The 142,614-nt window shown below is 49.9% G+C and overlaps 2 protein-coding genes and 3 long non-coding RNA genes across 5 annotated transcripts in view; 3 read left to right on the plus strand and 2 right to left on the minus strand.

Moving 5' to 3' along the window:
* LOC111935685 (uncharacterized) overlaps positions 1-2,607 on the plus strand; it is a 7,550-nt gene extending 4,943 nt beyond the window's left edge. The window contains exon 3 of the long non-coding RNA XR_002867792.2: positions 1-2,607. This exon is cut by the window's left edge and continues 683 nt beyond it. This is a non-coding gene — a long non-coding RNA (uncharacterized LOC111935685).
* A 3,772-nt stretch (positions 2,608-6,379) lies between these two features.
* On the plus strand, positions 6,380-7,935 carry LOC147650456 (uncharacterized). Its single transcript, XR_015276590.1, has 2 exons — positions 6,380-6,433; positions 7,483-7,935. It is a non-coding gene; the product is annotated as an uncharacterized LOC147650456 (long non-coding RNA).
* A 15,014-nt stretch (positions 7,936-22,949) lies between these two features.
* Positions 22,950-86,962, minus strand: FGF18 (fibroblast growth factor 18). The gene is made up of 5 exons (XM_086851230.1): positions 86,706-86,962; positions 86,379-86,415; positions 64,340-64,520; positions 39,056-39,162; positions 22,950-23,985 (listed from the first exon to the last, which is right to left on the minus strand). Exons 1-5 carry the CDS (start codon positions 86,735-86,737, stop codon positions 23,719-23,721), a joined length of 624 nt encoding a protein of 207 aa, XP_086707356.1. The 5' UTR covers positions 86,738-86,962; the 3' UTR covers positions 22,950-23,718.
* Positions 86,963-87,786: 824 nt separating this feature from the next.
* On the plus strand, positions 87,787-91,240 carry LOC147650457 (uncharacterized). Its single transcript, XR_015276627.1, has 3 exons — positions 87,787-87,998; positions 88,870-89,592; positions 89,755-91,240. It is a non-coding gene; the product is annotated as an uncharacterized LOC147650457 (long non-coding RNA).
* A 5,707-nt stretch (positions 91,241-96,947) lies between these two features.
* NPM1 (nucleophosmin 1) lies at positions 96,948-108,313 on the minus strand. The gene is made up of 11 exons (XM_086851451.1): positions 108,086-108,313; positions 107,338-107,417; positions 104,989-105,108; positions 104,119-104,212; positions 103,412-103,515; positions 102,901-102,962; positions 102,415-102,469; positions 101,460-101,549; positions 100,547-100,648; positions 98,262-98,336; positions 96,948-97,294 (listed from the first exon to the last, which is right to left on the minus strand). The coding sequence occupies exons 1-11, from the start codon at positions 108,147-108,149 to the stop codon at positions 97,256-97,258; spliced, it is 885 nt and encodes a 294-aa protein (XP_086707577.1). The 5' UTR covers positions 108,150-108,313; the 3' UTR covers positions 96,948-97,255.
* Positions 108,314-142,614: the final 34,301 nt, after the last annotated feature.

Genomic DNA, 142,614 nt, shown 5'->3' on the forward strand with positions numbered 1-142,614 from the left:
GGAGAATGTCAAAACACGGTGTTTCATCACCACCGTGCTGGTTCTTCTCAATGGCATTGACATGCTTCGCTTCATTCTGGTCGTTTTGCTTCCACTGCTGCACATAGCTGAATATTGACTCAAACCTTCTAGAGAGTTTAGATTTTCCACTGCCTAATGTCTTAGTTTTTCCTGATTTGGTATAATAGGAAAGTAGGAATAAATAATTTAAATAAGACTTTCTTTTCTGAATAGTTCCTAAATAAAAAAATTACATTTTGTGGGAAACTTCCAAATTTCACCTTTTAATATTGATTCAATAATAGAAGGAACTGGGGAGTGTCAGAGCTTCCCCTACAGTGGAAGTTCCACCTTCTGAGAAGCTCCCATTAAGACCCAGCCTGACACAGCTGCAACCCTTGGGTCTGTGGGAAGGCCCAGGGTAGATCTGCTTCCCAAGCCCAGCAACAGCCAGAGAACAGAACTGGCAAATCAGCCCTTTCTGAATCATCACAGCTCTGATGGAGCCTGTCCTCCGTGCAAGGAAAATGTACCTCAGCAACAGAAATAAGATCTTAAATCAAATCAGACACAGCTTGAAATATTTATCTACTGTTCTGGGAAGAGGGATTGTAGTGGAACAAATCCTCAGAGTTATTTTGCTTGTAAGATGGGAAGAAGAAAAGAAAATCTGAATGCAGTTTGACCAAAAGTGAGGAAGATGACACATGAATGTGAAGAAACTCCAGCCACTGAAGTAGTAACACCCTATGACATTGAGCAGGCAGCCTCCCCAGAGGCTGAGCAGCTAGAACCCACACAAGACACCTCCAAAAGCAGAGGAAACTCTTGGTGTAAGTCACAGTGCAAGTGCTCATGAAACACGAGACCTCTCAGTGCAGAGCACCAGAGCTGGGTGAGGCTCAGCCGCTCCCCTCTTCCAGAGCAGCACTCTTGGGACACACATGCTCCACTCCTTCTGAAGGTGCCCTGTGGCTGCTGGAGTGCATCTGCCATCAGCCTGAGCCCTGTTTCAGGTGCTGCAGCTCCTTGCTGTGTGCTGGCTGATAACCTGGCAGGGCAGGAAGCAGAGGTGACCATCCAAGCTGTGCCAAGGGATGACAGTCATCTGCAGAAAGACAGAGGAGCATGAGCTGGCAGGTTGAGATGTGAACCAAAGTAATGGTTCCACACTTCTCTAGAGGAGCCATCCGAAATATCCAGTAGCACCCAGGGGAATGTTTGCCCTAGAAAAGGCTTCAAGCCTGTTCCAGGGACAGTTTCTAAGATCACCCATGAAATGACTTCACCTCTGCAAGGCAAACCAAGCGTTACAGCCCTAGGAGGTGAAGAACCTGGCCTGTAAGACCTCAGCCTTTGCTCCTACACCCACCAGCATTCTGTTGCACCTAAGCTGGCTACAGTCTTTGGATCCCATTCAAGAGGAACGTGTCCAGTCTGTTACCTGCTCTTCTCTCCCCTTCCCTCCAGCCTTTTCCCTGGTCATCCAACCGGAGCCGAGTCCAGCTGCGAAATGACCACACTCCTTATATAAAGCAGGGACTGAGAGTTTCTCTCTCATGGGTGCCCACCCCAGCCAGAGGGTTACAAACTGCAAGGTTAGATCATAAGTAAAACAGGGTGGGAACTTCCTAGCAGAGCAAGGAAGCCTCTCAGGGCAATCTCAGTGCAAATAAACAAATAGTGTATTTCAAACGTGACAGATGTGCAGCCCCAAATATTTGAGGTTGGCTACCCTGAAGTGGAGCCCTGAGGACCAGAGGCCCCCCTGAAATGCAGTGATTAGAGTACAGTAACCATGTCCAAGGAGGGAGCAAAGTGACAGAGCCAGGCTGTGGTTTCACAGCTGCACTGGCCTGGGCGATGAAATCAGGCCCAGACAGGAAGCAGTTTTCCTCAACAGTAAGCTGCTATTTTTACCCATCTCTGTTCTCCAATCAAAGAGACATTTGGAGTCAGTGGACTCTGTTCTGCTGCCTGTCACGACAGCACCAATGTCTGGAATGGGGCTGGGCAATGAGCACTGCTGGCTCCCCTCTCTATCAGTATTCCTCTGTATCAGTATCTCTAACACCCCCTGGTCATCTCAGCTTCCCCCTGGTCATCAACATTGCTTCCATGGGTCAGACCACTCAGGTCTGAATCCCAGTGGCTGCATCTGCCCTGTGTAAGAGGAGCAAGCTGGATTCCCATGGATCAAACAGCCCAGGGCAAGCATGAGAGGCTGCAGCAGCCACAGCAGCCACTGACCCTGCTGCTGCACCACCCAATGCAGCGTTAGCCTCTAGGAATTATGGAGGAGGAGCTGCAGGGCATGGATGTGTTCAGTGCTTTCCTCTCTCAGCTGCTGTGTGAGGATCTCATATTGCTATTTATACATGGAGGTGATGGTTTCCTTTAGCTCCTGCGTGTCCTGGCCCTGAGCACAGCCCTGGCTCCCACCTCGGGGCCTCAGCTGGGCTGGGCAGTGCAGGCAGCTCCATCTGCCACTTTGTGCAAGGTGACAGCTCTGTTTATTCCCCATTTCTCCTTCTCCCCACCCCACAGCAGCAATGTGGGCTGAGGGAGTGGCAACACTTCCCAAATCCCAGAGCAATAGATCTGGAGTGAAGTCACGAATAACTGCTGCTTCACAGGAACGAGCTGGAAAATAGAGCTAGGAAGGGGGAACAAGCTGTTTATGCCAGAACCGCTGACATCCAGTAACACCAAAAAGCAGTGAGGGGGAACATTACCATCCCCTTCTCCAGTGGCTGATTTTCCCCCAATTTCAGTGCTTGTCTGTGGGAAATCTGAGCTCAGCTGGAAGAAGGTGGAGTGAGATGGGCAGGGGTTTGCAGCTCTGGCAGGAAGGAGCCCCTGGCCCCATGTCCCACCAAGGGCTGAGGCTGCAATTCTGTGCCACCTTCCTCCCCACCAGGCACAACTCTGGGCACTCTTTCAGCTTTGCTTGATGTTTGTGCACATGTGGTGACCTGAAAATCCCATCACACCACCCTACCACTGTCACTGCCCTGTTCAGCAGATGTTTAATAGCAGAAAATCCTCTGATCTCCAGCTCTCTCCAAAGCTCCAGTCCCAGCTCACTGAGGACCCTGCCACACTGCACAGACAAATCGGGAAGCTGAAGACTAGACTTAATAAAAACATATAAATTAACATATGCCTCCTAGGGGGGTAGTTAGGCTCAGCTCATTAGTGGTTTAAAGCATATCCAATGCTCTAAGTTATTTGTTTGTTTGTATTTTTGCAGCTGTCCTTAGTTTTCTTAGGTCAAGTAGAGGTGTGAGGTCCAAAATAGTATCGGGATGGTTGAGCTTATGTTTCCAGCTCTGAAAAAACAATGAAGTGCTAATAAAAAAAAAAAGCCTTGTGAGAAAGATTTCACTCCAAAGCTCTTTGCAAACAACACACAACAGCATGGAAATGCAGGAGCCTCTGCTCCCCGAGGAGGGGAGCTGCTGCCAGCTACTTTGGGAGGAGAAGTGGAATCTCGGTGGCCTGGGGAGAAATTTTGGACACGGATACCAGAGTAAGAGAAGTCCTTGGATCTTTGCTCTCTGAGCGATGCTGCTCAGCTGGGCGGCCCATGGGGTCAGAGGAGCCCGTCCATCCAACCTGCTGCTCACTGCCCCTGAGATCCAGCTCTGCCTGCTCCAGCTCTCCCAGCTCCGTGGGAGCAGCCCCAGCCCTGCAGAGCCTCTCTGGAGCACAGCCACGTTAGCTCAGGCTCATTCTCTAGATAGAGAGCAATGGGTGCATGTTCCCAAAATACAGGGACCGTGTTTGGGCTGAGGGGAGCAGCTCTTCCCCCCATACCCTGCCCTCAGAAACAAAGAGGTGCTTGAAGCAGACGTGTCCTGTTTTAAATTGCTCTTCCCTTGCTGAGCACAGCATTAGAGATCTGGAAGTGCAAAGGGATAAGTAAGGCTTAGAAGCCTCAAAAAATGCTACAGAAGAGCTGTCACCCCTCTCCAGAGTGCACTGAGCACAGCAGCTCCTGCACTTCCCTGTGCAGGCTCTGGAAGAGAAGATCTGACTTCTCTTCCAGCTGGCAGTGTTGAAGTGGGCCTGCACGTTTGCATCCTGGAGTGGAGAAATATTGAACTGTGGCTGAAGATTCCTGTTTCTGCAGGGAGCAGAGACAGTTCTCCAACTGGCTTGGCCTTATTTGGTGACAAGGTGACTTGTTTGATGTCTGCTGGATGAGGGGCTGCACTGAGGGGATGCAGGGCAGCACCAAGGTGTTGTGCTGAGGTCAGGGCAGCATGTTCACCTTTGGATGACATAAAATCAGACTGAGGGTTCAGGCAAAGCCTGCAAACCAAGAGAGAGCTTAGGAGAGGACCTCTTCACTTGCTTTGGTTAACTCCATCAGGGACGTGCCACCCTTTTTAAGCAAAGAAACTCCACTAAAAAGAAATGACACCTTAGCTTGTGATGGCCTCTCCATTGCTGGGTTTAAACACTGCTGGGCGGTGATGGAAGAACAAACCATCAAGCAACACTCTGATGGAAACTTTATCCCTGAAGATTGCCCTGAGCACAGCAGGAATTACTGCTCAGTGTCCTACCTTTGAGAAGAGGTCAGGAAGAATCTTCCCACAAGATCCCCCTCTTCCTACATCAGTCATTAACTGCAACCCTCTTTGCCATCAAGAGAAAAAAAAACATATCTTTAGAACCCCAGAGGTAAAATCAGAGGCTTTATCACAGTGATGGGGTGATTTTTTGAGCAACATGTGAACTGTCCCTTCCATTTAACAGCAACCTCTTAACATGCAAAACCCTTCCCTCCCCTGGCACTCCTGTCCCCACTTCCAGCACACAACTTTAATCTTAGCAGTCACTAACAGTGGGCTCAGCCCAGGCAAAACTATGGCTCTATGAAAGCCACCAGGATTCTCAGGTTTTTGGGTGCAGCTGGAATCTCACCAGCCAGATTTCAGATGGGCAAGAAGAAGTCCACTCAAGCAGGAGAGATGCTGTGTGGCTGCAGGAGGAGCTAAAGGAGCCCTCAGACGAGGCTGTCCAGCCAGACAAGGACTGAGCCCCATGGCCAGGCAGGACAGGAGCTGGGGCAGCCTTATCTCACACTGCTCATACTCAAGCCCATTCCAGGAAAGTGTTGTTGTTTTGATCCTTCTTCGAGGGAATGAGCTCAGATGAAACTGAAGCAGGTGCTAATTAAAAACAGGACTATTCTTCAAACCGGGCTTTTAATTACTGTAAATATATGTCAAGAAAAGTTGCAAAGAAAAATAGTAATTTCTTGTGCTACCTGCCATTTTCACTTGATTACCATCACACTTTTCTGTAGAGCAAAAACATCAGTCCTTCATAACAAACTCCTCTCTTGGGGGCTAGTGTGAATTGAGAGCTGTGAGGCCCTGCCATGGGTTCCAAAACTAGCAGCATAATGTCTGTAACAGACATGCTACCTAATTAAATTGTTAGGGAACAGGCTTTTATATCTTTAACACCTAATTTACTATTGTTTCTTTGAAAGTGTTTGGCTTCCCTGTGGTTTTTTGGGCCTCCCTTCTCAGTTTTACGATGGCTTTTAAGTTTTTTGTGTGTGTTTCTACTAAATAACCATTTTGGAAGTTTTGTTAGGGTCCCAGCTCAAGTTGGACCGAGGGAAGCAGGGGCCTGTTTTAGTGTTGTTCATGCTGGGTGAGTTACCACTGCCGTGCTAATTATGTAATTACCCTGTTTTAATAGCTATTGTACACTACTTTATTGCTAACAAATCTGATTTCCTCTTTCTTTGCTCACCCATCGAACAGTAAAGGCACAGGGACACACACAAACATTATACAGCTCCATAAACCTAAAAACCAGAGCTGGCAGGGCTCTAGCCGTAAACAAGCATCTTCAAGGCAGCAGGTTTAGCCAAATCTACTCCACACTAATGACAATATAATTCTTGCTTACTGGGAAGACACAAAATTGAATTAGTTTCTCAAGAACCAAGTGCTCCACAGCTGTTGCTCAGGGGGTGTATAACATGCTCACCACAAAAATCAGGGGCTATACCTGAGATGTTTGGACTGTGCTGTACCAGAAATGAGTAATGAACGTGTTAATCAGCTACTTCCTCCCTTCTATATGAAAAAAATAAATAAAATTAAATATATATATATATATATATACTTGGCCCCAGAGAGGTGGGGGAACATATGTTCCAAAATATTCCTGAATTCTGCACAGTCATTTAGAGTCCATTGCTAACAAGACAAGGTAGGGTACTCAGAGATATCAGAATGTAGAGGGGCAGGATGAAAAGGGGAAATGTCACCCAGCATCTATCCCATATGAAATTTTATCATAATAGCAAAAACCTTATTTTTCTCCTCTCCTTGTTTTTTGCCCACAGCCAGCCCCAGGTCTCATTCCCATTTTATCTGAAGGAGAACCAGTCTCAAGGCAGGTAAAACATATATTGAATTCAGCTGGACTTCCAGCAATAAATCATTGTGCTTGCTCCTTTCCACTGACACCGATGGGCCCCAGTGCCCTCCTCTGCACCAGGAGGATCCCTGCAAACAGCAGCAAGCTCTGACGCTTCAGATTCCTCCTTAAATCCATCCGTTGCCAGCATATCCACCAAAAAATTGACAGCAAGAAACATTGCATTAGGCTGCTGGTGTGCTAAGACCACTGTCTATCATAGTGAGCAATATTGGCTCGGCTCTCCCTGCGCTCGCTCTCTGTCTGCACCCATCTGCTGCCTTTCCTCTCCTGCTCGTCACTGGGTCAAGGACAAAAGCTTTGGGATGCTGGGAGGGTACCAGTGAATACAGAGAGGCACACACATATGTGTATGTGTGTGTATAATGGCTGTGTGGCTCTGTGTGTATGCTTACGGATGTATAGGCATGTGGCTATATATATTTCTGTATCTATATCATCTATATCCATATCATGCATCAAAAGCAGCATGAGAAGCAGGGAAGGGGATTCTGCCCCTGTGCTCAGGTGAGACCCCAGCTGCAGAGCTGCCCCAGCCCCGGGCCCAGCACAGGGAGCATCTGGAGCTGCTGGAGCCAGGCCAGAGGAGGCTCCAGGATGAGCAGAGGGATGGAGCAGCTCTGCTGGGAGGAAAGGCTGGCACAGCTGGCAATGTTCACCTGCAGACGAGAAGCTTTGGGGTGAGCTCAGTGTGGCCTTGCAGGGCCTGCAGGAGCTTCAGGAAACATGGAGAGAGACAATTGCCAAGGGCTGGAGGGACAGGACACAGGGAATGGCTTTCCACTGCCAGAGGGCAGTGCTGCATGGGATATCGGGCAGGAATTGTTCCCTGAAGGGTGCTGAGGCCCTGGCACAAGGTCCTGTGGCTGCCCCTGGATCCCTGGAAGTGCCCAAGGCCAAGCTGGACAGGAGCAACCTGGGATAGTGGAAGGTGTCCCTGCCCATGGAAACGAGGTGATTTTTAAGGTCCTTTCCAACTCAAATAATCTTGTGATTCTCTGACTCCAGGACTCTGGACTAGTCCAGAAGACCATCATGACAACATTGACTGAGATCCACCTGCAGCCTCTGCCTTTCAGACCTTCAGTCATTTCCCAGCCTTCCTTTTAGGATGTCCTTGAGAAGGGTTCAAACCTGATCACTTGGTGACAGGCTGTGCTCCTCAGAGCTCCATGGATGTCAGGTCTCTGAGTGGAGATACCGTGCACAAGCTCCATTCTACCAGCTTCTGCCTCCCACCCTGAAGGAGTTAAGCAAAATTTACAGCATTTTAAACTTATATTACTCACTTGTATTGAATTATTTTTGGATCAGATATTAAATGGAGGTTTTCCATATAATATCTGTCACAGATGGAAAAAACCCCATCATCTATGGATGAGTGTAATCCATTCATTGGTTTACGGATACAGCCCTCTCCAGGGATTGTCAGAAATAAACACAATGTCCCTGTTTGCTGGATTTTTGCATTTGGATTGCTGAGCTAGCTGAAAAAATGTGTGAAATCGCATGAAAGCCGACAGCTCCCTATTGACTCGGCATATGAACAAGCTCCCATGTGTTATTTATTCCAGCAAGCCCATGGACTGTGGCATGTACATGAAATGCAAGCCCGCTCTGAAATTCGAGGGGATAATAATCAATAATGCTTTGTTTGGAACGCAGCTTTCATCTGCAGAGCCCGGGGCGGTGGCAGGGAGCTGGGGGAGAAGGGAGGGGCAGATACACAGACCCTCACTCCAAAGACAGAACCGGAACCTGTCTCTCTACCCTGCAAACCCCAGGGACAGGCTGCCTGCTGACAAGGCACCTTTGGCATCTCAGACATGCTTAATCCGTGGATTTTTGTTTTTTGACTGTTTTTTAACAAAACAGTCTCTGCCACAGCAGCTTTCCAGTTACCTGCAAGGATGAACTGCAGCGGTTAAAAACTATGTGTTCTTTTGGGAAGTCCTGGGAGCAATTAGGGATATCAGTGTGCCAGAAGCAAGGGTACGGCAAGATGGGAAAAGCCAAGCCTATTTCCAACCCTTGCTTTGATTCCCAAACACGGGGTTTGCTGCAGAACCCTCTTGCCAGGCTGGTGCCACCACATCCCCTGGGCCACCCTGGACGGGTTCACCCGCTCCCTCGGCAGCACTGCCTCGTGCTGAGCGGCGTGGCACGGCTCCACGACAGCATCACCCTCACCACAGCTACCAGTCGCTCGGGGATAATTAGTATTTCCCCCATCTGCTAGATGAGCTTGGGGAGGGGAGGCAGGGGAGCTCTGCCAGGGTGTGCTTAACTCTTCCATCCTCAGGCGTTCTGCTGCCGCTCCCACTCCCAGGCTTGTGGCAAACCCAGCTGGAGACTCAGGAGGTCTGGGAAAGGTGGCTGGATCCTGCCTCCCACCTGAGCCTCTGAGGGACTGTGGGAAGGGGAAGAGTCTGACCTGCTCCTGTGGGAGCCATCCCCAAATCCTTGTGATTCCCTGTGTGTGGCAAAGCACACGCCACTGTACCCAGCACAGACAGCCTCCAGGTGAGTAGGTTTGGGTTCCTCAGCTGCAAACCCCTCCCCAGCTGGCCCTCTCTGCCCTGCCCAGCCAAGGACAGTGTGTGGGCACCCCTTGGAATGGGGAGACAAAGGAGGATGTTAGCAGCCGCAGCCCAAAGGGCAGATGCAGAATTAGTGCTACTGCCGGCAGCAGCTCCTTTCCTGCATTAAAGTCAACACATCACCCAACACTTACTTCCCACCTTCCCTGGGGTGGCCAGAGAGTTCCCTTTCTAAGGTTAATACCTCCTCCTCCTCCCCCAACACCCTGAAAGAAACAGGATATTTCCTAGCTAATTTGTGCGTGTCTAATTTTGATATCAACAAAGCAAAGTCATGATTTGAGGCTTTTTCGGCATTGCTTTCTTTCTCACCACATTCCCGCTCTTACCATTCCTCCACTCCTTTCCCAGATTTCAGTATCCACAGGTTTCTGGGTTAACAACAAAATAACACAGGCTGGAACCTGTTCAGATGACTTTTTTATTAATTATTTTTATTTTCTCACTTGGAAAACCTTTTCCCCTCTCTTTCACCCTCCCCGCCAGGGAGTTCAAAGGGACATGTTCGCAAACAGGGGCAGGGCAGCTCTCCACACCCACACTTGCCACCTTGAGGGAGGGAGCGGCACAAAAACTCGCTGGTGAACATTTGTGCAAATATTCATTTGGCATCTGCTAATGTCAAGTCTGGCTGGATTGGGGCTCGGAGCTGCAGAAAAGCATAAATGAGTCAGGCAGACAGCAAAAGCCGAGCTCTTCGTTATGCAAACAGGAGCCTCTCACAGCAGCTCTTGTGCACAGGGAAGGGGCTCCTGCTCCTCGTCGTTTCTGCTGGGCTTTGTCCTGCCCTTCGGTCACCATGACTTTTCTCGTGCAAAGCCCACAGTGTGTGGAATGCTGGACAAAGCTCCAGCCTGAGAAAGCACAGCCTCAGTAAGCCCCGGTCCGACACGGAGAGCTTGGCAGCCAAGGGCAGCAGCAACAGCAGGGCTGGGCGCCGCGCTCACTCCTGCCCTCGTGGCTCTTCTGCTCTGTTGATGTTACTGCCACAAAACCCTGGCAGGACTGAGTTCCTGGGACACACAGGGAGCTCCACGAGCCTTTGGTCCTGCCAGCCCCCCGGCCATAGCAAACGCAGCAGAGCAGGTAGCGAGGCACAGAGGGCTCCCTGCCAGCACAAGCAAAATGCTCAAACAAGTGCAAACAACACGCTCGCCCAGAGTTAACGGGGCAGCCACAGCTGGGCTTGTGAGTGAAGCATCCACACATGAAAACAGAGCTGAGCCTAAAGGTTGGAGTCAGTTTCCATCCACTTACCTGGTGACAAACCTTCCCTGGAATCAGCAGGACACAGCTGAGCTCCCACAGCCACAAGAGAAACTTGGAGGAGGAGGGGGAACTTCATCCTTCCATGGAAATTCAGCAGCACCAATGCAGTGGCTCATGGACCACATGATCTAAAATTTAGTAGTAAATCAAACAAGGAGCAGGATTGCTTCCTGGAGGTAATGCCTCCAGCACTGAGCTGGAGGATCCTGGGACGGAGGTCACAGCACACCTTGCTCGGGGGCTTTGGATACAAACTGCTCACGAATGCTTGGATGGCAAGAGCTGGACTGGCCATGTCAACACAGCCCTGATTCACCCAGCAGCTGATCTCCTCCCTGGTGCCCTGCTCTGGCTCAGTGCTGCCCTGCCATGGGTGACACAGCGCTGGGGCTGGGAGGAGAGGGTCTGCAGTGCACTGTGGGAAAATTCAGCATTGCCATTTCAAATCTTATGAACTGAATAATCAGTCCCAGAGCTGACTGGAAATCTCCACACATTCACAGGTAAGCAAAATTTTTGCATTGAAGGAAGCCTGTATTTTTGTCAGAAACAGAAAACCTGGGACCTGAAATGCATTCTTTTCACATTTTAATATTTCTAGATTTTGTTTCTAGGCTGAAAAAAGACAAAGAGCTTTCCAAGAAAAAAAAAAAAAAGGTAAAAAAATACAAAACATAATCCTTTTCCTTTAGCTGTACTTTCCAAGGCACAAAAGACAAAGTTCCCAGTCATATTTCACTAGACCCCTAGCTGATTCCTGATACAATGTTTAGCCCCTGTTCAATCATCCCAATCCAGCCCCAGGCTCAGCATGGCCTTGGTATCCCCTGGCACTTGGTGGTGCCAGGACCAGGCACAAGTGGGCACCTGTATGCCCAGGGCAGGTGGTCACTGGGGCACAGTGGGGTGGGAGCTCCTCTAGGGCCCCAGCTGCGCGCCCTATCCTTGCCTGGGTCACACCATGGTCAGGGCAGAAAGGAGAATTGACTCTCCCAGCAGCTCCCACCAAGTCTTGCTCCCTGCCTGTTCCTCTGAACAGCTTCCCATTGCCAGAGGGCAAGGTTAGATTGGATAGCAAGAGGAAATTCTTCCCTGGCAGGGTGGGCAGGCCCTGGCACAGGATGCCCAGAGCAGTTGTGGCTGTCCCTGGATCCCTGACAGTGCCCAAGGCCAGGTTGGACAGGGCTTGGAGCTCCCTGGGACAGTGGGAGGTGTCCCTGCCATGGCAGGGGTGGCACTGGATGAGCTTTAGAAACTGAACCAATCTACAATTCTGTGACACATCCCAGCCAGAGAAGCCCTGGGAGAAAACCTGAGCTCCTCCAGGGTGCTACAGTGTGTACCTACAGGTGTAGATGTTGGTTGTAGGTGTAGGTGAGCAAAGACTTGTTCCATAAGGATGCAAACAGCTGATGAGTCCATGGAGCAGGACAGGCAGGTGAGTCAGGTCTCCTGCTTTCCCCTGGATCCCCAGCAGCATCCCTCCTCACTCCCAGAGCAGCAGGGCCTTGGGTTCCTGGGTTTGGCTGAAAATACTGGGGAGATGAATCTGAATGCCTCCTCATCAGCCTAAAGACTTCCTTATTATTTCTGACTGGGAAAGATTCCCACCAGAAATGTATATTGGTTGTAAGTTAAATGTTTCTTCTAACTCAGGAAATTTCCAGGAAGGCCTAATAGTAAACACAGTAATGTGCCCACAAGTCACAAACCAGTGATCCTGTTTGTTTAATTCATTTGCCCAGAAAAATAATGAATACAAAACTGATGGTGGTTTTTGTTTGTTCCCCAAAACAATGTTATTAGTACATGCCCTCCGTGCATTTTTACTGCAATTATAGAGGTTTTTCCAGCTGGAAAGTGAGTCAGCTTAACTTTTTTTCTTTTAAACAAATGACCATTTAATGTCAGATAAAAGGTTTAAAGGAAAGGATTAAGTACCACTTTCAACAGAGATGGTGGGAGATAATCGACTCAATTTACCCCTGATATCCGTGCAGGACACCGAATGCATGTGTTTGAGATACAGCAGAGCAAGGGACCCCAGCAGAGGCCCTGCACTCTCTCCGTGCAGGTGGGTGCTCACACTGTCCCCTCCATGGTCCCAGAGCATCTCCAGCAGTGTCCCTGATCCCTCCGGGAGGATGCGCTTCCTGGTCAGGAACCAGCTCCACCTTTCAAACAGCAGAGAAGTTGCATGGCAGATGTAAAGCTGATAGTGCACCCCCAAAAGGAGATAATGGAACTAAATGCTCTAGTTCAGATACTTGCCAGCAGACAGAGGCACAGCCCTCCCCTGATTCTCTAGCCTCCAGCCACAGACACATTTTCACCTGCACCCACCACAGCTTCTCTGGAAACCAAATGACTTTTAATCTTTCATCCCGAGCACTCCTTTGATCCATTTTTTCTGCCTTTTTCAAGGACTTGGGGTAATTTCTCCTGGAGCAATGATTTTCTGACCTCTTTGAGCAGAACAGACCCCACCAGCAGGGCTGCTTCAGGAGCCATTGCTCCCCTGTGCTCAGTGCCAAACCTACTTTGGAGGTTATTGTCTGTGTCCCTTTTCCCTATGGCTGTGAGGCTGCCAGGAGAGGATTTGATTGCTGCTCTGGTGTAGGAACCTCTTGGCTTGAGTGGAAAGGTGTTTAACGAAGCACAGCCATAAGGCATTCCTCCATCACTGCTCCCTCGCTACACAGAAGTCACCTATAAATTTACATGTCACGAATTCCACCCAAAGGCGGGGTTTTGGTTTATTTGCCAAGCCAGTCACTTCCTGAAGGCGATCGCTGCCTCCCGAGGCGGCTGGGAGCTGCCTGTGGGATCTGGCTTGCTCCATGCACTTGGGGAGGGATGCCCTGAGAGGGAGAAGGGCTTTGCTAGCCTTGTGGCTCAGCTGGTGGCAGGTGGTCCCAGCACCCGAGTGAAGCCACCCCGTGTTTGGAGGAGCCACCTGGAAAGAGTGAGGCTGCGCCCTCACTGTGCTCTCTCACGAGCAGGCTGCACTCTGGGCTCACACCTTGCACAGGTACGAAACAAACATCCAGCCCTGAATCACCTGGCGGCTGCAGCAGATGGGAGATTAGGGCACCTTGGGCCGCGTTCAGACCACCCACGGCAGCGTCTTCCGGCAGTACCACAGCTGGGCCCACAGCACCACAGCCGGGCCCACAGCACCACAGCCTGACCCACAGCACCAGAGCCAGGCCCACAGCCTGACCCACAGCACCACAGCCGGGCCCACAGCACCACAGCCGGGCCCACAGCACCACAGCCTGACCCACAGCACCACAGCCGGGCCCACAGCACCACAGCCTGACCCACAGCACTGCAGCCTGACCCACAGCACCACAGCTGGACCCACAGCCGGGCCCACAGCACCACAGCCGGACCCACAGCACCACAGCCTGACCCACAGCACCACAGCCTGACCCACAGCACCAGAGCCAGGCCCACAGCCTGACCCACAGCACCACAGCCGGGCCCACAGCACCACAGCCGGGCCCACAGCACCACAGCCGGGCCCGCAGCACCACAGCCGGGCCCACAGCACCACAGCCGGGCCCGCAGCACCACAGCCGGGCCCACAGCACCACAGCCTGACCCACAGCACCACAGCTGGACCCACAGCCGGGCCCACAGCACCACAGCCGAGCCCACAGCCGGACCCACAGCACCACAGCCTGACCCACAGCACCACAGCTGGGCCCACAGCACCACAGCTGGACCCACAGCACCACAGCTGGGCCCACAGCACCACAGCTGGACCCACAGCACCACAGCCTGACCCACAGCATCACAGCCTGACCCACAGCACCACAGCCTGACCCACAGCATCACAGCTGGACCCACAGCACCACAGCACCACAGCCTGACCCACAGCACCACAACTGGGCCCACAGCACCACAGCCGGACCCACAGCACCACAGCTGGAGCCACAGCACCACAGCCGGGCCCACAGCACCACAGCCAGACCTACAGCACCACAGCCGGACCTACAGCACCACAGCCGGACCCACAGCCTGACCCACAGCACCACAGCCAGGCCCACAGCACCACAGCCGGACCTACAGCACCACAGCCGGGCCCACAGCACCACAGCCGGGCCCACAGCACCACAGCCTGACCCACAGCATCACAGCTGGAGCCACAGCACCACAGCAGGGCTGGGCCCACAGCCAGGCTGCCCAGCCCAGCCCTGGCTGCTCCTGGGGAGGACACCCAGCCAAGGGCCCCAGAGCTCTGGAGCCAGAGCTGCTGCCCAGCAGCTGTTTGTGCTGCTTCCCAGCAAACTGTGCCATGCAGCCATTTAGATCCCTGGAGCAAAGGGCCTGCTGTGTGCATGGATCTCCTCCTGAAACCATAGGAGAAATCTGGCTGCAAGGTACCAAATGAATGGGACTTGAGAACCCAAATCCCCCAGGCCGCAAAAGATCTCAGCCTGAATGTGTGCAAGGAGCTTGTAGGATCAGGCTGTGAAACAGAGGGCAAAACTTGCCATGTTCAAGATCAGACAAGTAATCCCACAGCTTCTGCACTGTGCTCAATTGTCTGGCTGGCTGATGTGAAAGGCAGTGAGGGCTGGGCAACGTCTGAGTCACCCTGTGAAGGGCTAGGACATCTCCCCAACTCCACTCAACACACGGCCATACGTCCCTGCCACATCCCACACCAACGCTGTCTTGACGGTGAGCAAATGGGATGGTCCCTCTGTGATACAGGAAGGGCCTTGGAATCTAAAAAGCACTGAGAGAAAAGGCAAGGGAGGGTTCGCAACCAGAGTTGCCACATGGGCAAAGGTCTGCTTGGAAAGAGGTGCCTGTGGAGCTTCTTGTGCGGATGGAAAACACTGAGGATGGACTGTACAAGTGTCCTGCAAGGCCATCATGGAGTGTCTTTGCTGCTCCTTCAGCCAGCACAGAAGTGTGAGAACAGCCTCTGCAATGCAGGACCGGGCAAAGACTCGGAGCACATGTGGAGTTATTTCATTCTTTCTCCAGAGCTATTCAATGTGGATGAAACAAGGTTGAACCCCAGTGGTTTTCACTGGGAGGGATAGGTGAAGCACCAGTCTGTACGGGGGTGTGCTGCCCGACACCCTGCCCCTCTGAGGCTGCTCTTCAGGCTCCCACTGTCTGAACTTAAAGCTAATTTCCATGCTACATGTTAATTTTCCCCAAGTCAAGAACCCCTCTCTTTCAGCAGTTTTGACATTTGCTGCCTTTCATTGAATTTCTCTGTGTTGGGAGAGCAGGTGAGTGGGAGATCCCAATTTACTTTCCCTGCAGTCTAGACTATTCATTACTTTCCTGTCTCTAAATGAAGCAGGCACAGTCCTTTGAATACCTACATAAAGCATTCCCTCACCAGGCCTCTAAGTATTTTCATTGTCAGCCTCTGAACACTTATTATTTCCACTATATCCCCTTTTGAGATCAGATATCCAGAGAGAAGCTCGGCATGTTAGCAAGGGTCTCCTCCGGGCCTATGCTGAGAACAGACAGGAATTAGGGAATATTTTACATCCCTCACTTTAACCATCCTCATATTTTGTTTTACTCTCGCAACTGCAAAGAGGGAAAAAGACCCCAGAGTGGCTCTGATTGCACTCATTTTGTGAGTGTAAATGAGTACAATTAACATGGAACCTGACAGAGTGCAGGCACAGCTCGAATTATTCCTCACCATGCCTTGCTTTGCAGTTATCAGGGGTGAATTTTATCTGCCATTGTGCTGCCCATTCACCTAGCTTTGTGTGGTCTGACAATATCTCAACCCAAGGTGGTATATGGTTGCAGGCACTGCCGCTCTCGTTATTTACAATGGCTAATTAAGATCCTGCTACAACCTTCATCCCACCCTTAATTCTTATGAAGCAGCCAACAAAAGGTTTTGATTTCCTTTTTGGCTGGAAGACCTTTTGGCTTCTGCAAAAAGGGGATTAAGAATGAAAGCACATAAAGGTATGTGCACAATCACAAAGTCATAACAGCTCTCCCAGTGCAGTCTCCCAGGAATGAAACGCAGCATTAGCAAGAAGGGCTAATTGGGACTGGTTTAAAGAGTGCACATTGTGTAGCTCAGTCCGGTAACACTTTTGATCAGGCAGACAACACAGCCACAAATTGCTTTCTTCCCCCTCCAAAATATCTGACCCTGCAGGAAACAGTGTTTTACCTTTCCCAAGGAATCCAGACAGGCAGGCAGGCAGACGGATGGTGCACACGCGCTGTGTGAACACCCAGCTGCTCTGCAGGGCACAGCTGCTCTCTGCCAGCTCTGGGCAGATGCAGGGTCCCTATCCCTCAGGGTCCCCAGAGGCTGGTGCTGGCTCTGATGGTGATTGCCACTGTCACTGTCATGGCAACTTTAAGATCAGATGGATCACACACAGGCAACTCACCCAGACTTTCTCTCCAGAGAATGCTTTAGGCACTGCCATCAGCTGTGGGCTTCCAGGCAATTTCTCTCCATCACTTCTTTGCCTTCCAGAGGAGCTGGGTATCAGATCCCTGGTCTCAGATTGCCTCTAGAGAGCCTCCCCATCGCACACCTTTCTCCAGAACCTCCCCACTGCCCACCTTGTCCCATGGGGATGAGCCCTCCCTGCTGCCCTGTACCCCATGGGCAGGCACCCTGTGCATGTTCTCCTGTGGTTCTGTGGTCCCCAGAGCCTGTCCCCAGCCCAAAGGCCTCCCCTCTCTGTCCCTGCATCCCTGAGCCAGCTCTGCAAGTCAAGTCTGGGAATCTGGTTCGTTAGGTCTTGGCAATGCCACCCACCCCCCCCTCAAATGTCATGGCATGCAGAAATCTATGAAAACCAGAGGCCTGGGACATGTGTTTTTGTTTGTTTGCATGTGCCAACATTTCCAATGGCTCCGAAATGTGTGCCTGTGAAAGCTGCATGTGTGTTACTCATTTAGGATTATTTTCAGTCCTTATAATAGGAGGCTCATTTTATCCTTTTGAAAGCTCTTGAGCAGAGATGATCACAGCCCAAAAGCCTGCCATGGCTGTAAACAACATCTAAGCTCTGCATAGCTGTCTCTCCTTGGGAAATGGTCCCACCAAGGAGTGGAAGGGTTTTCACTCTGTGCTTGTGTCAGATACACAGATAAAGAGGCAGCTCATTTCTCTAGACTCCTTTGTAAACCCCAGCCAAGATTTTTACATTCTGATTCATGCAAATCCGATCATCTGATCAAAGCAACATGTGCTACCTCCCAGGAACTCAGGCCCTGCTGGCTGGGCCATGGCCCGTCCCTTGCACACCATTGCCTTCCCTCTGGTTCCTGGCACTCCCTCCAGCCTCACACACAAATCCCTCTGGCTGGCAGCAGCTCCGGGCCTGTGCTGTGGTCACCTCCCAGCTGGCCACTGTGGGCTCTGCTCCCAGCCAGCTCCAAACCAGCCACCACAGGGGTTGCTGACTCTGTACAGCCTCACGACACTCTGGGACAGCCTTTCCCTGCACCCTCACTGCTCCACCCATGCCAGAGTTTCTGGTGGCACCTCTCTCCTGGGTAGTCATAGTGGTGTACCCCATGTACATGTCTTTGGATCCCCAAGTTGCAAAGTTGTGGGGTGAAATTTCTCAATTACAGGTTTCTCCCATGATTGCCATAGCTCATTGCAGTCACTTGGGATAAAAGCAGGTTCAGAATTTCCTCTTTGGCAGAACAAAAATGGTCCTTCCAAGACTGGGATTGCACAAGCCACTGAAAACACATCCCAAGGGAGGAGCAAGGCCTCAGCTGGAAAGGGGAACATCAGCATCACCTGCAGTCCTTCCCCCAGCTGGGCCACACTGTCCTGTATCCAGGACATCCCTCAAAACACCCCGCGAACCTCAGGATGCCTGCACTGCTTAACCCGGAGGAAACTCCCATCGGAGGCTTTGGTGCGGTTACATCTTCTGTTATTCCTGGCCTCTGCGGTTGTTTTTTTCAAAACAAAGGGAGTGTTTTCTATCCTTTAGGCCTGAGCAGACCAATTCATCTCTCTTTAGATGGGTTTGATGTGGCTTGGGAAACTGAACCGGTTGTTTTCCAAGCCCAGCATAACTCAGTTATGCTTCCTGTGGCTCAGCCACGGGTCCTGCAGCCTGGCAGCCACTGGGATGTGGAGACAGTTACCCTTTAGTCTACTTCAAGGCTGAGAACCAGCCCTTGCCCAGGCAGGTGTCAGCCACCTTCATGCTGCACTGGTTGGACTAAACTTTCCATAATTTTCTGAGCAGAAACTAGTCCCACCCACAACAAACACAGTCAGGTACTGGTCACCACCAGCCCAGAGCTCACAGCTTGGCTTGTTGGTGTCAGTAACCATTAAATTCACAGATTTTGACAGCCATGGAACCCCCAGTATGTGCCAGAGGGACTTGGGACTTGCTGAAGGACAAGGACTCAGTGGAGGATGCTCACAGTGTAGATCTCCTTGGGCTGGCACCTTAACACAGGCACTGCAAGCTTAAAATGCCATGGGAGAAAGGAAACAGTGTTCTGAGCTTTGGTCCCATCAGCCAGGATTCAGCTTCTGATAAAATGGGGGTGGGGACGGTGCAGGAGGAGGGCACCAGGAATGGGTGGAACAGGGAGAAGGTCTGGGCTCTGCACCCATCAGTGGGCTCCAGAAAAATGTTCCATCCAGGGCCTCAGCAAGTGGAGAGAGGCAGCCTCCACAGAAAACTGCCATAGGATTGAAGGTTCAGTGGGAGGCTCAAATCAGTTTCAGCTGACAGATAGGCAGGGGAGACTTTTTTACACATCACATAATTGTTTTTTACTTTTGAAATGTCTATTTCTCTTTTTTTCCCCCCCTATGAAATCACATGTATTTAAAGAAATTAAAGAAATCCTTCATAGAGTGAATTAAATGTCTCTGGTAAACCCAAATCACTTCACTCAGTACTTTGTCTCACTTAAAAAGAAAAAAAAAAAGTTTCAGTTTGACCTGGTTTTTCCTCCCTAATTTTTCAGCTCACACTGTTGGAAATAACAGTCTACATAGGTTACATCATTTGTGAGGAATCTCCTCTCATCTGTCTCCAAATGAATAACAACAAACATTCAAAAAATAATTGAAGTTTTATATATATCCCTTGGCCATTCAGGTGGTATGGCTGGCACGAGACACAGGCACTTTAAACAGCTGTTGTGAATCTTAAGTATAAACTTCCACCCTTTGGCACAGCACCAGGAAATTCTGCATAGGAATATACCTGCTCTGCCTTGCAGCAGACACAACCCACAGTGTTTGATACCTTGAGAGTGGACAGGCCTCAACTCCAAAAGCCAGGGACATAGAAATTGGCTCTTCTTGTCACTGAACTAGGGCAGCACCCCTACCCAGAACTTCATTGTTTTTGACCTGCCTACTTCCTTCTCCGCTTGTTCCACCTCATGACATTTATTGGAGGATGGATCAGCCATGCTCCCAGAAGCTGTTGTAAATACAACTGCACAGATATCACACATGCTGATGTGTAAGAGGTGCAGCTGAAGAGATCAGTTCCTATCCCAGGTAGGCTACACCTGAGCAGGTGCTAAAACTGCAAACATGCTCCTGGAGAAGGCTGCCCCACTGCTTCACACCTGCAAAAAGTTCATCCAACCTGTCCGTGTGACCCAGCACCTTAGGGGTGATCCTGGGCTAAACACCACAAGGACAGCACAAGGAAACAAACAGAGATTTCCTGTGCCTGTGCTCCCAGGGCATTGCTGCCAAAAGCCAGGTGCTGGCCGAGAGGGGCACATCGGGCTCTGGTGGGGCGCTCCAGGTCAGAGCCTGCCATGGCAGCTGCATTTGCATCAACAAGGCAGACACGGAACAAAACTGCTGCTGAGCAGGAAAGACCACACCAACTTCTGGGCTCCAGCTGCAGGGATGTGAACTCAGCCACCCACTGACAGCTCTGTGGGCCAGGGCAGGTTGGCAGGGGGCTGGAACCCTTGCTGACACCTTGCACAGGGACCAACACACTCTTTGTCTTCTTAGACAGTGGTAAGCCCCAGGCAGGGCACACCACCACCATGGTGAAGGGTTTGCCCTGCCTGGACCAGACACTGAGCCTATCTGAGCTGTGACCATTGACCCTTCCCCCTCACAGGGACAGCACGGGAGATCCACCACCCAGTTCTCATCAAACAGCTCTGGTTTGTGCAACATGCTCAAAGAACTTCCTTGGACCCACAAAGTTTTCCTCATGGGCTCAGTGGCTGCTGCACTTGACAAAACCAGCCTGGCATTATCAGCCTGCACCTCTCTGATCTCAGCCAACGAAAGTGTGACAAATCTAGCAGTGTTTCTGAAGCAGTAGCTCCAACAGACTTTTGTTAAAGCAAATTAAGCAGAGTACTGGTTAAAATATGCCCGCTCAGAGCTCCACATACATTAATGCCATCACAGAGTGTTGCGTCCCTTTCTCTTGAGGAGAATCCCAGTATAGCAATTAAATCCTCATTAACAATCTCCAACTATAAAGTAAATCAAATGCAAAGCCTTCATGGAAATCTCAACCCATTTCAGGGCAATTGAATATTTTCTGAATGGACAAAGTGAGGTTAAACACCACAGACCAGCTACTTCTCTGCTGTGGAGGTCAGAGAGGGACCTGTCTAGCGGGGCTGCTGACAGCCACCTCTAACCAGCTCCCAGCCCGACCCCTGAGCACAGCCTGGGACAGCAGTACCATGTGCCCCACGCACAGGGCTGTCCCTTACTGGGCACAGGATGGATTTCCCCTATTTCTGTTCACTCCTTGAATATCTCCTACCCAGAGCACCCTTCTGTCCAACGTGAAGGTCCTCTGAAGGGAACCTGGTGTAAATTCTTCTCACCTTTTCCCCTGCTTCTGTTGTTAATAAGGCCTGAAAGCAGATGTTCAAATACAAACAATGTATCATCAACCATCAGCGAGCAAAACTCTCCAGCATCACCTAATCCAAGTGAGCATCGATCTCTTCCCCATGCTGCCTTTCCACAGCCTGAGGAGCCTGTCCCACTGCTGTCCAGGAAATACTCCTGTAAACCAATGACATGAGCTGAGGCCCCAGTTGCATACCAATCGTATGGTCCCTCACTCCCATGTGCCAATGTCCCACTGTGGGACAGGGAGCAGATCCTCCCTGGTTGCTCCCAGACTCAATCTGGAAGAGGAGATCCCTTCTGCCCAGACTTCTCCAGCCTTTCCTGCCCCCACCCCTTCAAATTCCTCCAATGGCAAGCAAACCCTGTCATTCTAACAGTGAAACCATCAGGGCCATGGGCCATGGCAGTATTTCAAGGAGAAAAAAGACACCCATAAAACCTTTCTCACTCTGGAAATCATCTGGGTGTCTCCTCATGGAGGTACTAACACAGCAAATCTCCAGCTGCTCCCAGTCCTCCACCCTAGCACTCCTCTGAACTTTCCCCAAATCCTTCCCACATGAATCAATCTGAAGACAAAGCTGGCAAAGCCTTCCAGCCCCCATCAACCAATTCCACCACTGGGTCCTGTTCCTGTGCTTGTCTCCAGGTGCCCCAGGAGAGCAGGTCCCACTAATCCCCTGGGACAGGGGGTTTTTGAGTGACCACCTGTGCTTCGCTGGCATGAGGCATCACCTGTACAGCTGCCCAGCTCCTCCTGGAGCAGCATGGAGTGACCCTGCTTAGCACTGCTCATTTTTCTCTAGGCTTGCAAGGTTTGGAGATTGGTTCAGATAAGCATCCTCAAGCTTGCATGCTTATCTGCACCATCTTCCAAACAGCTTTGATCTGCAGGATTTGGCTGCAGCTCTCAAAGTTATCTTGGGAAAGCTTGTTCTGGGGAGAGTCATTCTCCTGATTAACAAGAAAAAGCTTTCTCAGTGGCTTTGAGCATTTCCAGCCCTGGCTGTAACCAGGGACTGTAGCCATGTCTGCACACAGAGAGAAGGAAAAGCCAAGTGAGCTTCTCCTTAAAACTCCACATGGGCTCCGTTGCCATTCCAGCTAAAATCTGAGGTCAGGTATTTCATCTTGCTTCTTTTCCCCACTTTCTGTTTGTGGGGCACTTTACATCCCCCATATCCAGTGCAGAATTCCTGGAAGGAAAGCTGGCTGGACTGACCAGGGAAACAAATCCCTGGATGAGCTGGGTGAACCATGCAGGACAAGGGAGAGGGATTTGTCTGGCTGAGGGAGAAGGTTTAAAAGGCACAATTTTGAATTAAACAGCTGAAAGCAAGAACCCCTCTAAAAGCTCTAATGAAGGAAACACAAGCCACACATATGCAGCCAGATACTCATTCTCCAGTTTACTTTCTGCTTGGCTTCCACAGCTTTAGGAAATATTCCTTGGAATGAAAAGTATCAAATATGCTGCTCTCAAAAAACACTGGTGTGGATTCCCTCACACTCATCCCACCATCACCCCACTGAGACTCTTCCTCGTGGCAACAGCCAGGGAGGAAGAGGAAGATGGTATTAAGGAACAGGAGGAACTACAGAATCAGCAATGAAGTTTATAGTGGGGAAACTGCCCTGGACGTTTCCTGCTGGCCTCGCATAAAGGACAAATATGCATTAAAAAAACACTACTCAGGGAGAGGAAAGAAGTGTGAACAGCAAAAATATGTACATATGTTTTAAATAATTTTTTTAATTGTTGAGGCAGTAATACTTGGTTCATGGAACTGCAATATACAGAGAGGTGAAATAAATAGCTTATATATATATAATATATATAATATAGCTGGTTTTAAAATATTCCCTTATCATTGGTGTACTAGGTCATCTTGTAGTCACTTGAATGTAGTTAGCAGCATTCTCCAGAAGTGAGCAGGATGCAGGATCACGGAGCCGTGACTCCCTATGTCGTCAGGAGGGTTACAGAGGGTTGGTGCGCCGAGAGCTCCACGGGCTCATCCCTGCAGCTCCCGCCGCCTGTCCTGGCCGGCGGGCAGCAGGCAATAAATAGATTACTGCAACTGGCACTTGGCAGGGCAGGGTCTCAGTAACTTTGGGAAAGAACTTTGGTTTTCTTTGGTTTTATTTATTTATTTTTAATTTTTTTTTTATTATTATTATTTTTTTCCCTCTGGGGATATGCTTGAGAAGTTGTCCTTTCCAAAAAAAGCAAAATAAGCACCTGTGTGTCATCAACAACAAGAAGTCAATTTAAATAGAGCAGTTCATTTCATTTTTCAAGTCACAATAAATCCCGAACAGCTTTCCCCAGCATTTGCCATCTAGTCTTTTATTAATTTTTTTTATTTTTATTTTTTTAAACACAATGTACAAAAATAGAGCTTCTTCCTTATTTTTAATGTAAAAATATTCCTCTGGTGCAGTTTTTTTTTTTTTTTTTCTTTTTGTGGTTTCTTATTGTGACACTGTTTTTGTCTATTTTTAGCTGGGGTTGGTGGGTCGTATTCTCTTAGTCCTCTTGGTGACTGTTGTGTACTTGAAAGGTTTCTGTATCTCCATTTGCCCCTTTGGGTATCTCTTCATAAAGTGTACATCTTGCTGGTTTTCCCGGGTCTTGGGCCCTTTCCGTGGTCTCCCTTTTTTGGTGAATCCAACATACCAGCCTGAATATTTTGCAGACATCAAAGCTGTGTAGTTGTTTTCTAGGACTTTTTCAATGAAGACACACTCCTTACTGGTGCCATCAGGCTGAAAAAAGAAAAAAAAAAAAAAAAAAAAAAAAGAAAAGAAAAAATAAATAATCCAAATGCAAGCTCAGTGACCAAAACTCAATTTGGCATAAATAAAATCATCACATCTGGACCTCTTTTTTGGTTCAAACATTGTTAATAAGAGCCATAACAAGCATCAGCTGAAATTAAAAAAAAAATATTTAAAGCATGAAAGTGTGAGGTCATAATTTCTTTTTTTAAAAAAAACTCTTATCCAAGGGGAGAAAAATTTTTCAAAGACAACGTTTAAGTTTATCCAGTCCAGTGCCTTCAACTGCAAGCAAAGCAAGACACCCAGCTTTGCGTTTTTCCACTAGAGAGAGAGAATGAATTGAACTCATGCCAGGGAAACATCATATTAGTCAGAAAAAACCCAAACCCCAGAATCTCACGTGGCCCAAACAACAGCGTTTCCCCTTCTACCCCTCACTTCTGATGTTTTCTGAAATACCTTATGGGCTTTCACCCACAACTACCCAAATCCCACTAAAATTATTACAAGCCTCAGTCTAAGCCTCCACAGCAGTTTGAAAACCCTCTCTTCCCATGTGATCCCAGGGCAGCCCCTGGCAGATGGACCACAGGGTGGTGCCCCAGGGGTGCTGGAGCTGCAGGGGTCCCTGGCCCCACTCTGGTCCCTGGGACCCTGGAGAGCCCTGAAGCCAAACCAGGCTCAGCTCAGCCTGGAGATCAAGACTACCAGAGACCCAGAAGTGGGCTTTGAACACGGCAGAACACGGATTCTGCGTTCAGCACAGGCAGCACTGGAGGGAGTGACAGCATCAGACAACTCCATCTTCAAGTGCTTGAGCACAAAGGAAATTCTCCTCACCCATAACAGAAAACATCTTGCCCTTAACTGCTGCATTACTGGTGCTGTACCTAGAATGCCACATGTCATGTGCACCTGCACTTTGATTTGTGCATCAGAAGATGCTGAGCAGTAGATACAGGATAAGTAGTTATGAACCGACCCACAGGACTTCATTTAACGCTCAGCAAAGCCAACACAAGGCCCATAATAACCCAACATAATAGCCCAGTTCAGCTCCCCACTGAAATCAAATGAGTTTTTTGGAACTGCAGGCCTACATATGCTACTATTAAAGCCTGCCCACCCAAAGTAAACACTGTCAGACCCTCTCAGTCTTTAGCCATCACATCCTGGGGGCAGGGAAGCTGCAACAGTGTGAGCTGCTCAGCCCCCAGCTCTGCTCAGGGGCTCCTCTGGCCACGAGACTGGGGCGAGGAGCTGAGCCCTGCATGGTCACCATCCCTCCCCCAAGGACAGCTCTGCCTGCTCTTCCAGGGGAGCCATCCTAAAACATGCTGCACAATCCCTGTGGAGTTTGCTGCAGTTTGTGGGAAGGGCAGGGGACCATGGAACAGGAGAGAACCCCACCGGGTCATGCTGCACAGGCTTCCCTGCACCTTGAGCCCCAAACACTCCAGACACAGGGGAACCATCAGGCACCATGACCAGGCTGGAGGCAGCAGCAGAGGAGAGCCAGGCTGGTCTTCACCAGCCGCCAGGGCCAGCCATTCCTCCAGGACTCAATGCCTTTAGCAGAGCTTTGGTTCCATCCCAGTGACAGAAGGCGATGTTTGCCCTGAGGTCAGCACCACAGGCTCCTGCCTCAAGGCTCTCGGCACCAGGGAAGGTCTCATTAAGAGGGCAAATTCTGGCAACTTTTGCAACAATTCTGCTAATCCAGGGACTCTGCCTTAGGAGCAGCAGTCTCCATCCTGGATAGGCACAAAGGTCCTCATTTTACCATCCACAACTGGAAGCTCACAAACGCTTTAATGAACAGCAGAACTGGGCAAAGCTCAGTGGTTCCAGTTCCTGGGGGTGTCATTCTCCAAGTCCTGGGTTTGATCAAAGCCACATGAGTGGCAAAGGGGGAAATCAGTCAACACCACAGGGTTCCACCAGATTTCAATGGGAAGCCATAAAACCAGCTCCAGGTTTCTCAGAGCTCAGCCCACTACAAACCCTTCCCCAGTGAGTGGAGAATTTTTAAACAATACCATGGCTGGGATTCAAATCCACCCAAACCCAGGTGCCTGTGAACCGACCGGATCCATACCGCAGGGGGAGCAGGTAATTGGAAGGGCTGTTCCCCCCATGCTTGTGGAAAGGGACTGGATTTGAGCCCTGACCTTGTTGCTAGGAGAATTAAGGGTTTTTCATGCAATTTGGGAGGTTTCCACTTGTACTGCAATGTCAGATTTTCACAGAAAATGAAGACTGGAATGAAAAGAAAACATGTGTGTAGGAGGGGGAACTTACTCTATTAATAACAAAAAAGTATTTACTTATACCTTCAAATTTGCTGACAGAGCCTAAGACGGAGACAGGAGGTGGAGGGATAACAAGGTGCAACTTCAGGCCAACCTCAGGGCTAATTTGAAGTAAACAAGGTGCATGAGATAAAATAACTTCGTTCTGGAAGAGGAAGAGCTAAATGGTTTGATAACATGAAATTACAGAAACATTTACAAGTACCTAGAGATAAATCAGGATGAGGATCTCACTTCCCCAAACAGAGCATTCCTGTATGTGCTAAGACACGTCACAGGCACACAAATGATTTTCAAATACTGACAAGATAATTTTACAGTTCCTCTTATGATCACCAACAGGATGAATCATTCACAACAGTTACCTCCACCATGAAGAGCTGTACCCACAGCTATCTATTAGGGGAAAAATCAATTTGTTTTCAGTAATTTTTAAGTATCAGGTGCCCAACATTTAAAATTTAATCAGTTCCCTATTTAAGCCATAGCAAATCACTCTTTTGGCCTGTCAGCCGTCTCCTCACTCTTCCAAAGAGAGGGGAGTGAAAGGGAAAAGGGAGACAGCCTTGGCCAAGCATCACTCCCTGCTCCAGCCACGGGCTCACCCTTCCCCAGGAGCTCCTGGTGTAGCTGGCCTAGAGCTGCAGCCTCCTTCGCCACCAACACCAGCTGGGAGCTGCTCCAAGCCACCTTTCACACACCCTGTGCTGGCAGGGATGCACCCTGCAGAGCACTCACCCTCCAAAACACCCAGCTCTGTGTTTTCAACAGATTCCTGACAATAAAGAAGTTCTTGAAAGCCCTAGAGCTGCACAGGGGCCATCTGGCCCAGTGTGGTGGCCTCAGGACAGCAGAGGTCTCACACCCAGCCCCACATCCCTGTCCCCTCCATGGCAGGGATGAGGGCTTCATGTGCCCCACATGTGCCCACTGGCTGCTCCTGCCTTTTGGCCTCACCATCCCACTGGCAGCAGCTCCAGGCACGCTCCCTGCTCAGAGCAGAGGCACAACGCTGCTCCTGCAAAGGCTCTCTGCAAGGCAGAGACCAAATTGCTGGTGCTGGCCCAGGGGCTGCTGCCCGGCCATGCAACGAGGCCGTGCCACCTTGCAGGTCAGTTCTTTGCAGAGAAATCATTCAGAGCATGTTTTGGTTTAAACACACCCCAACAGCTTTGGGAAGATGTAATATCTGGTAGCCAAACTTCTGATAAATGGCTTATAAAATGTCTGATCTAAATGCCACCTGGCAGGGGAAGCTCTGGGGCGTGGCCCAGGTCTGTGCAGAGTGAAGGGGAAGCACAGCCTGAGCAGCACCAAGGGCTGGCTCATGCAGAGCATCTCCTGCAACACGGGCTGGGCAGCAGCCCCGCTGGCAGAGGGTTGGTGCCCAGCGCCAGGCAGGCACCTGAGCAGTGCCAGAGCTTTTACAGAGCAGGGCTGGAGCAGGGCACACGAGGCTCCAGTACAGGTCTGAGTTTCTGCGTGCAGCTGAGGGCAGCAGAGCCAGGGGCTCTGTGAGTACACGAGGAGCAGCCCCGCATTGTTTGTGCAGAGCATTTGGCGAGGGGCACTGCAGTCTTAAACATGAAACATGTTGAACTGACACTAAAGCAGAATTAAGTGCCAAAGCATTTGCTGCTTCTACAATTACACTCCGGAGCGCTTTGGTGCTCCTGCTCTCCTTTTTATGACCCAACTTGGTCTTACTGTAGTTTGGCTTTCTCGTTTTAAGTTCTCCAAATGGAAAGGATCAAAGAGTTCTTTGTTGTCGTAGCAGGAGAGCTCCTCGGAGTGAGGCATTCCTGCCACGAACAGCTTGCAGCTCAGGGGGAGTTCGCGGCCGCTCTGTGCCACCAGCCCGAGCCAAAGCATCAGCAGGTGCAGCAGCCGCCTCCGCCTTCCCCCGCCGCCTGCCGAGCCCGGCCCGGCCCAGCCAGCCGAGCAGCCCTCGGTGGCACACGGAGCCCAGGGCAGCTTTTCTCATTTACGCCTCGCAAATCTGGCGCAGTGGGCACCGGAAAAGCCAAACTTCCCTCGGCTTTCACAGCAAGAATGAGCCCTTGCCAGCAGCTCGGCTAACACCGCCGAGCGGGGAGAGAAGCCTCCAGGACGGAAAGTTTCTCTGTTCGCAACGATCAGGGAAAATTAAGCTGTTGTTAGCTAAGCTTAGGTGAAAGCGCTGCCCCTCCTCAGGCGCTGCTGCATTTAGGAGCTCTCTGGGCGAGATGTGCTGCAAATGACAACAAACCCCAAACGCCACCAGACGTGTGTGCCGAGCCGGGAATGCCGCCTTGGCACAGGGCACAGCGAGCCTCAGCGCTCCAAGGGACAGGGGCCGAATTGTCACCTTCCTGCCCCCAGGCTGCGCTCACAGCAGCATCTCCCTCTGCGAGGGAAGCAAGCCCCCGCCTCCCAAAAACTCCGGAGCGGGGAAAGCTACCGCTCAAGCCAAGAGTTTCCGAGAGGTGCACGCACTCAGGCTTTTACACGGAAAACCAAGGAAAACGGACCCTTCTTGCAGCCGTCCTCCTCTCCCCCTCCACAGACCGACAGACAGACAGACAGACAGACAGACAGGGGGGAGTCCCCAGCACGGGCACCCCACCACGCTGGGTTTCATGCCACCCTCATGTGCGAGGCACACCCACTGAGCTCAGCAATCATTTCAAAGGGCTGCTGAAAATTCCCTCGGACGCTGGGAGGTTCACCCATTGCATTACACAGAAGAAATCCCGCCCTGTGTCTCCTAAATTTCCCAGCACTGACAGCAGGGAAGGCTTGGGTTTCCAGGAGCAGCGGGCTCAGCAATCCCCGTGAGCAGCTCCTGAAGGATGCCCAGCTGAGGAGCCAGGGCTGGTGCCCCAAGCACCGCTGATAACCCCTGGCAGCCCCAGAGCTGTTCCCCCAGCAGTGCCCAGCCACGTGTGGCTGTCAGGAAGTTCCTTCTCTGCAGCTTGGCACAAAGCTCAGCTCAAAGTCAGAGGGGCAATGCTCGGAGCCTTCTCCAGGCTCGCTCCACATGGCTTGGAAAATCCCAGGGGGAAGGGGGCAAGACAGGAGCTGCGTTAATGTCACAGCTTTTAGCACTGCCCGTCTCCCCCCGGACACACACCCGCCTTCCAAAGGCAGGTCAGAAGACACGACGGGAGGTGAGCACAGCGCTGCCGGAGCCCGCAGTGCCGCTGGCAGAAGCTCCCAGCAGTGCTCAGCCATCCCCGGCGCTTCAGGGGCATTATCGCGGCACATCCGGCAGCAGCATCCCTGTGCTCAGCGTCCTGGATTTATGACAAGGCATCCTGACCACAGAGACACCTCTTGACCCAAATGCACATTCCTGCTCCTAGAGCAGGCAGTAAATCAGAAAAGCTGCATCCATAACTGCCAAGAGTCACTCAGCCTCATGCGCGTTTCCTCCAGCTCTCTGCCCTCTGAACCTGCACAATCCTCCGAGGAAAATACTTAGGAGTCATGATGGGCAGTTCAATAAAAGTGTCTGCCAGCACAGCGGAGAGGTTAATTATGTATACAGGACATCTAAGTGCACTCACGAGGCAGGGAAGTAACACAAAACCGCGCGGAGGAGATGCTCCGTGGAGGGCACATCTCCCTCCAGAGGCCCTGTTCCAAAGCAGCCCTGCCCACATTTGCCCGCAGCTGCCCCCCGGAGCTGGGAACACCCCATCCCTCCCGAAAACAGGCAAAAAGGGCATGGTCCTGCATGCGTGGGTCAGGACATCCAGGCTCGGCAGAGCCCTGTGCTTGCCTGTGCCAGACACAAGATGCAGGAACCAAGCAAGGAAGAGAAGCGGTTAAAATTTTTCTTTCCTTCTACCTTCCTTTTCAAAACTCCCCTTTTCTAACCAAATTCAGTACCTCCCATTGCCCTGGGAGAGCTCTGTCCCAGGATGAACGGGGGACACAGATGAAAGCAGTTTCTGTAGGCTGGGGTTACACCGGGCCAGGCCTCCTCGCCCGCTCCGTCCCTCGCTGCCACAGCTCCTGCCAGCACTGCAGCCACAGCCCCACCTAGGGCAAAGCAGGTGGCTTCACCTGCACAGATGCACATTTGCTTGACATACATTCCTAACTGCATCTCAGAGAGCTGCACCCATCTACTGTTAATGAGGAGAAATATCAACAGATTTTTAAATTAACTTCATTAAACCAAGAGAAAATTTAGGAAACTTAACGTCAAAACCGCAGGTTTCCTGGAGCAGGGAGCTGCTTCTCTTCAGGAGATCTGAATCCCCAGGCAGGTTTCAGATGTGATATCTCAGCAGATCTCTGGCATCCCCTGTTACCTGCACCCCAGGTCCAGTTCCATGGAAGCTGAGAGGGGCTGCACGTGGTAAGGGATGGGAAGGTGTTTTACCCCTCTGTACAAAGCACAACCTGCTGCTGAAGGGCTCTGCTGGGCTTTGCTGGGAGCTCTTTTCCAGCAGTCATTTCCAGCCTCCACAGGCCAATCCTGACCTTTCTACACAAGCCAGCTAAAACCAGCAGCATATTTCATGTAGGCTTCAATTCAATATCTAATTGTAGCGAGGAGGGGGGCGCTCCTCTCCCTGGGAACAAGAGACAGGACAAGAGCACAGAGACTCAGGGAGGGGCAGGCTCAGGCTGGATATCAGGGAATTTGTTAAACCTGGGAAGGGCTGCCATGGAGGTGGAGTGCCCATCCCTGGAGGTGCCCAAGGAAAGGCTGGAGGTGACACTGAGTGCTCTGGGCTGGGGACAAGGTGGGGATCAGGCACAGCTGGGACTCGGTGGGCTTTTCCAACCTCAGTGATTCTGTGATACAGAGAATTGTGCCACTATAGGAAATGTTTTATTAAAAAATTGTTTAAAACACCAGATGAAGGTGCTGAGTGGAGCAGGATAATGAGACTAGAGCAGCTGCTGACCTCATAGCAAGTCCTGGGTCTGTCCCAGATTTATTCACATTGAACAAACATGCACACTGACTATAAGCTATCATTTCGAACAAATGCAATTTCACCCAGCCAAGATTCCAGTAGTGACACCACTTTCCCTGGGGCAAGCTTAAATGGAGAGAATTTAGAGCCATGAAAGATCATTGCTTGTATCCAGGATGGCACTAGTTCTCTTCATATCAAGTTATAGAAAAAAGAGAAATTCATCATCAAATCAAAACACAAAAAATGATCATCCAGATTTGTTCCAGCCTGTGAGTGACCAACATCCATCCCTATGCAGCAAATGCAAGGCTTAAGACTTGTCTACCCTTAGGAAAACTTTAGATCTCTGGGGGTCCAAAAGACAAGGAAAGAGAATCTCAAGAACACAAATGTATTCAAGAAGGATCTACTTTTTTTTTTTTTTTTAACCTTAAATATGCTTCTGTAACTGCCATATCAATAAGACTATTTTGCTACTGTTGGAGCACAGGTTTTATTCTCCACTGCAAAAACAGCCTCTGTTTTCTCACCTCCTCTCCAAAACCAAACTGCAAGCCAAGGAGAAACAGTTCTTGAGGAGCAGAAGTGCCCTGGGTGTGATCTCAGCTGCACCCATTTGAGAGAAACAAGGCTGCACTGCTTTGCTCTTTTGCAGTGAAATACATCAGTGTTTTTGCTAAGTAGTGCTTAGAAGAAACATCACCCTCATTTTAAGAGGTGCTCAAGACCAACAACAAATTGCACTTAGGAAATGAGATGCTCTGAGGAAGGCAATTAAATCCAACTTGATAACTGTCAGCACAAGATGCATTCAGCAGCACACCCTCTCCACCCAGACAAGACAAGGCATGACCAGGGCTCAGGGATCCCCATAAGTAATTTTAATTAACATTAAACCTTTGGCAACTGAAATAGTCCAACAGGACACACAGCTGCAGCCACCATGAAACACAGGGGACAGGAGGTCAGCAGCTTTATGGTGACACTTGCTTCCTGAACACAGCAAGGATTAAATTAAATTACCACAGAGCTCTCAAGAAGATGGTTTTCTTCCCTGGAAGGGGACAGTCATCTTCCAGCCATGGGATAAGGAAAAGATTCAGAGGTCAAGCTTACAGGCTTGGTCTGCAAGTGAACCTTGACTTTGCAAAGCTCTGTCTGAGAGAGAACTGAGGCTTCTTCAAAAAAGCCAAAGGAAACGTGACATTTCCTAAAGAGGAATCACAGTAAATCTGAACACGTGTTACACATCTCTGGTGACCTGACACACAGTCCTCACATCCCCAGCAGAGTACCTGTGAGTCCTTATCATAAAACTACTATAATGAAGAATATATATATATATATATATATATATATATATATATATTTTAATAAAAGGACCATTTGCTCTATTTCAAAGTGAACACTTGAACAATTATGGATGTGCCAAGAGGCTTAAGTTAACTGGAGATGTTCACATACAGCTAAAAGGTGACTTTGTTATATTTTGGTGCTCAAAACTGCCCCAGCACTGGAGGTGAGGCTGCCTCTGCCCGGCACAGAGCAGGACAATCCCTCCCTGGCCCCTGCTGTCCCAGGACAGGGCTGTCCCTCCTGGCTCCCGGCATTGCTGACTCAGATCCAGCTGGCCATAGACCTGCACCCCCAGGTCCCTTCCTGCAGCTCTCTCCAGTTTCTCAATGATGTTCGGGGTCTGAGAATGGAGGAGGGTGGTTTAGCTTCCACTTCCACTTTTAATTTCATGAGAATCTCAGCTTCTAAACTTTCAGAAAATTAATTCAATTTTTTTTTTTTTTTTCCACAGGTTGCAGGAAAAAAGCCTCATCAGGTAAATGCAGAAGATTCTGATGGCCCAACCAAAATTAAAGTGGTTTTGTCACCTCCTTGATTTTAAGACCTTTGCAATCCTGCAGGCTCAGATTCCAGTCACTTTGGACACTTGAGACAGTTCTGGATCGCGTCTCCCTGTCCAAAGTATGGCAATGCCCAAAGTTCCTTGGCCTCAGGGTCCAGTGCATGTGTTTATTTAGATGATTTAACCTAAAACAAACTCACAGGAGAGCAAAGACCCAGACTGCAGCTCCAAATAAGATCTGACCAGAAGCCAGCAAAAGCCATGTCAAGTTTTGCTTTCACATAAGATGCCAAGTTGGAATGGTTTATGGCTGAGCATGTCACAGAGAGATCCACAGAACATGTGCTATTAAACCTGACACCCTACCAATCCTGCTCATGTTTGTGTTGCAAATTCAGCATTCAGAAATTGTTGGGTTTTACAAGCCCCTTTAAGCAACCTGAATACTGTGCAACTCCTGGAAAAATTCTGGATAAGCATCAAACCCCAGTGGAGCTTAGAGTTCTGCCCGAAATCCAAGATGCAATTAGGTGTGGTTTTAAATTCACGAGCTGAGGAGGGCAGGCATCTCCTGTGCTGCACCAGAGTTCCAAACTGCAGCCCCTGGGGTGCCCCTGCCCTCCCCACACACCTCCTGGCAGAACCTTTGCTCCTTTGCAGCACCCCTGGCTGGTCCTGACACCCAAAGGCCACCAGGGCACGTGGGGGGACCAGACACGGGGCTCATCCTGCAGTGTCCTTGCCTCAGCCCCCAGCCCTGCAGTGAGGAACTGGTTCTGCACCTGCAGCTTTTCAAAGACAGCTTTTCAAGAATGCTTAATCTCACTGTCAGCCAAAGCCACCTGATGGAAACCTGCTCCAGGCACAGCAGAAAGGCTTTGGAGAATGCCCTGGTGTCTCCCACCTGGGTCAGTCTCCTTCCCTACAAAGGGGTGCTCCTGCTGAAGCCCCCACAGCTCCTTCTCCCTGGGGCCAGAGGAGTTTCAAGGGCCAAGAGTACATTTACAGGCCATGGTGGGCACCTTCACCCTTCGATGCTGTCAGAGATTTTTTTAGCCACCTTTCCTGACTAAACACACACATGCCTCAAGAAAACCCCGATTTTAAAGTTGTGATGTAAACAACCCCGAATTATTACTATCTCCTAAAGGCTACTGCTGGCAGGCATCAGTGATAAAGCTCTGCCAGAGCAGTCTGGCATCTAGCAACAATTTGTTTGTTGTCCTGCAAAAATAGAGAGCCTTGCCATATGGTATTAGCGACTTTCTGGTAACATTAAGAAATATATTGGCTTGGAAAGCAGTTATCATACCAGCAAAATCACTGTGTCTGAGAGGCAGGTCTCTGCTGCGAGTGGCACCAGCACAGCGATGCTGGGCAGGGCTGGGAGAGGCCCTGGTGGCCAGCACAGCCATGCCACCTCCTGTCCCCTGTGCCAATGACATGGCCCCAGCACAGCCAGGCTTTGGCTGGTACAGCTTTTTTTGTTCAGGAGCTGGACGGTGCCTGGGGACCAAAGCTCAGCTCACTGTGAGTGCTGGGAGGGCTCCAGTGCTGCAAACGTGGTGTCAGGGGACACAGCCTGTCCCCTGAAGGCAGGGGAACCCAAATTATCTGTCACCAGTCTGGAGCTCTGCCTCAGCCACCCAGCTGCCCACAGCTTCCCTCACCAAACAGCTTTTCCCCTCTGCTCATGTCCAGCTCAGAGAATGGGGGAATAAAATCAAACTCATTGAAATACTTTTACAAAAATAATGCCCCTATACTGCAATGATTCTGAGAGTGTGTGGACACCAGATCACTGAGGATCCTTGAAAGAAGGTGGGAGTGTGAAATACCCTCCCCACAGATACCTGCTGCAGCCTGAGCACCAGCATTGACCAGACTGCTCCATCCACAGGGGGATGTCAAGGAACCAGAGGGAATTCCCTGGAGACAGTGCTGGGGGTCAGGAGATGCTCTGCTCTGCTCCCCATGCAGCTGCCACCAACCCTGGCCATACCCAAAGCAAGGGCAGGCTCTGGCCATCCTTTGATAGTTCAGACTCACCCAGACCCCTGACTGCAAATGTTCTCCTGCCAGAGATGGGACAGGACAGGGAAGGGCAATCTCTGCAGCATCCTGCAGTTCTGGAGAGTTGGATGTCTGAAAGGACAGGCTCAGCAAGAGCAGCTGGAGCCCAGCTCAGGTAAGAGCCACCTGCTCAGCCCAGGCTGCTCCTCGCCCCAGGAGACTTCAAAGACTTACCCTTGCCAGCCTTCAGCAAACACGGCATCCCCACTCCCCCATGGCCTTATCTCAGTGCACAAGATAAGAGAAGCTGAGGCAGAGAGAAAAAGCACAGAAGGACTCCCCAGGAGAACCAGTTAGAAGCTCAAGAGCTCCTCCAAAGAGACCATCAGCTCCTCTTCGCCTCTAGCACTGAATTACTGCCAATATTCAGAACTGTTGTGTTCTAGATGATTTGTCACCTTGTCACAATGGACAAGTCACATCATGCCTCTCCTTGGAAGAAGAACTGCACCTTTGAGTCCTCTTCCCCCCATGTTTTTATAAGCCCAAGATAAATAAACAGGTTTAATAACTTTTTAAAAAAGACAGAAAGGTTTCTCAGAAAAGCAGCTGTCATTCTTGTTCTGAATTTTCCCAGTTTCATCTTTCTCCTTGTATCTCCATAAATACTATCTCCAGTATTTAAAAAAGGTTAAAGAAAGATGGGGCAAACCTTTTAACGGGACCTGTTACAATAGGACAAGGAGTAATAGCTTTAACAAAAAGATAAATTTATACTAGTCATAAAGAAGAAATTCTTTACTTTGAGGGCACTGGCAGAGATTGCTCAGAGCACCTCTGGCTGCCCCTGGATCCCTGAAGTGTCCAAGGTCAGGTTGGACGTTGGGGTTTGGAGCAGCCTGGGACAGTGGAAGGTGTCCCTGCCATGGCAGGAATGGAATGGGATGAGCTTTAAGGTCCATTCCAACCCAAAACATTCTCTGATTTTATAATAAATTTCAGTGGTCCACAGAAAACCTCGGGAAGATCAGAAAACTTGGGACCTACAATTTTTACGTAGCAGCAAAAACCCATAGGCAAAGAAAGATATGGGCAGAAGTAAAAAGAAATAAAATTAAATGTTTCTTGGGCCTTCTTCAAAACAACACCAAGAATTCACAAAAAACACACTTGAGTTTGTTTTCCCCAGGTGCTGCTCACCTGTAACAGAAAAGTCACTGCTGTACAACACATCCCCTGTCTCATTTTCCAGAGCACCACGGAATGTCAGTGACCTCAGCAGCTGCTGTTGTGAGAGCCAGGAGCCTGCACAAAACAGCTCCTTTGGTCCCTGCTGGCTGTGAACGCACCCAGCAACACCTGAGACAGGCAAAACCCACCAGGTTTGGGGCTCCTGAGCAGGCTCTGTCAGAGGGTTCTGCTGGGAAACATTGGTGGAGGTGCAGTTGCCAGAAATAAAGACACAAAGGCTGCTCCTCTTGCCCCAGGGGTTAAGCTGCTTCCCTGCAACACAGCCGGCTCCAAGGTGGGGAAAAGCGCTGTCCACCTCTGGAGCTCTTGTGTTCATCACTGGTTCCAGTTGAGAACAACAACAACCTGCTCCTGACCGTGGCACTCTTCGTAGGTGATTATGGGACTCAAAAGGGGCTAAATTCAAAGCAGGTTTTCAGCTGCGGGGGATCCAAAACTGCCGAGTGAGGAGCAGAACAAAGCCAGGTGGCACGTGCTGGTGTGCTTGGGGATCATGAGTGTAAGGCAATAGGAAAGCAGCAGGGGAAAGGCTCCAGAGGTTGGTCCCATGGCTCCTCTCCTGCCAAATGAACATAGCTGGACAGCCATGGAGCAATCACTTCGTGGGCTTCATTCCCCTCCACCCCCAGACTGAACTTAAATATTTGTATAAGCCCAGGCGTAACTTTCATCTCATGTTTTCCTTGGGGTTTACTGGCTGTTTGGAGCATGCAGGCTAAAAGGCATTCCCTCAAACTCTTGCCACAAAGAGAGCTGAAGCCATGACATTAATTAAAACCACACTCTTTGGTATCTAGAAGACATGCTATTGTTTTCTTTTGTTGCTCATGGGGAGCTGTTAATGTGGGCGACACATCTGGAACATTTTCCTGCCCAGTGCCGCGTTCCCTCTGGCCCAGGTCGGCTGCTTTGGGAACTTGTCACAGGCTGGGCTGGGAGGGCAGCAGTATTTACAAGAACAGACATATTTATTCTTTGTCACAAAACATTTGCCAGCTTAACACCACAAAAAGCACATGGTGGTGGTGGGGGAAAAGGGTTTGTGCTGCCTGAAAGGTGACAAGCTAAAGAACTGTCCTGCCTCAGCACCCAGCAGGCCAAATCAAGGGATGAGCCTTAAACGCACACTCCATACAAATACACAGAATGTTTGGAAAAACTGATGTGACTTGGCCAGGATGCTCCTGAACACTCTGTGAGGAACAGGAAAGGCCGTGGGCTGCCCTGTGCTACCGCTGACCCACCTGGGACAAGGTCTGCTGAAAAAAAGGTAAGATTTTGTGTTCAGTTTACCCCACCTGAGTGCTTCTAAGATCTCCACGGCTGGTATCAGCACCTCCTAAACATGAACAGCATTATCCTTGTAACACTTCAGGGGAAAATGCTATGACTGCATTTAAAGGACAGAAAATTAAGGCACAGAAATATCTAAGGCAAGTTTGTGTCCAATGCAACCTTCAAAAGCATCCAGCATGGTTTAAATCCAGTTGAAATAATTTCCAATGGGTTCCAATAATAATTCCAATAATTCCAGTAATTTCCAATGAGACCAATGGGGTCTCAGGCAGGGTGGTAACACAAGTGCAGGAAGCAGACAGAATTGGATGCTTTGCCCCAGCCCTCCCAGAGTGCTGATTTCCATTTCTACCTGACTTTAAGCAGTGCCCTGGATGCCTCCTGCCTCGACCAAAGCAGGTCAGGCAAAGGGCCCTGGCTGGCAGCAAATAACCTGGGCTTAGCCTCCACAGAGCATCTGCTCCCCAAGGAAGCACAGGTGGAAGAGGGAGGGATCCTCCTGGAAGGGCAGTGTCCCACAGGTGTCACTCCTGCCACCACAATAGTAAATCATTTTTCATCAGAGGCATTTGGTTTCTGTTTGGGAGCATGGCTTTCACTGCCTTGACTCAAAACAAAACTCAGCTTGCCTTTTTCACAGCCACAGAGATACTAGGTTTGAACTCCTGGCAGTGCTAAGTGAGGGCAGCAGAGGTTTGAAAGCTGGAATATTCTATTTCACATTTATTTTTTGGTGGCAGTTCAGCTTTGCACAAGCCTCTGCCTGGTTAGCAAGCCTCCAGCTTTTCCAACAATAAAGAAGGACTGTGTGAGTTACAAAAACAGCTAATACACAAAAAATACTACTTCAGCACACAAGCTGGGCTGAAGGACTGAACACGCTGTAATTTGCTACATGCTTCCATTGTGGGGGCATCCCCCAAAGTTCTGATTCCAGCCCTGGCTGTGCCACACCAATCCCTGGCTCCTGGCTGGCAGGAAGGAGCTTTCTGCTCCAGCACAGTGCTCTGCTTGCCCTTCCACTCTGAATTTCTCCCAAAAGAAGTTCTGGGGAAAATTTGTATTTGGATGTCCCCCCAAAGGAAGATCGGGTGGGGAAGGTGCTGTGGAGGTGGCCCTGGCCCTGGGATGCTGAGGTGACATCCCACATGAGGCACGAGCCCGTGCACACCTGCAGCAGCCCTGGAGAGCCCTGTGGGGCTGCAGGGCTCGTTTCACAGGCTGGGGGGCTCAATGGAGCCTCAGGAGAGCACCTGGGACAGCAAGAGCTGCCCTGCAAACCCCACATCCCCCGTCCTGCTTCTCATTTGAGGCTGACAGATGAGGCTCAAACACATCATTACAGCCTGGAGGAGGCTGCTCAAGGTAACACTCAGGTTACAAATGAATTAATAGGAAACACTTACCTTCCCCACTAGCTTGCCTTTCCTGTTCATGCAAAGGTAGAAATCTGTCTCCTTCCCTTTGATCCGGACTTGACTGCCAAAAGTGTCTGTTTCCACTAGAAGCTGGGCTTGGAAAGGAAGAAGAAAAGAAAGCATTTACCAGTGTGGTCCCAGGAAGCTGCAGGGTGCAGAGCTCACCAGGGCACTGTTCCTCTGCACCACAGCACGCCCTGCAGGGCCAGCCCCAGGACCAGGCAGCTCGTGGCTCGGTGCAGGTGCAGGACTGACAGCTCTCCACTCATCCCCACACAGATAGCCTGGGTTTAGAGCTGCTTTACATGGAAACATGGATACACGGATAACCAACACACCTGTGGGCTCTGTCACACCTGCCCCACCACCTCACCAGCAATGCTAGCTCACTGTTCAGAGAACCAGGAATTGCTTATGTTGGAGAAAACCTCTGGGATCATCAAGTCTGACTGTTCCCCCAGCACTGTTGTGGCCACCAGATGTGGCACCCTACGTGACATCCATGTGGCTTTTAAACACCTCTGGGGGTGGTGATGCCACCAATGCTCTGGGCAGCCCATTCCAGTGCCAGCACTCTCCTTCACACTGCAGGAGGCTTCTTGGAGGGTAAGAACGTGGATTTCATTCTCATGAAGATGAAAGATTAGCATGATGAGAAAGAAAACCCTTTCCCCACAGCCAGCAGCCCTCAAACACTGAACAGAAGATCTTCAGCCACACACTCCAGTGCAAAACCTGGCAGGGATCTCCCAAAGGTCGCCACAACAGCTCACAGGGAGAAATTTGGCACTGCCTGCTCTGTTTGATGCATACCCACCCTGCACATGTCCTGTGTGCCTGGTTGTGCTCCCAGGAGGTCACAGGTTTCTTTCTGGCAGTCCAGGTCCAGGTCTCAGGCTCTAGCTGGGAGAAATGTGGCCAATCTCTGTTTTGCAGGGTATTGATGCCAGAGCTGGTTTGCAGCAGGAGCCAGGGGGGAGAACAGATTGCTGCTGCTCCACAAAGCCCTGCTCTAGCACAGCTGTACCTGCCCAAGGGGCCCAGCTCAAGCTGTCACCCAGACGAGCGGCATGCCATCATCATCATCATCTCAAAACCCAGACAGATCCAAATGCAGCCTTTTACTCCATCTCTAGCTAAACACAAATTCCAGTCATGCTCAAGATTCGGATTCCAGGAATTTCCCCGGAGAGGCAGGAACAGGCAGACTGGACATTTTGGTGCAGATCCATCTCTGACATGGAGGAGGAGAGAGGAGACATGGTTGAAACACAATGCAAGAATGTGTGAGTGTCAGCAAGTGCAGCTCCACGCTCCTGCTCTGGAAATACTCATGCCTGTGAGTTCTGAGCCCCACCGTAGAAATACAGCTATTGCCAAACTCTGGAGAATGTTTGATCTGCGCTGAAAAAAGTCACATTCTTTTTGGCATTCATATTTCAAACTTTAAAGCCCTCTAAGAGCAAATATGTTCATTGTAAGGATTTACCATGGGGATAGAAATAGGAGTTTGTTTCATTTAAACACATTAATATTTTTCCCACTTGTAAAGTCAGCTTTTGGCTTCTGCAGCAGTGCAAATATCACAAACCTTTAACTCACAAGGGCCCTAAACAATTTTCCCCTCACAGCTCAATCACATCTGTAAGTTCAGGGGTTTCCAGTTACTAGCTGCTTACATTTATTTAGATATATTTGTTAAACCTGTTATCACTGGGGATATTTAAATTATAACTTCTTTCTGACAGCAAGTGGGATAATGCCTGTATTACAGCAGGATATTACTTGCAATCATGCAGAGATAGGGATATTTATGGAAGTTTTCCAGAAATACCTCATGGGTTTAGATACCTATGATGGGAGCAGCCTGAAGCAACAACTGGGTGCTGCCCACTTGGTCCCCTCACCTGCCAGGGCAGTGTCAAACCTGTGCCCATTTCTGTGAGGAAGGGCTCCAGCCAGAAATAACCCCTCAAAGTGAGGATATCAAGGTGGGCCAGCCAGGAGGGGGTGATGGCACAAGGCAAGGACAGCTCCTCCAGGGCAGGCTGAGCAGCATGGCTGGAGCCTGACCCACGGCTCCAGGAAGCTCAGGGAGCTGCTCAGGTGCAGTGCAGCCCTGACACACAAGGGAACAGCAAAGGTGACACCATCTGCCTTTAAAGAGATGACTCTGAAAGGGCTTCTCCTCTCAGGAGCAGAGGATGGAGCTCAGCCTCAGAGAGGGAGAGCAGCAGCCAGCACACGAGCAGAGCCAGCAAAGCCTGCTCCAGGAGCCATGGCCAACACCCAGAGCACCAAGGAGCTGCCCACAGATGTCCAGTGGCCAAAGCAGCTGGGCATGGGCACCCAGCACAGGGGCCGGGTGAGAACAGGACAGCTCCCTTGAGCTGTGAGGCACTCCCTGCCTGCTCCAGCCTGAGAGGGAAAAGCTGCTGAGAGCGACTCTGAACATCACAGGCTATGAACATCACATACAGGCTCTGGCCAGCCAAAGGAGGAGCTGACACCACAAAACTTTCACCACGAGAGCTGTGGTCCCAGCAGCTCCCACCCCTCTGATACAGGTCCTGTGCTCTGATGGACAAACACGGGGCACACTGGCTCGTGTTCCCCACCCCCTCGCTCTGCAGCCAGTATGAGTAATATCCAAGCTGATTTTAATTTGAAAAATATCACCTTAAAAAGATGCCGGTTCCCTGCTGTGAAAATGAAAACCATCTGGATGGAGTGATTTCAAATAATTAATCTAGGACTCCTTTGGCACCGCTACTAATTAAAATACGATACCTTTCTCCCCCTTTTAGAATAAAAAATTTAACTAAAGTTTAAAGATCTAATAAAATAATGTCATAATTTAGAACTAGATGGAAGTCACCTTTCCTGCAGGCTGCAGAGGTTACAGCAGCGCTGAGATCCCTCCCAGGCAAGTGCCAGTGCACAGCCCAAGCAGCAGAGGATAAGCAAGCATCCAGTGGGACATTTGTGCTGGCAAACACAGCAGCATCCACGCCAGGGCCCCGAGGGACAGCCCAAACCCCCAGGGACTTTCCTGCACCAGGGAGCGGAGCAGGAGGTGCAGCAGAGGATGTCTGATCCCTGCTGTGACCTGAGCTGCCCTAGGGCACACCAGGGCCTCACAGAGGTTCCCACTTGTGCAAAATCTGAGTCTTAAGATGTTGGAAGCATTGTCTTATTTCTAGGGAGCCCTGGCCCCCCTTTGCTTCCCAGGAGACCGGTGCAGGGTTATGGCCCAGCAGGCGTCCAGACTGCAGCACCCCTGCAACTTCTTTGTGCAATAAGCACAAAGTTCCCTAAGTTCTCTCAGGCACCTTAAACAGCACATCTAAAATCCTCTGGGATGAATCCCAGCCCCGAAGGATGCAACCAGAGTTCCTGGGGGGTGGAGGCTGACCCAGCACAAGGGGCTGCTCGTGTCTCCCACTCCACTCACACACAGCAGGAGAAAAGCTCAGCCATCACCAACACATTTTACATTAATTTGAACTGTTCTTGGAATGCTGCCCTGTGATAAATATGCCACAGCACAATGGAAGAGCCAGGGAAAATCCAAGAGAATGTGCAGGAGAGCTCATGGTGTGCCACCATGCCCGAGCAGCATCCCCACAGCACTCTGCTGCTCAGCACACCTGACTTCCAGCCCCATCTGTCCCTGGACACACCACACAGAGATTACAATCTTTATTTTCAAAGGCCCTGTGCTTCAATCTTCAGATCAGGCGTTATTGTTTGAATTCTTTGAGAGCTAGATATTCTGATATATTTTCCTGGGGAATAAAAAAAAAAAGCAAAAGAGAAACGATGTCTTTAGAAGGTGAGATCTCCTGCTACATGTTTTGCCTTATTGGCCCATTTAACCTAAACCTTCCTGAAAACTCCCACTGGAAGAGACTGGAATTCCTCACAAGTCTGGGTGAAAAGGATTACATATATATATATATGTGTTGAAAAGCTATCTACCAGCTAAGAAAACATGAAGTCAGGGAGATATGTGAAGGTGGCAGAAAATATGCCAAATTATCTTTCAGCTATTTCCTGGGAGTGGGAGGACAGGAGCCAGAAAGGCACAGGGAAAGAGAGGAGAAAGAGGGTACCTGAGAAGTGTAAGGTTTTCAAATTCCAATCACAAAATCCTCAGGTCCAGATAAAGAGATAAAGGGGAAAACACAAGAAGGGTGCAGAAGGACTGGATACTTCAAGTCTATCCACTGGTTTGGGTTTTTTTGCAGGTGAAACCCCTGCAAAGGGAGCCACAGGGAGAAGGAACACAGCTGCTTACACTGTCCACAGGCACCTTGCAGTCAGCCAGATACAACAGATTTCCTGGGGACGGGGATCTCAGAGGGGACCAAGATTTTGCTGCTTAGGTTGCACTTGTTTTTCTGAAACAGTCAGGGAAGCACTGCCAGAGTTGTAACCATTTCCAGGGAATGAAGAGGATTCAGTGGCACACTGAGGCTGAGAGCACAGCCCCTGGCATGGAGGGCAGCTCTCCCAGTTTGTCACCCTGCTGCTGTGAACCAGGACATTCCCATCGTTGGCAGAGCACAGATCGCGTCTGATGGGAGAGTAAAATTCACTCTCTGCTGGGACTGAATCTTCTCCCAAGACTCCCAGCACGGACAGCAGCACTTAAATACTTGAAACCTGTTCAAACCCTGCCTACCCCTACCAAAACCACGTGAATCCCTTCCACAACCACAACAGCAGAGAGCATGACCCTGTCTCCACAGCCATGATGTAATGATGAGGGAATAACACCAAAATTAGGTAAAGTCTGGAGGATCTAATGAAGCCTGCTGGCTGTGGCCCAGTGAGGGAGTCGAGGCTGCATCCCTAAGTTTTGTCTGCACACTTGCATAGTCCCACAAACTGAATGGTATTTAATGGTTATAATCCACAGAACCCAACTCCCTTCTCAAATATTCAGGTTCAAATTAGGAGCAACCACCCCAATCAGTGAGGCTTGTGCTCAGGAGGGCAGAGCTCTGACCCCACTGCCCTGAGCTCATCCTGTCTGTCCTGAGCCCAGCATATGCACGTCAAATTATTAAATGGGATGTTCCTGGAGAGGAAGACTAAGAGCAGCTCCAAGGCCCAGGCACCAGATATTTTCTGATTGAAGCCACCGCATTGCACGAACCAGGGAAGTGCTGGGTGTCAGCACAGAGGCTGCTCAGGGAGCAGCTCCCAATCCTGAGCCAAGGTTTGAAAGATGCTCTTACTCTAAATAAGGATTTAAGTGCTGTAGCTTTCACTCAGCCACCACTCTACCTGTCGTACCTGGGGACAAAGACTTTTTGGGGTGTAAAGTTCTCGGGGCATCAGCACATACACCAAGTGCCAAGTCCCCATCACAGGGTGGGAAGGGAAGCAGGATCAAGGGCTCTGAACAAAGGACAGGCTGCAGACTCAACCTGCCACCCGCAGAACAGCCTCGCTAGCTCTCAGGAACCAGACAGGTTAAATATTTGCATGGGAGACATCAGAAGAAAAATCTATAATGCAGCAAAGCCCTCAAAGGCACTTCCACTACAGCAACCTGATCCTGTAAATACTCGCACACAAAGGACTTGGCACACATCGGAAGTCCCTCGAGTGCTGATAAAGCCCCTACACGGCTTCGGGGTCCCGTCCGTGGCAGCGCCCGCAGGGTGGGAGCACAGCCTGGGACAGGCTTTGGGCTCGCTGCCCACCTGCCCCAGGGGATGGAGAACTGCGAGATCCCGGCACCGAGCCCACGGTCCCTCCGGGCTCCCCGCTCCGGGCTCCCCGCTCCGGGCTCCCCGCTCCGGGCTCTCCCCTCCGAGCTCTCCCCTCCGGGCTCTCCCCTCCGGGCTCTCCCCTCCGGGCTCTCCCCTCCGGGCTCCCCGCTCCGGGCTCTCCCCTCCGGGCTCCCCGCTCCGGGCTCCCCGCTCCGGGCTCTCCCCTCCGGGCTCTCCCCTCCGAGCTCCCCGCTCCGGGCTCTCCCCTCCGGGCTCCCCGCTCCGGGCTCCCCGCTCCGAGCTCTCCCCTCCGGGCTCCCCGCTCCGGGCTCCCCGCTCCGGGCTCCCCGCTCCGGGCTCCCCGCTCCGGGCTCTCCCCTCCGGGCTCTCCCCTCCGAGCTCTCCCCTCCGGGCTCCCCGCTCCGGGCTCCCCGCTCCGGGCTCCCCGCTCCGGGGCAGCTGACAGGAGCTGCGGGCTCCGGGCGATGCTCGGGGAGCTCCCAAAGCACCGCCTGGCCCCAGGGAGGCTCCTGTCCCTGATCCAGCATTCTGAGCTGTCCCTTGGTGCTCCTGGCCTTGTCTGCAGCACGCAGCACCAAGACGTGCAGGAGTGTCGGTGCCAGCCCGGGTGGGCAGCTGTGCAGGCTGGACACGCCGTGCTGCGGTTCACCCACAGCGTGCCCAGCCCGCCGTGGCCAGGACAGAAAGTATCACTGCATGCTCTTTAATATCCCTCCCTGCTATTTAATGTCAGCCTCCACTATTTAATATCCCTCTCACATCATTCAATATCACTCTCACACTACTTAATATCACTCTCACACTACTTAATATCACTCCCTAGTCAAGCCTGACACACCATCCCTAGAACCATGAAATCACAGAATGGTTGGGTTGGAAGAGATTTTCAAGATCTGCCAGTCCCACCCCCCTGGGCAGGGACACCTTCCACTAGACCACATTGCTCTAAGCCCTGGCCAGCCTGACCTGGACCATTACAGAGTTCTTAACTGTAGGGATGCCCACCCAAAAAATTTCCCTACCCAAAATTTCCCTTCCCCTTCAGCAGTGGCTAACAAAACACACCCAGGGGACAATGCTGAGCTGGTGTTCCCCAAGCGTCGCAGGGACCACCTCAAGCAGATTCTGCCTCCCTACCCTGTAAAGATGTGTTGTTTATGCTAGAATGGCACTATCAAGGCAAAAAGAAAGTTCTAAAACATGAAAGGCCTCTTCCCCAAACCACCCAGGCTCTATCAAGGTGTTAAGGCTGGGTTGGACTTGATCTTGAAGGTTTCTTCCAACCTAATGATTCTGTGATTCTATAGGATGACAAAGCTTCCAAACATAGTTCCTACAAACTCACTCCAGTCACCACATCTTGGGAGAAGCTTAAATGAAAATGTGCTAATTTGAGGTCCTTTATTAGCCTACTCAATGACAATTGTTTGAGAGTTCAGTGGATACAAGACCAGAATCAGACCAGAATAAATACCAAGGTCTAAGAGATTTTTATCCAACTTAAATAAAACTTTAGTAAATCCCTGAATCTGTAATTCTGTGGAAAACAAACCAAACGAAGAAACACACAGAGAAAACACCCTCCAAGTTCCATATTTCTGGCCCAAGCTGGCACTACCCAGAAGCTGGTCATCCCTTAGCAGTGTGAAAAATTCATGTAAAATATTGTCATTCTAACGTAAAGCCATTTGCACCCTTTGGTACATCTAAGAAAACAGGATTGAGCAGTGGGAAATCAGACTTGACCTCTTGCAGATGTTTTATACATAATTCACCATAAGAGACACTAAAAATATTTTGGCAGTTGCTGCAGGGCTGGTGAATAAGCTTATCTAGAGCAGGTTCAGTAGAAGTGGAGGAGGTCAGGTTCTGTGCTTCAGAAACGCCTGGAGGGGATGGCTGTGAACAAATTGTGCCCTGAACTTTGCCACCTGCACACTTGCCATGACTAAGAAATAAGCCTGGAAAGAGAAACGTTCAGAATGTTAGCACAGAAATTCCTCTATCTCACCAGGGTGTCCTGCTGCCTCCAAGCACAGCTCAAGTGGACAGCATTTCTACAGAGGCAGGAAAACTGCTTGACAAGCTCTGAGTCTGGAATTACTGAAGGATGAGCCTCAAAAAAGTTCAGAAGATCTGTTATGCTTGAAAAAGCACCTAAAATGAAAACTAAAGGGCCAAAGCCTGATGTCTTTGATCATTCTCATTTGAATAAACTCCTATTGACACAGTCAAGCCCAACAGACAACGACCTCAGAAGCTGGCCCCAAGCTCCTCGCTGAAACACATCCAAAGCACTGGAATCTCCTGGGTCTGGAAAGAGTATGAACCTTTCCCGTCCTCACAGAGGGTTAGAATTACTGCAAGAACAAACCCCAATGAAGTTATTTTGACTCTCTTGTTCCCAGTCTCAGCTGGACCCAATAAAAACACTGATGTACACACGAATAATTCAGGAGAGAATGGCCAGCTGGGAACCCTGTGTGCTCTTGTGCCTCTGCAGAGCTGCTCTACTTGTGCCCAGGAGCTCAGGGCAGGGCACAGGGACCCTGCAGCACTGCCCACCTCCCTCAGGGAGCTGCTGGCTGGCTGCTCATCCCAAGGGAGGAAGTAGGAGTGATGTCAGCACCACCATCTCCCCTTTCCAAGGAGTCCCAAACACATAAATCCCTCACACATTGCAACGCAGAGATGGTTCCATGCACTCCAGAAGTCAGCATGTCCAGGCTCCTCTGCTGTGGTTGTGAGTGCTCCAAAACAGGGCTAACTGGGAGGAATGTGTCAAGCAGCTGCAGGGTTGGTTGAATTAAGATTGTCAGACGTGCCTGATACACAAAGATGTTAAGTTCTACCAAGCAGGGCTCTTATTCTGCACCAGTAAAAACTGAAGTAAGGATAATTAATTTAATGGATCAGAATATCAGTGTGTTTGTGCATTTTCTCAAAGGGACTCATTGTAACATTCCCTTCTTCCAGCAAGTGAAAAATATGCTGAAAATAAAGTTGCAGGATGCTCTGGTGTTTTCAGTGGGATTCTCGTGGCTCTGGAACCCAAAGGAGCAGAGGCAGCAGCACAACCTACCAAAAGAAAGTGTTCTGGCACATGGGGAGAATTCCTCTCTATTTTAATGTTTTAAGCAGGATTTGCTCTTAGACATGGTCACAACACAGAGTGTCAAAGATACCTGACTTCTTAGTGCTTGTGCTGCTGAAGCTCCCTTTTGCCAGATGAAAGATAACTTGTTATTCAATGAAGTACAGAAAATCATCACTCTTGGGTCAGAGGATATAATAGAGTGTGACTATTTTGGGGTAAGGGTTAAAAGACGTGGGGGAGGACTGATCTACAGCCCCTGGGGACATCTGGATCCAGCTGCACCCTGAAAAGTGCCTTGGAGAAAATCCTCTGCACCAGCCCTTTTGGAGAGGTTTCTCCCTACAGACACAGCACAGTTCTTACAACTGCTCTCAGGGCAGAAGCAACAGAAATAACACAACAACCACCCAAACTCAGGTATCACATTAACTCTCCCTTCAGCACCTTTGCTTTCACATATTTATTTTTGGAAGCATTCATCACGGGACTTCTCTTAAACTGTTACCCCTAGTCCTCAGCATCTGTAAGACTATATACTTCCCTTTTACTGCATTTTAATTGCATGAGAAGTTTTAAAAGTCTTTTTTTTTTTCCTTCCCTGAAGTCATTTGGGACAAAAGGCATCTGGCATTGGGTATTTAAATAAGACCTGTCAGAACTGTAAAATTAGTTTTACGTTTTAATAAAGGTACTTTAAAAATCTCAAATATAATTCTGCATTCAAACCATAAGTGTTTGGATTAAGAAAAGCAGATCCCATATTAAATCTTAATACAAAAAATAAACCAAGTACAGAACTAAGCCAGTCCTCATCTGTGGCATTATGAAGAGCAGCAAAGAAAAGAAGTAATATCTCCAATAGCTTTTTGGGGGTAGGGAACATTCTGAGTTTAAAGAAGCAGCATTGACAGCAGAAAATCTGTATTATATTATGTTATTTGTTCTTTATATCAGTTTATCTAAAGACCCAGGCCACCTTTAAAGCTCAGACTGAGCCCCACACTTCCATCCAAAATTCTCTACACTCTTTCTGTCCTCACTGGGATGGACCATCCTGCCCTCCTCTCCCCACCCTGAAGGGGTGGCCCCAAGAGCCCACATGGCAAAAGGTGCCTGGAGGTGCTGGGTGCCACGGGCAGGGGACATCTCTGCTCCACAGCCCACACCCATCCAAACTGGGACTGGCAGAGCTCACTTGGCTTGGAGGGCTCTGTGATCAGCTCTGCAGCCAGCACAGAATTCACCCAAGGACCTGCAGACAGACAGACAGAGGACAAACCCAAACCCTCCTTCCCACACTCACCACCCCCTGCCACTGAGCATATTCCTCCTCCCCTCCAGGACACTTTCTGCCTCCTTTTATCTCCCTTCAGCCTTGGAGTGCCCAGGGAATCGCCCAGCCCTAAGCAGACCTGCTGGCCACGTCTGTGTGCCAAGCCTGGATGGCTGCCCCCACTTTTGGCACGGGAGGATGAAGCCACCTTTGAACCCTGCTGAGATGACCAGGTCCCCCCATGCTGGCTGCCACCACCTGAGCCCAGCAAGCACTGCTGAGACACTCCCAGCCAGCACAGAGGAGCCCAAGGACACACCACAGTGGTGGGACAAGAGACAGCCCCTGGCCAACAACACCTTCTCCAAGGGCTTTACAGCCCAGCAAAAAGCCTGACCTGTGCCAGAAGGGAGCCACTTCTCCATCCAGGACCCCAAAGGAGCAAAGGAACCAGCTAACACAGACTAAGGAGCTTCAGCGCAAGTTCCTGGTGGGGAAGTCCCTGACCTTTAGGATCCCTTCCAAACTGAAGTGTTGTGTGCCTGTGGTGTGGCTTTCCAAGAGCTCAGCAGGCCTGGCCCTCCTCCGAGGGCACAGCGTGGCTGAGGGGAGCGGGCAGGGAGGTGTCACAGGTGCAGAACAGCTCGGGGCAGCCCCCAGCCCCAGCCATGCTGTCACCTCCCCGCGCCAGCTGCCCAACCTGGCGCTTCAGCACAGGTCACCTCCGGCGCCAGGAGTTACCGCTCATCCCCCAGCGGGCCGATGAAAAGGAGACAAAAAGCAGGCTGCTGGTGAATGACAGCAGTGGGTGGCCCAGCCCTGCACACAACAGGCACAGCCAAGTGTGTCTGGCACCAGACAAAGCTCGGGCCGGTGGTGTGTGGGGCAGCAGCGCCAGCGCCGCTCTCACGGCGGGGCACCCGGCCATGTCGCCTCACAAACCCGCTCCTCGCTCCCAGCTCTTCCCCAGGGCTGGGTTTGTTCTTTGCTCTGCTGTCTGTTGTGTTGGGACATCAGCAGCTCTGAAAAGAAAGCAGGCCAAACCCCCTCAGATGGTGCATTTAGAGCTTCCCCTTGCGTTCCTGTGGCTTCCTTGCCATTTTCCCGCTGCCCTGGGAAGCGTAGCCGGATTTTGGGGTGGCAGCCTGACCCCTGGGCCCCACATCAAGTGCTGCTAACGCTTTTTGCATTTGTGCTCGGGGCAGGAAATCTCAGCTTCCACTGCCAAGGGGTTAATTATAATTTATATAGCAAGATCTCAGGCTACGGGAATTGTTTTCTCCAGCTAATTAAGAGGCGCAATTACCTTTGAGAATCAAAGGGATACTGGTACCCAGCTCTGAGAAGCAGACTACAGGCATTTAAGACACAAGGACACCTTTGCTTTTCTACATGTTCTTCATTTATGATGTAGATCATTAGCAAGAAATTGTCATGCTTTTGATCCATCACCACAATGTCCTGCTGACCCCCCACTGGAAGCCACTGAACAGGGCACCACAGAGCATTGCTGCTTTCCCTGTGACTACCTGTCCTTCCAGCAACATGCTCAGCTGGCCCATCACCTGCTGCTCAGGGCTCTGGCAAAACCTCCTGCTTACTAATTAACAAAGCCTCATGATGACCTTGAGGTGGGCAATGCCTAACAGCCCAGTCTGTGCTCAGACCACAGGCTCAGGATTACTCTCTCCCAAAGCAAGCAGCGCATTGATGAATGTCATATTAACTTGACAATAATGATTGTATTTATTTGTAAATATTATTATCAGTAATAATTATAAATGGATACCGTAATTATAATATTATATTAATTTAGTGATAAATATTCCTACACTGTCCCATGGCAGCCACTCTGCACTCCCTGTCCTACCCAGTGGTGCAGTGCAAACAGGAGGACACCACTTGAAAATCCACCCCCTCCCACAAGCTCTTCCCATCAGCTCCTTGCCTCCGTGTTTGTGCTGGGGCTTAACAGCTCCAGCTCTCTGTTCTCACCACTCCCGGAGGTGACCGCTGAGCCATTTGCAAGGGGTTAATGGAACTGAATATTCAGACGTGGGGAGGGGGACGTTTGGGCTAAAGGTAGCATTGAAAGGTTTGGTGATCCCTCAAAGTCCTGCTCTGGGGACTCGGCAGAGATTCACATGCAGGGCTGCAGCCTCAGCCCAGCTTGGCACAGACTGTGCAAACTGACCCTCAGCCATTCCCCGCTCTTAGGGACACACGGGGCCATCGCTCTCTGGGAATTGAGTGTCGGAGTTCGAAACTGTGTGTGCAGCTGGCAGCAGCCCACACAGGCTGCAGGGCTCACACCCCCGGGGCAGCAGCAGCAGCAGAGCTGAGGCTGGCAGAGGCAGGGGGACAAGCTGCCCCTGAAGAGAGGATTCCAAGAGGCTCTGTCTGTGCGGGTTAGAAAGGAAACTCGCGCTGGCAAAGCCGGCAGGGTGGCTCAGCAGCTGGTACCCAACATCAGCAGCTCTCCCATGACCTGGTTATGCTGTGGCAGCTTTCTCAGGCTGCCCTTTGATGTGCTGGCTGTGCTGAACCTGTGCCCATGCAGAAACACACTCCCCAAAACCACACCACATGAGGCACTTTGTTAAACGAGGAGGAGATAACACAGTTGGCACCTCGGCATGGAGAGATGGGACTGGCACTGCTCATCTCACAGAGAGCTCCAAGAAGCTCCTTTAGACCTGACAACCACCCTATCCCACAGGTATTGCCATCCCTGGAAGCCATCCTTTGTTAGCTAGCTGCCAGAGAAAGTCACATCAGTTGTCATGAGCCACTTTATAAAACTACATCTAAAAAACTACACAGACCTGTACCAAGGAGAGCATTTCCAGTACAACCGAGTCCCCAGACAGAATAATCTGTTTCTCTTCAGGAGACTAAGCAAAAATCAGGAAGGCTTTCCTCTGCAAAGGTTGAGAATAATCAGGGTAGAAGAGAGGATGGCAGTTTTTAGAGCATTTATTACTCTACACAAGAAGGCATCTTGCTTCTTGCTGGTGCAGGCAAGAGGTTGGCAAAGGACCTGGCTCAGCCCTGGAAAAAGCAAAAGAGGGATTACAAAACTATGCCTGTAGTCTCAGCTTAAGCCACAAACCTGCACAGCATTCAATGAGAAAGATTGTAAAAGCTTCATCAGCAACACGACCAAGCTACATAGGAAAGAAAAAGAAAGGAAGGGCAGATCCAGAAGGAAATAAATTTACTCCAGCATCACCTTTCCTTACAGCTTGCTATTTATTGAAGAAGCAGCAAAAGCTTCAGTGCACTTCAGGATACAAACGCTGACATGGAAATTCAGAGCCCTGAACCACTTCCAACAGGGAAAATATACTGACCGCAGTCTCTTTGGAGGTCAAACAAAATCAATAGCCATTCTCTCCAGTCTGTCTCTAAACTAAGCTTCTTTCAAAGACATCCAGAGAAAATGGATCATCTTTTGTTGTTGTGTGTGGTTTTGGGTCGGGCTTTTTTTTTGTTTTGCTTTTTTTTAAGTGGCCAAACATTCATAGAAGCATAAGAACTCCTTCCTCCCTAAGCATACTGAAAGGATTGTATAGAAGTCAACACTGCCCATCAGTTTTACTACACAATAGATGAGTTATCCACTTCTTGGGGAGGAAACCAAGCTGGAAGCTGCTTAGTGCTCGGCAAGAGGAAAAAATAAATCAATGCGCTTGCTTGATTGGGGTACGTTTAAAGCTGGTTGTCAATTAGTTCAACACAGTTTGCTGTTAGAGAGCACAACAATTTAGCCCCAGGAGCTGAAGTTTGCTGCATTTCCTCAGATTCCTCCTGCTGAGAGACAGATATTGGCTGCAGCCAGGTCAGGAATAGAGGAGAAGAGGCGAGGCTGAAGTCACAGCCCGAGAGTGAGAGCCTGACATGGGATACAGCCAGTGGTGAGGGCTTCCTTCTGTTCTGAGCACACAGCACACCAGACTTGTGTCCAGAGAGAAGCAGAGGCAACAGCTGGTTCTCACCCTGGTGCCCAGCGTGTCTCTCCCCTCCCCAGCACACACCTTCCGAGATAAACTGCGGCTCACACACCCTTGTGCAGATGGCATCATCCTCCCACACAAGTGGGTCACCCCAAGCTGAGCAAAAGGGCAGAAGGACCAAAGGGGGACAACAAAAAGCTTTGCCAATCTCCAATTTTTTAAGCAATACAGATTCTTTAAAATCTCAATACAAAATTCACAAATGGGGACAAACCACAAAAGTCACTTCCCGAGGTCCCACTGAATGCATCCAAAGGAAAATCACTGCCTTTAGAGCAAGGGATCACCAATGGCTTTACCTGCCAGTTGTGTTCTGACAATCAGTGTTGGAAGACACTCTCCAAAGCAGTAATTCAGGCTGAGAAGGCTCTCAAAGAGGTGACCCAGCTCAACCCTCTGCTTTGGGCAGGACCACGAGGGCTAGGGACCATCACTGCCATCTGTGCTCCACCTACCCTGCAACAGGTCACGCTCCGAGCCAGTGCCATCCTGATCTGAGCACACCTGAGGGTGGCATTGCTGTGTCACCAGCGTGGCTGGAGAGGGACAGACACTGGGTGCTGTCAGCAGGACTGAGCACTGGCCCCAGCAGAGTGAGCTGCCCCCAGCCATGCCCGTGAGGCTCCGGTGCCCTGGCAGGCACAGGCAGTCAGGTTTGCCAGCAGCACCCTCCCACACTGCTGGCACAGCCACACTTTGTCTCCACCTGCTCTTCCAAGCACAGCACACCCTGACTCCCATCACAGGAAGGAAGCTGTGTTCCCCCACCGCTGGAACTTCATTTCTGGGCCAGCACATTCACCATTGCACCATGAGACCCTTCACCCTGTGCCCACACGGGTCTGGTGGTGCTGGGACATCCTGGGGAGGCTCAGAACTGGCTCCAGCAATGGTGACCATCAAAAGTCCACCCCAGCTCCAGCAGCCGCAGGAACAGGGGAGGCTGAGAGCTAGAAACAAAAGTGCTGTTTCTTTGTAATGCTTTTTATCTCCCCTCCTCCAGCCCCCCTCAGGTGGGACAATTTACCGGTGACTATAAAGCTCTTACATGTGCTTGTTAGCACCCCCAAATTAGTAGGTGTAAAGTCAATATCCTTTTGCCTATTTACCCCTAATGAGTCACCAGTCAGAAACTTCACTTGAAAAAAACGGTTACAAATGCAGATGCCGAAGCAAATGAAATAAAGGCGAGAATCACAAACGTTGCACAAAGGCAAGGGGCTGGGCACACCACACAGCACCAGGCCATTGTCACCGGCTCAAACCTAACAGCTTTGATTTGCCTCCCACCGGCTAAAATGGTTTGAAATGCAAGGTCTGAACAAAGGTGCAAGACACAGGAGGAATGGGAGGCACTGCTGGGCACTTAATCTCCTTTCAGTCTCACACAGGAGCTCCAGGAATGGCTCTGTTGAAGTCGGTGGAGTTTCAGGAGCGTAGGAAAAAGGATAATCAAGCCTTGGCTCTAACAGAGATCCAACCCTGTGATCCCTCCATGCAACCAGCAGAAACCTTATTGGGGATTTATGCTGAAATTACCCTTAGGCACGTTCCTTCGGCACTGGAACCTGGGCTTCCATCACTGATCCCAACAGGACAAGACCAGCTTTTGGGAGCTGCGGTGTTCACCTTCTAACTCAGCCCAAAGTGGAATTTGAAACCGGGAGCCCAAAGCATTCCCCAGTCTTGCTCCAGCACTCACCCCTGCAAACTGTGAGCCTTGCAGCTGTTCCTGGCCAAGCACTGGGGACACCTGGACAATATTTTTTAGGTTTATCTGGTGCTTACATGCCATCCCATTCCTGGCCCTTCCCTGCTGCTTTTCTACTCTAAGGTCCTCACAGCCTCCGGAGGCTGTGGGCGACATCCCCTGATGCTACAGCTCCCCTCTCACATTCCAACAGCCATTTCCTTTCCTGCTGTCCTCCCAAAAGCACTTGAGAACATCGGGTGTAAACCAAAGCCCACCAGCTTGAAGCCAGGACCCCAAGCATGTCACCCACGGTGTGTCAAAGGCTCAGAGCAGCAGCGAGCCGCTCGGGAGCGGCGTGCACTCCTCTGTCCCACCAGCCCGGCGTTAGGACAAGGCCAGAGCAGCTGGGCAGCAGAGGAGAGCAAGGGCTCCTCTCCAGAGTGCTACCTGGGCCAGCCCCTCCAGCCAGCACAGCTGCCGTGGAACACCCAGAGCTCCTCACAGCTGAGAGAGGCAGGGTCACGGCGCATGGCTGGGGCTTGTTCCTGCTGCTTTGGGAAGAAAGGTGACTTTTTTTGGCAGCTGTGAATGCAGAAGAGAAGACCTTGGCAGACGTTTCAGCTCACAGAGACAAGGCCAAAAAAAAATCTGAGCACAACCCAGTCATGCTCCAAGCTCCACCACTCCAGGCAGCATCAGCAAAGGACAGACACATCCCCAAGGCAGCTACAAGTCGGGGACACAAAGCTCAGGGTATATTGAGAAGGTCTCAGCTTCTACGTCACCATGAAAGCACAAACTGTCTATTATGGACATGCAGAAAATACTGAAAGTTCTTCAGGGACCAAAGTGGGCACTATTTGTTGCTGGCACAGCTCATTAAAAGGGATGTTCGCAGAGTGCAGCCATGTGCCCATCTCCCTTGAACCCCAATAGCCCCACTGGAAGAAAGGTAGGTGTTCTTTCTTTTTTACTGGGACTTCTCACTGCCTTTGCATCCAGCTTGCCTTCCACTTCTTGTGAGCACTGGGACCGCAGACACTCCACACGTGTTCTCCTCTGCATCTGACTGGCAAGCAGTCTGGAAAATGCCAGTATTGGAACGGCCTGGATCCAGTGGTTTCTGAGTGCTGATCGGACACTATTTCGTTCAAGCCACAGGTAGTCATTTTTGGGGGGTATTTTCAGCTCCTTTTTTGGATTCTTCCAGCTTTCCAAGCATCATGCAGTTTCTCCTCTTCACAACTTTGCTATTTTTCACCTTTCTGCCGAGCCTGGGGCTTGGTGCAGTTCTGTAGGGCCTGGGCCCTGTTCTTGCAGTGGTACTGGCATTGTTCATGTTTGCTGTGCTCCACCTTGCAGCTGCGGAAATTCCTGACTATCTGGTTTTTCAAAGAGCTGAGGTGAAATGCGAGCAACTGAAATTGTATTTTTTTTATAAATTTAACATCTTTCTTGAGGAAACCCCAACCTGAAAACAAGAGCGGTCTCACAGCATCTCAAAGCACCAAATAATTACTTCTAACCAGGCCACCCGTGTTGTCTCCATTAGCACAGCCTCCTCAGCCTCTCTCCGCCTGCAGAGTTTCATCCTGCTGGCACACCGTGAGGTGAGGCCGTTCTGGGCTGAGGGGCGGACACGTGAGGACACCGAGATGGTGACATTCATGTCACCTCATTATACCTGAGGAACAAAGTTCCTTCTGTGTCCAGTGTCTGGAGGGTCCAGCCCCAGAGTCCCACCAGCCCAGCTCAGCCAAGTGGAGCAGGAGATGCTCCAGGTGAGTGGGGTGGCCAATGCCAACACTCCCAGGAGTCTCCAGGAATCTGACCTTAGGAATCTCAAACAACAGCTGAGTGAGGCTCCATGGCACCTTCAAGGAGAAGTGTCATCTTCGCATCAGGTTTTGTGTTTCCCATCCTGTCTTTTGTTAGGCAGCTAATAGGGTTATTGACGTTTCTCATTTCTTCCAAATGTTTCTTGTGAAGGAAGAAATTGCTTTGGCCACTTGGTATCATGTATGGGAATGTTCACCCAAAGCAAAATGTACAAGAGCAGTTGTTGACAATGTTTTCCTTCCTTCCTCTCCAAAGTAAAAGCAATTAAAAACCCTTTTGGAAATGCAGACTAGCCTATTTGTAGAGTACTTTTAATTGCACCCCAAGAACCAACTTGAATTAATCACTGACTGTCCAAATGCTTAAACATGGGAAAACCTCAGAGAGCACAAAACAAGGTTTGGTAACAGACACCAACCTAAAACAACTGCAATAAACCTAAAGGAACTGTCAGCATTTGTGCATAAAATCACTCCTGGCCTAGAAATATATTTAAAATTATGCAAATTTCTTCCAGAACTTCATCACAGAATAGTTTGGGTTGGAAGGGAACCTAAAGATCACCTCCCAGTGTCCCCTCAGCAGTTCCCAGTACAGATTTCAGACAGAAGCGATCACTATACTGACACAGAGCCATGGAGGAGAAAGGAAAGCCCTAAGTTTGTTTCTGTGTTATTTCACCAGAGCCAGGGAAGAACGTTTAACAAAGCAGCTGCTTGACCTTCATGAGAAAGCACCATAAACAGCAAGGCAGGAGCAGATAACATCATATTGACCTCTCTTCAGGGGCTGGCATTCACATTTTCATAAAGTGTCTAAGAAGATAAATCACTATACTAATAATATTTGTATTGATTATCTAAACTGAAGCAGCAATCGACTCCATTGTCTCACTTCCTCTTAAATTGCTCACAGATGGGATCCTATTTCCTATTCTGCATTTCTAATGGGAACACTTAAATCACAGTGCAGAATTATATACACACACACAAACTGTTAACAAAAACCCTTTTATGACTTGCATGAAAATAAAGATTTTTCACTTTGTAGATCACTTTCCACTCCACAGAGAAATTAACAATGACAAAGTATCTGCAGATCTCTAAATTACCTCTCCTCGCTATATCTGGGTCCCTAATATTTGCTGACAGACAGGCCTATGCTTTCCAAACCCAGTGCTTGGGGACTTGAAGTTTGGACACAGAGTTAAAAGGAGATTCTCTTTTTTCCCCATGAAAGCCAAGGTTCTTTAAGCTATCTCAAGATCCAGGAGTAGGGAAATCCAAAATCAGTGTGGTGTCAGAGGGAAAATAAATGAAAGGTTTTGCTGTTAGTGCAGGTACAAAACAAGGATTGCTGCAGAGAGACTGAGCTTCAGGTCTGATGCTGGTTGCAGCAGTAGCTCAGGAGAGCAGCTATTAAAATCAAAAGTAAAGGAAACTGGCAACAAATTCATTGTTCGAAATAGGTTTGTCATGAATTGGAAAGGCTTGGATTTTTTTAAACTTCTCACCCTGCCTAAGCAAGGCTTTTCCCCACCCTGGCACAGGCACAGGATATGGCAGAATAAAAACTGAAAATGTCTTCAATGTACAGATGGTTTGTATAAGACGCTTACAGAGTGTTTTAAATGGAACATTTCAGAGACACCAGGAAGGTGAGGGCAGCCAAGAGCCCTTGGTGCCCAGAGCAAGCTGGGAGGCCCTGTTCCTGCCCGAGCCCCAGCCTCAACTCTGTCCTCAGCCCCAGCTCCATCCCAGCTCCATCCCCAGCTCCATCCTCAGCCCCAGCTTCATCCCCAGCTCCATCCCAGCTCCATCCCCAGCTCCATGCCCAGCTCCATCCTCAGCCCCAGCTCTGCCTCACACATGGCCAGCAAAGCCTGGAGCTGCCTGAAGCTTCGGCTCATTCCCTCATCTGTGCTCAAGGAACAGTTTCCCCACAGCCCCGCTGCAGAGGAAAAGGGGAGATGCTCTAAGGAACAAAACCTAAGGCAGCTCTCAGGGATTGTTGGCAAGCAGGGAAGAGCCCAGAGCCACAGCACAGCAGCTGCGGGGCAAAGGCTGCTCCAGCTCAGGACCCATATGACTGTACAGCTGCCATGGTGAATGATCATCCCCTGCGCTGAGGTCAGCTCTGCCCCCGGGCTAAGTAAATGAAAATAAATGGTTTAGGAGATAAAAGGTCTTTTAAAAAATTTATTTGTCTTGTCGTGATGTCAAAACTGTAATGGGAAGAGACTGGAGGCAGCGATATGTCGGTTAAATGGGAAACAGCCATCCTGATGGGTCAGCACAATAAATTACAAAACAGATCCCAGCTCATGCAGGATTTGGGGTAGAGCTATACCGACAGACAAACCCTTGCACGCACCTGTTCCTGGCAAGAATAGCGGCTTAGAAAAACACGTGGAAAAATTGTGGAAATACAGCGATCTTTCACAAATCCAAATTGCTGTTTGGACTACATCTCTTATCTTTCTTGCAGATAAACTGAGTCTTCCAGCCACAATGAGTTTTGCTTTTTACTCCTGCTCTTCCCAGGAGAGGGAGCAAAATTGATTTAAACTATTCCAGGAAGGGGAAGGGTTAATCAGATTTCCCAAGGCAGCTTGTGTTAAGGTGCCAGAAACACTGAGGGGAAAGAATGACTTGCTAAAGATGGGACAATGGCACTGGTATTTTGCATTTGTTTCCAGGCTTTCAGATAGAACAAATGGGAGTCATTAGTGAAATGAGTTTAGGGAGTTCTAAATTAGCTGTCAGGCTGCCAAGCCCCAAGAAGTGCTATGTCAGCCATTAATTCTGGAGAGCACCGGATTACCAAAACCCAGGAAGGAATCCTGCAAAATTCAGAGTCAATTAAAGGAGGCTATTTTGCTATAATAGTATTTTCCACATGTATTACACCTCCTCATGGAACAGAGCCCATTTCTACCACAAATGAAATCTCTGTCAGGATGGAGCGTGGCTGATGTCTAGACAGCTGCAATCCCTTCCCTTCCCTTCCCTTCCCTTCCCTTCCCTTCCCTTCCCTTCCCTTCCCTTCCCTTCCCTTCCCTTCCCTTCCCTTCCCTTCCCTTCCCTTCCCTTCCCTTCCCTTCCCTTCCCTTCCCTTCCCTTCCCTTCCCTTCCCTTCCCTTCCCTTCCCTTCCCTTCCCTTCCCTTCCCTTCCCTCCCCTCCCCTCCCCTCCCCTCCCCTCCCCTCCCCTCCCCTCCCCTCCCCTCCCCTCCCCTCCCCTCCCCTCCCCTCCCCTCCCCTCCCCTCTCCTCCCCTCCCCTCCCCTCCCCTCCCCTCCCGCAGGGGTTCTGGACCCGGGGGAGCCTCTGGGGGCTGCTCCTGCCCGGTACCGGGGTGCTGCTGTCCCCCCTGTGCCCTCCCCAGCTGAAGGCTCCGCGCTGCGGACCAGAGGGCTGAGCAGTGGGAGGTTTATGAAGCGCAGGGTTTCTGAGCAGTGGCAGGTTTATCATCCACAGGGTTTCTGAGCAGTGGCAGGTTTATCAGGTTTATCATCCGCAGGGTTTCTGAGCTCCCGAGGGGCTGTGGCGGCTCGGTGGAGCGGGCCCGGGGACAGAACAGAGCCCGGAACGCTCCGGAGAGCAGCAGAGCGCTCTCCCAGCTCGGCACTCGTGCCTATCACTGCTCCGTGCCCCGCAGGACAGCAGGAGCTGGGGACAAATTAAACCAAAACCCCCATGGCTGTGAAATACAAATGAGGCAAAAATGCCTTCACCCAACCAAGAGAGCTCTGTCTGCCCAACTGCGCCGGATACACAGTTCGTGAGCAAACAGGATAGAATGTCTTCTGCCTTTTGTGAAATGAAAATAAATGAAAGGATCTAAGGTTTCAGGTCACTGATCCCTCTCTTCCCTATCTGTACCATTTATCGGAGGTAGAAAATAAAGGTTCCAGGTCCTTTTCTTTTTTTCTTTTTTCTTTTTTTTTGTCAGCACTTTAATGGTTGTTTTTTCTCCTTCACCCTTTCATTTTCTGAATGAAAGGACCACTTAGGAACCCGTAAAGTAATAATAAGATTATAATAGGAATATTGTTTTTCTGGGCCAGTGCAAATTCCTTCTGGATAGGTTGAAAAGATTAAAGTAAAACTGCAATTTGCAAATAGATCAGTCCTTTAATTAGTTTATAGTCTGTTAAGAGATAATATTTTTCTCACATAGATCATCTGTTATCTAAAGATCTCAGAGCACTTTAGGAACATCAATTAAGCCTTTAAAAAAAAACAACCTTGGGAGATAGGTAAGTGTATTTAGATTAATTAGTGTTGCTGTAAGCAGCGGGCATTATTATTAGATTTAATTTAGTCCAATAATTGACTTATCTGTTAATGGATTCTAATTCATCTGAGAAGGGATCAAATCCATCTGATTAGAAGGATTACATCGACTCAATTAATTCTATTAACTGATTTAATTTGCCATTTAATAATCTGACACACTGGGCCAGGTCTTGGCCCCAAAGAATGCATAAACCAAAAATTACACACCGGAATGACGGCAGCAGAATCCTGCATTGCAGAGCGTGGCATTTGCACACCTGAGCAAAAGAGTCCAGGGGCATTTCTCTGGCCGGATCCCCAGCCCTGCAGCATCATCCCTCCCCCGGGCAGGGCTGGCTGCTCATTCTGCTGTACCTGCGGGGGCTGCTTGGAAAGCGGCCATTCCCTGCCCCAGATCTGCCACCTCCCCTCTCTTCTGGGTTTTCTCTGTGCCAAGAGGTGAGAAGTTTTACAGAAGTCAATAAACCTTGCAATAAAAGTAAATTCCCTTCAAAGGCAGGACAACCCTCCCATTTGGAAGTTGGATATGTGAAAAAATAAAAATAAAAATCTGGACACTGTTGTGGGTGTAAGGGAAGACGGGAAAGAGGCGCTAAAACGCTATTTGCTCTGCTATCCTTGCAATGAGCTGGTGCTAATGGGGTGGTGATGAGCACCAGGGACCTTCCTCCCGACAGAGCTTCCCACCCGAACCCCGACCGGCCCTTGCCTGATGTCACCTTCTGCCCTGGGCTGTTGAGAGAATTCACGGCTGGAGCCATCTCACGGGCACCTTTCCCCACGTCTCTTGCCTTTGGTCAGGCATTTCTCAGACGTGCTTGTCCTCCCCCAGCCCTCCCCAAGCCGCAGCCTTTAGGCAGCGAGCCGCACGGGCCGGGGCAGGCAGGGAACGGCCGGGGAAGGGCAGGGAACGGCCGGGGCAGGGCAGGGAACGGCCGGGGCAGGGCAGGGAACGGCCGGGGAAGGGCAGGGAACGGCCGGGGCAGGCAGGGAACGGCCGGGGAAGGGCAGGGAACGGCCGGGGCAGGGCAGGGAACGGCTGGGGAAGGGCAGGGAACGGCTGGGGAAGGGCAGGGGACACTCGGCCATCTGCTGCCCGGGAGGAGAGGTGTACTGCTCCAGACGCACAGCCGACCGGCAAGACGGAGATGTGGATCAAAAGTTCGCAACTGTTGAGATCCCCAGACCCGGTTTAAGCCTCTCTCTGGTCTTGATCAAAGGTTACTCCATAATAATGCCTCAGGGGGAGGGGTTCCCGGCACATAATGAGCCTTGTGTCATTGCCTTTGTGTCCAGGTTGGGCTGGAACACAGATGGTTCTCACTCCAGTAACTCCGACGTCTCTCCCCACTCCGTTATCCCAGACAGGAGCTTTGCGTGGTCCCATCCCGGCCCGCCGAGTCCCACCTCACTGTCTCCCCGATTATCATGCTCCCAGTGCTCCGTGCCAAGCAGGACCGGAGCCCATTTCCATAACCTTTCACTGCGCTGGGGGCCAGAAGGCTCCGCAGCCTCGGCGCGTTTGCTGAGGAGGCTCCGGGGCCGAGCGGGTCTGGGGGTGCAGGCAGAAAAACCGAGCACTCCGGCAGCCGGGAGAGGGATTTGGAGGCAGGCACGGATGCAGGAGCAGGGTTTGGAGGCAGGCAGGGATGGAGGAGCAGGGTTTGGAGGCAGGCAGGGATGGAGGAGCAGGGTTTGGAGGCAGGCAGGGATGGAGGAGCAGGGTTTGGAGGCAGGCAGGGATGGAGGAGCAGGATTTGGAGGCAGGCAGGGATGAGGAGCAGGGTTTGGAGGCAGGCAGGGATGGAGGAGCAGGATTTGGAGGCAGGCAGGGATGGAGGAGCAGGATTTGGAGGCAGGCAGGGATGCAGGAGGTCTGGTCCAGGAATCTCGGGCTCTGCCATGGCAGCACCGCTCTCGGCCAGGAGCTCGCTCCCGCACGCGGGTTTGTTGTTCAGACACGATTGCATATGTATGAAGGGGACAAGATGGGCTTTGACACATAAATTAGCACTTGTCAGCTGCTCCCGGGAACGTTTCCCTGCTGCACCCACTGTAAATGCCGCCTTCTTTCACCGGGAGGAAAACTCCATCACGGCACCTGACAGCCTCCGCGGGCAGGAGCCGTCCCCGGGCGGCGGCAGCGCCCAGAGACTCGTCTCCATATCAGAGCTCAGGAGCACGAATGCCATAAAATGACACAATAATTAGCAGCCAAGCGGCACTTTTCACTCCTGTAATATCTGGGAATTTGGGAATGACAAGGGACAAGGCTGATGAGACCTCAGGGCAGGGCTCTTTCTGAGAGAACGGCTGACCCCACACAATGCCTTGGGGTCACTTCCTACCTGCCAGGTGCTCGCTGGCTGTCGCTTCCCGTGGCACAGCTCATGCTGCTCCTGCACCCGCACCGGCAGTGGCAGCAGCTGCCCTCAGCATGTGCCTCATCTGTCCTGGAGCTTCCTGAGGGAACAACCGCTCCCAGATGCTGAGCTGCCCTCCTCGGAGCTCAGCTCCACCTCAGCAGTGCTGCACCAGACAATCCCATGTGCTGGCCAAGCCAGCAAACTCTCACACACACACCTCTGCAGCAGCACGGGAATGTGCATCCCAAACACCAACAGGACCAGTGCTCTCAACAGCCCTAAAACCCTCCCGACAGCCAACGAGAGAAAAAGCATCTCAGCAGAAACCATCTCCAAATGAATCAGAATTACAGTATTTTGCATAGCCCAGCCTCCAGCAGCATTTCCAGCATGTTGCTTGTGTGAAAATCTCAAGAATCGTTGGATGCACTGCTAGCATAGGGTAAGCATTGTTTTTCCTGCAAGATCCACACACTCAGAGACTCAGCTTGAGCTCCAAGGTACTCTCAAAGCTCTCAAAGTCTACTTTCAGTTCAAACCAAACATCCCACTACCTGAGAAGATGGGAGTGCTTCATTCAAACACTGGATTCACTCAACCACAGGCCCAAGAGTTCATGGGGAAAGGGCTTCCCCAACCACCAATTTAGGTGTCATTTATGAATTGCAGAAAACACACAGTGAGCTCATGGCTTAGGCAGAAAGACATTCTTCTCTCCAACCATACACTAATAAACAGGGGCATGGCAGTACCATGGGAACTGCCTGCAGCTCAGAGGCAGTGGCAGCAAACCAAATCTCATGTTCTTTACCTGGAAAGAGCTTTTTCCTCTTATTTTGGTTTTTATTGCTCTTATTATTTTTCTCCCAAGATATTCTTAGCACAACACCCTGGATTAAAGCCTTTGACCTGAAGTCTGGGGGATTCCAGTAAATATTCTTACCATATTTATCTCCGTCTTCTCCTTTGGCACTGATCCTCCTGCCAAGCACTTGGATGTGTTTCCCGCTTGTCCTGCTGTAGAGCTGGTAGAGCCGAAGCTGCTTCCTGCTCACGTCGTCCCTCGCCCGCGTCTGGTTCTCCACGTGTATCCGAAAATCCACATTCTCTTCAGCAGCAAACATCTGGGACAGGTGGGGAGAGAACAGAACAGAACAGACTGTGAGCACAGCAAGGCTTGGGGGCAGAGGGGCTGCACATCAGTCTGCCAAGGGCACTGGGGGCTCAGGTTGGGCTGCCCTTCACTTGGCAGCAGTGTCAGGCACTCTGTAATGCCCCCCAGAGCTGACTCTCCTCAGTAAACAAACCTGGGGGGTTACAATCAAACTGGGCATTTTTGAAAAACTTCTGCTTGTCCTTGCTTTGATTTAATCCTCCTGGTCAGCCCCACTGACCATAAATCAGGCTCTCCACTGCATATGCACAGCCTCTACCAGGTCACACAGGCGCAGACTGGAGAGCGGGGACAGCCAGCCCCTTCTCAGAGATCTGGTGCAGCAGCAGTGCACTGATTCTCTGGGTCAACTGCAGGGAGAAGTCAAGGGAAAAAACTCTTTGTGCTGCCCTTAGCAGGCTGGACTTGAACTTCACATAAAACCCACTACAACAGAAGTGTCATTTGTCCATTCTACAGCTCTGCTCTGGAGTGAAGCCATGATGTGGTCACCATCCATGGATGTGCTTCTGTCCACCTTGACAGGGCCATGGGACAGCTCCCTTGGGGAGAGATCACGAGGAGTGGTGAGAGTCAAACCAGCTTTTCCACCAGTGGCTGTGGTCAGCAGGGCTCTGACAGCCTCAGCCACCTCATCTGTTTGTTCTGGCCAAGGGACTAAATTAACATGAGTTCACCACGGCTTCAAACATTACCATGAACTTTTTGTTTCATTTCCTATTTTAAGTATTCCCAAGAAATATCAAAACAGGAGTCCCACTATTCCTTCCAAAGAGTTGACCTGGCTTGCCCAAGGTCAGAGGACCTGATAACACCAATGCTCTCAAGGTGCCCTCCCAAGCGGGACACAACAGCGTGCATCCAAAAAGCTCTTCACACCCTAACAGCAAAGCCCAAAAATTGCTCCACAATCTGTCCATCTGTGACCTGTGGAGCATTTGCACCACAGCATCCACACTGTCCACTCCAAACTCACAGATGGGCAACATTTTGGTGGCAGACTCCCTTTACAGGACAATAAAGGACTTAGAAACATGGCCTGAAGAAAAAGTGTTCTGATGTAGCAGTGTGGGGAGGGAACTGGCAATGAAAATGAGAAAAGGTCAATAAATCCTTGTTCAGATCCACCCCAGACTGATACATATACAGAAAGTGGCCACAACACACCAAAGAGCCCCACTTCAGCCTCCTGCACACCATCTCATACCAGCAAATACTGTGAAGCCTGAAAGTCCAAATCTCAACAGAACTCTGCAGCATTCCCAATTATCTAGGGATAACCTAGATATCTAGGTTATATTATCTAGGGGACACCCAGGCCTGCAGCAGGAAGAAAACCTCAGGCAGGCAGTGCTGCTGAGCACCAGACCTCCAGAAAGCACCGTGAGCCAAAGCCCAGGCTCAACAGCCATGAGGTTCCCAGCGATGCTGCGGGATTGCCTTCGGTGCTGTTCCCAAAATCTGGATTTTGGTATTTGACATTTTGAGAAGAGGGTGATTTAGCTCTGATTTTGCTGTCAGAAGCCCGTAGGGAGCTGAAGGCACAGGCTGGGCAAGGGAGGCTCAGGGCAGTGCTGGGACATTCACAGCAGTGTCAGAGGACAGGGACAGGGCTCACAGTGTTTCCCACTGTCAGAAAACAGCGCAGCCAGGAGCTGTGACTCAGCACTGGGGATGTGGCAGGAGGAGCACCCCTGGGCAGAGGGCATGGCAGGGTGGCCTCAGCAGGATGCTAGCAGAGCTCTGCCTAGCACAGAGCTGGGCTCTGCTTGCCCTGCACTCCCCAGGCACCACAGCTACACCTGAGCACAGCACACAGGGCTTGGCTTTTGACAGAAATAATATTAATTTCTTTTTCTCCTTTCTGTGTCTTTTCTTGCTTTCTTTTCAAATGTCATAGTTGCAAAGGATGCTAAACTACCAAACCCAGAGATGTTCCAGTCATGCTGACAGTCTGCCTTGTGCCCCAAGGCAAGGCTATTTGCAGCTAAAATTCTGGCTCCATCATTCTAAGATTTAAAACAGATTTTAAGTCAAGATGACGTCGTTACATTGCTTTCACCACACATTAATGAATTTCACATTTTTCTAGGAAAAAAACCAAAACAGGTGGGATTTGAAGTGGGGGGAAGGGCAGGTTGCTTTGCTTTTTTGGAAACTCCCAACAGAAAATGCAATCTGTTTCCCAAGACGTGTTCTAATTCTCTTCTAATTGTCTCTGGAGGACTTGCACAGCAGAGGCCCCAGCCTGTGGCTGCAGTGCCTCAGGAGCACCCACAGAGCATCCTGCACAGTGCTCAGCTCCAACCTGTCACTGACACACCTGTGCACCTTTGACACCACTGTCCTGCCTTAAGATCAGCTAATTGAGAGCCCCTTGACTTTGTAAGAAGGGCACCAGCAGCACAGGGGGTGACATCTCTTCCTGCCCTGTCCAAGGAGCTGGCTGGCATCACCCTCAGCCAAGGCCTGAAGTAGCTGATGCAAAATCAGCAGGTGATGCTGACCCCAAATGCACCCAGCCCAGTGTGCATCACTCCACCTCTTCCCCAGGAAGGGCCTGGTTCTGTCCCAGGGCAGGGATCCTGGAGGAGCTACAGGTTCCCCTGGCAGCTGAGCTGTCCCCTGGCCAGAAGCCGTGGTCAGAGCAGCAGTGAAACCACCCGGATTTCGCCGCCTGCTTAAAGATAAGCTCACACTTAACCACCCTGTGAAAACAGGATGCTCTGCTGGAGGGTGGCCAAAGGGAATTAAGCGTGCCAGCCTGGGCTGCATCTGGCCTGCAGCAGAGAATATCAATACACCAAAATAAAATTTCATGCAGTGATCATTTCATGAGATAAAACCTGTTTGATCATTGCTAAAATCCACTCTCACAGGACCCCTCCCCTACAGGGTACACTCCCTCGAGCAGCAAGCCCCTCTGAGATAAGGAAGTCCATGTATATATACCATAAGAGAGACTCTTCTATAAATCTCATAAAAATTAATAACATATGTCTCCTTTGGCAACTGATTGCCAACACTCAGTTAGGGAGGTCACCTGAAACCAAGTACATCCACCCCCAAACACACTTCAATGCAGAAATGTCTCTAAGTCCCTTAAACCAAAGGGTTTTCATTCCTGTTCACCAAAGCAAGTTTTCCTTTTTTGTTTTCACTGTAGAAATGTTGTCACTGCACACAAACATATCTCACACAGTGTGAGAGCCCTTCTTTGCCTTTCAGCCTGACCATCCACACCTCCGTGTAGGCAGCAGACAGACCCTGGGTCCAGAGCTGCACACGAAAGGTCCCTGAAGGGAAGGGCTGCTTGCACCTTCCAGCTCCTGAGCAGCACTGTGGGACACAGGACTCCTCCAGGGGCCTGGGGATGGGTACTGGTCTGTCTGGCATCTGTCCAGCTGGTTTGGGCATCTGTCTGCTGCCTGTGCATGCTGGTTTCAGCATCTCAGGAGTGTGGTTTCTTGTAACTCCATCTCATTCTTTGGCAATGATTTATAACCTGCAAAAGCCCAGTTGTTAAATCAGAGCACTGAATTTGGTTTCATTTTCACACTTCCTCTCTTTTTCTTTTCCATCAATTCTTTATCCATTCATTATTTAATTGTCACCACACCTTTCGATGATACTATACAGCTACAAATACTGTTGGCTATCCAGAGTTTATGCAAGGGAATAAACAGCATTTATTTTAAAAACAACCATCACCTCAAGCCCTAGAAGCAACAGAAATGCCTCCCTCCTGAAAAGAAGCTGCTCTCCCTCATCTGTTGTCCTTGCCCAACCGTTCAAGGTGGAACATTCAGTCCTACCTCCTTTCCCAACAGCCAAAGGAACCAGAAACGATGTCTGTCTTCTAGCGAGTCCACAACGGGAGATTTTCATGTGCTTTTTTGCCAAATGATTCTCAAATAAGACTGGATTTCATTTTAAATGGCTTTACAACGATCCTTCAGCTTAAAGAATGACTCCCCTCTTTGTTAAATCCCAGATGGAGGGTGAGGGAAAGACCATTTTGCTGATGCAGCCTAAGGTTTCACTGCACATTAATCCAAGAAAAGCTCAGGAACAGCAAAAGCCTCCAAGAGCAGCACTGTGATGTCAGCCCTGCACAGGCTCGTGCCCCATCTCTGCACTCCCAGATGCCTCCTGTGAATGGAGCACTCCCAGCCCCGCCAAGGTCAATGAAACCCTGGCCGTGCCAAGCCACGTTTACAGGATTTGGCTTTCCACCCAACCAACCTCCACGCACTTCACATTTTCTATTTTGAGCTTTCCAGTAACAGGGGATGTTAATCTGTTATTGTTCATGTCATAAAGTGTTACAGCATGAGATGTCCAAGGCCCACAGCATGGCCAAGTTAGCTGGGAGCTGGACTTCACAGTTTCCTGGTGTTTTGCTATTTGTGCTGTGGAGCACTCGGCGGAAAACAAGCCCTATGTCATTCCACCAGCTGAAGCAGGAATACAAAATCCCTCTCGCTAAGGGCCGTACCGATTGCAAAAGATAAACAAATCAAGCTATTCAGAGTTCTCTCAAACCCTATCTGATAAGCAGGAAATACTTATTACCTTTCAGCCATCAAATCAACCTAATATTAATGATTTTCTCTGTGACCTTCTAAACACATGAAAGTTAACTCAATAAGGTCAACAAGAGGATATCCAAGACAGATGTCTCCCAAGCCCTCAAAGGCAAGTAACAAACCACTTTGCTTCCATGACTGGCAAAATTCCTGTATGTAAAGGATTTGCTAGCTCCCCATAGCAGCCACAGTGAAACACAAGGCACTCATTTTTCCTCCATTTAACTGCAAAGTCCATCTAACAACACCAAGATGTTGTTACCTTTGTGTCACAGAGCCTAGTCCGGGGCCAGACAGGAGTGGATGAGAACGGCTTGGGCATGGTCCCTTCTCTGGGTTTAGGAGCATGTTTGGAAAAGCAGCTCCATGCTCAGATATGCAGAGATGGCACTGTGCTGGTTTTGCATTAACTGATGTTTAGTAAGGAGGAAAAAACCACCCACAGAAATTATTTTCTTGAGAGAAGCTGCTAAGAGCTCTGTGCCTGGAAAAAACCAATAGCTGGCTAGCTCTGAGAATATCCCTGATTTGGAGTGAAGCTCTGGATGTCCAATGGGAGGGAGGCTATGGTGCAACAGTGCCAGAATTGCACAAATGGAGCTAAGCCTTTCCAAATAACAGAACTTAGAGCTTTGCTTTGGTGTTTGTTTCTTCCTGACACCCATGGAAAAATAGGGATTTTTCTTTAAAAATAAATAACCAAAAATTTAAGCTGCACTCTAAGCCGTGGGAGATGTCACCATGGAAGATGACTATGCACCTTGGGATGGTCTGTGAGAAAGGGCATGGAGCACTGTGGAAGCAGTTGTTCAAGGTGATCAGATATGGGATTCCACAAAAAAACTCTACCAATGGCATTTACAAAGAATTCCACTTGAAATGCTCTTTGGTATTTCTTTTTGGTGAGAAAGCTGGAGAAGGAAATGGGGAGATGAGGGGGTCAGGCCTGCCTGTCCCTGTGGATTTCAGAAATGTTAAATAAGACCCAAAGAGAACACATTTCCAGGGCTCAGAAAAGGGGACAAGCTCCATGAGGTGACACATACTTGGATCCAAAAGCTGCTCTGCAAGCGAAGCCCCCTTTCCTCCAGAGAGCTGCCCTGTGCATTCAGAGAGACAGACTGAATCTCCTCGGGCAGTGGCAGAGCTTCTCCCTCAGAAGCACACAATCTCTGAGAAATGCAGCCATCTTCATTTCATTTCATTTCATTCAATGTCAGCCACACTTCCAGCAGCTCCATGGCCCTGCCAGCTGTGCAAGCCATACACCACTGCAAAAGCAACGCATCTGTTGGCCTTGGGATGACAGGCACAGCATTACTGAGCCTGGTATGAAACCACGAGGGAGGCTGGAGGGTGTGCCAAGAAATTGGAACCTGAGAGCTTGAGGAAATGAATGTTTTATGGCCCATCAGTCAGTATTTGACCATTTTCTAGAGAAAGGTGATGCCACCTTCAAGAAAACTAAGTTTCTGCTTTTGATGGTAGAATGAGCCATGGCTAGAACTGTGAAAATGCACCATTTGTGAGATGGTGGGATCCTAAGTTTGTTGCACCCTGGAAATGGTTAATCCTGGTGAAGAGCAGGGCTTCAGCCTGGATGAAGAACTTTGAGAAGCCCAGCTGCAGGCAGGATGGCGCTGCCCACAGCACAGCCCAGCACCAGAGTGCTGCTGAAATGCAGCTCCCAGAGGGGGGGCTCCAACACCCCCAGCCTCTCATCTCCCCCTGCATTGGCTGGGAGTAGGTCACTGCCAGCAGCACCCAGACACATTCCTGACAGTGTCACCATGAGCAGCAGCAGCCCAGCTGCCTGCACGAGGCAGCCCCGCTGTCCCCCGTGCCCCTGAGCCATGCCCTGGTGCTGCAGGGGCTGAGGCTGAGCCCCCTCCCAGTGCCCAAAGGCAGCTCTTCCCCAGTGGGACCAGCTCCTGCTACCTGTGTTGACCAAAGCAAACCTCAGCTGAGGGAGATCTGCAGGATGCCACAGTTTGCCATGGGCTCTTGACAGCTTGAGTCTCTGGAAATATAGTTTAGACCTTAACTCTTTTTCTTATTTTTCTCCAGTTGTGATGTATCTTGATGGTGATGGTGGTTATTAGTTAACAGCTGGTATTATTTTACCATGCTATCCATCAGGCAAGGAACAAGCAGGGCTTTTTCTTTCTTCCTTTCTTTCTTTGTCTTTTTTTTCTTTTTTAATGCTTGTTATATCTCTGCTATATACTTCCTCTCCCCACAGAAATACCCCTTCAAAGCTTGATATTATTGAGCAGCTTTCAACCATGCCCAGCAGAGCCATGTATTCTCTGCATTTGTCTGGCCTTTGTTTCTAGGAATGAAATACCAATGGCTGAACAGTGTGACTTCGTTTCACTCCTTCATTCCAATACTTGTTCTATTTCTATCCCACTGGGTCAAACTCACCTATTGTGAGACCTCACCGATTTCAATTACATCAGGGATTAATTTGTTCCATTGCGTTGAAGCTGTTAATGCAATCCTGGCTGGCTCTAGATTAGAAAAGGCACGGTGAGACCTCCCTCGCAGGCAGTGTGTTTAACAGCAGTCTTGATCTTCAGTTTTGTTCGGCGGAGGGGTGGGTTTTTTCTTCCCTTTGTGCCCCTTTGCCCCTCTTTTCACAACCTTCCCCTTCCTTTCTAAACTGTCCTTATCAGAACTGGGTGGTCCTTGTGACTTCCCCTGCACCCGGCCAAGTGCCGCCTCCCCGCGCCGCTGCCCGGGGCTCGCCAGGGAGGTCAGAGCTGGAAGGGCTGACCTGATGCCACACAGATGTCACCACTCCAGCTCTGGCACCTCATCTCCCCACGGGGTGCTCTCTCTGCTCCAGAGGGAGTTTCCGTGTTCATCCGTGTCCCTTGGGCTCCGCTGACCCGTGGCCACATCCTTCACACTTCACGTGGGCCATGCTGGACCCCGCATCCCTGTGAGGCTCCGTGCTGCTGCCACTGCTCCTCCCTGCTCCCACCAGGGCACCCAGCTTCCTCAGAAGTCATTTCATGCCCTCGTTCCTCCTCACAGCATCAGTGTCGCTGCAAAGAGATCTGAACAGGTTTTGCAGAACTGCCCCAACCTGTGAAACCATGGGCTGGGGAGCTTGGCACACTACAACTGCCTCCGCTACCTTAACAAAAAACACCTTCTTCTCTGGGTGCAGAAAGCTCTCCTGCCAAAATGACCTGCCCTGATGGGCAGGAGTTAAACATTGCCCAGCACAGGTGGCTCTGCACAGGGGGCCACAGGATGGGGCCCGAGCACACGGCCTGTCCCCGATCCTCTGCTGCTCACCCTGGGCTGCAGGAGCCCGCGTGGCCACAGCGGTGGGGCTGCGCTGCAGACCAGGGCTCAGCTCCCAGCGGGATGCTCCTGGGACAAAAGCTGCAGCGCCCCACTAAAAATACTTCCCAGCAATTTGTTCACCTCATCAAGTGAGACCTGAGTCCAATTACTGAGAAACCTGTCAGGTTCAAAGCACTCCTGACCTTTTCTCCCCTCTCCCCAGGGCAGATGCTCCTGCTGCAAACCCATTTGGCCACAGCAGCAGGGCAGAGTGGAAACTCTGAGCCTGCAACCCTGAAACAGGTCGGGCATTTCCTAAAACCTGGAAAAAGGCCTCTGCCTTGTGCTATTCACAAGGACTTAAAATGTCAGTTTGAAGCACCAGTGTGCCAGGTTCAAGATGACATCTCTGCTCTTCTGCTTGACACCAGCCCAGTCGAGACCTCCACAAAAAAAGGAGCAAAGGCACGAGATCCAGAAAACCCAAGAGATACTCAGGAAAACCCTCCCACCAGAAGGAGATGGAAGGTCATCAAAGACCAACTTCCCCATAAGAGAATAAACATTTGCAGGGGCAGCACCTCAGCAGTGATCCAGTGCTTATCCCGGGAGCTCCTTTCATCTGGTCCCCTGACATCCTCCAAGGAACACAGATCCCTGCTCCCACTGCAGAAAAGCAACTCCCTCTAGGGTAAAATACGGCAACTGCCGAGCAGTGCACACCAGGGCAGGGCAGGGCTCACAAAATACCTTCTTGCATTGCATCTGCAAAGAAAACAGAGACTTGGCCAACAACGGTCCCCACAGCAGCTCCCAAGCACCGGCCTCAGGTGAGAGGTGGATTCTCTAAAGGCCAATTCACAGAGATGCCTGGGACCTGACTGAATGAGCCCACATCACTTTCCTCTATCAAGCAGAGTTTTTGAAAAACTCTTTTTTTAAAGAAACCTACCAAGTTTTTCTCTGGAAATCTTTTGCTAAGCTCCAGTCAGTTCCATTCCTGCCCATTCTGACAAGGTAACACCCAGGGACCCTCTGTGGGAATGGTGCCAAGGGGAAGGGGCCTCCTCAGGAGTCCCTGCCACTCACACCAGCCCCTACCTGCTACCAAAAGGATCGAGCAGCAGTTTGGCATCCTGATTTCCCTCTGTGACAACCCTGCTGCCACAGAGTCCCCTTCCTGAGGAACCAATCCCAGAATGGCCTGGGTTGGAAGGGACCCTGAAGATCACCTGGTTACCACACTCTGCCAGGGCAGGGACACCTTCCACCATCCCAGGCTGCTCCCAGCCCCAGTGTCCAGCCTGGCCTTGGACACTTCCAGGGATCCAGGGGCAGCCACAGCTGCTCTGGGCACCCTGTGCCAGGTCCCCTGCCCACTCTCCCAGGGAAGTACTTTTCCTAAGATCCCATCTAATATTCCCACTCTCTGGCAGTGGGAAGCCATTCCCTTTTGTCCTGGCATGACATCACCTTGCAAATTGTCTTTCTATCTTTCTTGTCAGCTTCCTTAATACTTCACCACTGCCTACTCCTGCTGAAGACCAATCAATTCTGCTTGCACAAGTCACCCTTGATGCCAGCCCCAGCCCGTTGTCCCAGGCCAAAGGGCTCCACGAGCATTTTTGCTCCAACTTATGAACTCTACTCCAGACTGTCCCATGGAGCACCCACAAAACCCATCAGCATTAAGAGGGAGAAATAAAAAATATCTTGGCTGGGTTGGTCTTCCTCCAGCACAGCCAGGATCACCCCATACCTGCCAGCAGTCACAGAACTTCTCCTTCCCCAAAAGCACTTTGAAATACATTCTCAAGCCCTATTACCTCTCCTGTTTATACCATGCTCCCTCTATTATCAAGAAATCTCCAAATAATTTATAATCCCGCAAGCTCCTGCACTAACAGGGCATAAATCACATTTATAAACCCCATCACCTGCTGCTCCTAGGGCTGTGAGCCGGGGCTGGGCAGCTCCCGAGCCCTCCACACCCGCACGTTCCAGGAGAAGGCAGCTCCGTTCTGTCCCAGCCACAGGTTTGTTTCCCAAAGATCCAGAGAGGATCCCAGCCAGTGTCCTGCCTCACTGCACTCTCCCCATCCGACCCCAAGACAAGCACACAAAAAAGGATTTTCTTTGCACAACATCAACCAGGGAGGAGGATGGTTTTGGCAATTTTCCTCAAGGGAAGAGGCTGCCCATCTAATAATCCCTAAATGGGCAGTGGGTTGTTGGGCTTTCATGTGTGCCTCCAAGCCTCCCCTTGCCATGCCAGGCCACTGGTTTTCTTTTCCACAGAATTGCAAAAGCCCTGAATAACAAGGTTTGTACATGGAAGTGCTGACACAACCCATAACTACAGCATCCTGAACATGATACTAGAATAAGGACGCTCCCTGTGTGGCCCAGCCTATGGATAAATAAAGCATTTCAGCAGCCAGTGCCGACAGATCATAAACCTCCACGAGCATAAATACCAACAACAACCCAAAAAGATTAGAGGGCTTACGGGCGAGGCAGGCTGGGATGATTTAGAGGTGGGGTGGAAGGGTCATTATTGCTGAATAGGTGGGGGTGAGTGGGCCGCAGAAATCAATAAACTGCTCTGCTCCCAGGGAAGAAGGGGCCATCCTAATTGTGCAAACACACATTTTCCATTCAAGGCCAGAGCTCCCTGATTCTCCTGGCATGGAGGGATGCAGGGAAGCCCTCGCTGGGGACAGGGACCTCAGCCCACGACACGTCCCAGGAGCTGGGCACAGCTCAACTGAGCCCCTGGCTGGGGACAGCCTGCTGCTGGAGGCAGCTTCAAGTGAACGCAAATACAGGCAACGTTCAGCTCCATTGATTGCATTTTCTAGGGGGTTAATATACAGCTGGCTCAGGTTTCTCAGTCACTTTCAGCATCACCATCAAGTCAGGGCTTTTCCAGTGCCCAGTTCTAGCACTGAGCAAACACCAACAGGTCCTGCCAGCACCAGTTACCTTCAAGCACCAAAGACAACTCTGGAATCCATTTCACCCTGACAAAACAACCCCATTTGGAAATTTCCACACCGGCATCAGACATGGAGGTGGCCTCAGAAAGAGCCACAACAGCTCTCTGCATCCTCCAGCAAGGACAGACCTAAAGCTTTGCAGCCAGGCTTCCAGGCACAGAGCTGCTAAGGCACAAAGGCAGCAAGCAATTCCTCCTTTGGTCCTCCCCATTCCAAATTTTTCTAATTTTTTCCCCACTTTTTTCCTTCCCCACTTTTTTTTAGGAGAAACAGTAATGACAAAAAGATGCTCGCTCTGGAGAGTGAAGCCTATTTATAAACAGGATAAATCTGTACCATACAAGTGCACAGCTGTTTGTACCCAAGGGGCCAAGGGTAGCCAAAGGCCATTTTTGGGACACACCAGGGAGGGAACCAGCAGCCAGTGGCAATGCCTGTCATTCCCATGAAGAAGCCTGAGCTCACAAGCACGTACAGCTGCAAATGGTGGCAGTTTTTGCTCCTGCTGGTTGGAACTGGGTGCTGGTGGTAAAGCACAGGGACCTGCTCTGCTCCCCCTGCATGAGCCAGTCTCCTCCTCTCTGCCTTTCCAAAGGTATTTAAAGAAAACACTCTCTAGATCAGTTAATAATAGCTTTAACTTTCCCCAGATCACATCAAGCTTACAGCTTCCAGTTGATGGATTTCAACTTTACTTGGGATTTTAAGAGTTTTTAAAACAAGTAATTTCATCTTGCCTCCAGAAATAAATTCCCCAATAGCTTCTCTGAGAAAATATTCTCACAAATGGACAATTCTGCTGCTTACATACTAAAGACAGCCCAGAAAAAAAAAAAATCAGATTACTACTGAGCCTTATCAAAAATATGGCATCAACCATGTGTTGACTTTAATCCAAACCAAGCTGTCAATCTGCCTTCAGGATCCCATATAACAAACATGAGCTGAGGGCCAGAAAAGAAAAGCAGGGTTTGTTTTCTAATAGAAGATTTGTTCTGATCTCTATTAGCCACGGTTCTGCCTGGAAATATTTACACTGCAAACGTCGGGAAAATAGGATTTCTTATCTTTCTGCTTTGTTGAGTTAGGGAAAAGTCTCATTTGGTATTAATTTAGATTGCAGGTTTCCCATTTTCAGGAAACAACTCTCAACAGTTTTGGAAAATAAATCTATTTTTGAAATATTTTAAATAGGGGAAAGAATAAAGTGGTGTTAAAATCACTGAGGTTTGGGCTGCTGCATCCCTGCACAGCTCAGGAGCACCAGGGAGAACCCCACACATTTTGCTCCATCCATCACCAGTCACCAGCAGGGAGAAAATGCTGCTGGGGGCAGATTCAGGCCAAACATTGGCAGACACAGACATGAGACCTTGTGGCCTGAAGCTGGGGATTCCCCAAGGTCCCTTTCTTTGAGGCACCAGCGCCCACGTCCACAGCACTGGGATGATGGAAGGTGCCGTGCCTCATCCAGACGTCCCCAGGTGCCACCCTGGGCCACCACCAGCACAGGCAGCTCTGCCAGCTCAGCCCTGCTGACCTCAGGCCAGACTTTGCACAAATTTCCTTTGGGAGTGAAACCCCACAACTGAACCTGGTGGTGCTCAGTGTCCAGGCATATACAGTGATGGTGCACGCTGGGGAAATCAGGCTCCCAGAAATGAAAGCTGAGCAAATAAATTCCATTTTCTTGTTTGCTACATTTAAACAGCAATTAAATTCCTATTACCTACTCTTTCAACATAAACAGCACAAAGCAAGCCCTCTGCCTTGCTGGCAAACTGCTCCCATTTATTATAGTACAAAGGCAAATGGGTTTAAAGTAAAAGAAGAGAGATTTAGATTAGATGTTAGGAAGAAGTTCTTTCATCAGAGGTGGTCAGGCACGGGCACAGATTGCCCAGAGAATCATACAGCATTCTGAATTGGAAGGTACTCAGGATCACCCACTCCAGCCCCTGGCCCTGCAGAGACACCCCAACATCCCAGCCTGTGCATCCCTGGGGGTGCTGTCCAAACGCTCCTGCACCTCCAGCAGCCTCAGGGATGCTTCATCCCTGAAGTGTCCCAGGCCAGGTTGGACAGGGCTTGGAGCAGCCTGTGACAGTGGAAGGTGTACCTGCTGTGGCAGGTGTGGGATGAGGTGGGCTTTCACGTCCCTTCCAACCCAAACCATTCTGGTTCTGTGATGAGCAGGGCAGACTCTCCGTGCTGGCCAGAGCTGCCTTCACTCCTCCCTTCCAGCTTGAGATGTTCCACCTGTGAGAACCCCACTGGAAACACACACAGAACCCCCCTGTCCCCACGGGCTGGACTCAGGCTGGCACGGCCCAGCTCCAGACTTGCAGGTTTAATTGCAGGGAAGCCAGCAGCGCTGCCTGCTCCATGGACAATGGTGAACAGCCAGCAGAGCTGTCCCTGCAGCAGAGCTGCTGCTTTCCCATCGATTGCTGGGGCTGCTTGCCGCTCTGATCTCAGCTGGCCAGGCTCTCCCCAGTCAAACCGGGGTCAGAGCTGTGCTGCACACATCATCATTTCGGGTACAGATAATCAATACTGCAGCGCTGCCGCCTCGCACCCAGGACTGCAGCACCAGAACCGTCCGGCCTGAGAGAGCAACGGGGCCAAACAGCTTCCCCTGCGAGCTGGAGAGTTTGGCTGGAGATGGAGCACACGCTCCACTCTCTGTTCCTGCATTCCTACAAGCCAGGTGAGTCCCACCTATGGCTGGAATTCAGCTTGGGAAAGGAAAGAGCATTCTCTGATCAGGATCGTGCCCGACGCTCCGGTGGGAGCAGCGCTGCAGCCGTGCCAGGAGATTACCTGGGAAGGAAGAGACCCCGCTCTCTGTGCTCACAGCACTGCCAGCTTTCCAAAGCACCCCTCTGCTCAGATGGACGAAAAGCATCAGAGAAGCAGCAAAATGCCTTTCTATCGAAAACGTCCTTCACGCCACTTTCTAATTTATATTCCCAGGGCTTCCTGTGCCAGCAGCCATGCCCACAGACACCCAGCACACACTCTACACACAGCCACTGACTAGGCTCACCACCATTCCCTGCATTTTTCTGTTAATTCTGGATTTCTGCGCAAGAGCAGCTCAGACTATTCCAAAAGTTACAAAATCTTTTAAACAAGCTGTCCTTCAAAATGATGCCGAAGAGTATTCTAGCAGGAAAAATGGGATTTGAAACACGTAGCAGGAGAAAAAGGAATTGGGAGCACTAAGGAGTGCTGGGAATACCTTGTAATAAGAGCAATCCATTCTTAATTCCTGCATCCTGACATTTGTATCCACTCAATATGCACTTCTCTGGGGCCTCCACCAAGATTTATCATCCACCCATTTGGATTTGAAAAGATGAGCAGAGGAATCGCAGGGCACACTGGGCCCCTTGCCAGCCTGCTTCCCCTCAGTGCCAGCCCTCAGATTTCCAGGTCCAGTCCCACAGCCTGGCCAGCACGGGGGCTCTGGCTCTGCCTGGGGCAAGTAACAGCACCCCCAGCCTGCCCCCTCTTCCATCTCCACATGGGTGAGCCTGGGATGGACTCTGCCCCATCTCCTGCCATCACCAGCCACACAGCAGTGAGCAGGACATGCTGGGCCATTCCCCACTGCTCACTTCCTACCACAGAATCATTTAGGTTGGAAAAATCCTCTAAGATCACCAATCCACCTGTTAACCTGGCACTGCCGGGCCCACAGCTAAACCACATGCCCGAGTGCCACATCCAGGCATCTTCTGAATGCTTCCAGGGATGGTGGCTCCACTCTTCCAGTGCTTAACAATAATTTTGTTGAAGAAATTTTTCCTAACATCCCATGTAAACCTTCCCTGGCACAACCTGAGACCTTTTACCCCAGTGCCACAGCCTCAGGTGTTCCCCTCTGCTCCCACAGTCTCCAAAGCAACGCTGGCCCCCGGCAGCAGCAGCAGGAGCCCCGAGCAGGAGAACCCCAGAGGCTGCTCTGCCCCCTGAGCTCCAGAAGCTAAAGGCGTTCTGGCTCTCCTGGCTGCAACAGAACCAAGGCAGAAACGCCATGAAAAGGCCAGGAAATGCCATGAAACCAAGGCAGTAATGCCATGAAAAAGCAATCACAGCAAGCAGGGTGTGAGCAGAGGCTTCGAAGAGGAGGATGCACTGTCACTGCCGCGCGGATCTGTGAAATGCAGCTGTTTGCGTGGGCACAGCAGGCAGGGGCTGAGGCAGGGGAAGGGGAACGGCCCCACATGGAAGCACCGGGGACACAGACCCACACAGACCCGCAGCCCAGCCCCTGCAGGGGGAAGATTGGCACATCGGCTCCCACCCACCGCAGCCCCTGGGGCTGTGAGGAGGTAGCACAAAGGGAAACACACAGACCATGACAGGCTAAGCCTCCTCCTTCCTCTCTGTTCCCCCTTTCTTTCTCTTCATGCTAAGGCGAGGCTGCTGAATGGCAATAGGGAAATACTTTGGCAGAGCCAGACAGTCTTTTATATTTGGGGTTTTTTTTCCCTTACTTTCCTTCCAACTGCTTTGCCGAATGCCTAATCCTCCACGGACATCTGGAGAGGTACCAGGACACAGAGGCGACATGCCAGGTAGGCAGCACATTGCACAGCTCTGCATAATTTCTGCTTGTACCTGCTGTTACGGCACAGCAGGTGATCAAAACACAAAAACCCAGGGAAGGAAAGAATAACAATCATGTCTGGACCTGCCAGGCCACAGACACCCAGGTGGAAGCCCCCTGGTCTCAGCATCTGAGCACAGGAAGGCCATGCCCAGCAGCAGAGATGTCCCAGGCAGGAGGGCATTTAGGTGCCTCCCTGGGCCCAGGGCTCCCGATTCCCCCAGCACAAGCCACCCCAGGATTCCCAGGGCCAGAGCAGCTCCCAGACCCCAGGCAGGGATCTTGGCAGCAGGCATCCCCATCTCTGTCCAGGCACCAACAGCAGCCATTCCTCTTTTCCCTTCCTAAATCACTTTCCATGAACACATTTTTCACCTGCACTTATTGTAATAAAGTATCCAAATCTGTGGAAAAGCAAAGCAAAAGCAGCTCTGCAAGGGAGGAGAGGAGAGAACAAAACAGAGTCCTAAGGAAAGGAAGAGATACATAAAAATACTCCTAAAGATCTGGGGAGTAGCTTTACAGATCCAAAATAATGATTTTCAGTCCCAGGGGAGTCTCTCTCTTGAGCTCACCTGCCACGGCAGAGGGAGATATCCCCTGGCCCTGCTGTAAGCTCGGTGCTATCAGCTTACAGCAAAAGCAAAAACTCAGTGTGGCTGCCCGAGCCCCCCAGTGCTGCTCATCCTCCCCAAGCCTCCTGCCACGCTCAGCAGTCAGTCCCACACCAGCTGCATCCCACATCCGAGCCACACCCGCAGAGCTCAGGCACGGCCAATCCTTCGCCCGTTCTGCTCTTTTCTTTCCCTCCTTGCTGTTCTATAAGCACAACTAATTCTAAGTTTGAGCAGGAATTCCTCCTGTGAATCCCAGCACACTCCCAACCCAGCACGTCTCAGAACCCCACACTGCTCCAAGCCCTGCACCCCTCGCCTCCACCCAGCTTTGCACTTTTCAGGCATAATAAGGAAAGCAAAACCAAAATACAATACAACCACCACACTGCATCCAATTAAAATCTGAATCTCATGGTTCAGGCACTCTCCTCAAAAATGTCATTGTCCATCTCTGCTCCTCTGAAGCACCTCACACATCTCTAGAGCTTTGGAAAAGCAAACTGCACTCATGCAGGGTGCAGAGCAAAGCCCCCAGGCAGCTCTCCTCTGCTGCCCCTTGCCACAGCACACCCAGAAAACCAAGCCCCCAAACACTGCAGCAGCTCACCTTTGTGTCAGCCTTGCTGGGGTAAGAATCTGGAAACAGCTTTGCAAATCCTCCTGCTTTGAGGGCATTTCTCTTTGTGGCAGAGAATCTGTCTCAGCCTCCAAAGGGCTGGGGACTTCCAGTGAGAAGCCAAGGCAGAGAGAGCCCGGGGCAGGCAGCCCAGAGTGGGGCACAGCAGCACATCCCCATCCGTGTAGGAGCAAGAGCCACACCTACACTCACCCAGCTAAGCCGAGCCTCCCTGTCCCATGGGAGAGCCCCAGCACACATCAGCCCAAGCACCAGCCCACCCTCACTTGGCTCCCCTGCTCCAGCCCAGGCAGCTGCTCCAGCGAGTCTCCTCTTCCTCCACAAGCCCAAGCTCCCCAAAGTTCAGGAGGCAGAAGCAGGATATACAGGGCAGATTCAGGACACAACACTTCACAGTCTGGTGCAATGAGTCAGCAGTAGGGAATAAAAATCCCTCGTGGCAAGCCACATGCTTGTTTCCTGGAGAGCAAGGGCATTTGAAACTGGAACAAACGATTTCATGTGCAGCAGGACCCTGCCCCTGCAGGCTGCAGGCCAGCAGAGCCACACCACCAGGAGCTGCATCCACCACCGTGAGTCCAGCACAGCATGGAGCCAGAGCCAGGGAACATCCCATCAACTCCAGCCCACAATGCCATGCACTTCCACTTTGCTGAACTCCTCTGTCCATTAGCTCAGGCTTTGCTGATGCAGTTTCTCTGGTCTTCTCACTGCCTAGTCCCTGTAACCAAGGGAGGTGCAGTCTGAAAAATCAACAGAGAGCTGCCCAGCCTTCCACAGACCACGTTTGCCATATTCTGTCCTTCTCAGCGTGGCTTCTCACCCCTCGTGGAGCAGGGGGCAGGCGCTGGTGCAGGGATGCTGCGCTGAGGATGTGGTGTTCCAATCCAGGCTGAGCAGAGGGGGCAGGCACAGGATCACCCAGCCTGGGGGCTTTGGACCCCATCAAGTCTTGGCATGCAGGGTTTGACCACGAGGAGGAAGCAGCCCTGCCCCATCCCACAGCGCTCCAGGAGCAAGGTGGGGATGCTCAAAGCTCCATCCCTGGCAGCACACACATTGTGCCCCCCGAGGAGGCAAAGGCAGCTGGGTGCCCATCTGCAGGGAGGGCAGACATGAGGATAACCTTGTTGTGACATAGAGTCCAGCACCCTGCCTTTGCTGCTGTCTCCGGGAGGGCAGGGCAGGCAGGGAGCTGTGGCTCTACAGCTGCTGCACACCCGCAGAAAGAGGGGCCAGGCAAGGCGAGCTGGGCGAGCTGTGACCGGGACCTCCTTCGGCTTCTCCACAGTGAATCCCCAGAGCCATTTGGTGGCACTCACACCCAGCTTGTCCCAGGGAGGATGGCTATGGAGCAGAGGGGAGGGAGCTGCTCAGCAGGCTCACGCCTCTGACATGTGCTGCGTGTGGCTTCGCCAGACCGCAGGATCTGGCTCACTGAACGTGTGGAAGCAACACTTCTCCGTGTCTTGCTTTACAAAGCCCCAAACAATAACTGTCTGTCGCTGCACAGGAGCTTAGGAGAAACATAAGTTGCTGTTGGCATGGCACACAGCAGCCTTCCTCTTACACAACACCAGCAGATGTGAAAATAGCCCAGTACTGCTTTGTGCATTCCTCTGACCTCCTGTTTGCTTCTGGATCAGATTCCAAAGCTGGATCTTAACCTACAAGAGCCATAAAAGCAAAGGATTTGGCCCTATCAGGGACCTCTCCATAATCTAAGACAGATGCAGTCCATGTAGGAGAACACGGCGAGGTTTATCAGGCAGGGAAGAGGCTGAGGCAGGACCACCCTCTGCTCTGCAGCACAGCCAGGGCAGCCCATGCTGGTATCTCCTGTGCTCTGCCTGCCCAGGCACTCGAGGTGGCTCAGGGACAGAAGAGCTGGAAGCTCTTGCAAACCAGGGCAGGGCTCAGAACCTCAGATCCTACTGCTGAACTTACACTGAAGCTGCCTGCAGCCTCCACCTGCTCTGGCAGAGGAGGCCATCTGAGGTCCCATGTCCCCAGACTTGTTATACTCAGGATCACTGGTGCTGCCAGAGCCAGCACAGCACAGCACAATCCCCTCCAAGCCTGCAAGGTGCTTCTGGGGTTTCTCACCTGCTGGAAGAACAGAGATTGACTCCAAAGCCAAACCCAAAAGCACTCTGGGCCATACAGAACAAAAAAGCACACAGAAGAGAAATTGTTCCTGGAAGTGTGAAAAGGTAGGGGAATAAAATGAAGAATGCTAAAGGCATGTGATAGAGGGAGAGCTCAGTAACCATCAGCGAAAGGGCATCCCTAAGAACAACCTGCATAAATAAATTAATGTCTCCAGGGTGTGTGAGGGTATCCAGTGTCCCTGCTTTGGAACTGCAGCAACCCCAGCGGCTTCCTAAGAGGCAAGAGAAGAAAACAGGACAGGGGCATTGTTGTCACAGGGGAAGGGACTGGTGAATGGCCTGTCCTCCAGGCAGCCCTGTGAGGTCCAGGGCTACTCCCAGGGCTGTGCTGCACCCACACTCCAGCAGTGCTCCCCTCTGTACAGCATGTGTTAGTCCCTGTGCTCCTCGGTAGAAATGTCACACGATGGCAAAGCCCTGGAGCAGTCTGACTCATCCAGAGGTCTGAATCCTGCTCCTAATCATGACCATCCAACCTGTCTGTGACCAGGGCTGGGGAACACCTTCCTGTGCTGCCACAACCTGCCCACAGCAGATGCTACACCTGCTCCATCACCCACTGGCGGCTGCAGGGTGGCCTTGGGGTCTGTGAAAAAGCTTTTGGCCAGAGCTGAGCCCCCAGCAGAGAACTGCAGCAGCTCACACATCATTACACCACAGCCCTCGCACACGAGGGGCCACCAGGACACACAGATCACGCCCAAACCAGGCTGCTGTGTCCCACAATCCCCCCAGCCCCACACTCGCTGGAAGGATTGCTCTCTCTGCACGCAGAGCCATGGGCACTGGGCAGCAGCAGAGCAGAGTAATTCTAAGACCAGCACATGGGACAAGCTGCAGATCACGGCTTGAACGCAGGGCAAAAGGCAGCCTTAGAATATAATCCACTTCAGGAGCTCTTAAATCTCCCCAGTACAACACAGAGCCCTTTAAGCAAAACTAAACAACTTCCTTTAGACCAAATAAATATTAAACCTAAGTGATGCATTAATTTACTCCAGTTCACCAAAGGCTAACTTCTACCCAAACTGATCATTATTAAATAAATCCTATAATCCCTCACTCCCATTCAGGCTCAAAACATGTAATCCCATGAATAAACCCAGAAAAAAAGTGTAACAAAATGGGCAATAAAAACTTACAGCATTCACATCTTTTCATCTACCATTAATACTGTAAACACTCACTCGAAGGCCCTCGAGTATGACTAATCTAATGTTTTGGCTCCCCACAGCAATCGCCAAAGGAGCTCCGCTCTGTGTGTGACACCCAGCGAGCTCCGCCGCCCCTCCAGCCGCAGCCAGGACACCTCCACAGAGCCCAGCGCGGCCATCCCACCTCACAGCCCCCAAAATGCTGCAAAATCAGCACGAAAGGGAGCAAGTATGGTTTTAATAGCACCAGAGCACAGAGCTTTCTTCTTCTTTTTTTTTTCTTTTCTTTTTTTTTTTTATTATTTTATTGCTTTGGAAGCCTGCAAGCTCCAACTGTATAAATGCCAATAACTTTGTTTTAAGGCTGCTGAAGTAAGAGATCAGATTTTAGCAAGTGCTTTCCAGGCAGCTAGCCAAACTTTTTCTGATTCACTAAAAGCACCGAAGGGAGGGGGAGAGGAAGGGGGCTGGAGGGCTGATTAACTTCAGTTACCGCACAAGCGCAAAAAGCCCTCTCCCCGCAGCAAAGGGTTCCGGCGCTGCGAGCGCTGCGCAGCCTGTGATTCCTCGGCCTGAAAAAAACGCTCCGAGAAGCAGAGCAAACACCTTCCAACCGCAGGGCAATTTACAGCTGCGGATCCTCTCCTGCTGGGGAGGCTGCTCCACCAGGGGAGGCTCTGCTGGTGTCGGGTTCGAGCTGCACTTTTTGGAGGGGATGAGGAGAAAAATGTGATGGGGATTTTTTGGATGGGCGGGAGAGCAGGAGATGGGGCTGGTTCGGGTTTCAGCTTGGGCAGAGGGCTGGAGCCCTCTCTCCAAGGCTGCGCTCGTCCAGGACCATCCCGTGCTCCGCTGGGGATCCGGAGAGGGTGAGCAGGTGCAATCCCGGCCAAAGCACAACTCAGGGCCAAGGGTGGCACAAGTGTCCCCGGGCCCCGGCGGGAGGGTGGCTGGAGCCAGCGGAGAAGCGGCACCTGCTCTGCCCGGCCCCGCAGGTGGGTCTGCTCCAGCTGCCCAGCTGAAAGCCCTGTGGTCCCCGTGGCCACGGGGACAGCTGCCATCCCCAGGCCGCGGGCACCGGGGCAGCAGAGCCCCGCTCAGGGTGTTGCTCATTCCTGCCGAGGCAGGATCAAAGGCTGGAGCGGACTTGGACGGCGTTCTACTGAATAATGGGAAGGGAGCACGCAGCCTCCTTCTCTTGGCTAGGAAAACCTGTGTTTTTCAAAGCATCAGTTTTTGGGAGTGAGTTCCCGAAGAGGGGAAGAGAAAAAAAAAAAAAAATAGAAAAGAGGCGGAGGGGGGGGCGGGGGGGGCGGGAAGAAAGGGAAAAAAGGGCGAGCAGGAGAGCGCCTGCTCTTCCAAGGCAAGTGCATCAATCAACACACTGCAAGGAGAGTCCAGCACTCCCTCTCACATCATTAGCCAGGCTAATGCACTCCAGAGGATCCCGCTAGGGCAGGCTACCGGCGCACCGGCTGCACCCCTGCCCGCAGCGGCGGCCGAGCACAGCGGCACGGAACGGGAGCTGAGCGCAGGGGAAGCCCCGGTCCAGGGCAAATGACACTCCAGCATCTGGTGCGGGGCTCGCTTTAATATAGCGATAAAAACTAAAGGGAAACAAGTGAAAGCCCCAGCCAAAGCTGCCTGGCACTCCAGGTCAGCACGCCGCCTTTGTTTCTATTTTACAACCAAAAGCGAGAGAGAGGACAGAAAGGGCACGTACCTGTACCTGAAAGCACAGCAGCAGGAAATGTAAACATCTGGAGAGGAGAAAAAAAAAAAAGCAACAAAAGATCAAATGATGCGGTAGAATTATTAAAGTTGGGGATTTTTTCTTTTTTTTTTCTCTTTGTTTTTGTTTGCAATTTTTTAAAGGGCTCAGAGCGATGCTCTGCTTATAGAAAGGCTCAGGTCCCCATTACCACCTAGGTGCAAGGAAAATGCAAGCGGAGCCTCCAGAATAAAACTTTAAAACAATTAAAAATATTTTTAAAAATTAAAAAACAAAACAAAACCAAACCCCTATTTAGAAATATGCCATAATCCTTACAGGCAAGTGCAGGCTGAGAGCAGTGAATACATCGCTGGGCGAGGAGCGGCTGGCCGGCGGCTGGTCGCTAGCGGAGCGCAGTCCCCCGCCGCCGCGCTGACATGGGAGCGATCCGGCCGGCGAGCTCCGATCCGCGCTGCTCCGCGCCGCTCCGCGCCGCCGGGAACTTGTGGTACCGCCCGCTCTGCCTCCGCCGAGTGACTCGTCAGGCATCAGCTCTCCTCTCCCCCTGTCTCTCCTCCTCCTCCTCCTCTCCCTCTCTCCGCCTTTGGGGGGATGAAGGTGCTTATTGTCAGTAACTTCCGATCATCAGCAAGTGCCCCCCCGCGTCCCCCCGGGCCGGGCCAGCCCCGCCGGGCGGATGGAGCCTCTCGGCCGCCGCCGCGCCCCGCTCGGGGCTCCGCTCCGCGCTCCGGGCGGGCGGCATAGCGCGGAGCGGAGCGGAGCGGAGCGGGGCGGGACCCGCCCGGGCGGGCCCGGCGCTGGCACCGCCTGCGCGGAGCGGGCACCGCCCGGCCCGAGCGCTTCTTACGAGTGAGGGACGGGCTCGGGCTCCCCCGAGCCCTCCCCGGCCCGACGGAGGGATGCGGGGCCTCGGAGCCCCCGGGCCGGCCGCCCCTCGCCGCGGCGCGTGTGGCGGCGGTGCCCGGGCTCCGTGCGCCCTTCGCTCCGAGGGGCCGGAGCGCGTCCCGTGCCCGCCGAGCCCCGGCCGGGGGCAGCGGCCCCGGCAGCCCCGGAGCGGCCCCTCCCGGGCCGGGACAGCCGCGGCCCGGTCCGTGGGTCGGCACCGCTCCCGGTGGGGTCAGAGCACCGGGCACCCGCGCCGCTCCCCGCTCCGCACGGCTCGCCTGCCCTCCAGCGGCCGCTCCGCCGCCCCGCAGCCCGGAGACAGCCCCGAGGCTTCATCCGCCCCGGCTTTGGGGGCTTTTGGTTTGGGGGTTTGCTTTAGGTTAGGAAAAAAAATTCACACGCTGACAGCTGACTCTTTCCTCTTGTCTGAAAGCTCGTTTATAGCAGACAAAATGCCAGGAACCGTTAACCTCCACACGTAGCCGAACTCTCCAAAGAGCGCCCAACGTCAGTTAACACCTTATTAAGTGAGAACATAACCATAGCTCAGAACTCTCGAGCTTTCCAAATTCTCCATCCGAGTAACAGTGTGCACCAGCGCAGCGTGTCGGGCCCAGCTGCTCCCACTTCTGCAGGGACCGAGGTGCTTGCTCCCCCGGCACTGTCAGCCACAAACCAAGGAGCATCTTTAATCCCTGGAGTTCATCACTGGGGAGCCTTCAGGTATCAAGTCACAGGGTTTTTTGGCCCATAGTTTCAGGCCAAAGAGGCACAGGAAACATTAAGTTTTAAAACAGTGATCAAAGAAAGTCCTTATTATAAGGACTATAAAACCTCCAGCACTAACACATCTGTGATGTATCTAACAGACTTCACACTTCTGGTCTTATGGATCTGCAAGCTTTAAAAAAACCCAAAACTCCAAGCTGCTGTCAATTGCCGATGTCACCAGCCTCAGAGGCCCCATGCATCCCTGTCCTGGCAGTCCCACGGCACCTTGCCACAGCTGAAACCTGTTTTCACACATGGCCAAGAACATCAGAGCCACCATCCTGAGTCCTATGAGTTGAGCTCACCAAGATGCCTACACTGGAACAATAGAGAATCTCGGGACTCACAAGATCACAGTATTTGGCTTAGATTTGAAAATATTCCATATATCTGTAATCATCACTGATACCTCATTTCTTGGAAGCAGTTTGGGTGGCAGAAGCCCAGCCTGTGCCATTGTATGCTAGTGGGTGCTGCTCAGTCCCACAGGAAAGGGACTCACAGCGCAGGGTCATGCCCAACATTTGCACATGCACCAGCTATCTGCTGCCCAATGCACACAGGAGTTCTGCAAAGCCAGAGGCAGTAACTCCTCCAAAATCCTCACAGTCACCTGTGGACGTGAGCTTTGACTGCTCCACAGGCTTTTCACCATGGCAGCCCCATCACCTGCCTCCAAGAAAAGGCTCCTCAGACAGTGACCAATGGCTCTGCCCAACACCAGAGCTGGCCCAGGGCCACTGCACCTGGCTGGAAGCAGAACAGCTAGAAAAGGCATTTGTGAAGCTGCTGCTAACATTTATCATTTTAATTGCCCCAACAGCAGGTAAAATGACAGCAGCTAGAGCAGAGCTGTGAGCCACGCATGGAAAAACTCATCCCAGATGACACTGGCCCAGACCATGCTGAGGAGCCACATGCTGGCAGCACATCTGTCCCCACAGCCATGACCCAAAGGACCTGGATCCACACAGCCCAGGAGGAACTGGACACCTCAAACTGCAAGAGCTGCCAGGGCAACACCAGGGGTTGTTTTAAAGAGGGCACATGGGGATTTTCTTCTTTCAATTGTTTAATTTGTAATCACACAAGTTCTTTATTTAAATTTGATCTTTTCTTTGTGCCTCAGTAGTCTGGCAAAACCCCTTAATCTTTAATATCCAAATAGTTACCTGGAGAACAACACCAATATTGGGTGAATCTCAGACTACCTGTCTTGCACAACACAGATGGGCACAGAATAGAGGCAGCTCATGTGTGTCTGAAAAAATAGAAATATCATTTAGCTGCATGCTGTTATGAAAACATGTGAGAGTGCATATATATATATATATCTGATATTAAAAGCTCCACACCCAAACCTGTTGGTCCACTGCTGAAGGCTCCTGTGTGATCAGATTCCCAGCACAAATCCAGCCAGAGCAGCCGATGCCCACTGGAAAACCTTTGTTTATTTTTCTTCAGCACGCTCAGGGTGTGAAGGCTGGTGCAGCACGTTCCTGAGAGCCTGATGTTCTCAACACTTCATAGAGCCAGACAGGGCCAGGTAGGAGCGTGCAGGACCCCCTGGGAGCTCCTGGGGTTACTGCCTTCCACTCACCCTTGCAAATGCCTGAATTAAGGCTGTGTCCCCGGTGGCTTATTGGATTAGTGACTGCCCTTCAGCAGCTCAAATCAAAGTCTGAGCAGCCTGACCTTTCCCTTGCAGGGCAGTGAAGGTGCCCCTGGTGAAATGAGCTTCCTTCGCCCTGCTCCACTGGTCCATGTCCCATGAGCAGCAGGCATTTCATAGAGCATGGAGCCCATTCAATGGGGCCATGGACTTAAGAGCATGCTTCAGTGGGAAGCCTTCCCACCCCGGACACCCCTTTGGAATGTGAAAGAGAAGCCAGCAGGAACGGCCGGGATCTGGCCCTGCTGCATCTGGCACATTGAGATTTAAATGAAAATGAAAAACCTGGGCTGATGTTTTACAAAGACCAAGTTCAGCTCTACATCCCAGCCCTGCTGCTGGTGAGCAAATCCCTGGGTGGTTTGCTCATGCCATCTGCGTCTCCAGCCTTGGGTTGTTCGTCTATGCAAACTATTCCCTACAGAAAATCCAAAAGGAGAGGCTGTCTGAATTTGAAAGCCTTGGTAAAAGGAAAGACAACTTTCAGAGTGGCTGAGGTGCATGTTCTGTCTTTATCCAGTTTACACACATAAAGACAACTTCATCCCAAGGAAAGGAATGCTTCTGCCATATAGTCTGAACAGACAGGGAAGGAGGGGATGCTCTACAGTTACTGCCATTTGACAGAAGAGCCATTTCAAAACAACCCTGAACTTTCCAGGAGGACAGAACTTCAGCCTCAGCTCCACCACATTCAGGCACAGTCTTGCAGAAGAACAAGAAGATGGTGAAGAACAGTCAGAACTTGGATTCAGCCATCACAGCCTGGAGTTCTTGGCAACAGAGGGAACAGCAGCATCCTTCCAGCTCTTGACCACAGGGATGTCTCGTGGCCCCTTGCAGAGGGAGCCCAGCATGCTACAAGCCCTTATTCTGATGTGTATCATTACTTTATAAGAGAAAAGAAACCCAAGAGAAGCAAGCATTATTCAGCAGGCAGGGTTTCAGAGTTCACAAAGGTTTTGCTCGACTGGAACACCCCTTGGATTTCAATGGGATTTGGGGACTGAAACCTCCAATTCCTCTAAAAGCTCCAGCATAGTCATAAACAAATCCCAGTGCTTTAGCAGCAGGGCAGTGAGGTGAAGGAAATCCCGAACAATGATGGATGCCTCAAGCTAAGGGCAGACAGTGGGTCGGTTCAATACCCTGCTCTCCTGGGTATCCAGCCCCTCACCAGTGCCCAGGGCTCCTCAGCCAGAGCCTGTCCCCACCCTGTGTCCCCCAGGCTGGCCACTCTGTTCTAGAGTGTGTCACAGGGTGGACATACATGGGCTCTCCTTGATCCCAGTGCCCAGGAGCACTGCAGCTCCCCTCTGAAAGCACGTGGCTGTTGCTAGAATGCTTCTGAAGGGAGCAAGAACAGGCCAACCTCTGCAGACAACCCTACACAAACCAGTGGGAAATTCCACTTTTCAGCCTTTGCAGTGCATTAAATCTTAGGGCTTGGCTCCTTGGATTTATAGTCTTCTTTGGTTTCACTTTTCTCTAAAAAAAAAAAAAATAAAAAAAAATCACAAGCTGTTAAGCTTCAAAACTTAGTATTTCCTTAACTTGGAGCTTTTCAGCTCAACAGCTCTTAAACATAAACCTGTTTGACTGAAGGCTCCTGAATGAGGCTGTCTCCAGCAAGTCACCATCTCCAGCCCTGTCTGGGATGAGCAATCCCTCCCTGCAGCACCACCCTGGGCTCCTGCCCTCTGCCCCAGCCACTGGCTCAGGGCAGGACCTCACACATCGTGCATGAGCACCCATGTCCCCACAGCTGGCAGTGCCACTGCAGGGGCAGCTCAGGGCTGATGCAGGCACTGACTGGTGACATCACTGTCCTCAGTGAATGAGTGACCCTGGAGGAACAAGGGGTGGGCTGTGAGACAGGACAGTTTCTGAAAACAGCGCTGGAAAACCTGTTTCCACTAATCTTTCTGAAGAGGAACTGTAGTCACACTTTGCATCAGAGCAAGAATTCAAAAAATATCACATGGGTGGATTTTCACAAAAATATATTGGAACATGCCATTTTTTTGGAAAACCAATGTCACAAATCAGTAAAGAGATGTCTCTGGAAGTGCCGTTCTCCTGGGGCAGGCACAAGCGTCTCCAGCAAGCAGAGCTCCACCCATGGGGAGCTGGAGCAGCAGGGCTTTCATCAGCATTCTCCACCACGGTCACAGCTGGGCTCTCAGGCACACTGCCAAGCAACCCAGAAAGGGGACAGATTCATGCTGGAGCACCATGTTTGCAGTGGTGTCTGAGCTTTTCCTAGAGACCAGGGAAGGGTCCTGGCAGTGGCTAGGGAAGACTGGAGTAGGAACTGAAAAGATCAGAAGACTTAAAAGTCTGAAGAACAGTGAAGGACTGAGCAAGAAGGTTGTGGCAAGATGTAGAATTGGGAAGGAGTTGGAAAAAACTCCTTTCCTAGAACCATGAAACTAGAGAGAACAAGTAGAAGCATCTCTCCTAATTCAAGACACTGAAGATGAAGCCAAGATCCCTCAATCTCGCTGTCCTATGCTCTCTGGAGATCACAAGGACTGGCTGGATGCCCTGCACTTAGAGTGGTCCCATGGCATGCCCTTAGCTACAGCCATTTATTTTCCATGTAGAAAATTGGAAGAAAAGGCTTGAAAGTACAAGAAAAATATTTAAGGAACAGGGAGGAATGTTCTTGACACCAGAGGTGCCCTTACTATTAAATGAAAAGCTTTACTCATTAGCTGTAGCTGTGCACTGCTGTTGGTGTCCTCACACACATTTACACCCAGGGAACAGCTCTACACCTGGACTGCAGCAGTGTCCAGGTAATATTCACTGCCTCAAAATAGCACCATGAGGGCTGCTAGGAGCCTTTCATCAAGGACACCCCTGGGAAAATAGCAGTTATAAGCTTTGGAACAAATGTAAGGAACAGTGGGAAGAGTTTCATGAACAGGCATGGTTAAAGGTGGCTGCAGTAGTGAAATGCCAAATACCTCAACAGCTACAATAAACCTTCAAATCTCCCTGCAATTATTACTCATTAAAAAAAACCAAAACAAAACCAATGTAAAACCTAAGGCTTAATTTGAAAATGGGCAAGGGAAACTGTTTTCTCCTAAACGCAGTAAGTCAACAGACTTGGATGGGGCTCAGCAGGCTTCAGGCCCCAACAATTGTTGTGTAAAACTGCAGGACCCTTCTAACAAAATTGCCTTCAATTAAAACAAAGACTGTTTCTAGCACTAGCATAAACTCATCACTTGAGGTGAATCAGGTGCATCAACTCTGAGTGGCCTCGCTCTGTTCCCTCTCTCTGTCATTTGCAGTTCAAGCAGGATGGTGGCCATGCCTTCATCCTGGACAAAGCTCTGGGCAGCAGCACACAGCGCTGGCACAGCCAGCTCAGTGTGGGTGGGCCCTGCCAAGCATCCCTCCCAGGCCCTTCCCTTTTCCCATTCTCACTTTTTCCCCTCGGCCACCTTTTTCCCCCTTCTTTTATTCCTTGCCCTTTCTTGCTTGTTTTCTCCAGGATCCTTTTCCCATAGAGGCTCTTATGGCTTGGTCAGGGAGAGGTGACAGAAGTGGTGGAAGGAGAGAAGGAAGTTTTTTAAGAAACGAGAAGAGCAAAAGTCATCTTCATACAACTGAAGAGAGCACATATCTTAATTAACATTTGATATATTTGATTGATTTACTTGGCTCCAGTTAGGCACTGCTTAAAACCCAGTAAGACAAAAGGCCAGCCACTCAAGAGCTGCTCCAACACAACACACAGCTGTTCCCAGAAATGTCTATGCAGGTAAACCAGCCAGCAGGGTATTCCTGTGCTCCCTGCAAACAGAAGAACAAGCCTGGCCCCTTCAGGCACACCTGCAAGTCCAACATCACCTCTGTACCCCACCCCACATGCTCAGCTCTCCTTGTTCACATTGAGAACCAGGCTCAGACAAAGCAATCCTTAATAAATACCAGATCACAAAACCTCCAAACCTCACTCAACACAACCAATTGCACTTGCTGCTGCTTGCCAGAACCTACTGCCCACTAGCCAAGGGCAGGCATAAAGGCACTGTGCTCCATCCAACACTGAGCTCCAAACCACCCCATTCCTTGCAGCTTTTTCTGACATTTCTAAGTAGGATCCAGTCTTTAACACCGTTTTGGGAAAACAGTGAGGAGAGTAAGGACCTGGGTGCTGGTTCCCAGAGAGGGAAGGCAAAGTTGAGTTTGGCTGCTAGTCAGTAACGGCACACGCGAAAGAGACAGGACATGGCTTGGGGTATCTGGGTAGGAGCATGAACTTAGCCCCTGAGGGACTGTCTGGGTGGCAAGGAGCCCAGAACCGCCACCCATCCTGGCCCTGTTTTCCATTACCTCAGCCCACACACACTCCCACCCTCCTGCCAGCCATGCTCCAGTTGCTTCTTTGCAAAGGCTGCAACAATTGCTGAGCACAGGCAAAATAAGAGCCTCACACTCCTCACAGCCTCTGGACTCTGAAAAGCCACTCTGGCAGGTTTGCTGGATCACAGGAGCAAACAGAAGCACAGGACAGACAGAGCTAAGGTGGCCACAAGCACTTCTCTCCAGCATCCCTAGGAATAAGGCCCAGACCGAAGCTCCTGAGAGGACAGTACCACCTCTTCTGCAGTGAGATGCTAAGGGACACCAGAGACTTGGAGACCAACTAGATCCACATGGAACAGCTCTATCAGAAGCCAGCCCTGCAAGGTCACACACACACACACACACACACTCATGGGGTGGCCTCCCCTTTGTCCCACACAGGGAGACACCAGCTACCTGCTCACTGTAAGGAATGAAACACGTACAGAAGGAAATACACATGGAAAAAGCCAGAGCACATTCTGCAACAGAAAAGACAGCAGTAGGAGAAATTCACCTACAAAGGCAAGGTGAAGGCACCGCTAGCTGGAGAGGCATTTCACCATCCTGTAAAGGAAGTGGTTTTCCCATCACAGAGTGAGGAAATATCAATGCATTTGTGGCTCTAGAGCTCCATGCTCTCAAATAAGCCATCCTCAAGGACCAGGATCATACAGAAGCTTAGAACCCTCAACACAGCTATCAAAACACTCCAGAGCTTTGTTGCCATCATTACCATGGCAAGAACATGTTTCAACTCTGCAGAAAGTCAAGAGCCTACAAAAACCTACATCTAATATTTGTCTTTTCAACAGGTATTTTCACATCTGAGCTTTTTTTAAAATTCACCTTTGAGGCTCTGTTCAAAACGCAAGAACTGGCAGCTGCACGTGAATATCCAAGAGGATACAGCTGCATCCAGAGTCATCAGATGGCCAGTCCCAAAAGGAGCCAGGGCTTGGAGATGTGACCAGCACAAGAGCAGGGGTAGGGACAAGGCCCCAAGGCAGGAGTGGGGCAGTGACCATCCCTCACTACTCCATAATCTGGCAACAAACAGCGGGGGACCTAACCTGGGCCAAGTGAAGTTTTGTTATGCCAAAAGGGTGCCTCAAAGATGCCTCGTGAGGTTCAATATTAGCCTGACAACAACTTGACCTACATTATACCAGCACAGCAAAGATTTCCTTCAGAGCTGCCCACTCAGGCTCCACTTTCCCCCTGCACTGCTTGTGCACAGTGCAGCTGCACCCCAGACCCACTTTGGTCAGTCACCTACAGACAACACCCTGGCTTTTCTTAAAACTTTAATAATCAGAATATTTTACTGGCTAGAAAGCCTCTTGCTGAAATTACTGTACAATTTTCACTTCTTTCAGCCAAAATTGAGGGCAATTTTGCTTAAATAAGCCTGTCTGTACCATTAGCTCTATTTCACCAGGGAAATCTGCTCTCACTTGTGCATATGACATCATCTATTGACATAACCCCACCAAAACAGCATTTCAAACCCTTATGCTCTGCCATTTCACATGCTGCAATTATACTCAAGCTTAAAAGAATCTTTGACACAAGACTTGCACCGTTTTGCTTCTCTGCCATGCACTTCACTTGGCTTTGTTTTCCCAAAAAGAACTATTTGCCTCTAGAGACTTGCACTGCTTTCCATGACACCTAGCACTTCAACTATAGGAACTAAGGGTTTCATAATAGCAAACATAAAAAACTCAGTGGCAATTTTACAAATCAAACTGTACATCCTAAACAACTTGTAAATGCCCAGTAGAACAGACCCCTATGCCAAATCAGCACAACCCAGTGCGTGTTCACACGTCCTGCAAAGCCACCTGCTGCAGGACCCAAGTGTCCCTGACATGGGAAAAACTTCAACCTGCTTTACTCAGTCAGGGGACTCCCTGCTGTGAGAACACCAGTCAGTTGTGTTAATTCTCCAACACAGCAAGGATTAAAGCAGAGCTTAACAGTTACCACACAACTGTTTGAATACTTTCCAAGCATCCTTTCAGTCTCCATCCCATTACTGCAGCTACTGGACACAAGATGCAACAGTCAAGCATTGGATGTGACACAGAGACAGGAGCCTGGAGGAGTGTCGGCCCCAAGGCACAACAGCCACACTTCCCTTCACCTGAAACCACCTTTGTGGTTTTTATTTCATGTGACAAGAATGGCCCAAGATTTTAACTCTGGCTCTTACAATCATGTGTAGGCCAGAGGACCTGAGAGGACTTCCTGATCATCTAAGCTTTTGGATTTACGGGAGATTAATCTCAGCGTTCCCAGGAATTTATCCACAGCCTCTGAACTTGCTCAGTGAGCTCTCTAGGCACACCCTACAGCACTCAAACTAATTCTTCTGTCCACAGAACCCTCACAGAAGTCATTATATGAGGCAACCTCAGACTCTGAAGCCCCTCAGAGGAACAGCACAAGCCAGCAAATCCCAAATCAAAAGTATGGCATTTTACAAGTGGAGTTCCAGGCCCTATAAACCCAGTAATTACAGAGAGAAACCATAAACCAAAGCACCATGAAGCAAGTCAGGAACTGAGATGCAGGAAGGGCTGTTTTAGGCAATTATAGAATTAGTGGTCACCTCCAGACAAGAATAAAGCCCCACTTGCCACTCCAGTCTTCTCACCAATCATCTGCTCATTAGCTCCAAAGCTCATGGAACTGGAGTTGTTTTTGAAGCTGACAACACACAAGAATATTTTATGTGTCCTTGGTAAAGAGAAGTAGCTAAAATACTCAAAGGTATAATACTCAGAACTTTAAAGCCCCATTATCTCTGGATTCAGTATGCACACTCCCACCATCCATAAAAAAAGAAACAATAGTACTTTATTAAAATACTAAATTTTATTTTTTTCCACATACATTTAGTCTCCCCACCGTTTCCATTTGTCTGACCACCACCATGCCTTATCAAAACATTCCATACATACTTAAAATGAAGCTGAGGGTGGAGTCCCGTCTTTAAAAACTAAACAGGCATTTTGGACAACACATTCTTGGCAAGGTAATCTGGATGACATTTATCAGACACAGGAGGGAAAGCTCTTTCAGCGTTTGTAAAAAGAACAGCCAAATAATGGTTACAGAAATAAGACTGCAGATTTTAATGAACTGTTTAAACTGTTTTCTTTTCTTACAGAGTCTGCCTCCACTGCCAGAGAGCTTGAATGACCTGGAAGTGTACACAAGAAGTTAGAAATTGAAATCCGTTTTTAAAAATTATTCTTAGTTTACTATCTTCACTTATTTGATAAAATACTGACATTGAATTATAACTAAAGTACATTCAGCAAAAATCAAGTTGAAAGCATGACACTGAGTCCTTCTGCTAGAAGACTGCTACTCACACTAGGTCACAACTATAAGAATTCAGTGAAGGTGAGAGGATGGGTGTGGACCAGTGAGGCAAATATTGGCTGAATTTTCTCTACCCTGGCTAATGCCACAGCAGCTCCAGTAACTGAGGCTGACTGCTTTTCAACATTCCTTCAGGAATGTGTCAATTTGTCCATCAGACAAGTTTACTCTGAACCACTGACGGAAGCAGGAAAGAATAAGCAATTCTGTCACTTCAAAAAAATTAACCTGAAGGAATTCTGATAGGAAAATCTAAGACACATTTTCAGCTTAGTCTCTGTTAGTAGTAACTAATTCAGAAACTTGTTTCCTGATACCACCTTTTGGCTTGTGCTCTTTTCAAGAGCTCAGATGACTCTGGGAGAGAATGTAGCAAGAATGCCATAATCTCAATCACAAAACAGCTCTCCCTCCCAGACACCCTCCCCCCAAAAAGGGCTGAACACCAGACTGGCCTAGGTGGCCAAATTCAGCAGTAAGGGAAACCACAGCTCATTTCCTTAGCCAATATGGTGCCAAAAGGAAAATTCTGTGGGTTTAGTAAGCAAGAGATAATTTAGCAACCATATAAAAGCTGGAAAAATGTAATAAAATATTAGCTTTCCCATCTGAGCCAACTAAACCCTTAAAACCATTCCCATATATTTAATCTGAAGTATTGTTTATGGTTTGTAACCCTTTCAAACAGTCCAAAGCTTGTAAAGATTAAGAAGTGAAAAAGAATCCCTAAGTCAGGTTCTAAAAGCTATTGGACTTTATCAAGTTCTGATGAATTCTGTTACCTTCTGGTCCTCCGTCCTGAAGCAATTCTTAACGTAGTTGGCAAATTTGGGCTCCAGCTTAGGAAGGGTAGTACCCTATTTGGAAAAAAAGAAGCTTTAGGGTCTGCACATCATTTAATGCTTTAAATAAATAACCTATGAAGCTGATATCTTTCGCAAAACAGGTGAAATTTAAACTCACATTGCAACTTCCCACATTAATCTGCTTTAAACTATTTTTAAAAGTTTTTCTACCATGCCCAGGTATTTCTCACTGAAGTGGCTACACACTGAATTGCTGGTTCAAGACTCTTTGCTGATGCGGAAGAACATAACAGCATTCACCACTCAAAATCACCTTCCTTGTAGTCAACAGCCCGGTGCTAGTCAAGTAAACTAGAACTAATTCCCTGTTTATGGACTCTTACTACAGCCAACCTGAGACCACCCTTCACAGGCAGGCTGCCAACCTCACCTCTCTGAAGCAAAACATGAACTGACCTCGGACCTACCTTTTCAAACTCACTAATACACTACTTCTATTAATTTAAAGAACTGTTGTAGTAACATTTCCTTGTAATCCCTGGAATTGTCTTTGCACATGCCCAAATGTACAAGGCAGATGCATCTACTGGGAAAATTATACAGCCTGCTATTTTAGGAGACACTGATTTCCTTTCACAAGTCCCAAGAGAAATACTTTCCAATTTCTCAGGTGAAATCAATTGAAATACTCCATTCCAATTAGGACAGCACACTTAGCTGCTACTTAACACACTGCACAAGACAGTAAATTTCTGTTCAATGGAAACAGCAATGTGAAGAATATTTCAAACTGCAATGCTGCAACCAAGCCTGGATTTGAGCACTGATTTACCTCATGCTTTTCTCTTAGCTTCCTGACACCTACTTGATACAAGAGTTCCTCTCTAAATCTAGTAAGGGACTTTTCAAAACCTGTTACTTACTGTCAGCTGTAGCCCTGTGTACACAGAATGGCATTTCCCACTAGAAACACTCTCCAGCACCAGATAATGTATTTTAAAGCTCTTTTTGCCAGTTATCTGCTCTGCATGCTTCCCTCTGCAGGGACATGTCTGCTGTGAGCAGCTCAGTCATCTGTGCTCACACTGCACCACAGCAGCATCCAGGGGTTATAGTGCGACCCCTCAGGATGGGCCCATCCATCATGTCAAGCTCACAGTCCAGGACTGTGTATTCCCATCCTCATCACAGCCTGTCATTGCTCAGCCTGCATCCACCCTGTATTCAAACACTTCTGGTCTCATTTTACACCCCTGGAACAAAGCAGTCTCAAAACACTAATGGTCTAAGCAGGAGATGATCCTAACCCTCTGAGAGACCTTCGTTTGCCATTGCATGGCATTTAAAAGTGTGTAGTCTTGAACTAAAAAACCCCATCAGCAAACCAACAATGCTTCCTAGCACCCTTAGCAGTACTTCTGAGCCAGCCAAGTACAGCCACAGCCAGGCACTCGCTCCCATCTGCTCCCAGCATGGGAGTACTCAGGACACAGCCCTTGCACTGTGCACTTCAACCCTGGTTGAGGAGGAAAAGCATCACCTGCTACACCCAACCAGCCTACAACTGGATTTCCTATTTTATACTTTATAGCAGCTAAGAATACTACTGACATGTGTGACCAAATGCTGGTCAGAGCTGATTAAGAGCCAGAGCAAGTGACTGCCCTGATACCTTCAAAGGGTGAAGCATCCACTGAAGGGAGACTCAAGTCCAGATCACTGTAGAAAGCAAAAACTTTGAGGTCTGTAGCAGTGCATCAGCTCACATCACAAGCACCCATCTCCCTCTTCTGGAAGTTACTGAGCCTTACAAGCATTGGGACACTGCTTCAAGACCACAGCATTCCAAGCATGTGAGGAACTCATTCCACTTTACTTTAGTAAACCTGAAGTGTACACACACTATTTAAATCATCTTTACAACAAATACCACCTAAGGGCTTTTTTTGTCTTTCTCTCTCCTTTGTTTTTTTTTTTTTTTTTTTGTTCTTAAACCTGAACAGAGCCAGTTCTCCAAGAAATGCCCAACTGCTAACCAGCACTACTGGAAAAATACTCAAAGCAAGTGGTTTTGTTTCTCTCGAGTACAGAGGCTTATTTTCCCCCAAATGTGTTTTCATTTCTCTGGGCTTCAACATCAACACACACTGATTAACAGCAGAGCAATCACCAACATCATAACCATTTCTTAAAGCATCCAATTCTTCTCATCTGCAGAAGTGTGAAAGTAAGGCTGAGAAACCTCATTTCCAAAAACTCACCTTATCTACAGATGCTTGCATTTTTGCTTTTATCTCCTCTAATGACAGAGGGACTTTTGGTGTTTTTGGAGTTAGAGTTTTATCCTTCTTGGAATCTGGAGTCTGAAAATTATTCATCTCATTAGTAACTTGCACATAAAGATACAGAGAATGTAAGATAAATTTTATAAAACTAGCTATTACACTAATAGTCCATGTAGTTTTTAGAAGTCACAAAACCTGAATTAATGCATCCCACACATTCCTTAGAAGCACAAGAAAGAACAACTTTTAAGTCTGGAGTTATTATAGTTAGCATAGCTGGTATCTTATGCTTCTGGGCAGGTGCCTCCACAGCTCTTTTAATAGAAATGAAACCAAAAACAGCCAAAATATTTCGTGATTCAGAGTTTAACTCCAGATCTGCAGTCAGATTTTAGGTCATGCTTTGAAAGGCACATCTACTGCAGTACTTCTCAGATGCTGTCCTGTCATGCACCCCATGTTCATTTCTGTATGAACCTTCCAGGCATCATGTCTGAGTACTAGCAATAAGGAGAAGCTGCACATAGCATTAACAAGGAAATTGCCAGTCCTGCAGGGGTCACTTCAGGGCAGCAGCCTCCACTGTTCTCCAGTGGAAACATATTTGGCAGTCATTCTCTTGTACAAGATGCTGCACAAAACGAACAGTTTTAGTGTTTCAAACCAAAGAATTACCAATATTCCCAAGGGACAGTATGCCTGATTTCAGATTTGACTGTTGTAGGTACATACTGATCACTGAAGAGTTGCACAGAGAACATGAAGCAGTGAACAGTATTGTCAATACCTTCAACTTGAATGTTAGCATGCTGTTTGAAGTTACCATCAGCAAGAAAATTAGCTTCCCCACTAGAACAGACCTTTGTTTCACTCAGTTGGTTTCACTCACTTTTGATTTAGATGCTGGTGTGGATGGCTTAGAGTCTTTTCCATTTTGCTTTGCTTTCTGCATATTCTTTCCCGCAACCTCACGAGCAGGCTGAAAAGCAAGCACACAAGCTAATCTGTCAAACTGCAGATAGCATGTTACAGGAACCCAAAGGAAAGCCTCTTGGTGCAGTCACACACAACAGGTTCTGTTATGATACCATACAGCTATGTGGGACTCCCATCATACTTTCCTTAAATAGATCACTTTTCCTCATGTATCAACAGTCTCTGGGGGCAGATACTGCTTAAAGATTAATCCCTGGTGGCAGCGCAGTTCCATGACCTCATTCAGTGTTACCTTTCTTTTGTAACACAACTATTACCTCATCTGGCATTTCACCCAGAAATATTGTCTGGGATGCACACAGAACGTGATACCACACACACATCTAAGACATGGGAGTCTAAAATGCCTACAAAGATCAAGGGACCATTTTGTTCAGTGACCCTAGATGGTATCAGGTGGCAGGAATCTGCAGTTCAGAGCGTCTTCACCATGCCCCTGTGCACTATCACCTACAGAAACTGGCTAGGGACAGAGCAGCACGCAGTGAAGTAAAGCACTAAATCCCTGTTTTTAAACAGTAGGCATGAACATAGAAACTCAGGCCAAAGTGCACGAGTGTGAGTAAAAGAAACGCCTCCCTGCTCCTCCCACACAGCAGCAGGCGGCGCTCGAGGGCCGGCAGAATTTGCTCTGAAGAGCCATCCACACCCACACCAGTCTGACAGCTGCATCCCTGTGCTGGCAAGACCCAGTCTGACTGTTGCAGCCAAGGAAATAAAACCATGGGCTAGATGGATGCACACTCATACACACCCCTTGTTCACACGTTCCAGAGAGCTGTGCTAAAACTCACTCATTTCAGGGACTGCCTGCCTGATTGCTGTCGTATCACATATTAGCCACTTACTTTCTTTATTGGTGCTTTAATTTCTTCCTCATCATCCTCTAAGTCATCCTCATCACTACAATTAGAAAGGAAGTCACTCACCATAACTCAAGATTCACATTAGGAATTGATCTTCCCCCCCCCTCCCAATAAAATGCATGAAGGAAGCAAGCTATCTTTCCAACCTCTTAACACATGGCTAAGTGCTAGGGCAAGCACTACCTTTAAAGCAGTTAAATGCATTCCCTCCTCTTTAGTACAGAAGAAATATATCCTAGGGACTCCCACTACTATTACTACAAGTTAATGACAACAGGAAGTCCAATATGACATAACAGAAGAACATTATAATTTAGATAGCATTGTAGAGACAAATAAGGCAAGGATGCTTTTACTCTAGCCAAGATCCAGGAGTTTTTTCACTTAGCATCCATTTATGTCACACAATTCATGTTCTGAAAGTTAGCTCTGTATTTTAAAACACGTTTTAAAAACAACAATACATACTCATCATCATCATCCTCGTCTTCATCATCATCCTCATCATCTTCTGCTAATTTGGGCTTTTTCTTCAAAAAAGAAAAGTTTGTCAAGTGTTGATTCCATTTTGTGGTAATAAAGAGCAACTGCCATCCAAAACAACTGTGGCCTAAGTACACAAGGCTACTTTCCATCAATTTAGCTAAACACAGGAAGTTACAGCTGCCAAGTCCAAAGCTACTGACAAGGTCACTGCATATGCTCTGAGCATATGAACTTTCCTCTGTAGTACAGCTTTGATCAGCATCTTAACTCTCACAGTACACTGCTGTTTATATCAGAACCTGCAGTTACTGCAGCAGACAAAATTTCCACAAAAGCAGCCATTACATCTACCCCTTCAGGAGAACTTTGGGGACCTACTGTGATTTATTACACTTCTTTAACAGCAAGGTGTTTAACTGCTTCCTCCTAGAGGCAGCACTAATACCGAACTAAAAGAAAATGCTGTGAACAAAGTGACTGCAAGTCCATATACCTGTGGTGTTTTAGCTCCTCCTCCACTTGCTGGTCTCTTTGTTGAAGCATTAACGATTTTTGTATCATCTTCCTCCTCATCTGATTCTGGTTCTTCTTCTAATGCTGATAAAGCAAAGGCAAAGTATAAAAACTTCACCTCATTGAACAATATAAAACATGACTGCTAGTAAGAAACAAAGAGCACCACCCACAACTGAGTAGGTTTGGTGTGGCTGAGGTGCTGAATTGATAGCAGGAAGGATAACCACTGACTAGGAGCTTTTCCAGCTGACTGAAGCAGATAGAACATTTTCTCCATTCCTAAGGACATACATTTGAAAACTAGTATAAAAATCAAAGACAACTCTCCAAATGAGAAGGCTGGTGCTGGGTTAGTTTAGTTAAAAATCAGAACTATTTAATGGGCAGTCTTCTCACACTCAGCTCATAAGCCAAAAGCCTACAGTGGTACACCAACTTCTAAGGGAAGAAATCAGAACTGAAATTGCAAGGCTGACAAATGCCCGTTATCCATACAAACCAAGTGGCAAGCAAAGGCATGCAAGCACTCCTCTCAGCTTTGGCCCTAAAGCCACTTCATGGCACTGAGGATATGCCCTAAAGATTCAGAGGGTCAGTACCAGCAAAAGTACTGCTTGAGGCAGCAGCTACACATCCCAAAGTTCTGCTGGTGCTGCCAGGAAAGCAGTGAGCAGCCATACGTACCTACGAGGTGCTGACCACTGACGTAAACAGGCCCTGAGCCACATTTCAATCTCAACACCACTGGTGGTGTGATCTCAAAGCCGCCCAATGAAACCTGTGGGACAAAGCATTGGTATTCAGATGGATATTCCAGGTGAAGTGTACTCAACAGACACTCCACCCCACTGGAAACAAGCATGAGGCACTGGAGACTGCATGGCTAACACAACTCCAAGGTCCCATTCCACAGAGTATTCTACAAGTGTTAAAGAGTCAACTCGGAGCCACCAACACGGGTTTACTACACTTGCTGCTTATTCCAGTTAAAGCACACCAAGGCCAGACCAATACACATTTGTTTATACTCCACTTGGCAGCAATGTCTACTTGACCATTATCCATCCCACCTGCCCCAGCACTCTGTAGCTCTACTTGCACACTATCATCAACTGAGTCAAACTACATTCCAGACAGCAGAAACGATAATAGTGTGCCCTTAAATCAACAGAGAGTAGCAACCATCTTCAGAGTCACCTAAGAGCTTGGGACCTGCAGAAAAAATTCACTGTTCTCTTCCCAGGTTTAAAGAAAGCAAGGCAACCTAAAGATTCATTTGCTTGCATATGCTTAGACTTGTACATATATAGATGCCATGCATAACTACTGTCACTTAAAAAGCGTGTATTTTTAACAAGTACATTATTTCCAAATTACTCAAGTAACTCTACTAGGCACAAAAAAATGTATTTACTACCAGTGAAACAGACACTTACTGGAATACACTGTTCAGTTTTACTAAAATTCAGTTGACCCAAGCCATTTCCAACTTTTTTCTCACTAGAGACCATATATGCTTATACCATATATATTTTCCCAAGCTTCTGCACTTACTGTAGGCTGCACTGACATTTTCAGAGATGCCAGTACTACTTTTGTAGGGTTGCCTTCATAGTCCAGTGCTTCTGCTTCTACAATGTGTAATTCGTCTTTGGCTCCAGCTCCTAAAGTAACCTGTGAAGTCAAGAACAGGGCACAGTCTGAGCATCTTCCCAAATATTTAAAAATCTTCAAAACTCACAGCAGCTTAGTTGAATGCTGTGATTTATGCATATGCCTTCTGCTGTAATTCACCACAGACTGAGAACTGTTGACCCAAGGCATTTCTAAGCCTCAGTGCCTAGATCCCTTACTCTGAGTAAGAGTCTGCCACTTTCTCTCTAAAGAGTCAAAACTCATAGCTGCAAGGACAAGTGAATCACGGACAGTGGTTAGGCCTGAAATTCCAGTTCACTGAGCCTTGGGCCTCTCAGACATCTCAATGCAGATATGCAAAAGATGTGAAAACCAAGAATCCTTTGTACTACAACTATTCCAAACAACAGTGCACAAGGCTCTGTGTTTCCTTTCCTAAACCCCATACAAAGAAAGCCTTCCAACCCCCAAAGATGATGTGGGTGTGAACACTTCAGGCAGAGGCAGGCAGACAGGTTTACATTCTCCAACAGCTAAACTTTAATGAGGATGTAATGGTCCAGACTTGGATGTACAGACTGAAGGCTGGCAAACAGAACACTGGATTAGCTACTTCTGGTAAATGATGTTATTAGCAATTTGAACGGGTGAAATTGCAGCTCTAATTTCACCTCTCAAATGTGTTAACAATACTGAATTGTTTAGTTAGTGAGACAAAAATTTTAGAACATGACCTGTCATTTGCCCCAGTTCAACACTACAGCACTTACTTTTCATTTATTTATTTCCAGTGTTTTCTCTCCTCACCTTGCCGTACCTCATGCCCAAGTCCAGCACCATGTTTGTATCTTAACAGGCATTGTCTTTACTCCTCTGGGCTTTTGTCAGGAGCACAGATCAGCCCCCAAATGTTTACTGCCTTTACACCTTACCTCTAAGTCCTTCCTCTACTCAACAAGGTGTTTTTTGGTATATTTTCCTATGAAAAGAGGTTATTGAGGTAAGACTTTATTTCCCCCACAGGCCTAACAACTAAGCACTGGTGTGGATTGACCTGCTTCATCCCTCACACTATACAACATAAGAAGAAATGCTACAGGCACACTCAAATAAATAAATGAATAGAAAAGAATTTTGAGTAAAACAGTACAATTTAAGTATTACTGACTTTATCTGCGTAACATTCAGATACAAGAAGTCTGCATATGGACTTACCCTATATATTATTGTTACATTCTTCGAGCAAAAGGATTTGCAATTAAGAACAAATTACTCATTATCAAGTCCAGGCTATGCTTTTCATAATACAAAAGCATGGAAAGCACATGACTCATATAATTAACAAGAAAGTGTTTTAAGAAACACCATGAAGTGTCTGGAGATCATTATGCAAGTGACCTCCAGGAAGCAATTCCACTGTAGGAATTAGTCCACAAACTTCTTGCTTCCAGGTATCAAAGCATCTCCTTGCATTTAAATAAACACAGTAATAACCAATAGCAATTCTACAACTCTTCAACTTCTTGTCTTATAAGACAGGGTATATTACTGTTCTGCTACCCAAAAAACCATCGTTAGTCCAGCAAAAAAGCACTGAAATATGTGTCTGACTTGTGTGGCACCAGAAAGCTCCAAGGACACAACCAGGAACTCTCCAGGAGTCTGCTAGATTAATTATCTGAATGAAAAATGGGGTTTCCCAGATACATCCTTGGAGAGGACAAACCAAGGACAATAAAACAAACCTCCTTCCTTCCAATTTGGATTTACTTATTATCTGCTTCTGGAAAAGAAAAAGGACTGGAGCTATATTTGGAAACATATTGAAATGGTTTTCAAAATCAAGTTCCTTGTAGTCTGTAAGAGTGTGCTTATGTGTGACTCCTACAAATCTATTCTTCCCCCTCTGCCCCTGTAGCATCTACACTATTTGCATTAGGGATGCCTGAGTCTATAGTCTGGCATTTAATTCCATTTACTATATATTTATTAAATCCACTGTAAATTGATGTCTGATTTTTTCCAGCCTTGCATTTACTTGCTGTCAACATTGAAACATGAACAGAGAAACTTTTTCAATATAGAAAATACCTGAAATTACAGAATATGCTCCACTACCAATAAGAGATGGTTATTTTTAACAGATTTATGTAACAATTATCTCTAGAATTATGACTGGAGAAAAAAATGACAAGTTAAAAAACTCACGTCTTGCATCACAGCCCACCACACTTAAAATGTAAAGTGTAAAAACCAAATACTACTTGCCGTTCTCAGAGACAACTGATGTTCATTTTCTTCATCATCTACTTTAAACTGAAACTCCTTATCTGCTTTAAGCTCACAGCCTGTAAGAAGACAATTTCATTGTAAGCGTGCTGTTTTATTTAAGGCGCAAGTATTTGCTAAGCAGTTATTTGGCAGCTCGCTGCTCCCAGGCCTCGTACGTGCAGCGAACTAGCGGCACCCCGGGCACCCACGGAGCCGACACGTGGGCAGAGGAAAGCCCCAGGCGAGCGCGCGGCCTGCTGCCGACCACGCAGCTCCCGCGCGGCCCGTTCAAGCCCATCCCTGCCCAGCGTTCCCCGCGCTGCCCGCGCCGACGGTTCCTCCGCAGCCGCCCGCCGTGGGCGGCTGGGCCCTCCCGGGGCGATGGGCAGCAAGGGGCGCGTGGCCGCGCGGTGCTCCACGTGCTCCGCCTCGGCCGCGCTGCCACGTGCTCCGCGGGCGCTCCCGGCGCGCCGCGTCCTTAGGAACGGCCGGAGGCGCCGGGAACAAAGCGCGGAACAAAGCGGGACGGGCCCCGCCACGTGCGGGCCTCGCGCCATTTGGGGCCCACGCGGGAAAGGCCCCTGCGCGCCCCCGGCGCCGGCAGAGCCCCCTCCCCTTCCCCCGCACGCGGAGCGGCGGCGCTCGGCCGGCACAGGCCGCGGCCCCGCACGGCGGTCGGCCCCGGGGCCTGCGGGGGCGACGGGACCAGCGGGCCCCGGATGAGCGCGACCGCGGCAAGCGTTACCGAAGAGAAAAGTCTGCGGACGCAGGGGACCCATGCTCTCCATGTCCATGGCGCTGTCTTCCATCGCGGGGCTGTGGCGCTACTGACCGAAGATGCTGTGCTGCGGACGGACGCGCACTAAAGGAAGTCCCGCGCCCGCCCACTCGCTGATATAGCTTCACGTTCTCGCGAGAGCGGCGCGCCGGGCCCGCCCCTCGGCCCAGCTCCTGCGCACGCGCACGCGCGGACGGTGGTCGCGCGCGGGGCTGGGCGGGCCGCCAGAGGGCGCCGCCATGGAGCCGGGACCGTGTGAGGGGTCCGGGCCGCCGCCATGGAGCCGGGGCCGTGTGAGGGGTCCGGGCCGCCGCCATGGAGCCGGGGCCGTGTGAGGGGTCCGGGCCGCCGCCATGGAGCCGGAGCCGTGTGAGGGGTCCGGGCCGCCGCCATGGAGCCGGGACCGTGTGAGGGGTCCGGGCCGCCGCCATGGAACCGGGGCCGTGTGAGGGGTTCCGGGCCGCCGCCATGGAGCCGGGGCCGTGTGAGGGGTCCGGACCACCGCCGTGGGGCCGGGCATCGCAGGCTTCCCCTGCACGGCCGCGCCACACGTGAGGACAGCGGTGAGGGGCGCGGCCTGGCACAGGGCCTGCAGCCCCAGCAGCCCCAGCAGCCAGAGCGGCTCCGATGGCCCGAGAGCCCTGCTGCAGTGGAACGTGCTCTCCTCTCTCTGTGCCGGGAGCTGATTGCTGCTGCCAGCTTTGACTAAAATAATAAATTAAGGAAAGCAGCCCGTTTCCTGTGCATTACCTGTTAGGATGAGCTCCCATCCCGAGCTACTGCTTCCTTTGCCACTGGCGCTGAAGGCCAGGTGTGTGATGGGAGCAAACCACTTTTTAATGTGAATTAGAGCACGGGGAAATGTGTTGCAGCAAAGTTAAAAGTCACAGGGTTATTTTATCCTTAGAGCTACCAGCCCTGGAAAGACTTGTTTGCCTCAGCAGTAGGAGCCCATCTCTGGCCCAGGGCTGGGCTCACCATCCACACATTCCAGGCCATCGTGTCCAGGGGCTGTTCTGCACAAGTCAGGTCCCTTGTGTGCTGGTCTCACACTTACCTGAACACTTACTCCTCAAAAATAAAAGTATACAGGCTCTTGGTGCTCTTACGTCTTCACTGATTTGAAATGCGTAACTTGTGTTACTTTCACATTCATAAAGGAACAACATTAAATGATGCTGCTGAAAATGACATCAACTGAAGAATAATTGACACAGTGGGAAAATTAAACTTATCCTGTCAAAGTGTCCTCTTCCTCACTCTCCCACAAAGCTGGCCCCTTTTCAAACAGCAAATGCAGTTCCGCAGGATACACGTGCAGCTTAGTTGTGAGTGTAAAGTCTCCTATTCAGAAAATACAATTCACTTTTTCAAATCTGAGATCAGCTGAGCTATGGTTTCACCAGGATATGATCCCCTGCAATCCTATTAACATTAAGGCAGGTTGTCCACTGAGGTGTTTCAGGTGGATTGCCACAGGCTGACTAAAATTCAATAACAGTTAAATTGTGTATGAAAACAAAGTACAGAAATACCAGAGCACAGCTTAGAATATGAGCGAGGATGGATATTCTGTGATTTACTCCCCTTATAAACTCACAAGGAACCAGAGAACAAGCAGTGTTAATCTCATTTTCTAACATTTAGTTTGGTTAATCTCTTATTATCTTTACAAAGTAATTACTGCTGAGGGTGGTCCTTAGGGTAGGAAGAGTGGCAGCTATGGAGAAGATCCACGCAGGGATGTGTGGAGCAGCAGAGGCAGAAATCCCACCAAGTGCAGAGGCTGGTGACCCTGGCAGAGAGAGGCAGCATTAACTGATCAGGTATCTCAGCCCTAAGAGCTGTGCAGATGCAGATGAGGCATTTGTTTGGTTTGGCTTGAGAAATGGGAACTCATATCAAACTTTCAAATGAAGTTGTGGCATGACCCAGATGTCAGACTGGAGCTGGAAGGTGAATCCTACACAGTAACAGTGGAAGGGAGTGAATTACAGTCACCTGGTGTAATGCCAAGAGGAGGACAAGACTGCTGGTCAAAGCCACCCAGAACCCTGCCCCCAGGGCACCAAGCAGCTCACAAACTGCAGCTGCAGAGGTGCACTCCAATCTGCTGAAGGGAGCAGTGCAACAGCAGCATGTCCTCCTGTGTGCAGTCACTTTTAATTCAATTACAGTCCTCCATTATGGAGGAAATAAATGTGGGAGGAAACAAAGGACAGACACAGAGAAGCAGAACAAGGGTAGGAAGTAGGAGATATATGTTTACTGTGTCTTGTTTGGCTCCATAGGGCTTTAGAAGGGCTGTCATATATCATTACATTTATTATTTCTGCCATGGTACTAGGACAAGAAGTCCATTACAATATTGATCATTTTACTTTGCTTGTCTCTGTGCAGTGTAAAACTCGGCATAGCAGAAAAGGCTTACAGGTGATTTAGAAACCGCCATACAGGACAACTAGGGAAAAATCAGAGTTTCCCTTAATGGAATTCTCTTCTTAGTGAGCTTTTACAAAACTTGGGAAATTTTATTTTAAGCATGGTTAAAACCACAGCACAGTTGTATTCGAGCAATCAGAAGCTACAGAGACAATAAAGATTTCCTATGCAATCTTAATTTACACACTGACATAATGAAATAATCTTCAGCTGCCCTGCCCCATGGCTATCACATAACCTCTCTATGGGGCTTCTCCTCCCTTCATTAGTCAACAGTTTCTGTCATGGTGAACTAAAGGCCAGAATCTTAACTGGAATCAAAACAGCCTTCTTAATGTCAAAAAGAGATCACTTTCACACCAGAAAATCCAAATATTTCACTTTAGCCTGAAATGAAGATTGTCATCCCCAGACAGAGCAGCAAGAGGCAGGTGTTCACTGTCCTCATCCCCATGAATTGGGGGTACCAGCAGGACACCTGTGTGTCCAGGCACTGTGGTGGCAGTGAGGACAGAGCCGCCCTGCCAGGTGCCTGATGAACACCCTGAACATAGGTGAGAGCTGCGTCTCCTGAGGCAGCTTTGAGAAGTTTTTTCCTTGCATTCGTAATTTCCCTTCACCTGTAGGCTGGTTTGCAGCCAGCTTGGGACAGGGAGCTGTGATGGAGGGACCATCCTTACCTGATTGTGTTCTTTCTTACCCACAGTCTGCTTTATGCTGCTGACCCTGCTGTAAGTGGCACTGGAAGTTTTCTTCATCTTCCCTCTTTCTCTAGTGCCTGTTCCATCCCCAGCTTTGACTGTAGCACATTATTCATGCAGAGCAGCATGAAGAGCTGTATCAGAAGGTCCTTCAGCACCAAAGAATGCTGCATAAGGGGAGCAGAGGGAGGCTGGTGACCCAGCTTCTGTGTATGGCAGCATGAGCATGGGTTGCTCCCTCTCTTCTGTGGTTCTGTAGAGAACTTTCAGGGGGTCCTCTCCTGTTAGGGCCCAATTTCAGTACAGCCATGAAAGGGAGGAATGACAGATGAGCCAGGATGTCCACAGGGGTGGCACTCAGATATTGCAGTGCTGATAAGAAGTAAGATTACACAGATAGATTACAGGTGTCAGTGTCACAGCAGTAAAAATTGAGATAGCCTGAAATTTCTTCTTTATTTTTTTGGGGTCTTTTTTCTTTAACTGTTCAGCACAGCATAGCCTCTGGGTCCTGACCATAACCTTTCCTGGCTATTGCAAAAATTAACACTGTCCTGACTGAAACTGGGAGAAAAGCTAGGATACTTTAAAACTGTCTGTGCCCTGCAGGTCCCAAGGGTGAGGCCACCTCCCAGTAGGAGGAGCAGCAGTAGGAGTTTGTAGTTGGTGGGGCTGACATGTGTCAGAAAGGGGGGTAGAAGCAAAGAGCTCTATAAGCCACGTGTCTGTAAACCTGGCGAGGCAGACTGCACTTCACATCCTCTCCACAGTGATGCCAGATGTTCTTGTCCCATGAGCCACGACCCCCCTGCAATATCATTTGCTTCTGTGTACTGATACTATGCCTGCTGCCAGCCCATGGCACTGCTCTGCTTGTTAAACCCCATGAGCTTGATCCCAAAATGATGCTCTGCATCACTGCCAGGGTACATGAGTTCTGCTGACCACCCATGGGCAGCCCAGGCCATGGAGATGGGAGACAACACCTGCTACTCCACATCAAAGTAGCCTGTTCTGGTGGTCACTTTTCACATCTATTCCTCCTGTGGGACCAGCTTTGAAATCTTGTCCCTGTGCCCCATGGTTTCTGCAGGGTCTAGAAGGGCAGACATAAGGCCATGGGGTAGGGCACAGCAGAATTCTAAGCAGTTCCTGATTTTCCTATTTCCTATACTCTATTTCCACAGCTTTTGCTGCCCAAGCCTGAGGGGCAGGTCCTTTTGGTGTTTGAGTAACATGCAGGATGCTGTTAGCCAGTCGTAACTTTGCACAGATGCTCTGGCTACGAGTTCAGGGAAGATGTTCCCTCATCTCAGCACTGTCAGTTCCCATTTCAAGGGCGACAGCACCATCTAGTGACCCCAAATCAGCTTCCTACATCGCTGCCTGCCTTCTCCTGAGTTTCATCCATTCCCCAGGTGTCCCAGGTGAGGTTTGTCTGTCCGTGCCTACCTACTATGCCCTTCCTACCAGAGAGTTGTTTACTGGAAGGTCATGCATGGGGAGGCTGATTGCCCTTGGCCACAGTCACAGACCTCAGAGCTGGGATGGCGTGATCCAAACTAAATCCCAGGCCAGAAAACGTGGCAGAGCTGTGTTTCAGACCCCACTTGGCTCTGAGAGAATCTTACCTGCCCTTTTGGGCAGATTCCACATTTAAAATAAATCTGCCCAGGGAAAGAAAATAATCCCTCTCATCCTTCCCTTGATTCTCTGCTATATTTGACCTCAGTCAACATGTGTAAGGACCGCAAGCACACCAGTCAAAGGTGGTGCTTTGTCCCCAGGCTCCCACCGGCACTCACAGCTCATAATACAGATGTCAGGAGAGTGAAAAGCTTGGCCAACATTATTTCTGATCTCTCAGTTTAGAGCACAGGTAGACAGGCAACTCCATACCTCCCAAGCGCAGTGGGCCCTTCTGTTCTTTTCTACATCATACCCCCTGCAAAAAAACCCACAAAAAAAATCTGCTGGATCTACAGACAAACCTGGAGAGGTTGATGTGTTGTTACTGTCCCAGCTCCTGCACTGCTGCATTTCATCCTCTCCACCAGAGTCTCTGGGGTCCCTGTTGTGGATAAAAAGGCACAAGGGCATCATGTTGATGGCAGTATCATGTTGTGCCTCTACTCTTCCTAGCCAGGACAGTGGAGAAATTTCCCTGCTGCCTTCTCTCAGTTCCTTGGCTCTTCATCAGGACATCTTGCAGGCTCAAGGCGCTGCAGGGGAGGAAACAGAAGGACACCAAGTGTCTGACTGCTCTTATTAAGGGATTTTGATGCATCGAGCACCTCCTCCATCAACAAGGTCACAGCCAAGGAACATGTACTATGTGGGATACATGTGGCAAGCTCTGTAGTTCTACTTGATCATTAGGCTAAAACAGTTCCCTGTTCCCAGCTTGTGCTAAAGGGCACTCTTGGAAACCAGGAATCTGAAGCCATGTGGTTATACACATGGATCTGGATCACACCTCTCAAATTTGCAGAGACAAACCTGGGAAAGGTCTTTCAAAACCACTCCAAAGCCATGCAGAACATGATGTATATTTCAACCCATGAATCCATGTATTTCCTGGACTTTCATGGGCTTACCTAATGTGAGCAACAGTATTAAACCACTCTACAGGCTGGGTTGAATGTGTCCAGCTGGGGCAGCAGGATGGGGTTTTATCATCACAGCAGCATTCCAGTGTGGGTTACTGGCTCCTGCACAATAAAACACCTACAGATCACTTGATGTAATTGTATGTATATCAATATGTATATATATTTATTTATAGGCTTCAGCAGGCTTTTGGACAAAGATATTTACTGAACAAATGAACATTTATCACATTTTCAAACGACAGTTTTGAAAAACTTACAGATGAAACAACAGGCTCTGGTTAGATCTCTGATCACAAGTATGATTTTAGAGATGTAATACACAGCTCTATGATCTGTGTGAAGCACTGCACTTGTCAAAAATCAAATTGAATGGTAGGAATCTCTGGGAGATAAAGATCAAATATCATTAGGTCAGTGTATGAGTGTGGGGTACAACCACAGCTTGACTACTGTAGGTAGCAATAGTCATGTTGGGGAAAAAAAAGACAAAATAAAGGGCTATCCAATAACAAGGAGCATGGAGAACAAGAAACAACTGCCTGATGTCTCCCCTAATACAAGAAATAGAGGACATAAAATGAAACTTGTAGGTGACAGATTAAATATAAAAAAAAAATAAAGAGGCAGATCCTCAGCCAACACGTTGCAGAGTTGTGCAAGTCACTGCCACAGGATGCTGGGGACGTCAGAACTTCACGAGCCTCAGAGTTGCTCATGGGAAAAGAAAAAGCAGCAAGGGAGAATAGGCAAAAGATGCTGTTCTGTGGCTCAATAAAACCTTGAACATCCTGGAAGATATTCTGGGGAAAAGACTACTGTAATCTTAGTCTGCTCTCACACATTTCTTCCGGGCACTGTTGGAGACACTGGGCTGGCTCAGTGTGACCTGGTGTCACAGAGACAGATGTTCCCAGCACCTGCAGTTTGAGAGCCCTTGCACCCAGGCTGGGCTCCAGCCCCATGGGCCCCACAGTGCTGGGTGCAAGACCCAGGTCCAGAACAGAGCCCACTTTTGAGGCTGGTCACACAGAGCAGAGGTTTAAGATATCCTGGCTGGCCGTGTCCAACCAAGTGCAGCCAGCTTTGGCAGTCCCACAGTGGAAAGCTGCTCAGTGGTGCCAGGGGCTCCTACATACTTGTACTGTCACCTGCATTGGAAACCTACTTCAGATGAAGTCTCTGTTATACCACTGGTGGTGGCCTGAAGCAGGTAAAGACAGAAAGGTGACAGAATACTCACACAATTATCTCAATGCTCATCTCATGGCTGCATCCTGTACTGGGGAAAACTAATCCCTGGAGAAAAGTTATCCAGTGCCCTTGTTCCTGGATGACTCAAGTGAAAACTGCACAGACCCCATGTTTAATTCTCTGCAGTTCCCAAACCAGTTGGGAACCTGGTCATGAATGGTGTGTGTCTGTGAGATGCAGGCTTTCAAAAAGTGGCTGGTGGGTTTACTAGTGGTTGGGGCCCTGTGGTATGTTAGCTGTCAGAATAACATGTAACTTCCTTTCAATAAACGATTTCCAGCTTCCTTAAGGAGAAATTCTTCAATTTCATCTAAAATTTGGAAGTCTGAGCGCTGACAGGAACCTCAAAATAAGAATTCCTGTCTGTCTTGTACTGCACCTACATGCTGCCACTGTGTCACATCCACGTGCTGTCACTGTGTCACACTCACCTGCATCATCTTGTATGCTCTGGTCTTGGCATGTGGCCGGAACACCTCCCATGTGCTCAGGCATCCCCCAGAGCAAGTGGCACATGGCAATGCTGAGCTGAGCAGGACACCAGGTGGATCAGCTCCTCAGGGTCCATGAGGTACACAGTGCCATCCCTCCATGTTCTGTTGTGGTCATCGTGGTGTCCACAACAGGTTGTGTCAGACACAATCTAAACAGATGCAGTTGCTAACCCACAATGTATATGTTGGCCATAGAGGAGCAAAAGTCACCTGAGGGGATCTCTGACTCATTTGTTAGGCCTGGTACACTTTATTGCCACATGCTGCCAGCATCCAAGGTCCCTGCAGAGCCCTCGTGCTCCTAGAACCATCCCATAGTACACCTGCTCCTCCCTGTGGTGCTGAGGCCTCTGACCCACAGAGGTTCCACTGGTTCTGGATACAATCAGGACATTGTATTGTTGGAGACTTATGTTTCCAAAACTAATAGACCTTAAAAAAAAGTCATTCCATGTAATGGAAAACAGATTGGACCCTTGGCTAATGTAAAACATCATTAGTCTGTGTAAGGTATCATCCTCCAGATAAACCCATGGGATGTGGAGCAAGGATGATCTAGGCTCACTTGTTTCTTGTTGGTACATTGGAATAGTGGGATCAGTTCTGCAGCCCCGTTCTGCACCGGGATCCGCACTGAGAGCAGTGTCACTGCTGAGACAGCCCCTGCTCTCCAAGGCCCCACGCTCCTCTTCTCACCAGTGGTGAGAAACTGACACATGACTCATGAAACCATTTCCGTCACAGCTCTGGGCTCTGATGTAACCCTCAGATCAGCGGAACTCTTCCTGAACTGATGCAAAGTCTGGGGGCTGCCAGGGGCTCAAGCTGAGTTCACAGCCATGCGTTTCAGCCTGAGGCTCACACCTGTGGCCCCTCACGGATCCGTGTGTCCCTGTGTCCGTGTGTCCATGTGTCCCTGTGTCCCTGTGTCCGAGTGTGTGTCCGTGCGTCCCTGTGTCCGTGTGTCCCTGTGTCCCTGTGTCCGAGTGTGTGTCCGTGTGTCCCTGTGTCCGTGTGTCCCTGTGTCCCTGTGTCCGTGTGTCCCTGTGTCCCTGTGTCCCTGTGTCCGAGTGTGTGTCCGTGTGTCCCTGTGTCCCTGTGTCCATGTGCCCGAGTGTCCGAGTGTCCGTGTGTCCCTGTGTCCGAGTGTCCGTGTGTCCGTGTGTCCGTGTGTCTGTGTGTCCGTGTGTCTGTGTGTCCGTGTGTCCGTGTGTCCGTGTGTCCCTGTGTCCGTGTGTCTGTGTGTCTGTGTGTCCGTGTGTCTGTGTGTCCGAGTGTCCGTGTGTCCGTGTGTCCGAGTGTCCGTGTGTCCGAGTGTCCGTGTGTCCGTGTGTCCGTGTGTCCCTGTGTCCATGTGCCCGAGTGTCCGAGTGTCCGTGTGTCCCTGTGTCCGAGTGTCCGTGTGTCCGTGTGTCCGTGTGTCCCTGTGTCCGTGTGTCCGTGTGTCTGTGTGTCCGTGTGTCTGTGTGTCCGAGTGTCCGTGTGTCCGTGTGTCCGAGTGTCCGTGTGTCCGAGTGTCCCTGTGTCCGTGTGTCCGTGTGTCTGTGTGTCCGTGTGTCTGTGTGTCCGTGTGTCCGTGTGTCCGAGTGTCCGTGTGTCCGTGTGTCCGAGTGTCCGTGTGTCTGTGTGTCCGTGTGTCCGTGTGTCCGAGTGTCCGGTCGGGGCTGTTAGCGCCCAGCGCTGGGACAGCCCCGGCGGGGCCGTGGCGAGGTCCGGGCACCAGAGGGCGCTCTGGAACCGCAGATCCCGCACGGAACAGCGGGTGAGCCGGGGGGAGCGGGGACAGCACCGGGGACAGCACCAGGGACAGCACCGGGGACAGGAGTGGGGACAGCACCAGGGACAGCACCGGGGACAGCACCGGGGACAGCACCGGGGACAGGAGTGGGGTCAGCACCAGGGACAGCACCGGGGACAGGAGCGGGGACAGCACCGGGGACAGCACCGGGGACAGCACCAGGGACAGCACCGGGGACAGGAGTGGGGACACCACCAGGGACAGTACCGGGGACAGCACCGGGGACAGGACCGGGGACAGGAGCGGGGACAGCACCAGGGACAGCACCGGGGACAGCACCGGGGACAGGACAGGGGACAGCACCGGGGACAGCACCGGGGACAGGACAGGGGACAGCACCGGGGACACTGCACCTGGACACTGCACCCAAACCGTATCCCCAGAGAAGCGTGACCCCCATAACTGTACCCTGTGCTAGAGAAATAGAACCTTGTGCTAACAAAAGATTGCTAAAGTCTTGAACTCAACCTCAGCCCTTGCACTGTTCAGGTTTGGGCTGGATTTACTTTATTTTTATGAAGGTGTAACTTATCAGTGACTGTGCTGCTGTCAGGCCCATTTAATCAACTTTATATTTGGCCTTTTGACTATCTTAAGCTGTTATTTTCTGCAAAAACCAAACTTCCCAGTGCCATCATCTATCCTGAGAATCTATGGAAATACAGACACCTGAACCAGGCAGGGAGCCCCAGGAAATTCCTTGGTAAAATCCCTGTCCTCTCCAAGCAGGCCTGAATAAATAAATGGCCATGGTTGCAGGGACTGCAGCAGCCAGACCTTCACTGGTGGTCTCACTGCAAGAAAGCAACAACAAACACACACAGGAGCAGATGAGTTCTCCAAAGCTTCTGCTTCCAGCCCTGAAAACATTTCCTGGAGCACACAGCATTGTCACCCTCGGCTCTGCCAGCAGACTTCTGCTCTCATGATGAGCACAGTATCTCACACTGTCACCAGCATTATCATTGCAGATGCTTGTCTGCTTGCATACAACAACTGAACCATGGAACAGCAAGCCCTGAATGGAAGAGGTTTGGGTAACAAACCCAGAGAGGATTAAACCTGAAGCAAAGTGCAGGGCTGCCCAGTGGGTTTGGGTGAGCCCTGGAGCAGGTTGAATCCTGCAGATTTCCTAGGGAAGGGAATCCTGGAGCTGGGGGGATCTCTCTATGTCATTCCGAGGATCCCAGCTCAATAACAGAGAGACGGATAATAGCATTTGAACACTATCTGCTTCAATTCAATTGTATTGATTTATTGCCTGTCCAATGAAGCCATCAAGTGTACAAAATGGTTAATCTTATTTTTTTTCCCCTGCTGTCTGTTCAGAGGAGTGAAGTTGTAAACACTGATCCATGCAAGGAAGGTGGCAGGGGAGATACATTGAACTTTTTTCAAGGCCAGTGCTGATTTGTGTCTGTGCAAAGCGAATCCAATTTTAGCACAGGGCAAAGGAAGGACACGTTTCCCACTCCAGACTTCCAGTGGAAAGCTGCTCCACCTGAATGGTTTGGACCCACCTTGCTGATCCACCTCTTTGGCATCATCACACTGATTCAACCTCTAGGAGCTGGCAGGAGCCCCAACATCACCAGCCTGGGTCGAGTGACCCCAAACCCACCTGGGCACAGCGGGGCACCCAGTCAGGCAGGACATTGCTGTTGCGTGAAACACATCACTGCAAAACAGAGAGTGACAGCAGCTCCTGCTCCAGTGCCTGACGCCCAGGAGAGAAGGACAATGAGTTATTTCTTAAAAAGTATTTTCTTTCAAAATGGACATTTGCAATTAAAGGCTGAGTATACTCTATATTTTATTAATGATGTGGGGCAGCAAGGCATTTTAAAGCTCTTCTGTTCTGATGATTTTTTTTTTGGAGGAGGAGGGGAAGGAATTGAAATGGAAAACTTAACACTTATGATTTCAAAAATTTGGCTTATATTTTAGGTTCTGGTAACATGCAATTACAGGCACTTAGAAAGAATTCCCTTTTTTATAGTATGCCCTAGAGCATAAAATTAAGAGGCCAATTCAGGCTTTGTACTGCTTTCAGAGGCAGTTTGCTGCAGCATAGATCAACATGGAGACTGACTGTCGCCTTTCTATTGAATTAGGTCTATATTTTTGACAAGTATGGCAGCTGTATCATCACTTTAATCACCAACAATCCGTTGTGTCTCTTTATGCTAATAAATAAAACATTCTGTGTTAAATATTTCCCAGTAAGCACTTGAAGACCTGCAATCACCACTCTTCCTATATGTTCCCAAGTAAAATAATATAATGGTAATAAAATCAAATGATGTCTAGGAGTTTTATAGACAACTAATAGCAGTTATTGCAAAGTGCACATCAGATACCAATTGAAGGTTACATTTCTCTTTAATATAATATAGCATGCATATTTCACTAACTGTCTCTGTATATCAAATGAACTAAGCAGGAGGATATCGGTCAAAAATGGAGTTCTTTAGGAGAGGTCTTCAGGCAGAACAGTTTTACTGGAGCTGTGTGTTAAGAGTGGGAACACTGGCTGCAAAATATGAGAAAATCATCCCAGGTTACTGAGGAATTGCCAAAGAAACCTCCTGACAGTTGCAGCCAGCCCTGTCCACACACTGGGGCTTTGTCCCAGGGACTGATGTGTGCAAGGGTGTCACAAATGATCATGGAAATGGCTGGAAGGGATTCCATCACCCCACCCTCTGCTCTAGAAGAGCGCACTGGTCTCAGCCCAAGCCCTGGAACCATAATGGCGAAGCAGAGGTGAAGGTCACAACCAGATCAGGAGTGAGCAGACAAAGGCACCCAAGCTCCTGCCATGTGTTCTCCAGGGCCCCGGCAGCAGCGGAGCTAAGGCTCAGGGGTGGGCTCCTGCAGCACAGGCTGTGCCATGGGGGCACTGTCTGCACTCTCCCGTGGCAGGACTTCCCTTGCTCCCACCATCCAGGGGCCTTGGACACCCCAGACCCTCCTCTCCCTCTCTACTTGGCCATCCCAGGGCTCCTCAAGCCCTGCAGCCCCTTTGCTGCTGGAGCGACTCCACACCAGCACTGGGAGCCCCAGCTCAGTTCCAAGAGCACACCTTGCCCTCAGTCTCCTTGATTTCCCTGGCTTCATTCCCACACTTCACTCTGGAGTCTGGGAGCCTTGGAGTCACCCTTAAGAAACCCTTTCCTAAACTTCAAATCTGCTTGCAGAGAGATTTTTCCCATCCCCGTTACTAATATACCTAATGCATTCAGGGGGCCCTGCCTCAGTCAACATGAATTGTAAACCATTTCTCTAATCCCCTCAACAATACCCTTCCCCAAACCTTTTTTCTATCTTAATTAGATATTCTATCCCTTCGGTTTAAAATAGTATTTAATTTCACTTAATGATTTCAACAAAAAATATTAGGATTCCCCAAACAGACATGTTCCCTCTGAATTCTCTCATTCTTTTTTCCAAGGGCTTCAGTTTCATCTTTTTGTTGCTTTGTCAAAACACAGATAATTGACTGTCCTGAAAGTACAATTTTAGTAATTTCTCTCAATGAAGCATCACTGCCTCCTCTATTAACACTGCCTAATTGGACTTTGAATCCCCAGCCAGCGACTTCACCCATGCTACAGGCCCGGATCACTGCAACAGTAAATATCAGCATCCCAGTTAAATGCAGGTTGGCTCACATTCCCCCAAAATTGGCTTTCTGCTCCTCAGAGTCCAATCTGATGTAATATTACATTAACCATTTTTTTTCTCGGGGAGCTGGAGGGAGGGAGGGAGGGAGGGAGGAGAAGATCTGCGTTTCCTCTGTTCACAGAGTGCGTTTGCTCCCGGCGCCAGTGGGGAGGGAGCTCTGCGGGCTGGCGGGAGCTCTGCAGCCTCCCAGCCCTCATTTCCACCTTCTCTGTTGGCAGCTTCAGCTGCAGACAGCACAGCAGGCAAGGGCACAGCAGTGCTGATCCCACGGGCCCACAGCCCCAGAGCGGTACCAGCCACCCAATGCCATCACCCAGAGATGGGCCCTAGGACAGCTCTGCTGTAGATAGCAGAAACCATTTCTCTTTTTTTCCCCTCCTTTTCCAAAACACAGGCTGTTTGTCATGTGGCTTTCAACCATCAAGGGCTTGGCACACACTGGGGGGCTGGGAAGGTTGCGTGGCCATGCCACACTGCAGCAGCAGCAGCAGCAGCAGCAGCAGCAGCAGCAGCAGCAGCAGCAGCAGCAGCAGCAGCAGCAGCAGCAGCAAACCACCCCCGGGGTTCATCTGCAGTCGCTCTAATTATCTCTGAGCATCTGCCATTAAAATGCAAGATCAGGCCAGCTACAAGTAGGAAACAGAAAAGGAACTCCTCATCGATGCCTGTAATAGGCACCAAAAGCGTATAACTCTGCATAATTGCTAATTGTTATTACTACTGCAGTTGATGCCAGAATTGCCCAGAGGTTCCTCTTGCTCCTTGTGCCCCTGTGGCCTTTGGGGGAGGCTGAATCCCACCACGAGCAGTGGCAGTGTCCCAGCAGAGACCCCCATGGCCGGGGGGCTAAAGCCACCCTGGGAGCCTGCAGAGCCCTGTCAGAACCCCTCAGCACCGGCAGCCAGGCTCGTGGGGGACAGAGTTAGGTGTGGGTTTGAGTGTGAGATGGGATGTGTGAGCATTGCAGGGCTGGCCCTGTGGGGTTCAGAGCTGGACAAAGCGCTCCCGCCGCCCTCCACCTCCAGCTCCCGCTGCCAGACCCTCCAGGGCCTAATGAAGCCACTTGACCTCTTGCTACCCCATTCTGTGATCTCCAAAGAGGGTATTAATGCTGCTGACACACAGGCAGTCAGGGGGTAGGGGTGGGTTTGACTCCAGCCCTGCTCACAGCTCTGCAACAGCTCAGCCTAAAAACACCGTAAGATTCCCCGTTCTGTTGTGCTTGAAGAGCTCCTTACAATACACAGCCCTACCAGATGTTTTTCTCCTTTGCTGCTGTGTTCCTGTGCCCCAGCAGGGTTCAGCTAGGATCTAATTTTGTATATCTGAACTGGATTTCCATTGCTCGTACTCAGACCGCTTCACCTCCCACACTGCTCCAGGTATGAAACCCTCATAAATCTGACCAAGCAGCCCCATTTCTGCTCTGTGCGTGCACAGCCCACTCCCAAATGTGCAGCTGAATGATCCCTCTTCTCCCCTGCAGTGACTCACTGGCTGCTTCTCCTTGCCCAGTACCCAAAGCTCCAGGCTGTGCTTTGGAGCCTGATCCAGATTTGATCCCAGGACTAGAGCAGAGCGGGATCCCCCTTGCAAAGATGTTGGGATCAGCCCTTTCCCTGTTGCAAGCACTCCAGCAATTAATGTTACTTGTAAACATTAGGTAGATGGAGGTAAAAGCCCACAAAATGGAGATGCCAGAAGCTTTTTTTGTGATTTAGTTTCTTATTAGAATATGCTACTGGGGAAGAAAAGATCATTGATAAGACTGACATTAGAGGCAGCCAGTAAAATTAAAACTTCAGGGAATGGCCTGGCTTTTTCTTGTCAGGCAGGCATACAGATTCCCTGCCAAGCACTTTAAGATACTCATAAATGCTAGGGACAAAACTTTCAATTAAAGAAGGGAAGGGCTTCTGCTGCCTTCTTGTTGCAATCTTCCTCCCGATGGGACCCTTCTGTCCCACCCCCCATGGTGAGAGCCCTGCTGGTCTGGGGACACGGGCGGTGGAGGGGGTCCTGCAGTGGATACAACACGGACTCAAAGTATCTAGACACAGGAGGCTCAAACTTGCTGGAATAATCCCGGGTTTATTTATTGTCTGTCGTCCATCAGGGGCAAGAGAGAGACTGAAATGTCTTATCTCTTATACCATGGGGCAGGGGTGATCAGGGGATACAGGGAGGTCACAGCCAATGGGAAGGGGGGGAAGGGAAAGAAGGTTTTCAGGTAGGAACTCACATTACACAAACCAGAGGTGAGTTTTACCCTTGCGAGATACCAAGATTTTTAGATGCACTACAACACCTTCTGTTTTGGCAGGCCAGTTTCAGATGCTTTCAAGGGCCTGGCTTCCATCTGAGTACTTCTTCTCCTGCCCCAGAAGAGGATCTAGCCCCAAGATGGCCCTGGGCATCTCATGTTTCAGCTGCCTTCCACAAGCTCTGCTCTAAATGATGCTAAAGAAAACCAGTCTCAGAGCCCCACAGTGAGCTTGGAGCCGCATCCAGAACTCAACAGCAAATGTGCACATGGGGTTGATAGATAAAACCAGTTCAAACCCATCCCTCCTCACATCTGCAGGCTTGTGGAACTGGAGCAGGAGGACTCACGAGCTCTAAGCTCGGAGTTACTGGGAGTTTTTGTTCCTGGACAAATCTCCAGTAACTTCTTGGAGCTCAGGTAAGTGCTTTGCTCTATTCTCACTGGCCTCATTTTCTTTTTTCATTTTTACACCTTTAAATAAAATGTACTTTGTACCAGAGTACACCTTACCCTGAAAGTACATTTTTTCACAATGGTGAGAAGCTCATTCTATGTCTGGGTCCTTTATCTCACAGCAGAGGGGATCAAGTTTTTAAATTCAGTTGTCTTGTCCCCAGTCCTGCTCCCAGCAGCATCCTCCAGCTTCCAGCAGCCCAGCACAGCCAGGCCTGCTCCAATGAGCACCGTGCCAGCATGCACTGCACACACAAGCATCTAAATGTGCACCACTCCTTGTGCTTCCAGATTATAGAAGTATGTTTATCCTATTTATAAGAAGATGATAATCTTACAACAGTCTTGCAGAAAGCACTTAAAATAATACAAATAAGCACTTGTGTATGTGTTCAGCCATAAGCACAAGGGAGGTGAGGTGGATTAAACCCACCTCTGATTTTGCAGTACCAGCCTGTGGCCACACACTGGGCCATGAAGCAGCAGCAGCTAGCCAAGCTCGCAAGAGGGCTTTCCTAATAAATTCAGATTAATAGAGAACAAGTTCCTCCTCCCTGCCACTTTCACAGCCTCCAAAACCAGACACCCAAGCCCTCTCTGACACGTGTGTACCACCTGAGCCTCACACCAATGTTACATGTCATTAACAAAATATAAACCAGCAGTCACATCTTAACAGGAAAAGTTAAATCTCTTTATGCAGTTAAATAAAGGTACCTTGTCCAGTCATTAAGAAGTGATTAACTTATCTAAGAAATAACAGCACTAGGGCTGTCAAACCGGCACACAAACACTAAAAAGAGCAGGGATCAGATATCATATTAGGCTAATTATAAAGAGAAGAAAAGACAGGCAGAAGCATAAAATAGCCATGTGGACAGTATTTTTCTGGAGTTTTGTTTTGGTTTTTTTTTTTGCACAGAAAAAGCTAAACAGGTTCTGCAAAAAAAAGAAATACAGGTATTAAAACAATTCCTCTCCTGCTCTCCCTAATTTAGTGCTGTACGTGAGGAGGCTGCACATGTTCAGACAACCTCCCAAGTTGTGTGAAGCAGTGGCCAAATCATCATACAGATCAAGCTTCTTCAAATTAACAGAAATCCTTAAATCTCTATACAATCCACCTGCAGCACAATTCTGGGTACTGGAGGCTTTGCAGAGCAGAAGAAGAGAGGCAGCACAGCTCATCCCACCCACCTCCTGCCCACCCCCTGCCATGGCCACGCTCCTCTGCAGCAGCCACAGGAGCTCCTGAGCATTCCTGGTGTACACTCAGCTCCTTTCAACCTGCTGTGTTCACCAGAGTCACCTCACCCAGCCCTGATGTCCAAAGATGTTTGATTTCCCTCAGCAAGGAACTGAGTGCCCTTCCTACAATTTCTGCCCTATTTATACTCCCAGAAATGAGGTTTACCTTTCTGTCCTGGTTTTGGCCACGACTTGGGGGTTATTCCCGTCATTGTCAGGGCCAGGGAAAAAGGACACTCTGGCTTCTGAGAAGAAGGACGTGGCTTCCAGTGGGAAAACATGGCAACATTTTCCACCCCTGTTCATTGCTCAGGGTCCATCGTGGATGCGGCTGAGCTCCCACTGCACACAACCAGAGCGAGGTTATCTGTGACAGCGCTTGGGACCTGCCAAAATCCTGGCACCTGAGAGACTTGGGAGGCAGAAAGCAGGAGGCACAATCCTGAGAGGGACCTCTAGAATTAAGAGGGGACTGTGAGTATCTTAATTTTAAGTTTAGGCTTTAAACATCAGTTTAGTGGGAGCAGATGTGTTGCAAATACATCTTTGGGCAGGAGGCTGCCCACTGTGCTCTGACACCCAGCCAAGCACAGACCTGCCCTCCTCTTCCGACCATGGACAGCAACAGCCCTCAACTCTGCAGGGATGTGCTGATGCTGAGGGATATCCATCCCCTCATCCCATCGTGCAGGACATCCCCCACAGCAAAGTTTTCCAACACAACCAGAGTACTGACCTGAGAGCTCAGGACCTGGGACCAAATGACTGGGACAGCCAGAAGTATCTTTTCACTGGTCAGGGAAAAGGGAGGTGGGTTTCCATTTTTAACACTTGCATCCTCTTTAAAGCTTTTTCTTTCCCCCACTAAAACCTAATATTAATAATAATGGCAGATCCTACTTTTCTTGAGGTAATGCCAATTTTAATGCATTTTTTTTAATATAACTATAATGTTATTGGGGAATAAGTAGTAAGTGATAGATACTTTAATGTAATATGAGTCAATATGTATTTGTATGTGCTTTATGACTTAATCAATATTGCTACATTAGCAAGAATAAATACGGTGTTTCCTTTTCTGGCCTTGGAAAGAACAAATAAGGAAAGTCACATTCTAAAGTTTAGGAATTAATAAAATCTCTGCATTGCCCAGACAATTCAGTAAATCTCTTGACATTCATTTGTTCTCCAGAGCAGAGCAAGTGCATCCCCAGGCTGCACAGGCAACTCTGGGGACTCAGCCTGGGACTCCAGTTCAGGTTTTTCACAAGGAACTTCCTAAGAGGAATTTAAAAAAAGGAATCAGGCCCCAGCAGACAGTGTAGATCCACTCCAGCATGCTGACTGTCAAGGTGAAGGGCTTGGCACCCTGAGCAACAAAGGGTTTTACTGCTGAGGAACAAGAAGAATTCACCAACCCCTCCCTGCTGTGCCTGGCTTGGCATGCTGGCAAAAGAAAATGACAAAGTGCTGCTGGTTTACTACAGCTCAGCCATTCACTGCTCCAAAAGCAAAGGTTATGACAGGGATAGGACCCAGTTTTGTTATTGACACAAACTTTTCCATCAATTATTTTTTCTGGAGTACTGGCCTCACCCAATGCAGCAAGGAAGTCTAGCCCCAGCAGCGAGACATTCACCTTGGACTCAGTGATCCCAAAGGTCTTTTCCAGACTAGTTAATCCTGTGATTCTGTGATCTGACATGTTCTGCACACTCATCCTCCAGTGGCAGGCCTTCAGCTGGAGCAAATCTGCCGGGAATGCTCATGCCCAGCTCCTGTCTGTCCTTGCTGCCCCTGGGGTCAGTCACTGCTGGTCTGTTCCCTGGGTAGGGCATTACCTGTGCCCAGTGCAGCGGCTCTGCTCCGGCTGCACCCACGCAGGGGTGGGATCCAGCATGTGCCATCCCAGCCTGAACACCTCGATGGGATGCAGCACATGACTGCCTTCTGATGCTCACTTGGAGTATCCCCAAACTGTGCCAGAAGAGTCCCACTCCTGCCTGTGCTGCTGGGAGACAGATCCAGGCAGCATTCAAGAAAACAATAAAGATCACTTGTTCCTGCCCCCAGATCCTCCAAATCCAAGCAAGCAGTATCCATTTCTGCTCTGAATCTTGTTTCCAACATCACATTTTGGGGCTTCATCTTGAAGACACTAGTGAGGTGCCCAGCCAGGCACATTCCAGGAGGTTTAAGGCAGGACCTTAATTCACCTGACTAAATACCTTCAGAGCAGGTCTCTCCTCTGTCCCTCGATGTCCCTCGATGTCCCTCGATGTCCAATGTCCCTCGATGTCCCCCCACACAGCTCCTTCCCCAGCCACACCACCCATGCACATACAGAGGGTCTCTCACTTGAGATCCTCATTTCAATGTTCAAAGACTTGGATGGATGCTGTGCTGCCTTCCCTCCCCAGCCCAGCTCTACGAGAGCTCGCCCGGCCGGCCGCAGGCTCGGCTTCGGCAGGGGCTGTCCGTGCTCCCACGAGCAAAGCTGCAAGGTGCATCTGAGACACTTGTGACCTGAGAGGCTTTTTGGTGTGCTCCACATGAGGAAATAACCTCTGGAAATTCAGCCACTGCTTACTGCACCTGCCTTTGGCTGGAGCCAAGCTGGTTCTGTCTGCATCCTCCACCGCTGGCCTTCTGAGCTGCTTTAAACACGGACTGCTTTCCTGGAACAGGGCTAAAAGGTTGTGCCAGCAGTGCTGGAGCTCTGCTAAACCCGCCTGGGGCTGGCTGGGGTCGGGGTCCCCAGGCAGGAGCTGCCTGCCCAGTGGCACCAGCTGAGTGAAATGCAGCCTCTCCCCTTGTGCTGGGCAGCTCCTGCCCTGCTGTCACACAGGAGAACCCCCACGGCTCTCCTCCTGCCATTCTGGGCTTTCTCTGCTTCCCGTGGGGTCAGAGCCTGACCTCACACATCATTGAGCCAGCACCCACATAAGGGCAGGATAAGAAAAAAGAAATCTCCTCTGTCCTCAGTTTGGAGCGTTTGGCAGCATTTGTTTATTTTTAGCAGATCACCACCACCACATTTCAGTCCTTTTCCTGTTGTAATCGTTAGAACTTTTGACTGGGTCATAAATCTTTTATTAACATTTGGAATTATACTAATTAAAACTGTTCCATGTTTGTATTATTAATTTCTCCACCACTTCTTGTGAGGGTGATGGTTTTAGCTGGCTTAGCAAAATTCACCATAGTAAATAAGGAGAAACTCATTTCCAGGCAATTAGGCTTGCAGAAAAATAAGTTTCTTAATGAAGGGGACGATCATTACAAATTTTACCTAAATAAACAGGGTTTCTTAATGGTAACTCTTCACGCTAAGTAAACAGATTGGTGTGGTAATGTCCCAAGCAATACTTAAATGTAACTGTTTAATAAATTGGTAAATTACTCATTTCATCTTAGAACAAAATGGTAATACTGTAGTAATAACCTAGTATATATTCTGTAAATATGAAGCATTATCACTTTAGCTCTGAAGAAATCACCACAGTGATATGTCAGCATTGATCTAAAACTGCAGCATTTTATCTCAAGTTTATTACCCATTTTTGAGAATCGCTGAGATTTTCAGAGCATAATGGCAATAAAAGAAGAATTTAAAAAGCGCTTAAATGTGCATAAGTTAATCAGAGGTATCCTCAGGGGGAAAAGGAAATTTGGTAAAACATGAATTATAAGCATCATTTAAACTTACTTTGGACACTAGAGATAATAAATGGCACCATAATTTAGAAATAGCTTTTAACATCAATGACTGTAAGAGGCACTTTACTGTTCATAAGAATTGCAAAGCAACGGTGCTGAGGCCAATTTTATTAGCCATTTTTTTCTTTATAAAAGCAATCCAACCATTTCCAAACTGAGCAGACAGGAACAAGAGTTACGTGTTAATATGCAAAATGCATTTGAGTCGTTGTGTTTTTTTTTTTAAATAGCCAGCAATAAATTTACCAAAAGATACAGTCTGGAAACAATTGAATGATCGTTGAAGAAGAATAAAGCCTGCTCAGAGCTTACATATTTGGGAAGAGCAGATAAGATGAGGGAAAGGAGGGGAAGAGAATGGTTCATACATCCCTGTTTACGGGGGAATGTGGCAGCACTCCCCCGTAAATGAGCGGAGGCAGCGCGGCTGGAGCGAGGCTTCTCCCCGCAAACTTTTCCAGCCGACAGCGCTCAGGGGCTGGGGGCCCGCACGGTGCCCGTTAGCGCTGCCCCCGAGAGCCCCAAAGGCAGCTCTGGAGCCATCCGGGAGCAGCCCCGCACCCACACCTTGGGGCGAGGCAGGACTGGGGGGATTGGAGGGGAGACAGCCCGGGCGGTACCGGGGGCTGAGCTGCCCGGGGGAGCGGGGAGCGGCCCGGGGGAGCCCTGACCCCGCTCAGGAGGAGCTCTGAGAGGCCCGGGGGAGCGGGGAGCGGCCCGGGGGAGCTCTGACCCCGCTCAGGAGGAGCTCTGAGCTGTCCGGGGGAGCCCTGACCCCGCTCAGGAGGAGCTCTGAGCTGCCCGGAGGAGCTCTGAGCGGCCCGGGGGAGCTCTGAGCGGCCCGGGGGAGCTCTGACCCCGCTCAGGAGGAGCTCTGAGCTGCCCGGAGGAGCTCTGAGCGGCCCGGGGGAGCTCTGACCCCGCTCAGGAGGAGCTCTGAGCGGCCCGGGGGAGCTCTGAGCTGTCCGGGGGAGCGCTGACCCCGCTCAGGAGGAGCTCTGAGCGGCCCGGAGGAGCCCTGACCCCGCTCAGGAGGAGCTCTGAGCGGCCCGGGGGAGCTCTGACCCCGCTCAGGAGGAGCTCTGAGCTGTCCGGAGGAGCTCTGAGCTGCCCGGAGGAGCTCTGACCCCGCTCAGGAGGAGCTCTGAGCTGCCCGGAGGAGCTCTGAGCGGCCCGGGGGAGCTCTGAGCTGTCCGGGGGAGCGCTGACCCCGCTCAGGAGGAGCTCTGAGCTGTCCGGAGGAGCTCTGACCCCGCTCAGGAGGAGCTCTGAGAGGCCCGGGGGAGCTCTGACCCCGCTCAGGAGGAGCTCTGAGCGGCCCGGGGGAGCTCTGAGTTGTCCGGGGGAGCTCTGACCCCGCTCAGGAGGAGCTCTGAGCTGTCCGGAGGAGCTCTGAGCTGCCCGGAGGAGCTCTGACCCCGCTCAGGAGGAGCTCTGAGCTGCCCGGAGGAGCTCTGAGCTGTCCGGGGGAGCCCTGACCCCGCTCAGGAGGAGCTCTGAGCTGTCCGGAGAAGCGGGGACCAGCCCAGGTATCGCCCCGAGCTCTGACCCCGCTCTCTGCCCGGCCCGGGAGCACAAAGCAGCCGGACTGCCTTTACCCTGAGGCGCCGCGCGTGTGCTCATGGAACTGGCAAACAAACCCAGCTCAAGAATTAAAATTTAATTTAATTGGTTTCAGACTACTCCCGAGTCTCGAGAATAAGAGAGATGAATATTCTCGGGACTTTCTGTGTCTGAAGCATCCCGGATCCTTGACACATGAAGTAGCCCTGCTTGTCAGAATGGGCTGTTAGCGCTGAAATTCAGGAGAAAGCAAATATCAGTATTTTAAATATTTCACTCCTGGACACTTTAGCATAATCAAGATCTAACGACAGTTCTTATTCCACATTGCCGAAACGACTCCTTCATACTCTCAGAGCTGCTGGGAGGAGTCGCAGCTCTCCAGTTTGTCCCCCACTAGTTTCTGGGTTGTGATGTGGTTACACACCAGCCCAAGATTAAAAAGGTCTCCTGTATAATTTCCTAGGGAACCAAATTCAAGCCATCCTGGTAACAGACTATTTGCTCATTTTCGATGTTGGCTGGATTAATTCAGCCTCTAGAAGAGCCACGGCACAAAACCTGAAGCTGTTCAAGAGACTATCAGGAGCAGGGAAGCATCACACTTATTCCTGAGAGCATCCTCTGCTCCAGGACTTTGCCTTGGCTTCCAGCAAAGCACATTTCCAGCGGGAGAGATCCAGCTGAAAGTAAAGACAGAGAATGGGAGCAGTTTGTTAAGTTGAACAAAGAGAAACCAGGAGGTGATGTAAACCGGAGTCTCCTGTGTAGGACTCAGCATTGAGCAAACAAGTGTGCCACCGGTTCCAACGGCTAGAAGCGAAAATTATACAAATTTAGGGGGAAACAAACAAACAAAAAAACCCCACCAAAAAACAAAACCAAACCCCAAAAACAAAACCAAACAAACCAGCAGCAATGTATTAATTTTTACTGTGGCTGTGACTAAGTACTTAAATTTTGAATCGATTCTTCATCATTAGCGATATTTCATTCAAGACTGGATTACTTTTTAAATGAATTATCTTAGCTCAAATAAGGCTTTATTTGGGAGAAATTTAATACCTGTATAATTAGACACTGAATTAAGATGACCTTGCCATGGAACAACTACATTTTAATTTACTCTTCATAATTAAAAGCAAATCTCTAAATACCTTAGGCTGATTTTTTTAAACACCCATTTAAATCTTCCTGTTGTTCTAAGCGGACATCTTAAAATGCCGGAGGTTGGTATCAAAAACACTTGTAACCCTGAGATCCTTTGAAATCTGGAAATACGTTTTTAATTAGAGAACTCAAGTGCTGCTCTCCGTGAGCTGGGCAAGCACAGCTGAAGCAGCGAGCCTTGCGATCCTTTTTAAGAGTGGTTTCAGAGCAGAGGCACGGGGGACAGGAGGATGGACAGACAGGCTGCTCCCCCCGAAAGGTGCTGCAACCCCTCGGGCTCCCAGCAGCTGCTCCTGTGAAACCAGCTCTGCCATACCGGATCTGCCACCAAAAGCAGCCACCCGGAGCTTGGCTTTCACACGGAGACAGCAACATCTCCAGCCTCTCTTTCCCCTCCGCATTAGCGGGGCTTTTGGCCAGAAGCGAGCCTGTTATTTTAATGGCTCCCTAGAAGAGGCGCCTGTGCGGTCGGGTGTGTGTTTGTGTTTGCTCTGCCGGGTGTGTGTTTGTTTCCGTCGGGTGTGTGTTTGTTCCGCCGGGTGTGTGTTTGTGTTTGCCCTGCCGGGTGTGTGTTTGTTTCCGTCGGGTGTGTGTTTGTTCCGTCGGGTGTGTGTTTGTTCCGTCGGGTGTGTGTTTGTTCCGCCGGGTGTGTGTTTGTGTTTGCCCTGCCGGGTGTGTTTTTGCCCTGCCGGGTGTGTGTTTGCTCTGTCGGGTGTGTGTTTGCCCTGCCGGGTGTGTGTTTGTGTTTGCTCTGTCGGGTGTGTGTTTGTTCCGTCGGGTGTGTGTTTGTTCCGCCGGGTGTGTGTTTGTGTTTGCCCTGCCGGGTGTGTGTTTGCTCTGTCGGGTGTGTGTTTGCTCTGCCGGGTGTGTGTTTGCTCTGCCGGGTGTGTGTTTGTTCCGTCGGGTGTGTGTTTGTGTTTGCTCTGCCGGGTGTGTGTTTGCCCTGCCGGGTGTGTGTTTGTGTTTGCCCTGTCGGGTGTGTGTTTGCTCTGCCGGGTGTGTGTTTGCTCTGCCGGGTGTGTGTTTGCTCTGCCGGGTGTGTGTTTGCTCTGCCGGGTGTGTGTTTGCCCTGCCGGGTGTGTGTTTGTGTTTGCCCTGTCGGGTGTGTGTTTGCTCTGCCGGGTGTGTGTTTGCTCTGCCGGGTGTGTGTTTGCTCTGCCGGGTGTGTGTTTGCTCCGCCGGGTGTGTGTTTGCCCTGCCGGGTGTGTGTTTGTGTTTGCTCCGCCGGGTGTGTGTTTGCCCTGCCGGGTGTGTGTTTGTGTTTGCTCTGTCGGGTGTGTGTTTGTTCCGTCGGGTGTGTGTTTGTTCCGCCGGGTGTGTGTTTGTGTTTGCTCTGCCGGGTGTGTGTTTGCCCTGCCGGGTGTGTGTTTGTGTTTGCCCTGCCGGGTGTGTGTTTGCTCCCTGCAGCTGTGCAGCTCTGCCCTCCGGGGCTCACAGAGCCCGGGGGTCCCGCAGCACCCCAGCTCCCCCAGCCCCGCTCGGGGCTCGCTCCACACCAACCTTTGGACCCGCCCTCAGCGAAACCCAACGCGTGCATTTATGAAGATGAAAACCCAAATTGAAACGTGCACTGAAGCATTTGGCAGCCGAGGGGAATGTGAAATGGGCCCGTGAGCCAGATTTTCAGTAAATCAGAACTGCTCTATGAACGCTCTGTCCCGGCGTACGAGGAGCTCGGGAAAGGCTGGTGCAGCAAACATCACCACCCAGCGAGTTCCTCATGCTGCCCCGAATCTGACAGACCCTGCTGTTCCTGGCACTTACACAGAGACAAGGGGCAAAATTCCCTCCTGGCTCTGTGTGGGCTGCAGCAGGGCTGATCGGGAGCGCGCAGCCCGAGTTTATTGGTGTTATTCAGAATTGACTTTGGCCTCTAAACCAGAGCTGACTGTTGCTCGAGTACTTACTGAGCTCGGTGCAGGAGGCTGCATCCTCGGCTGCTTCAGTCGCTCTCAGCCCATTCACTCCCTGGCAAGAGCGATGCCAATTCCGATCAAACCCTATTGTACACTAATGACATTCAGGCGGCACCAGCCAAGCGCTGGGAGCAGCTGAGCTCTCCCACTGCCTGGTGGGTTCAGGAAGAGTTACAGGTGTAGGATTTGGCTTGGCTGCTTTGTTTTTGCCTCATCTATTTTCATACATGTTTAAGTCTTCCATGACACGTCACTGGATTCCAGACACGAAAATTATCTTAAAGGAGATTTATTATTTTGGAATTAAGAAAAAAAATAAATAAATGCGCTGCTCTCTACCCAGGCGAAATCTATCAAAGGTAAAATCTCGACTCCTCCACAGCTGCTTTAAGAGCCCCCCTCCAGCACAGCCCCCGTCAGTGGGTGTCAGCCTCCCTCCCTACCTGGGGGCAGCCCTGGCCACCCCCGGGGCTGGGCCAGCCCTCCGGGGCCGGGATGCGGCGGCAGCCCCGGGGGACGGCCCGCAGGCAGCCGAGCAGGTGGCTGCTCACGCTGCCTCTCGCACCTGCTGCCCCGTGCCGAGCCACAATGAACTTGTCAGGCCGAGCTATTGTCACCGAGAGCAGATGTCGGCTGGGCAGCGCGGCCCCGCTCCAGCCGCTCGCTGCGAGCCGCTGCTGGAGCCGCTTCTCGGAGCTCCCTGCTCTTCTTCTGCGTTTCCTCGGGTCCCATTTCTCTCTCTTGCTTCCACAAGCTTTCTTCAGCTGTTCTCTAACCCTTGCTTACCGCGCCCTGATGGATTTTTGGGTCCTTCTTGCCGTGTTTTACCCTGTTGGCTGTTTTCTGTCGTGCCCAGTGGACTGGTGATTTCACCCCGGAGCTGTCCCGGTGCTCGCTATCCAGCGGGACCCCAAAACACTGCACAGTGCTCTGTGCACTCCCTCCCTGCCCTCAGCAGGAACTCACGCCGAGCCATTTCCATTTCTAAGGCACTACCCGGTTGCTTTCTCACATACAGCCCCACCACTCTGAGGCTTTAAACACAAAACAGATTCCTTTTCCACCTGCAAGTCCAGCAGAGGCCCACGGCAGAGCTTCCCAGTGCTCCAGACATCCTCATGTCTCTTCCCCACCACTACAGCTCTACACAGCCCTTCCCCTGCTCTCTCCAAGGTGTTCCCATCACTCCCACTTCCAGCTTTGCTCTTCCTGCTCATTCCCGGCTTTCCCCTTCCTTCACAGTTTTCTGTGCATGCACAGAGGTCTGGGATGTCTCCTTTCTCTGATCTTCCCCTGCACCTTTCCCACTTGCTGCATTTCCATTGCTTCCTTCTCTCCAGTCCCACCAGCTCCTGCTCCATTCCCCCTCGATCCATCAGAGCTTTCCCACCTCACCCAGGGCCACAACCAGCTCGGCCAGAGGGTGCATCACACCTCGTGCACTTCTGCCTCTGCCCCGTTGTTAATTTGAATTAACAAGAAGGAAAAGTCTTGGCCAGAGAAGAAGACAAAGAGCAAAGCAACAAGCACCACTGAGAAAACGAGCCAGCGCTGTGGGAGCTGTTCCAGCTGCAGCTGGGAAACTGCAGACTGGCATCCAAAGCAAGTCAGGAAGCAGAAGTAAACAGAGATGGACAAGACAGAGGGAGGGTCTCTTTTTTTCCACCTGAACTAGTGAACAGTGATTTGTGTTGTGCACTTTCCTCTGGTTTAGCTCCCACTCATGGGAGTCTCATCTGAGCTGTAGGACCTCAAGCCTGAATGGACAAAGGGCTGTGTGTGGTGTGACAAAGGCAACTGCCTTTGCAGACCTGTCTGGGGACCTTGCAGAGCAAACAGGGAAATCTGTTGTTTGTGTGAATCCTGAACAGCACAGGGCAGCAAAAGCTTTAACAGGAAACAGATTTGTGCCAGAAGGATCTCCCCCAGAACAGTTTGACGGTCAGTCACACAGGGGTTGGAAACCCCAGCTAAGAATGTTTTTGAAAACTTGCTTGCAGTTTGGAAGAAAATCCTGCAATGAGGAAGGGACACAGGCTACTTTTTTCCCTGCCTTATTCCCTACAGCAGTGAAAAGGGGCAGTGAAAAGTGGTTTCACTCATGCAGCACAAGTACATCCTTTCCCCTCTGAGCACTTGGCTGGAGACAGAGAAGGTCAACTTCACAGAGATCAATGTAGGAAAGCCACAAGCATGACAAGGCAGAAAAAAAACCCTAAACCCCTACAATTTCTACCCTTGGTGATTTAGAGTAGAATCACATTTCAGATCTCCAAAAAAGGTCCTGCAAGTGTTTCTATCCTGAACATTAATTTCAGACACTCCAGAATATTTCAGGCTTTTTCTCTGCTCAGGCTCTCAGAGACAGTCTCCTTTTGCCACTTGGGGAGGTAGCACGGGGCATGGATGCACTGGGCTTGAAAGCTCTAAAATGGAGTTTCAAAGTGAAACCACTAACCCTGATGTGCTGATTCAGCACAGAAAAGGCTCCTTCCCCACAGGCCCCACACTGTCGTTGGCCTCCTGCTGAAGAAAGGGGACAAATTCAAGTTGAAAGCATTCCTGATGAACAGTCTGAGGACAGGGGAACCTCCACAGCCCGTGACAATCTGGAAGCAATACTGGGTACAACAGCTGCTCCTCTGGAGCACCGAAATGGCAAAGCTCCCCAGTGCAACACGACAGCCTCAGTGAGTGAGTCCCCGACTGTGCAAACTGCTTTCAGAATCAATTACCCATCTCAGATTCTCTGGGCAAGAGGCAACATCCCACGTTTTTTCCCCCCGCAACCCTACAAAAAGAAAACAGAGCAACATTAGGGTGTTGCTCGAGCAGTGAAATGCTGAGGGGTCTCCTGGCTCCAGGTGGAGAGCAACCATGCACCTGTGCAGAGAGGAAATCTGGGAGCAGAGGAAACCTGGGGGCAGGAGGCTCAGAAATTGCCAGAGCTGACTGAAATAAAGGCTGAGGAGCTGCACAAGACCAGAAATAGGCAGGCTGTGACCTGAGAGACAACATGTGCCTCAGCTAGGAGCAGAAAGGCAACATGGAGACAGGATGCCCACAGAAGACAAGTCACAGGGATGAAAAAGAGAATTTTTAGAAACTTCAGGAAAAGCATGACTGAGTACTGCTTTGAAGTTCTGCTCAGGAGCACAGATTAGGATAATCTATGAAGCAGGGTACAGGACTGCAGCTCCCCAAAGAGATTTTTAGGTGCCAGAAGCAAAACAAGAAAAATTACCACAACATCTCTGCTGCCTATGAAGGAACCATCTCCTACACATCACCCTGCAGATGCACCCTCCTTCCTGCCCACATGCCAACCTCAAGGGTATAAAAGACATAAGGAAAGGGACTTGATGAAAGATCTTGAAGGATCACAGTTTGCTCCTCCCAGTCTGCAGCTCTGTGACAACATCCCCATCTTCTCTGCTTCTCCTGTGCTGCCAGAGCCAGAGTTGGGGACAACTGGGGGACAGGAGAAGAGCTGGCATAGGGGAACAGCACAGCATGGAGCCTCTGCCTGTAGGCTGCAGTCAAGAGGCTTCATCCCAGGCTGCTCCTGGAATACCTTTTGTCCAGACCTAGAACCATTTTCCACTGTGCTAAAATTCCCTATTTTCCAGATTTCCAAGGGAAGCACAGCTCAGGCCATGGTTCATGCCATACCTACCTGCAGCGATGGCATGAGAGAAGCTGCTCCCCCACCCACTCCAGCCTCATGGCCTGCTGGCAGGGTTCCTGCCTGGTGAGCTCCACAGCACACTCCTGGCACTCACAGGTGCCCTCGGAGCTCTTGCTTCGTACCACCAGTCCAAGGGAATCAAAGGTTTCTTTAATTATTAACTGTTTTGCTTTGGTTTCCCACTCCACTTGAAAGCATAGTCTCTCTGGAGACCAGGAGCAGCTTAACAGGGCACTGGTGGGAACAGCCCAGGACTGGCACCAGCTGTGCCCACCTGAGGCTGGCATTCCCCCACAGGCTGCTCCCATTACCAGTAATGGGAACAGTGTGTGCAGGTGAGCAAGGGGCTGTAATGTCTTTATATTATACCACCAATTAGCTTCTCAGGGTCGTGTCCTCAGCTGACATAAAATAGATGAGAGGCACTGAAGGTAATGGATCTTTGCTGATTTACACCCTCTGAAGGGCTGGCCCTCTGGCTTGTACGAAAGCAGCCAAACCATTCCAGCAGCTCTGTACTGAGCCAGCCTTCTCTATCACTCCAGTCCACAAACCACAAGCTTTATTAACTAATAATTAGTCCTTTAGTTAAGTTTCAGGGTCATGTTTTAAGAACTGCTGCCCTTAGAGCTGGTGTGGAGTTTTGAAGAGACCTGAAGCAATGGAGAGAAGCAGAGCAGAGGCACTGCCAGGCTGCCCAGAAGATGCAGAGGGTCTTTCACAACTGTGTTGGCACCTCCTGCCCTGCAGAAGTACCTAGGAGTTCAGCACCTTGAATTCAAGCTGAGGAATCACTCTCACAAACACTGAGTCAATTTTAGCTACATAATTTCAATGAGGCTCCTGAGCTGTGCAAAGATGAGTTTGGGTGCAGGTCTCTGCCTGACAAGGGCACAGTGTAAATGCTGGGGGACATCAAGCTGTAAAGCACCAAGCAGCCCTGGCATAGGGCAAGCAGGGGGGTTTGGGAGGACAGACTAACAACTCCCCTCATAATCACTGGTCAGAAAAATGCTGTGAAGCTGGCTCACATCCTTCCCTTGTGTGCTGCTGTCTGGATAGCAGGTGTCACAAGTGTCCTGAGATGGGTAGCACACTAGCCCAGTTAGGAGGCTAAGCCTGGGGGAGAATGGTGGATAACACAATAAATGAAATAGGATTTCTCTAATCACAGATTAAAACACAGCTTCCCAAATGTTAGCTTTAGCTAATGCTCCTCTTCTTCCTTCTCTGTCTGGAATGAGTGAAGAACATGGAGTGCCTTTCTGCCACCAGAAGGAATAAAAGTTCCATACAGAGCTGGGGAATCATGACAGCCTAGCACACAAATGTTCTCAACAAGGAATGTAATAGGGGCAGCTCTCACTGAGACAGTTCTTGTGCAATAACTTAAACAGCACAGATTACTACTTGGGGAAATAAAAGACAACATAACTTTGAAACTTGAAAAGCTCTTTCTTCGTTGTAATCAATTGCAATAATCCATGTCAGTGATTTAGATGAAGCTCAACTTTACCTTTCTTTGCTGATGACACAAAACTAAGAGCAATAAAAAACTTAAGTGCATTTGTGCACAACTAATGGATTTGATGTGGCATGTGCCAATGGAAGTCAGTACGTATAATGCAGTGTATACTGGATGCCAAATTAATGGGATCATTTGGGCATTCTGGAACACTTGTGGCATTGAGTTTAAGTCATTTAAGGAGTCTGGCAGGGGTTGATGGCCTTCTGTTTTCATAAGATTGAAGAAGCTTAGTACTTCTGTAGGCAAGCCATGGTATGAGTTTTATCCCCTCATCCAGCTCCTACTCAGTCCAAAGATGAGAGATAATAAACCCAAGGCCATGAGATCGTGTCTGGTGTCCCAAATACAAAATATAAGCAAGCAGATTCACCTGAACAGAGAGCTGGAGGTTCAGGTACACAGATGGTGGACCAGACAACCCTCCTGCCAAACGTGAGGACCCTCACCACGTGAGGCCATGGGGCTCACATCAATTTACCATGGCACTGCTTCCTACTTGGATTAGTTCATGAAGAAAACCAGTCCTAGTATGGAGTGAAATGCATCTCACTGCCGACATGTACCATCCAGAATCACCTGATGAGGTGCAGAGATTCATTCTGGGAGCTCAGATATGCAGCAGAGCTGGAGACAGAGCATTTTTCTCCCACCTGCCCATTCCAGCAAACTGGCCTAAGCTAGCTGAGGCACACTTTTGTTGGAGTGGCTGGCACAGGGACAGAAGAAGCTGGGTCTGAGCCCTGTGGTTCTGTTGCTGGGCAGAGCAGCAGAGAAGGACTCAGCAAATCCCACATGATGGTAATAGCAAAGGTCCTGCTCTCTCTGCCTCCTCATGTGGAAGTGGGAGATGCTCCACAGAGGTGCAAAATCACTCCCTTGCACTCCCAGGAGGGAAATACTTGCAGGCTCAGCTCAGAAAATTCATCAAGGACCAGCACAGCACCCTTGATGTCTGTACAGATGCTGCAGATGTTACTGGGAGATCTCTGGAGTCCACTATCCACGGGCAGATTTTGCTGTTTGCTTTATTTTTAATTTTTGAGGAATGGCCTAAGGTCTGAGCTTGTGAGGGTGCTTAGAGCCTGCCCCACTCAGCACCCCAGCAAGTCAGGTCCCACCCAGTGGAGCACAGTCTGTGGGCACCCAACATCACCTACACCAAAGCGCCCAGGCCAGGAGGCACAGGGCTTGGAGCACCCTGGGACAGTGGAAGGTGTCCCTGCCCATGACAGGGGTGGAATGGGATGAGCTTTAAGGTCCCTTCCAGCCCAAACCAGTCTGGAATTCTGTGAGCACACAGTTTGTGGGGCTGAGGTGGAGAACAGCTCACACCCTTCCTGCAGAAGAGTGGAAAGAAGAAAGAAGAGCACACATCCCTCTCAAACATCTCTGCTTGGCACTCTCAGCATTCCCAGCTCTGGGCACATCCTACAAAGGACATGTGGACATTCCTGGATGTGTGATGTGCAGGGATGCCTGTAGGCAGCTGGCTTCTATTGTCACAACGACCGAAGAATATTTTATTTCTTTTCCTTAAAATAAATTCATGGGAATATGTATCTAAATACCATTACTACTCTGACTTTAACAACAGATTTTTAAGATACCTGAAATGTCTAGAAATGCTGAGACCCCCTCAAAAATGGGAGAAAAGCACATAGGTTCCAAACTGCCACAAACTGCACTACAGCTCTGCCCACCAAAGCCTCCTGGGTGCCTCCCGGAGGGAAACTCAGATACCCAAAAACAAGTGGGCACCAAGTAGAAATATTTATTTTGCTGCTGAGTCAGGAAAAAGTTAGGAGCTTAAAAGACTCAAAAGAGTGGGCAAGGGAAACACATGGTGTAGAAGGGAAATGCTCCAAATAGCCTAAACCAAGGGTGTAAATACCTCTTCCTCAAGAAATGCCCACCTGCACAGAAGCAAATGCTTCGGCCCCCTGGTCCAACTCTCTCAGGTGATGCATAAAGAGGGAATCTACTGACCAAGGAGGAGCAGCTACATGAGCAAGTGCTCACCTGGGGGAGTCACAGCCCTTAAATTATAACTCCTCAGCACTGGGGATGATTTCAGTGCAGAAATACATGCTTCAAGGAAAGTTCAGAGGTGTGATGTAAATCTCAGTATTATTTATGTCAGCTATAAATGAGATAAATTATAACCTAGCTGAGCAAAACACTTTTGTAAACCAAGGCATTGAATATTGTGTAGTTTGCATGTTTAACAGGACCAGGCTTTCATCATGGAGTGGAGGAGAGCTAATAACCCATTGATTTTAGGGCCCATTTAGGAAAAGAATTGCCTACACAGATTTGATCACCATGCATTACTTTGTAGCATCTAATACCCTGGGCACAAAATAATGCTGAGAGAGGCAAATTGTGGAGCCATTTTTATCCAGAGAGGGTTTGTGCGTGAGGGCATGACACAGGGGCTGCTTTGGGCTGGGGCTCAAGGCAAAGCCAGGAGGAGCTCTGAGGAGATGGTTGGTGTTCCTCCAGTTGTGCCAAGCTCTGCTTTGTGCATCCACCCACAAAGCTGCTCAGCCCTGCCTGGGAGATCATTCACACACACTATTAAGCAAAACTTGGAAAACAACCTATCCAAAATTAAGTCCCACCGATGGTTCAATAATCCTTAATTCTCATTGCATTTTCCCATCCTTGTTCAATAAAGACAAATCTTTTTGGGCTTAAAACTTCCAAACATAGGAGTTCAGGTACATAGCATGGGCTTTTCAAGATAAATTCTCACTTGCAGATTTAAGGCTGCTTTGAAAAAATTATCCAAATGCTAAGAATTATAAATTTCATAGCAGCATCAAGCATCAACAGATTAAAATGCAGCTTTATGGGATGTGCAGCCTCTTCAGCACTCTCAGATCATATCTCCATCACGACTTTCACTGCCTGTACTTAAATGACTCCCCCTGACACAGCCATGCTGCAGTACAGCTGCAGGAGCTGCTGTTGCCCTGCCTGCACACCACTGATCTCCTCGGCTGACTGGGGTGCTTTAAGGAGTCTCCCACAGAGGAAAGGTAGCATTTAGTGATGAGTGGGAGGGTGAGAGAAGCCATGCTCCCCCACAGCTGGCCAGGGCCTGTGCTGCCAGAAGGGTGTTTCAGAAATTGGGAAGTCAAACGGCTGCCCATACACAACAGCTGGACTTCAGTTTTCCACCCCAGAGCCCGAGTGCAGAATTCGGGCAGGACAATCAACAGGCTCAGGACAACAGACAGTCCACTCCCAAAATGTGTCCTCTCCTCCACCGGGGACCCACATCCACCACAATTACAGTTCCTGCAATGAAAAGGCTGAAGCTGGCAGGGTCTAAAGTCCGTGAGGCCCCTTCAGGCGTCTCGCTCTGTTGACACAGCAGGGACCATCAGACAATCCTGTGGCACCTGAACCGGGCCGGCAGGGAACACTGCTCTCATCCGCAGGGACAAACACCGTGCGTTTGTTCCAGCTGTGATTCCCGAGGCTGCTGTGAACACTGGATTAACTGGGCAGAGGAATTGGAGGTAACCCCCACTTCAGCACCGCGGAACCCCTGTCCCGCCCATGCACTGTCATACGGATGCACGAGGCGGTCCGTGCCCCTCGTTCTCAGCTCCAAAGGCACCTCGGGACAGCTCCTCGGGAACAAAGACACCAGCCAGACACCCGCGAGCCCAAGGCAGCTCGCGGGACATAAATCCTGCTATTTGATGACTACTCAGGTGGTTGAAATGGAAGTTTAGTCGTGATTATGAAATCCTTTGACAAATTGGGGTGCCCTGAAGCTCAATCCCCCTGCCTGTGGCACAGACCACGGTGGCGAAGGGACCCCTGGGCTGTCCCTGCCGAGCTCAGACCCACTTGGCACTGCCTTTCACTACCGGGCTGCGAGCACCCGTGGCTTTGCGCAGGATCCTCGCCCGTCAGAGCCGGTTCTGGCAGAACGCAGCAGCGTT

The sequence above is a fragment of the Cyanistes caeruleus genome, chromosome 15 (genome assembly GCF_971803275.1).
Source record: "Cyanistes caeruleus chromosome 15, bCyaCae1.hap1.1, whole genome shotgun sequence".
Taxonomy (NCBI): Eukaryota; Metazoa; Chordata; class Aves; order Passeriformes; family Paridae; genus Cyanistes; species Cyanistes caeruleus.

Bases quoted from the DNA above. Each gene is read 5' to 3' on its own strand.
- FGF18 (XM_086851230.1), bottom strand. From the start codon at position 86,737: ATGTATTCACTGCTCTCAGCCTGCACTTGCCT. The intron at 86,416-86,705 runs GTAAGGATTATG...TCTCCTCTCCAG, and splicing joins CTCTCAGCCTGCACTTGCCT to ATGTTTACATTTCCTGCTGC. The intron at 39,163-64,339 runs GTAAGAATATTT...TTCCTTTCCAAG, and splicing joins AGAAGACGGAGATAAATATG to CCCAGCTTCTAGTGGAAACA.
- NPM1 (XM_086851451.1), bottom strand. From the start codon at position 108,149: ATGGAAGACAGCGCCATGGACATGGAGAGCATGGGTCCCCTGCGTCCG. The intron at 102,470-102,900 runs GTATGTATTGTT...TTCTAATTGTAG, and splicing joins GACGAGGATGATGATGATGA to TGATGAGGATGACTTAGAGG. The intron at 101,550-102,414 runs GTAAGTGGCTAA...CTTGCTTTTCAG, and splicing joins TTAAAGCACCAATAAAGAAA to CCTGCTCGTGAGGTTGCGGG.